Source organism: Loxodonta africana, chromosome 19, assembly GCF_030014295.1.
Source record: "Loxodonta africana isolate mLoxAfr1 chromosome 19, mLoxAfr1.hap2, whole genome shotgun sequence".
NCBI classification, from domain to species: domain Eukaryota; kingdom Metazoa; phylum Chordata; class Mammalia; order Proboscidea; family Elephantidae; genus Loxodonta; species Loxodonta africana.
In genome coordinates this window covers 8,686,890-8,801,580 of record NC_087360.1, presented here as the reverse complement: position 1 = coordinate 8,801,580, position 114,691 = coordinate 8,686,890, and the positions used below count along the sequence as shown (strand labels likewise).

The following is a 114,691-nucleotide window of genomic DNA, read 5'->3' as shown; positions in this document are numbered from 1 at the left end:
TAGAACTTTCAAATGTTCTGTTTCTCAGTTAAATTCCTTAGAATTATCAAATCTTTTTGACAAATCTGAAAAAGTTACATGTAACAAAAAAGTTGGGATATAGATAGTACAGAGTTGTAGCATGAATAAAAAAAAAAGTTCAGTTGTTGAGTATATATATATAAAGAAAAAACAACGAAAACAAATTATCATTGGCTTACTGCCTTGCCTATTCTGTTCTTTGTTAAAAAAAAAAAAAAGAACCAAATTTAGCCCACAAAAGCAGTCTCCCATGAAGATGATGGATTGTCATCTCTACGACGTCATGCATCTCCTCCTTGCATCAGTGGTTCAAAAGGAGTTGGGATATTAAGGACAATACCAACGATTACATACCAAGCAGACACTGAGTCACAAGCATCCACTTAAGACCTTTAGCAATTTGGTTTCCAACTTCATTTCCCGCATTCTCACCAGCCTTGTCTGGCTGGTACCTCAGGGCATTCACTTCTTGGGGCTTTCTCTTCCTCATGGAGCTCCTGTTCTCCCTGGACCAGGCTCTACCCATTCTTCTAGAAGAGTGTTAGCTTGTGCAGTCTGCTCCCCCCGCCTGCCCAGATTGCTCCAGCCCAAAGTGTATTCTTTCCTTTGAATTTCTTCAGCAGTGTTAACTCTACCACCCAGTTGGCCTTTATTCCATTCCAAAAAGCTGAATTGAAACTTTCAAAGACCCTAAACTGTAGAAAGATTACAGTCTCCTCCACACTATCTGCAATTAAAGAAAATGAAACTAAGCCATAAAATGAGTGTAAGGAAGGCTGACAGGGTTCTGATTTTTCCAATAAAAACTTCTTTGATTTCTCATTGCAGGGATTGTAACCAACGACACAGAACGATTGGTGTGTGAATTATTGAACGGGAAGCTAATTTACTATGTAAATTTTCACCTAAAGCACGATATAATGTACAAAATAAAAACCTCTTTGATTTGTGAAATACTTTCAGAAAATTCGGGGTGCATCTGTTCACCTATTGGACAATCCCAGTACCATCTTCAAATGTTGGTGACATTTCTCACCTTTTGTTAATACTGTGGAAATTACTTAGCTGTTCTGTACTTCAGTTTCCTCATCTATAAAATGGGAATGATAGTACCTACCTCACAGGGTTATTGTGCAAGTTGTATTAATTCATACATCCAAAGCGATTAGAACAGTGACCAGGACAGGGCACACGCTCAGTAATGTTAAAATATTAGCTATTGGTGGTGGCACCACTGCTCTGACCACCGCCATTGCCATCACCATCATAATCATCATTATTATGATGACAAAGCTTCAGGGAGTAATTTGTCACATCTTGCTTTGCATAACTGACATTAAGAAAAAAAAATTTCCTTCCTCTGTAAGTTTGCTTTGCTTTCAGAACTAAGAAAGTTAGCCAGACAAGGCTTTGTAACAATGGAACAGGCTCCCTTACCAGGAGTGAGCCGCGCTGTGGCGGCTCTCCTGAGGCTGGAAGCCGATAGCACTGACTCCTGCACTGTGGAGAAGGTGAACACGAGATCCTTCAAAGGTCCCAGTCTAATCAGTGACTACAATTATCGTTCTGAGGTTTCTTTCAAGCTCCGGAACCCTATGATGACTTACCAGGTCACCACGGGCTGTATTAAGAAGCAGCCTTGCCGGGAACCTGCTGCCACCCTCAGAAGTGAGGTGGAAACTAATACTTTCACTGGAAAACAGAAATCTTTCAATTCCTCCTGAGCTCTAAATAGTGAATTTCCATAGCTGTACACCAGGTTTGGTGACTCAAGTCTCTCAGCAATTCTAGAAAGGAAGTGGTGAAAATTAGCACAGTGTTTGCTGAGAAAGTGCTTCCAGTTTGCCAAAAGAGGGAGCACAGGAGCAGGAAGCATATGTTTGTCCAAGTCTCTAAAAAATGCTTATTTGGATTCTGTGTTTTATTTCTTTTGCAAAGATGGGGTGGGACTAAACAGCAGTTATAGCCAACTTCCTTCTTTGAAGATCATCTTAAGACAGGAAGACCAAAGATTGAAAATACACAGATAACTTCTGCCAATCCCTCTCTACCCTCCCCGGACAAAGCACTCACCTCCTGCCTGGCTCCCACACACCAAACAGGCAGGCGGGTAAGCTCTGGGAGATAGGGACATATTTAATAAGGGGGCAACTCTATTTCCTTCCTGGCTGCCATGGACTGTCTGAAAAAGGAGGATCTGTTGTACGTATAATCTAGCTCTCACCTTCACTATAACAACGGAGAAGTTACTGATATAACCAAGTTCAAGGGAAGTTAATCATCAGGGTGCTATCTTAACCCACTCCCGAGGGCTAAACACTCCCTCACGCCAAGCAAGAGTAATGACGTAAATGCTTGGAACCCTTTGTAGAAACAAGTCTTTTATTCATACTCATTAGTCACTCACGGTGGTGAATGTCTGGGTAAGACAAGGAGGTTTCTTTCTAGAAGACAGATACCTCCTACAAAGTCATTTTTCAATACAAATTTTGATTTTGCCTTTGTAAAGGTAGCTTTGGCAAATTATCTATTTGTGCATGTTTTCAAATTCAGTTAAGAACTCTGCATATGTTTATATTGTGTGTGTGTATACACATATGTAGAGTGAGTGTGTGTGTGTGTGTATTTGAGCAACATATTCAGCCACTTACTTTCTTCAAATTACCAAAAAGTGCTCTATATCATGTTAGCTTACCTACTAGCTTAAAAACTTAAAAAACATACTTGGAATATGCACAGAGCTTAAGATTTTCCAAGAATTATATATATATGTTACATAAACTAATTAGGCAGGATAAGATATTTGGAGCTATTTGACAGTTCTATGAAATGGCTTCTTTTGTTACTGCTGTTCACTGAATTAAAGCAACATGTTAGAAAGTATTACTCCAAGGAAGAAAGGCAGGTGTTCTGCCATTTCCTGAGGTCTGATTTGATTTCCACATGCCTCTGAGCACCTTGCTAGGACACTCTCTGGATCTGGAAAACACACTGTCTTAGTTACCTAGTGCTGCTGTAACAGAAATACCACACGTGGGTGGCTTTAACAAACAGAAATTCATTTTCTCACAGTTTGGGGGGAGGTTTTCTTCCTCTGTTGGCTCTGCAGGAAGGTCCCTGTTTCTTCAGCTTCTGCTTCCTGGTTCCTTAGAGATTTCTACTTGTCTTGGCATTGATTTTACCCCATCTCTGCTCTCTTGCTTGCTTGTTTAATCTCTTTTATATCTCAAAAGAGACTGAGTCCAGATACCCACTACACTGATCCTGTCTCATTAACATAACAAAGACAATCCATTCCCAAGTGGGATTATAACCACAGGGGTAGAGGTTAGGGTTTACAACACATATTTTGGGAGGACTCAATTTAATCCATAACACACACGATCTTGGATTCAGTTAGTAGATTTATAACAGACAATACATTACCCTGTTGTAAGATTCCTTTTAGGATAACCTTTAAAGTTGGATTATTTCCTGACCTAATACAGAAAACAAGACAAGCAGTGGCCTTTTGAAATTGACAGTTCATACAGTCGGTTCCATGCAGCAGTTGGTACCACCGCGTCCTAGAGGGGGGACATCTGTGAAGGCAGACGCAGATTTCGCAGGCTACATTTTTCTCCTTTATTTGGGCCATCACATGGAAGACAGATTATTTTCTAAAATGATTAAGTCCTCTCACCAATTAGTCAGCTACAGTATCAATCCTGCAGGAAAAAGCTAATAAACTCTTCTTCCATTAAGAGCCAGCTGTCAAGAACTGTCAGAGTTAGTCAAAGCTTTGTGATGTTCCAGTCAAACCAAGAGATGAGTAGAAGGTCACTGCACAAAGCTCATTAAGTACATTACTAAATGGCCAATGTTACATAAAAACTATAAATTACTCTGTACTTTTAGGGATTTTTTTTTTTTATTTGTTTTTCTTCAAGTAGTAATACTGTTCTGCTTCAGTTAATACAGTTATTTTAGAGCTGCCTCAGTGTTTAATCCACATACTCTTTCTGTGTGGGGTAAAGATGGCAAGCAATAATCCAATCAGTAGAATTATCAGCACTCCTTATAGTATCTGTTGTTAGCAATTTCAAAAATTAAGAGAAGAGTACAAAAGATAGTGGAGGGTTAAAAAAAAAACAAAACTAATCACTAGGCTTAATAATCTTACAAGTTGATTCTCCTTTGGGAAATAAAATGCTGTTTTTGTGAAGGGCACCTAGTCTTTTACAAATATTTGGAGAGGGATTCTCTTGGTCAAAGGAGTATCAGCTTCTACGGGCTTAAAACTAACAAGTCAGTAGCTAATGTTGCACAAATATATCTACCTCAATGTTCAAAAATTGATTATTGAGTTAAGGAGGGCTTTTTTCTACACAATGAAATACATCTTTTCATCTTTTAGTATATGGTTTTAGGCAGAAGTGAGAAATGCTGGTAGCTGATACTTGCCCTACTAAGAGGATAAACTAAGATGATGACCAGATTCAGACCACTTACTAACACTGAACACTGAAATCTTCTTTTTTTCTTAAAAAGCTTTTAAAGAAGTTTCTTTCTACACTGTCCTGGTAAACCCAGTCCTTCCTTGGTCTGATGGATCCCACTGCTTCTCGCTACTGCCCCTAGAATTACCAACGATCTCTACCTTAGTGAGGGTATCTGATACTAAGAAAAAGGTTTCTAAACATTCTTCTCAAACAAAAATTTGGAAACATCTGGGAACAAAGAGATCTAAAGCCACAGTCAAGTTTGTATACTTTTTGTACAGGGTAGTAACAATTTTTTGTACTAAAATATATTTTTTTTTTCTTTTTGTAGGATTGCTGTTACAGACTGAATTTTGTCCCCCCAAAATATACACTGGAATCCTAACCCTTATACCTGTGGATGTGATCCCATTTGGAACACGGTTTTCTTTGTTATGTTAATGGGGGCACATGAGTGTAGGCTGTCTTAAACCTAATCACTTTTGATACATAAAAAGAATAGGTTAGGCATGGGAACAAGCGAGCACAAAGGGAGGAGAAGATACATGCTACGTGGAGCTCGCTGAGGAATCAAGGAATGCCTCCTCTACAGAAACTGAGAGATCTTCCCCTGGAAAGGACAGAGAGAGAGAGCCTTCGCCCAGAGCCTGTGCCCTGAATTCTGACTTCTCTTCTCCTAAACTGTGAGAAGGAGCCCTGGTGGGACAGTGGTTAAGAGCTTGGCGGCTCATCAAAAGGTTGGCAGTTTGAATCCACCAGCTGCTGCTTGGAAACCCTATGATGGCAGTTCTACTCTGTCCTATAGGGTCACATGAGTCGGAATCTACTCGATGGCAATGGGTTTGGTTTAAACTGAGAAAATAAATTTCTGTTCATTAAAACCACCCACTTGTGGTATTTCTCTTACAGCAGCACTAGCAAACTAATAACTGAAAAAAATTAGCCCAGTAGGAACATGCTAACAATTCTGCAATTTGAGTTCTCAAATCTAAAGGCAAAACATGTTGATAAATATTGAAATTACAACTGAAGTAAAAAGCTGCAAAGGGATTGAGTATTTTTCTTCAGGAAAAGAAATCTTCAAGTACCTTGCCCAAATGAAGCAGACTGAAAGCATTCTGAAGTCTTCAATTTCACTTAGAATCTTACGCTAACTTCTAAGCATATTATCATAGCTATATTCTATGACAATTTTTTAATAATTAAAATAAAATTCCCAAGACCTGAATACTACATGATAGTTTTGGCAAAACTAAGTAATAATCCTTAAATTTAATACAATACTATACTGGGGATACTTACTTAAAAAAGAATAAACTTTGACACAAGTCAACTCTATACTTTAAAAATAAATAGCCATGATATATGTACCAAGTTTTATTTGCTTTTTAATTACATAAATGGAACAAATATATTATTCAAAATATTAAATTTTCTTGCAATTTAACAGAGGAAAAGAAACTGAGGTGAAACTGTAGGAATTGCTGAACTTCAGATAAATGTTTCTTCAAAACAAGAGATATTAGTTCCTAAAAGATTCCTCTAAAGTTAAAAAAAAGATTAAGAAAAACATTAAGACATTGGGTTATCACCGTTTTAAAAACCTACATGTTTCTTAATGGACATATATTTATATTTACAGATTGTTACCTTAATCTCCAGTCTCATAAAACTCAGAAGATACCACTGATGTCTAAACTAAGCAAAATACTAAAAGCCTCATTTATATGTTAAAAAACATTTAAACTTAAATCTACCTTAACATTACGTTCCAAGAAAACTTAATAGGGGATGGCTAATCTGAAAGCAAAATGCTGTACGAATCACTTTCAAGAAAAGAAATGCATCATGGGATTGTGTTGATCACTAGCAACATCAAGTAAAAACCCAAACAGTGACATATGAACTCAGAGTATCAGCCGGTCCTCGCCTCCCTCCTGAATTACCTGACCAATGGAAGTTTGGCTTTGCTGTTTTAGAAAGCACTGTTTCTTACATTCCATTAATTGTTCAAAATCACGCCACATTTTTGCTTGTTTCATATTCGGACCGTGACTTTCTCGTACAGTTTTCTGTTTTTCCTGGAGTTTCTGTTATTAAAAAAAAAAACAAAAATAATTAAATCTCAGTTACGGGGATTTACTTCTATTGCTATGATTAGAGGAATGTGGCCTGTTTTGTACATTTGAAAAAATTGTTAACTAAGCTAGGTTATCCTGTGATGTATCGCAACTAAGATTATAGGATGGCAACAATGTCACAAAACAATATATGTATTGTTTAATGAGAAACTAATTCATTCTGTAAAGCCTCATCTAAAATACAATTACAAAAACTAAGATTATAAAAGTCAATTAAATTTATAATAGTAGAACAACCTGTACTTGCTGAAAGTGAAGAAGACTTGAAGCACTTACTGATGAAGATCAGCGATTACAGCCTTCAGTATGGATTACACTTCAACATAAAGAAAACAAAAATCCTCACAACTGGACCAATGAGCAACATCATGATGAACAGAGAAAAGACCGAAGCTGTCAAGGATTTCATTTTACTTGGATCCACAATCAACAGCCATGGAAGAAGCAGTTTAGAAATCAGATGATGCACTGCATTGGGCAAATCTGCTGCAGAAGACCTCTTGAAAGTGTTAAAAAGCAAAGATGTCACTTTGAGGACTAAGGTGCACCTGACCCAAGCCATGGTGTTTTCAATCGCCTCATATGCACAGGAAAGCTGGACAATGAATAAGAAAGACCAAAGAAGAATTGAAGCCTTTGAACTGTGGTGTTGGCGAAGAATATTGACTATACCATGGACTACCAGAAGAATGAACAAATCTATTTTGGAAGAAGTACAGTCAGAATGCTCCTTAAAAGCAAGGATGGCGAGGTTTTGTCTCACATACTTTGGACATGTTATCAGAAGGAATCACTCCCTGGAGAAAGACATCATGATGGGTGGAGTACAGGCAGAAAAGAGGAAGGAAGATCCTCCATGAGATGGATTGGAACAGTGGCTGTAACAATGCGTTCAAATAGCAACGATTGTGAGGATGGCGCAGGACTGGGCAGTGTTTCGTTCTGTTGTACATGCAGTCGCTATGAGTCAGAATGGACTCAATGGCACCTAACAACAACAATAAGGACAACCTGAAATTAAAAAGGATAGAAAAATACAAAAGAAAGAGAGGAAAATAAATAAAGGAAATAAAGAAAGTGGAACAGTACCATGGTATAGAAGACAGAGAGTAGATTTTGGAAGCCCAAAGACTTGAGTTTCCATCTTGAATCTGTCACTACCTGTATGACCTTATACAAGACACTTAATTTCTCTAGACCTTGGTTTTCTCAACTGTCAATTAATGATAATAATAGGAGAAAATAATAGTATCTGCTCATAAGATCATCTTTTTACATGAATTAATGGATATCAAAATACTTGATAAACCATCAAGTGTTATATGAGCTAGCTACTGGATTGTTCTGTTGAAATACACTCGATGCTGAACTACTGCTATAGCTTTTCCCAAAGACCTTGCATTAAAACACTTCATTGGAAGGGAAATCAGTAAGAAAGTGTAATCTCTAGTCAGATTTAGCAATTAATTTTGGATCTATGAAAAGATTCAAAGTTTGATAAGTGTTTCTGTACATAGCATCCATCCAGAATACTTCTTAAAATAAATGAAATGTTTTTCATATGAAAAAAGTACATTACTTAACATATCAAATGTTCAGATGAAAGTCAATGATTGATAACCACACTAAGTCCTAAAAAAACAAAAGTCTGTAGTTAAAATACTACACAAATGACTATGTGTCCATCAACAGATGAATAAATTAACAAGCTATGGTACATACACACAATGGAATGCTACACAATGATAAACAATAATGACGAATCCACAAAACACCTCGAAACATACATGAATTTGGAAGACATTATGCTGAGTAATATGAGTCAGCCACAAAAGGGCAAGTATTGCACGAGACCACTACTATAAAGTAACAACAAAAGGTTTACACACAGGAAAAAAAGGAAAAAGCATTCTTTAATGGTTACCAGGGACAGGAGGAGGAGGGAGAGAAAATTACCAATTAGGTAGAAGACATGAGTTAATATTGGTGAATGGAAACGCAATATACAATATGGGGGAAGTGAGCACAACACGAACAAGGCAAGAGAGAACACTGAAAGGAATGCAAGAATAAAAGGCCGCTACGACAACTACTATAGCTTAGACGATCCTGCAGCAATAATATCAACAAACGATAATTTATGAACATACAAATAGGCGGATGGATATGCCAAGAGGTGTGGGAGGATGTAAGGGAACACACTCACTGGGAAATATAGGTTTGGTGGGGGCTATTTCTACATACATGACTATGTTGTTGTTAGGTACTGTCAAGTTGGTTCCAACTCACAGCAACCCCATGTACAACAGAAAAAACACTGCCTGGTCCTGTGCCATTCTCACAGTCATTGCTGTTTGAGCCCACTGTTGCAGCCACTATGTCAATCCATCTCACTGAGGGTCTTTCTCTTTTTCTCTGGCCCTCTACCTTATCAAGCATGGTCCTTCCTGATAACATGTCCATGTAGGTGCAGCTCATATAGAGCACACAAAGGGTATAGTTAGGGAAACCTCTTAGGCATAACCAAACACCTTGTGGGATGAATTTCCTAGGCTAGAAGACAAAGGACCATACGCTCCGTGGACATGTACATCAATTGGCACAACATAATACATAAAGACGATGTTGTGCACCCTACTTTGGTGAGTAGCGTCTGGAGTATTAAAAGCTTGCAAGCAGCCATCTAAGATACAAGTATTGGCCTGTTCCCACCTGGAGCAAGGGAGAATGAAGGAGACCAAAACTCAAGGGAGTAATTAGTCCAAAAGACTATTGGACCACGTGAACCATAGCCTACACGACCCTGTGACCAAAAGAACTAGATGGTGCCCGGCTACCACTACCAACCACTCTGACTAGGATCACAACAGAGTCCTGGACAGAATAGGAGAAAATTATAGAACAAAAATCAAATCCACAAAAAAGACCAAGCTTGTTGGTCTAACAGAAACTGGAGAAACCCTTGAGACTACGGCCCTAACACATCCTTCTGACTTGGAAATGAAGCCATTCCCAGAGACCACGTTCCAGCCAAACAACAGAGAAGCACGTTAGATAAACAGTAACACCCAAGAGGAACGTACTCCTTTAGAACAATCAATTATACAAGATCAAAAGGGCAACATTTATTTGCCCAAAAGCAAAGATGAGAAAGCAGGAAGGGGTAGAAAATCAGGATCAAAGGAAACAGGGAACCTAGGGTACAAATGGGGCGAATGCTGACACACTGTGGGGAATGAAACCAGTGTTACAGAACACTTCATGTACAAACTATCGAATGGGAAACTAAGGTGCTCTGTAAACTTTCACCTAAAGTACAAAAAAAAAAAAGGACTACACAAAGCAATGTTCACAACTTGATTCAAATGCATGCTCTTAAACATGCAAATTATTTCCTTCTCTCCTTTTGAGGGTGGCACGGCATCCCATAAACTGAATAAAGCACACAGAACTCATAAGTTCTCTGATAAGTGGAGAAATCAGCCTTGAAAGGGTTTCTTTTTTTATTTACTCTCATTAATACGATGGACATTTATTCACAAATTATACAGAAAGAGTAGATGAACCTGTTTTGGAGAAATGACTGACTCCAGGTTTGGGGCAGGAAATGTACGGGATGACCTGGAACATCTTGTCACACCAGAACGTAAGGAAGCCAGCAAGTCCACTACAGCAGTTTCAAAAGGATTCAGGAGATGACCAGAAGAGGCCTCCACTGGCCAGACATGGGGCAACTGGAGCACTGACAGGAATAATAACAGTAAGAGACTGAAGCACATTACAAATTTTTAAACCTGGGAGGCATAAACATACGTTTGAAGGATGATAGGAACCGATTCACTATTCTGAAAACCAGTAAATAAGTGAATCAAGCATTAATTTTGCCTTTCTCCTATGTGTACCTCAGGATAACCAAATAATTGAGAGGGAGAAGTTGTTCTTCACAAAGTTATTCCAGCCAATAAATGAAGAAAGAATGACACAATTATAATATTACCTAATGGATTAATGGAATATCAATGGCTGCCTACGTCACAGAAAGAGAGCCTCCTGATGGAAGCGCACACCACCACATATGAAGTATTCTTGCCAAAATCAAGCCATACCTAAACAAGCCTTTTAGATCTAGCTACCAATACACAGGACATATTGGGAACAGAGGAACATGCTAATTGATGCCACAGGGATGCCATACGCAAAGTTCAATACGTAGGAAAACCAACAAGACAAATGATCAGTTTTGTTTTGTTTTTCCCAACAAATAAACTGTAAAGAAAAAAACAGATGAGATGGGAGGGTAATATAGAGAAAAAGAGACTTATCAACTAATGGCAATGTATGAACTCTTATTAGGATCCTGATTCAAACAAATCATTAAAAAATTATGAGGCAATTGGTGAAATGTGAACACTGACTGGGTATTATGCAATTATTGTTATCATAAATTATTTTAGGTGTGATAATGGTTTTGAGGCTCTGTTTAAAAAGTCTTTATAATACATACTGAACTACAACCAGATGAAATGATAAGATGTTTGAGATTTCCTTCAAAATAATTTTGGGGAGGGTAACCCAAAAAAAAAACCTACTGCCGTGGAGTCGATTCCGACTCATAGTGACCCTACAGGACAGAGGAGAACTGCCCCATAGAGTTTCCAAGGAGCACCTGGTGGATTTGAACTGCTGACCTTTTGGTTAGCAGCTGTAGCTCTTAACCACTACACCACCAGGGTTTCCTGGAGGACGGTAGTGGGTACTAAAGGAGCCCTGGTGGTGCAGCAGTTAAGTGCTTGGCCGCAAACCAAAAGGTCAGTGGCTTGAACGCACCAGGCACTCCAAGGAAGAAAGATGTGGCAGTCTGCTTCCATCAAGATTACAGCCTTGGAAGCCCCATGGTGCAGTTCTACTCTGTCCTATAGGGTTGCTATGAGTCGGAATCGACTTGAGGGCAACGGATTTGGTTTTTTGGGTTTAGTGGGCAAGGTTGTACATAAAACAAGACTGGGCATAAGTTCAAATGTTGAAGTTGGGTGATGAGTACATGGGGATTCATTATATTATTCTCTCTACTTTTATATAGGTTTGAACTTTTCCATAATAAAAAGCTAGGAAAAAAGAAAAAAAAGAGAGAGAGAGAGAACGAGGCCATATCTACTTTATTTAGCAATTACTCCATTGCGTTGAGGGCTGACTTTCAATAGGTGGCAGTGGGGGATCTGTACTGCTACGTATAAGACCCAGACACAAAAGCAGGTCATCTAGGAACAGTTTAGCACCAGGCTCCCCAAGAACATGCGGCGGGTGATGGACACGGGAACGGCCCCTTCCTGGCACTCGACACTGGACACTGATTCCAGCACCCGATGGGTTCACCGGCGGGGACAGCAGGGGACTGGCTATCTGAGGCCAATGGAGGCTCTGCGGCACTGCGGTATTGTTCCTTTTGGGTGAGATTCTGACTTAGAGGCATTCAGTCATAATCCCACAAATGGCAGCTTTGCCCAACTGGCTCCTCAGTCAAGTACATACACCAACGTCTGAACCTGCGGTTATACCACTCGCTTTTTTGAAGCTGACCTTTAGAATATTACATACAGGTTTCTGGGAGTGAATTCAGTTTTTATGTAAAAGCATAAATGTGTGTATGTTATAATAATGATTTAAACTAAAAAATGTAAACATGAATAATTTTGCCATCAGCAATTTATTGAGTCTGACCAATAGCTAAAGTGTACAAATGCATTAAGCCTGAAACAAAACCATATTTTTCATTTGTACTTTAAGAATGGACAACCAGCTTTGAGATACATGTATCATTCCCAGGTTGCAGATTCAAGAGTATTTGAACAGTGAAATTATATACCTGTATATAGTCAGAATTATAAAAGAAAAACTGTAGCAACTCTTCCCTAACTATGATGCTAGAAATGTGACACTTCCATCAGAAAAAACTAAGAGGAAAACTCACTTTTTAGTGGTGAAACTGAACAAGGAACACATGAAATGGTACACGGGGAAGCTTGGTTAGCCTTCACTATGCAACATGGACTTGAAATCATTAAAGGTGATCTGAGACTTTATGTACGCAATTTTTAGTTTTTTTAAATTTTGTAGCTACCTACTTCAGTTTAAATATGAGGAAATGAACCACAAAATGATTAAAGGTCTTGTCCAGAGCCACGAGCCCAAGACTGAAGCTAGGTCACCTGAAGAAGGCTGGTCATCTTTCCTCCAAGTTACTGATAAAGAGGTTTTTTTTTTTTTTTTTTAAAGAATGACAAGAGCTGATGTCTTCAAAGTAACTGTCAAAATGTATTCTTTCTGAAGTCAATTAGAATAGTTGATTAGTTGGTAGTTTAAGTCTTCATGGTCAAGGTCCTTACTATCTTACCACCTCTTTTTTGATGACTGGCCCAGAGAACTGAGAGAACCAGACTCCATCCCACAGTCCCATCCTCAGCAGCCCTCATACAAGGCTGGCAGGAAGAAAGGTGATTATCTCAGGGAGGGCTTCTCAGTGATTAGTATTACAGGAATCAGATGTTAGTAAAGAGCTTAGACCAGTGCCTGGCTCATAGTAAGAACTTTGTGTTTATTAAATAAATGAGTAAATTTATAGTTACCTCATAAAACAGAGATAACAGAATAATCTGAAAAACTGCAGTGCACAATATGTGGCATTTTTATTTGTTATTAAGAACTTCTTCATGAACTCTCTGCTATTTAAAGCTAGATAGTTTTTTTTTTTTTCAAAGATCCATTTGTGCCTTCACTTTTAGAAAACTAAACTCCTAAGTAAGCGTCTTCATCTTTGGAAGGGGTTAACAGGGATTTGATTTCCCCTAGAAAACTGTACTGTAACCTTTTTAAAAGGATGGCAATGTCATAACCATGAACTGAAAGGCTGAATTAGATGAGAACACATATAAAAAAAAAAATTATACATTCTTACCTTTCCAAGGTTCTCCTGTTCAGCAATATGTTTGGTATACTGTTCCCTAGGGGTCAAGATAATGATTTAGTTTCAAGTTACTTCACTTGATTTGATTATATAACTAAATTATAAATTAACATATCTAACAGACGGAAATTCTGGTGGCGTAGTGGTTAGGTGCTACGGCTGCTAACCAAAGGGCTTGCAGTTTGAATCCGTCAGGGGCTCCTTGGAAACGCTATGGGGCAGTTCTACTCTGTCCTATAGGGTTGCTATGAGTCGGAATTGACTCGACGGCACTGGGTTTTGGTTACTATATTAGACAATATAGTTTAAGGTACTGGAGTCAGAATGAAGCCCATTACCACTATTTCTTCTAGTAAATAGTAATTTAAAGAGGAAAAAACCCAAAACATCACATATGAAATTAAGTTCAGAGAATTAGAATGTTAAGTACTATTTTTGGCTATTTTACCCTCAAAACAATGCCAAACAATTTGTTTAATTACACTGTTTTTGAAGTGGTTTGCAGGAAGGAAAAAAGGAAACACATATTAAATAAATATTAAACAGCTTCTAACCCTGCAATTCCACTTCTGGGAGTTACCCTACGGAAACACTATCATAACTTCATAAAGGTAAAAGGAGAGACTACATACTTCAACATTGTTTATAGCAGTAAAAATCTGCAAATGTCCTAAATGTCTATAAATGGGAAATGCTTAAATGAACTATGGTACAGCCATCAGAAGGAATATGATAGGGCGGTAAAAAAGAATGAGGCAGATCTATAAATACTGAAGTAGAAAAATTCTAGATAAATTATTAAGAGAAAACTGTAGATGCAGTTTATTCTTATTTTTGTATACACAGATATGTGTATATATAAGTAGCCCTGGTGGTGCAATGGTTAAGTACTTGGCTGCTAACCAAAAGGTCAGCAACTCAAACCAACTCAGTGACTCCAAGGGAGAAGACTACAGCCTAAGAAACCCTATGGGGCAGTTCTACTCTGTCACATAGGGTTGCTATGAGTCAGATCGACTTGAAGGCACAGATGACAATAATATATATTTGTCTTATTTTCCCATGCATTTGATAACACACACACATATATTAGCAAATGCATAGGAAAAGAATACAAAATAATGTACACCAAAGTGTTAACAGGAGGTATTTCTGGAATGGCAACACGCACATTTATGTTTTGTCTAATAATGCTTCATGGTGGTTACTGTTTTTTTTTCCCCCAAGTATTTATTATTTTTTAATAATATTTTATTATGCTGTAGGTGAAAGTTTACACAGCAAATTAGGTTCCCATTTAACAAGTTGTATACAAATTGCTCTGTGACATTGGTTACATTTTTTACAATGTGTCAGCATTCTCATTATTTTCATTCTGTTTGTTCTGTTTCCATTCGTCTAGCTTCCCTCCCCCTCCTTATCTTCTCATCTTTGTTTTGGGGTAAACGTTAACCATTTGATCTCATATAGTTGATTACTGAAGGGACCATAGTCCTCACAAGTGACACTGTTTATTTTATAAGCCAATCTAGTACTTGGATGAAAGGCGAACACCAGGAGTGGCTTCAGTTCCAAGTTCAAAGGGTATCTTAGGGCTATAGTCTCAGGGATTTCTCTAGTCTCTATCGGTCCAGGAAGTCTGGTCTTTTTAAGGAATTTGAGTTTTGCTCTACATTCTTCTCTCTTTCTATCTGGGACCTTCTACTGTGTCCCTGGTCAAAATGGTCGGTAGTGTTAGCTGGGCATCATCTAGTTCTTCTTTCTGGTCTGTAGGCTACCCAATATTTCTCTGGTAAGCTAAAAAAATCCAAATATTTTAATGTCAAAAATAAAAAGTACAAATAACACTGTATTATTATTATTTTTTAACATATAATTATCTTTTAGTAGTGTACAAAGCAAGAAGTGAGGCTTCCAGTGGGTAACATAATAGTGACAAATACTGAAGGATAATGACAAAGAAGACAAAGGAGACTTTAGACCTCAAATCTGGATGGAGAGAGAGAATGTGCTCGTTTCCTGTGCAAAGCTACATTCTAATATTTAATAGGAAATTAAACAATATAAAATTGGGAAGCTAAGAAATCATAAACCAGAGAGAGAAAAAATATAGCAGCATAAGTGAAGGAAAGGAGTCCTGGTGGCGCAGCGGTTAAGCGCTCAGCTGCTAACCAAAAGGTTGGCACTTTGAACCCACCAGCCGCTTCGAGGGAGAAAGATGTGCCAGTCTGCTTCCGTAAAGATTACAGCCTTGGAAGCCCTATGGGGGCAGCTCTACTCTGTCCTATAGAGTTACTATGAGTCAGAATTGACTCGATGGCATCGGGTTTGGTTCTTTTGGTAAGTGAAGGGAGATTAGCATTTATACAAAAAGGAAGGTAAGAGCGATCAGCGTAGAGTGTGTGGCTGTCACAAGTACCCGAAATTCTCTCAGAGCTGAAGTGAAGGGAGAATCTGTGGACAGCAGGGGGGTGGAAGGGAATAAACACAATCCTGATGAACCTTCATTTTTCCTTAAAATTTACGAGGCACTGTGTCAAACTGTTTGCCTCACCAGCTTTCCAATAAAGAGCAAGCTTGGAGGATACAAATGACATACTGCTCAAGAAGAATAGCTTTAAATAATTCATTTACTACCCTAGGCTTGAGAAATGTCCAAATTTTTTTAGAATTTCCATATATATAAAAACTTCTCAAGTAACCAATAGGCTTATGTCATTTCTCCAAATAAAACTAATACCTAATCATTATTTATTCAAGAAATAATTATGGAGCACCTATTATGTGCCAAGTATGTCCCAGGGTTTAAAGTGGAAAACAGGTCTGACAGGGTGCCTGCCCTCAAGGAATCACACTATAATTTCCAAAGCACTTTTACCTGCATTGTATCTAATTTGATCCTTGATGGTACATATTCTCCTTATTTCATAGATGAGGAAGTGACCTGCCTAAGCCTGGCTAGCAAGTGGAAAAGCCAGGGTTAGAAACAAAGTAATACGCGCTCCAATCTAGCGTTTTGAACTAAAACATGCTGCCTCTTTAAATAAACATTTCCAGACAATTTTCAAAGCCAAGCTAATTATACCTTTGGTCTTGCCAGAAAGTAACTGTAAATGCTGAAAATGGAATAACAATGAAAATATTATATCTATAATCATATTTCACAAAAGTATCAGCAGTTTAAGATGTAGTCATTTCTAATTTGTTCATGATATTCTTATCAGGTACTACTCTAGTCCCAGGCACAATATTTTTCTATAGGAAAATGATGGAATGGTAGGAGTTCATAATGATTTTTTAAATTATGAAAAATAATTGGCTTGAAAACTGATGAGAAAATCATTATTTAATTCAGCAGCACCTAACCTATTTATGTTGTCAGCTTTGGAGGAGATGAAACCTAATTTCTAAAACTTCTTATTTTAAAGAAAAAAATTAACTTTTCAAATTTCTTAGCATTGACCCTAAAGATTTTTTTAAGCAAAGTTTACAGAATCTAAATAAGTATATTTTTAGCCTAATATATTAGACTATTAGAAAAAACTCTGTCATATTTATAGGATATTTTCAGCCTGGCTTACATTCCAGGGTGCTGTATATTTAAAAAATTTAGATTCTGCATAGATATTCTATTTCTTAGATCTCTTTTTATAAAGTTAATGTATATGCCACTCAAACTCTCAACTGAAATCTAGAATAAAAGTGAATCTTACACTTTATTTGAATTCTTACTGGATGGTAAAAGCAAAATATTTGGATTGTGATGAGGGGTAAAGAAGGGTTACCTTGTTCAATTACTGCATCTTTTCACAGCTTGCAATTTAACCATAAATGTATTTGTTAGGGAAGCAGATGATTTATTACAGTATGTTACAAGCTAGGATTACAAAAAATCACCATGTCAGGACTAAGTGGTGTTGGCACACCTTTCTCGTTCTGAAGGCTGGCATCCTGCAATCACAGTTTTCCCAGCTAAAATGCTGTCACGCACATAGCTCTGATAGTAGGCAGACAGCTGGAGTCCAGGCCGTGTAGGACATTTACAAGAGACTGACCTCAGTGCTTATAAAAAAAAAAAAAAAAAACAAACTGTAAAATTATATGCATTCCTACCTAGTTAGCAGGACTGGAATATCCCAAAGATGTTCAACAAGATTTAGTCCCAAATAATATCTTAGTATATCCTTATTTGGAAGAAATACAGCCAGAATGCTCCTTAGAAGCAAGGATGACAAGACTATGTCTCTCATACCTTGGACATGTTATCAGGAGGGACCAGTGCCTGGAAACAGACATAATGCTTGGAAAAGTAGAAGGTCAGTGAAAAAGAGGAAGACCACAGCGGCTGCAACAATGGGCTCAAGCATAACAACCATTGTGAGGATGGCACAGGACTGGGCAGTGTTTCGCTTTGTTGTACATAGGGTCACTATGAGTTAGAACCAACTTGAAAGCACCTAACAGCAACAAATATGCTTATTTAAATACTCCAAATTTGTATAATTCCATCTTAATTATAAAACTTCTATAGATGAAAACTTTAAGATTCACTATATAAACAACAAAAATACTTGCCTAATTGCCTTTCTTTTTTCTTGTTGATCAGAAGAGACATAAGCCTTCATCTCATCGGTAGCACGGCGAAGTTGTACTTCTAGGTTCTAAGTGGAAAGGCTAAGTTTTAGGTACATCTCGATACAGAAAAATCTCAGAAAAGTTTTATATCCATTTTCTTTGTCTTACCTTAATCATACAGTTTGTATGGTGGTATTTACTTTCTTCCTGAAGACATTCTTCACGGAGTCCTCTGACTTCCTACAATATATCATTTTAAATGGACGATATTATTGAAAGTCTAATACAGATGCACAGAGGAGGGCTTTAAACACACAACGAAAGAAATACCATTACAACCATTAGCTCTCTGTGATTTTAACTCAGTATTCTGAAACAAGAATAGCTTACAATCTTTTCTAGAGCTACTCATGTCACTCCAAAATCTCACTTATTAAGTAACTACTGTATGACCAGCACTGCCCTAGGCACCGGAGACACAGAAGTAAACAAGAGAGACAGGTCTCTGCTCTCAATCAAGTAGAGGAAACAGACATAAACAAGGATGCACATAACGAAGGTAATTTCAGACAGGGATGAGTTCTCTGAAGGAAATTCAGCAGTGCAATGGGAGAGAGGCTGAGTGGGCCATGCTGGGAGGAGAGTGGGCACCGTTAGAGAGAGAAGATGTCTGTGAGGAGGTGATGTTCAGGCTAAGACCTGAAAGATGAAAAGACGAGAGAGCAAGGCAAGGAGTTAGCAGGTGGGGGTAGGGGGCTTCAGGTAGAGGAAATAGCAACCGCAAAAGCCCCAAGGTGACAAGGAGCTTGGCCTGTTTGAAGGACAGGAAGAAGGCCAGTGTGGCTAGAGCCCGTGGACAAGGAGAGAAACCACAAATACGAAGTCAATGAGGCCTCTGGGGCCAAAGCACGTGGTGCCCTGTGGCTCATGGTTTGGAACTGAGATTTTATTTGAAGTGCAGTGGGAAGCCAATGGAGGATGGACTAAGCGTTATAAACGTTTCTTTGGCTGCTCTGTGGAAAATACACTTTAGGAGGGCACGGGTGGATGTGGGAAAACCAGGTGGAAGGTTATTGTGGGAGCTGCGGAAAGAGATGATGGTGCCCTGGACTTTGGTGGTAATGGTACAGATGGAGAATTCTGTGTGTAAACAGTAAGTCTGAAGAAAGAAAGATCTCTGAAATTTAGGAGACAGACTCTGATGATAATACCGATTTGGGAATCTTTTGATGTTGGTGAGGTGAAAGTACGCGTGCACACAACAGCAGCTTTTGCTAACTTCAGTTCTTACCTGTTCTAATTTGGACCGGTTGCTTTCGAGGCCTGCTGCACAGCTATCATACTGGGATTTCTTCTCATCACACTCTTGGGTTAGTTCCTAGTGTGAAAAGGGCAAATGACTGAATAAGTGAAAAACAAAGGCCTCAAATGTGGCTCTGGAACAATGCTCACCCTTGTCAATCTTGTAACTTAACCTAAGCTTCTTGGCATACTTAAGAGTTATTTATACAACAAGCAGACATTTCAGAGTTATGATAGATGAAGGTGCTGATAACAATCACAGCAACCATGTACTGAACTGTGTGCCAGGCTTTCTGTTAGGAGCTGGGGAACAAGAGTGAACAAAACACAATTAAAAGTCCTTCCCCTCAAGTAATGTTCAGACAGGTAAACAGGCTGCTGAATGCAATCAATGGTGGGCACAGAGAAGGTGCTACAGGTGCACAAAGGACTCTTACAGGACCCAACTCGGGCTTGGGGATCAGTGGGGGCAACTTCCTGGAGAAACTGACATCTAAGTTGAGGTATGAAGGACTAGTAAGAACCAGTCAGGGGAAGGTGGACAAGGGAAAGGAGAGTGTTCAGAAAAGACACGTACCATATATAAGGGCTCAGAAGCAAGAGAGAACAAGAATAATTTATAAATTACAAGTAGTTTATTATGCTGGAGTGTGTCTGGGAAGTGGTGAGAGAGAAATTTGAAGACTTAGGCAGAGGACTGGTCTTCGTAAATTGCTAGGGCATCACAGCTTTTCCCTTAATAATAACTGAGTCTCACAACAACCACAGTGACAACTACCTTTAGAGATACAGCACTGAGATAGCAGTAAAACACTACCCACCTAAATAACCCATCTAGAGGATAACAATACACATGTAAAGCAGGAGAGGTGAATTATTATAAGGTCCCTGTATTGTCTGGGAGATGCTGATTAACTTAAGACTCCGTTAAGAATATATGCTAAAATTTTAAGAGTAACCAATTGTTATGGACTGAATTGTGCCTCTCCAAAAGATGTGCTGAAGTCCTAACCCCGGAACCTGTGAATGTGACCATATTTGGAAACAGGGTCTTTGCAGTCGCAATTAGTTAAGTTCACATGAGGTCATGCTGGAGTAGGACAGTGTTTTTTGAACTGTGGGTTGTGTTTCATCTGGTAGACTGTGACATCAGTGCAGTGGGTTGTGATCAACACTTTAATAGAACAAAAAATACGAAGAGCGCATCGTATATCCTAAGGGCAAGTATTGTTTTGGGAACTTACTTCTTACTGAGGAACGGACGGACTCACAGATGTCTAAAATACTGTACTAGAGGGCTTTTGGTCTGAACACAGCATTGGAAAACTCAGCATTTCCCATTTCTCTTTCTAGTAATTAACTAAAAGCAATGGGTAGAATGAGAAACATAATGCCAAAACCATTTTCAGCAAAACTAAGATCCCAGATCTCAAAGCAGAAGGGTTACCAAGAGCAGGAGACAGAGTGGGGGATGGCAGGGCACAGGGAACGCCAAAAGCAGTGGAGAAGAGACCCCAAGGAGATAGAATACCGTGGGTGCAGACTTCACGAAGAGCCAGCAAAACTCCACTTCTTTAAGACAAGAAGCCCGTTCTGAGGGGCAAAGACTATCTGCCAGGTTTGTGACCACTGGAATGGGACATGCTGGCTGGCAGCAGGAGTTTCTCTGGACCTGGTATGGTTGTAATAGGAGTGGCAGAAGTAAATGAGGAATCACGCTGAAATGCGAAGTTTTCAGGAGCAATGGCATTCGTGGAGAAGAGGGCCTTTGCACTGTGGAAAAATCTCAAGCTGCCGATCTCCAATGACTGCATCAAAATAAAGGATAAATGCCTTGTACAAGCCCTAATCTTAAGAAAAATCTCAGCCAGCCTGTAACAAGGTCTTGTCTACCCTAAATTCCCTATAACAGGTGGTCCAGAAAAGAACATTTTTTTAAAAAATTGTACTTCAGATGAAGATTTACGGAACTGGCTTCTCATTAAACAATTAGTACACATATTGTTTTGGGACATTTGTTACCAGCCCCACAACATGTCAATACACTCCCTTCTGGACCTTGGGTCCCCTATTACCAGCTTTCCTGTCCCCTCCTGCCTTCTAGTCCTTGCCCCTGGCCCGGTGTGTCCCTTTAGTCTCATTTCATTTTTCAGGCCTGTCTAATCTTTGGCTGAAGGGTAAACCTCAGGAGTGACTTCATTACTGAGCTAAAAGGGTGTCCTGGGGTCATAGAGAGAGAAAGTCTCCCCCTAGAGCTGGTGACCTGAATTTGGACTTGTAGCCACCTGAACTGTGAGAAAATAAATTTGTTAAAGCCACTCACTTATGGTATTTCTGTTATAGCAGCACTAGGTAACTAAGACAGTGAGGACATAGAGAAATTGGAACACTTGTCTGTTGCCGGTGGGAATGTAAAATGAGGTAGCCACTGTGGAATACAGTTTGGTGATTCCTCAAAAGGTTAAACATAGAACTACTGTATGACCCAGCAATCTATTCCTAGGCATTCACCCAAAAGAACTGAAAGCAAGGACTCACATGGATATTTGTCCACTAGTGCTCACTGCAGCATTATTCACAACACAAGTGCCCATCAACAGATGAATGGATAAAGAAAATATGGTATACCCATATAATGGGATATTCAGCTACAGAGAAACGAAGTTCTGATACACACTACGACATGAATGAACCTTGAGAACATTTTAACTGAAAGAAGCCACACGTAGTAAGATCTTATTTATAAGAAATGTCAAGAACAGGCAAACATATAGACAAAGTAGATTTGTGGTTGCCTAGGGCTTAGGGGTTGAGAATGGGGTATGACTGCTAATGGGCACAAGGTTTTTGGGGGGGCGGGTGATGCAAATGTTCTAAAAAGATTATGGTGATGGTACCACAATTCTGTAAATCTAATTTAAGAAAAAAAATTACATTGTACACTTTAATTATATCTCAATACCAAACCCACGGTTATCGAGTCGATTCTGACTCACAACAACCCTACAGGACAGAACCGCCCCAGAGGGTTTCCAAGACTGTAAATCTTTACTGAAGAAGACTGCCACATCTTTCTCCTGCGGAGTGGCTGGTGGGTTGGAACTACTAACGTTTTAGTTAGTAGCCAAGCACTTTAACCACTGTGCTAGCAGGGCTTCTTTATATCTTAATAAAGCTGATACAATAAGAGGACCATGTATGAACTAACGACGTGAGTATGCCATGAAACAAGAATTATAATTAATTCTTCATTTGTAACTTTCCTTTTTTTTTTTAAAAGGTAACCAAACATTTCTCCACAGATTAAGAACACTTAACAAAGCAATCACTCTTTTTGAAGTAAGATCACAAAGCAGAGATGCAAGAGCTTAGGGAAAAGATGGCAAGACAACTGGAGTTGAGATGTAAGCTAGCAGAGCTCAGGAAATGAGTAAAAAAAAAAAAAATTACAGAAAAGACAAAACTGGAAAAAGCACAAAGGAAAACAGACAGTGCTAAAAACACAGAAGACTGGAATAAGAAAATTGAACAAAATGAAATGAAATGAAACAGTTAAAAAAGGATTAGAGAATGATTGCAATGGAAGCAAAAGTGAAGGTCATCAGGGCATTGAACCAGTTTGTTCAGGCTGGAACCCCTGCTGAGAATTTGCCTTTCTAACAAGTTCCCAGGCCATGCTAATGCTGCTGGTTAGGGACCAACTCTGAGAACCACTAGCAGAGCAGTGGGTCTCAAGTTTTATTATACATAAGAATCACCATGGGATCTTGTTAAAATGTAGATTCTGATTCAGAATATCTGGGGGCGGGGAGTGCAAATTCTCAGCAGAGGTTTGAACCAGAAGGAACTGGTTCAAAGCCCTGAAGGTAATCCAAAACATGCGTAATTGAAGACCCCCAAGAAGAAAACTAAAAGTAATGAAAAGAACTAATACTTAAAGTAGTAACTCAAGAAAAATTTCCTGAAATACATAATCAAGTCACTAAAAAAATTAGGATGACCTCAGATCTATCCACAGCCCAATTTACCCTAGAAAACTGTGGAACTGCATGTTAAAAATCCTCAAGGAAACAAAGTATGATCTAAGGATCTTATACGAAATCAAGCTGTTGTTGAACTATATTGGCGAAGAATTTCTACAAGATGCAAGACCCGTATCTCTAGAAGACACTTTCCACTTATATGTTTACCTGATTTGACTTTTAAAACACTTTTATAAATGTTATGTTAATTCAACAACTATTTCTTGAGCACCTACACTTAAAAACTTGGTTCTATAAACCAGGCACTCGCAACTCTCAGTGAAACTATAGTAAGGACCTTAAACGGGATATAAAAAACCAACAAAAACCCAAACCCGTTGCTGTCAAGTCGATTCCAACTCCTAGTGACCCTAAAGGACAGAGCAGAACTGCCCCAAAGGGTTTCCAAGGAGCAGCTGATGGATTCAAACTGCTGACCTTTTGGTTAGCAGCCAAGCTTTTAACCACACCACCACCAGGGCTCCAAAAGGGGTAGAGCAATTGAAACATATATAAAATAAACTCTAATTAAATACACAAATTTCACTTGTATTACATGATCTTGAACCAAACTTCAGTGAAATCAATGTCTCCTAAATAGAATCCTTCCTGAAGTCTCTCTTCTCTTCAGACCTCATCTGGTCTCACCCCACATGCTCTTTTCAGTGATTGCATCTTCTCCCAGGGCTGTGATCAAACATCTTATCTAGGCAGATGATTACAAACTCTAGCCTGAGCCACAGTGTCTTCTCTTGAATTCTTGCTAGATGCTAACCCTGATGAGTCTATAACTACATTCATCACTGCCCCCTCCTCAGCCCAACCCCACCACCAAAACTAGCTCTTCCTCATGCCTTGCCTGTGTTGTCAGTGGCTTCAAATCTCAAATTATATTTGTTAGCCTTTGTTTCCTTGTCCACAATTAGTGTTCCTCCATATACCGTTCAAATCTATTCCCTCTCCTCCATTTCTTCGGCCAAGACTCTAGTTCTGGCCCTCGTTACCTCTAATTTAGACCTCCTAACTGAGCGTCCGGCATTTGGGTACTACTTTTATTTATTGCAAAGTATAATTATACAGACTATAGCAACAAGGGAAATGTGACATATTAAGTGAAAAGAACTCAAAAGTAACTAAATGCAATGTATACTGCAATGCTAATGAAGTAAAAATGTATATATGAGGGGACAAGGATCAAATGCAAACATGAACATTTTCAGTTGTCAGTAATAGGGTAATGAGTGGTGTATGAGCCATGTTGATTAAAGTTCTTGACATACTCATAGCCTCTCCAGAGGGAAAATTCCCTGCCTAGGGCAACTCCAGGTAGCCATATTCGGTAACACATCACCCTCCTTCCTCCTCAACCCACCTCTGCCCCCAAGCATAGCTTATTAGACTAGGGATGGACCCTCATCTGAACAGAGGTGTCCAGTAGCCTATGAGGTAGACTGGCATGAAAAACTGCTCCAAGAGAGAGCAGCTGCCCTAGACATTTGCTCTCAGGAATTTGAATTAGAAAACGCAGAGAGAATAGGGCACTTAGTAGTCAACACTGCAACGGAAAGTATGCAGAGAGAAAGGCCACACAGTGTGAGATACAGACAACGAGGGAGGCCATCAGCAAGCTGAGGTTAGGAGTTTGTCAATCCAAAGGGTAAGGAGAAATTATAAGGTAGAGAAAATAAAGGGATTTCCGGCTAGTGGCAGAAACAGAGTGAAAAGCAGATACAAAGAGATTCACCAAGTCATGTTACTGGCATAGCGTGGTATGAAGAATTTGGGTCTGCCATTTACCAACTGTGTGACCTTGGGAAAGTCTCTTACATCTCTGTGCCGTTATTTGCTCGTTTGTGTAAAGGGGAGTCCCTGCCTTGCTGGGTTGTAGTGAGGCCTGCATGAGTCAATACAGGTAATAGCACCTGGCACACAGAAAGCACTCGATAGATACTATTATTATTATAATCATCATCATCATTATCCACAACTTCCTGCTGCTGAGATCCCTGAAACTTCCCTGGACCAAAATGCTTTCTATAGTGCCTGTACCTGTTCCACTTATACCAAGGTTCTCACCCTTGGATTTTCATGATACTACATTTCTTTTATTGCCCTAAGTATCCTTCAATAAAACTCCACATTCGAATTAGCCTGAGAGTCTGTTCCTTGCAACCTGGATAGCATAAAATAATACAGGTAGATTTTTTTTTAAAGCTTTTAATATATATATATTTTTTTTTACAAATGAAAACATTTAAAATATAAATGGATTTCATTTTTTAAAAAAAGTATTTACATACACAGATTTTTTAGCTTAGCAGTAGGGAGAAATTTTACCATCACTAGAAATATATAGAACTGGTCCTTTTTGCCTCCAGGTGGCTTACTCAAGAAAATCAGGAAGACAAACCAATGACCTAGAATACCCATGAAAACAATTCTTGATGTCCTCAGTCTAAAAACCTTGCTCAAAAGTTTCCTCCTTTCTGAAACTTCTGACAATCATTTCATCTGCTTCCCCTCTCCTGATCAGTTATGCATACAATTCTGACTATATTTTTTCTATATTTGTTCTTAAGTTGGGTTATCTTCCTTTTTTCGTTACTTTCTTCACGTGTTTATTCCATCTCATCTATTAGAGCACGGACTCCGGAGATCAGGGACTGGTTCTCCTATTTCTTTTGTGATGGCAGTGCTGTATATGAACCAACGGGAGAAGACAAGAGAGGGTAATGATGCAGAGTCCACTCCCAACTCTCTCACTTCCTCCTTACATACTTGATAAAATGCCTCAGTCTCCATAGCATTTTCTATAAAAAGGAGATGATCTCTATCTGATCTCAAAGACCATGTGATTTTTCACTATGCTTCTCTGCCTCTGATGGATGACATTCATGAAGTTTTATAGTTCCATCCTCAGGCACATGTAGTACAGCTCATATTCAAAACTAAAATTACTACATGAAGAGTGACACAATAACAACTGCTAATGTCAAATGGCTGAGGACACCTGATCTGGGTTTGTGGGTGGCATTTACCTTCTGACAGCTCATCTTTAAAGCAGTGGTTAGAATTCGCGTCTAAGTGATGGTTACTGCACCACTTACCGTAAGTGACCACAGTCTACCCCCGCCCTGCCGGCGAGCAAGTGCTCCAGTCTCAAGCGAACTTGTCAGCACTCCTGGGCACACTCTGAGCTTTTACCTGGCCACAGAAGGATGATTTCATATTCACCGTTCTGACACGCATATGATTGAACGCAAAAATCTCATCTGGCTGCACTTGTGGATATCAGTTTAACCTCCTTTCTCTCTTCCCTCCCTAAATAATTTATGACAAAATGAGTAGCATAAATTAAACAAAAACCCGTACAGGTCATATTATTACTCTCTTTTGCAGAGTCATATAAATTTAATAGTAATAATAACAATGGTAATAATTTGTTTTCTGTAAATGACCCTAGTAAAATATTCAGGATTTTAACTAGTACATCTGAAAAACAAACCAGAAGGCTAAAAACATGTTACAGAACCAAATTCACTTACTTGACATTTCTGCCGCAATTGTCGTAGTTCTTTTATAACTGGGGCTAGAGCTGACTTCTTTTCAGACACCAGTGAATTCAGCTTTTTCACCTGGCATTCAAACAAAAAAACAATGCTTAAAAAAAATTCAAAAGAACAAAAATACTACATACTTACAAGTACTTACTGTAGTGTTATATATGAGTAAACCAAACCCAAATCTATTGCCGTCAAGTCGATTCTGACTCCTAGCAACCCTATAGGACAGAGGAGAACTGTCCCATAGAGTTTCCAAGGAGCGCCTGGTGGATTCAAACTGCCAACCTTGACTAGGAGCTGTAGCTCTTAACTACTACACCACCAGGGTTTCCATATATGAGTAAAGAAACTATAAATTACATTAATGCCAAATATCTGTGAAGTGATTTAGTAAACCTTGGTTCCTCAATAAGATGGAATTTCATTTAGCCACTCAAAACGGCAATTATCAACCCAAATGTCCATCAATAGATGAATGGATAAACAAAATGTGGTCTATACATACAATGGAATATTGTTTTTCTTAGGCACTGTCAACTGGATTCTGACTCACAGAGACTCTGTGTGCAACAGCACGAAACACAGCCTGGTCCCGCACCATCCTCACAATCACTGCAATGTGTAACTCCACTGTTGCAGCCACTGTGTCAATTCATCTCATCAAGAGTCTCCCTTTTTTTCGCTGACCCTCTACTTTACCAAGCATGATGTCCTTCTCCAGGGACTGGTCCCTCCTGATAACATGTCCAAAGTACATGAGATGAAGTCTTGTCATCCTCGCTTCCAAGTAGCACTCTGGCTGTACTTCTTTCAAGACAGACATGTCTGTTCTTCTGGCAGTTGATGGTATGTTCAACATTCTTCACCAGCAACATAATTCGACAGCATCAATTCTTCTTTGGTCCTTATTCACTGTCCAGCTTTCGAATGCATAACAGGCAGCTGAATAAGCCACTGCTTCAGTCAGGCGCACCTTGGTCCTCAAAGTGACATCTTTGCTTTTCAATACTTTAAAGAGGTCTTTTACAGTGGATTTGTCCAATGCAATATGTCGTTCGATTTCTTGACCACTGCTTCTATGGGTGTTGATTGTGGATTCAAGTAAAATAAAATCCTTGAAAACGTCAATATTTTCTCCATTTATCATGATGTTGTTTATTGGTTCAGTTCTAAGAATTTTTCTTTCTTTTTTTTCTGTTTTAGGTTAAAGTTTATAGCACAAATTAGCTTTTCATTCAAAAAAATTTAAATACAAATTGTTTTGTGATATTAGCTGCAGTCCCTGCAATGTGTCGGCACTCTTCCCCTTCCCTTCCCATCTTGGGTTCTCAGCATCCATTCATCCAGTTTTCCCGTCTCTTCCTGCCTTCAGGGCTTTGCTTTTAGGCAGGTGTTGTCCATTTGGTCTCGTGTACTTGATTAAACTAAGAAGCACATTCCTCACGTGTGGTATTATTTGTTTTATAGGCCTGTATGATTTTCAGCTGAAAGATGAACTTTGGGTGTGGCTTCAGTTGAGTTAGCTGGGTATACAGAGGCCGTAGTCTCAAGGGCTCCTTTAGTCACCGTCAAACCAGTAAGTCTGGTTTTTTTCTATGAATTTCAATTTTGTTCTGCATTTTTCTCCCACTCTGCCTGGTACTCTCTATTGTGATCCCTGTCACAATTGTAGTCAGGCACCATCTAGTTCTTCTGGGCTCGGGTTGGTAGAGGCTCTGGTTCATGTGGTCCATTAGTCCTTTGGACTAATATTTTCTTTGTGTCTTTGGTTTTCATTTTTTTTTGCTCCAAACATGCTAGAACCAACAGATGTATCTTAGATGGCCGCTCACAAGCTTTTAAGACCTCAGATGCTACTCACCAAAGTAGGATGCGGAACATTTTCTATATGAACTATGTCATGCCAATTGACCTAGATGTCCCAAGACCATGGTCCCCAGCCCTCAGACCCAGCAACTCAGTCCCTCAAGGTGTTTGGATGTGTCTAGGAAGCTTCTATGACTTTGCCTTAGTCAAGTTGTCTGACTTCCTCTATACCGTGTGTTGTTTTTCCCTTCATCAAAGTTAACACTTGTCTAGTATCTAGTTAGTGATTTCCCCTCCCCAACCTTCCCCTCCCTCGTAATCATCAAAGATTGTTTTTTCTGTGTGTAAACCTTTTCTTGGGTTTTTATGAAGTGGTCTCATACAACATTTGTCCTTTTGTGACTGACCTATTTCACTCAGCAAAATGCCCTCCAGAATCATCCGTGTTGTGAGATGTTTTACGGATTCATCATTGTTCTTTATCATTGCGTAGTATTCCACTGTGTGCATGTACCATAATTTATCCATTCACCTCTTGATGGGCACTTAGGTTGTTTCCATTTTTTTGCTACTGTCAACAATGCTGCAATGAACATGGGTGTGTATATGTTAATTCGTGTGATAGTCCTCATTTCTCTAGGATATATTCCTAGAGGAAACCCTGGTGGCATAGTGGTTAAGAGCCACAGTTGCCAACCGAAAGGTCAGCAGTTCGAATCCAACAGGCACTCCTTGGAAACTCTACAGGGGAGTTCTACCCTGTCCTATAGAGTTGCTATGAGTCAGACTTGACTTGACAGCAATGGATTTTTTGTTTTTTAATATTCCTAGTAGTGGGATTGCTGGATCATATGGTATTTCTATTTCTGGCTTTTTAAGGAAGCACTATATCATTTTCCATAGTGGCTGTACCATTTTACATTCCTACCAGCACTGCAATTTCCCAGCAACCTCTCCAACATTTGTTATTTTCTGTTTTTTTGATTAATGCCAGTAATGTAGGGGGTTAGGTGGTATCTCATTGTAGTTTTGATTTATATTTCTATCATAACTAATGATTGAGAGCATTTCCTCACGTGTCTGTTGGCCATCTGAACGTCTTCTTTGGTGAAGTGTCCATTCATATCCTTTGCCCACTTTTTAATTTTGTGTCTTTTTGTTGTTGAGGTGTTGTAGTATTATACAAGTTTCAAAGATTAGACCCTTGTCAGATTATGTCATAGCCAAAATTTTTTTCCCAGACTGTAGGTTTTCTTTTTACTCTTTTGGTAAAGTTTTTGATGAACGTTAAGTGTTTAATTTTTAGGAGCTCCCAGTTATCTAGCTTATCTTCTGGTGTTTGTATTCTCTTTATGCCATGTATTAGGGTCCCTAGCATTGTCTCCATTTTTTCTTCCATGATCTTTATCATTTTAGGTTTTATATTTAGGTCTCTGATCCATTTTGAGATAGTTTTTGTGAATGGTGTGAGGTATGGGATCTGTTTCATTTCTTTACAGATGGACATCCAGTTTTGCCAGTGCCATTTGTTAAAAAGACTGTATTTTTCCCGTTTAATGGACTTTGATCTTTTGTCAAGGATCAGATGACCATAGCTGGATGGATTTACATATGGGTTCTTGATTTTGTTCCATTGGTCTATGTGTCTGTCACTGTACCAGTACCAGACTGTTTTGACTACTATGGCTATATAGTAGGTTCTAAGATCAGGTAGTATGATGCCTCCTACTTTGTTTTTTCATATCCGAGTGTTTTCTTTATGTTGAGGTGTAATCCATACTGAAGGCTGTAGTCTTTGATCATCATCAGTAAGTGCTTCAAGTCCTCTTCACTTTCAGCAAGCAAAGTTGTGTCATCTGCATATCACTGGTTGTTAATGAATCTTTCACCAATCCTGATGCCACGTGCTTCTTAATATAGTCCAGTTTCTCAGATTATTTGTTCAGCATACAGATTGAATAAGTATGGTGAAAGGACACAGTCTTGATGCACACCTTTCCTGATTTTAAACCATGCAGTATCCCGTTGTTCTGTTCAAAGAGCTGCCTTTGGTCTATCTTCAGATGCTGCATGAGCTCAATTAAGTGTTCTGGGATTCCCATTCTTTGCAATGTTACCCATAATTTGTTATGATCCACACAGTTGAATGCCTTTGCATGATGGAATATTATTCAGCCATAAAATGGAATGAAGTACTGACACACGCTACGGTGTAGATGAACCTTGAGAACATTATGCTCAGTGAAGAAGCCAGACACAAAACAACAAATATGGCATGATTCTACTCATATGAAATATCTAGAATAGACAAATTCACAGAGACAGAAACTAGATTAGCGGTTACCAAGGGGTGGGGGTAGGAGAGAATAGGAAGTTAGTCTTTAATGGGTAGAGAGTTTGGGGTGATGAAAAAGTTTTGGAAATGGTGATAATAGTTATACAACATTGTGAATATAATTAATGCCATTGAAATGTACACTTAAAAAGGATTAAAATGACCATTCTTAAGTTATATGTATTTTACCAAAATACAATTTTTAAAAATGGCAACGATCAAGACTGTAAGCCAGCATGGAAAAATATTTATAAATTAACATTGAATGAATAAAACAAAATACAAAGTTGTCTGTATATAACTATGATTATGTTGTATTATATAAACTATGTATCTACAAATACATAGTTTATATAAAATATACATATACATGGATGGCATGATATTCAAAATACTTAATGACCTGACTGGCATAAGTACTAGCCAATCAGAATGGACACCAGCCACTGATGAGCAGGGTCTGGGTGATGTCTGCTGTGCCAAATGTCAGTTTCTTAGTAGTCAGACTGTGATGATGCCCAGAGGGTCCTGAGGAGTGGCCAACATTACCAAGGAAGCCGGAGGGAGGCACTCTTGAGTATATTGGGCAGCATCTATCTTCCAAGAAGTAAGGGAAGAGTTAAATGCTTTGATGCTTGGTGCAGCTGTACCTGTACACTCTGACTGAGCAGCAGCCCAGAATGTAGACAGACACTAAGGACACACCCAGAAATGACATAATTGTATTTGTTAGGGTGGTATGATTTGGGAAAACTTTTTATCTTAAATTTTTTTTTAATGTTACATGACTTTTACACACTTAAAAAACACACAAGTGCATGAAGTATTGGAAGTTAAATAACCTTAGTAGAAAGAAAAAATTCAAAAGAGATCAATAAAGGCAGATGAAAGACTATTAAATGAACAAATTCGTGCAGCAATGAAAAGTTCGAATGTGTCACTGAAATCAAAACAAACTCAAAAACATCAACCTTCTGGCTACACAATAAAAGAAACTTAGAACCAACTGTGGCCTCACCATCTCAGACATGTCATCCAGTGTCCGTCCTTTTATCTCATCCACTTCACTCTTCAGTGCAGACACTCTTTCTAGCTCTTCTTGGGTGTAACTATACCCAGATATACCCTTCTTCTCCTCAATGCTTTGCTATAAGTAAAGAATGCAAAGGGCACAAAACGAGTGTCAAAACCTTGATGATTCCCATAAGCATACAGATTTAATACATAAAGTTTTAAATAAAACAACTCGGTTAAGAATCTGAAAGGATAATTTTTATTGGATTCGACAATAATGACATGCTTTCACAGGGCGTAAATATACACGGAATTTTGTCATGGTATCTTCAGGTGCATAGGAAGCATTTGTCATTTTAGACTTTAGAATAACGCTACATGCTTATCACAGAACCTGAAACACAGTGTGCATACAATAAACACTTGGTGAATGAATGACTTTTCAAGTGATCGACTGTATTTGCATTTATTCACTCAATAAATATTTATTATATACCTAAAAGTGACAAACACGGTTCTAGGCACCAGGTATACGGCAGTGAACAAGACAGAAAAAAAAGAAAGCGCTCTTCCTTCATAGAGCTTGCTTCTAGTGGGGGTAAACAAGCAAAATACAAGTAAATAAATAAAACATACTTATTTATTTACTTATTTTTCTTTACATTTATATTACAGTATGAGGTGAGAATGGGGTTGGAATCTTAAATAACAAAGTGTTCCTGAGAAGATGGCATCTGAGCAAAGACAAGAAAGAAGTAAGGGAGTGAGCCATACAGATGCCAGGGGATCAGGAAGTTTTAAAGCCCTAAGGCGGGAGCATACTTGGCCTGTTCAAGAAACAGCCACGAGGCCATGGCTGAAGGAAGACTGAGCATGAGGTGGGGAGTAAGCAGGGGATCATACAAGGCTCAGCTGGTTTGCTGGGACAGTCTTGGTTTATGTCTATTATCATGTTCACTCACAGAAGTGTCCTACTTTAGATGATAAAGTATATCATTGCCCTATTTTTAGATCAATGAAAGCACTGTGACATATTTCAAATGAGGTGAGAACGCACTGGAGGGTTTAGCGTGAAGGAACTTTTAAAATAAATCACTTTAACATCTATGCTGAGATCAGACTATACAGGGGCAGAGGTGGATGAAGGGAAGTCAGCCAGGAGACTATTCCAGTAATTCCAGCTAGAGATGACAGTAGCTGGAATCGTGGTGGTGGTGGAGGTCCTGAGAAGTGGTTCTGTATATATTTTGTAGGTAGATTCGGCAAGATATTCTGACAGATAACATGTAGGGTGTGACAGAGAGTGAGGGGTGAAGAGTGATTCCAAGGTTTCTGGAGAATGGAGCTGCCATTTGTTAAGATGAGGAAGACTGGGGAAACAGATGTGAGAGGCGGTGAAGATCGGAAGTTTAGTTTTGGACACATGAAAATTTGAGATGTCTACTAGACATCGTTTTGGGTACTAGACATCCAAGTGGAGATGTCAAGCTGTTATATATACAGGACGAAATTCACGGAGAAATCTAGGCTGGAGATAAAAATTTGTGAGTTGTTACCAGATGGAATGTCTTTAAATCCAGGAGACAGGATAAGAGCACCAAGGAAGAGATCCAAGGGCTAACCTTGGGGAATTCCAATATCTAGACCTTGAAGAAATGAGAAGAAATCAGCAATGGTGTACGAAGGGGAAAATTAATATGGAAGGAGAAAAACCAGAAGAGTGCAGTGTCCTAGGAGACAAGTGAAGAAGAATTTTATAGGAGGGAAGAATGATCAATTGCCTCAGGAAGGTGACCAGAAACTCTCCAAAGTCTGGAAATTAAGCAAGAAACCATAGATCAAAGAAATCACAATAGAAATTAGACATTATTTTGATGTGAACAATAATGTAGTTACTACATATCAACTATAAAATTTAGCACCTGTCATATATGATTAAATGCACGTGCATGTATAAGTTTATCTGTAGGCAAATGTATACGCATGTTTGTGTGTGCTGCACATGTATCTGTATGTATAACAAACCATACAGGGAGTAGAGTTACGGAGGCTTCCTAGACATATCCAAACAAGTTGTGGGATTGGTTTATTGGTTAAAAGGCTTGGGACCATACTCTTGGGGGACAACTTAGTCAACTGGCATAACACAGTTCACAAAGATAGTATTCTACATCCTAGTTTGGTGAGTAGAGTCATCATCTTGATTGGGAGTGGCCATGTAACGTACAACTATTAGTCTCTAGTTGTATGCAGCAAAACAGAATGAAGGAAATCAAAGGCTCAATGAAGAAACTAGTCCATGGGACTAACAGCCCTCATAAACCACAGCCTCTTCTAACCTGAGACCAAAAGAATTAGATGGTGCCCAGCTACCACTACCAACCATTCTGACCAGGATGCAATAGAAGGTCTCGGATAGAACTGGAGAAAAATGGAGAATGAAACTCAAATTCCTAAAAAAGGCCAGACCATTGGAACCACAGAAACTAGAGGAATCCCTGAGACTATTGCCCTAAGATACCCTTTGAACTTGGAATTGAAGCTATTTCTGCAGGTCACCTTTCAGCCAAATAATAGACTGGCTTATAAAATAAACAATATCACCCATGAGTAATGTGCTGTCTTAAATATTAGCTATGTGAGACCAAATGGTCAACATTTACCCGAAACCAAAGATGCGAAGGCAAGGAGGGGAAGGGACACTAGATCAATGGAAACAAACAGAATGGAAATAACTAGAAAGCTAACACATTGTACAAATTATAACCAATGGCACAGAACAATTTATATAAAAATTATTAAACGGGAAACTAGCTGTGTAAACTTCTACCTAAAACACAGTATTATTAAAAAAAAAAATTAGTGCCTGTTTGCATCCATGTTTGATTCACAGTAAATCTTCAATCTTAAGTATATTAACAATATTTGACAGCATGAGATAGGAAAGTTCTTATCACCAGCAAAATGGAACTACAAATGGTTGACATTTCATTTACCTCAACAGGATTACTGCTATCTGGTAAACGAGCATTCTGATGAAACAGTTTCCCCATGGGAAAAAAAAAAAAAAAAGCCAAACCAAGAAAACTCAGAAGTAACTGGCCTTTACAATGAGACAGGTTTGTGGTTAGAGGGACTTTTCTGACATCCAAGGCACAGATGGAGCCCTGGGTGGCTTAGTGGTTAGGCATTTGGCTGCTAACCAAAGACTGGCAGTCTGGATCCACCAGATGCTCCTTGGAAACCCTACAGGGCAGTTATCCTCTGCCCTATACGTTTGCTAGGAGTCAGAATTCACTCAGCTGCAATAGGTTTGGTTGTTTTTTGGTTTACAGCACAAATACAAAAGAAACAAGCTTGCAAGCAACTTCTACACAGTTTCTTCCCTGGATATTTCTTTCCAAAGCTCCTTGAAAGTGGCTGCTTAGAAATTTTTACCCGGCAGACCATGATAATAAATATTTTACACTCTCTTGGTATTATAATTTTACTCATATTAACTAGCTAACCAAAAAAAAAACAAACCCATTTGGAATTCAATTTATATTAATATCCTCAAAGTTAGCACACATTAAAAAAAAGTGCTTACTGTTACGGTCAAAATAAATGTATCCGCTTATATGACATCTCTGTAATTAATCAGAGAAAATAAATAATTTTGTGGTTTTTCCGGTAAGAACAATGCCCTCAGTATAAAGATGTAACCCACAACCCATCTGGCGTCTGTATTTCTGGCAGTCCCAGACAACACTGTGTTACCAGTTGGTGCTGAATGTTTTCCTGACGTTGCTTAAGAAGTTCTTCTGTCCTCTGTAAGAGACCGAATTCCGCTTTAAATTCAGCTATTATCTGATGCTTCTTTTTGAAAACTGTACTCTTGCTTCGAAGTTTACTGACATATCGTTTGAACTGTAAGAGAGCATAATATATACTCTAATGAGCAGAAAAGTAATATCATATATAACTTCAAAGAATTGGAAAAATTTTCTCTGCTACTGTCCAATATGCTACAGAAGGTCTACCTTACGTGTGTCACAAGTATATAATAATAACTTAGTTTTATTAGAAAACCTGAAAAGATAAACTGCTAAGTTAAAATATTTTGTGTATGTTTTATTTTTTGGACCCGTCTAAATATTCTAAATCCTTATGTAAAGGCTAATTCACTTGGGGCTTTACGAATAAGAGCTCGGAAAACAAACTCAGCCCTATAAAGGTAAAAATGTTTAAAAAAAAAAAAGGAGATGATAACAATTATGGCTGTGGTCTTATCATGGCATAACTTACGTACTGTGGTATACTATCTTGGTAGCAAAGATCGCTCAGGAGCAGGCAGTGTTTCGTTCTGTTGTATACAGGATCGCTGTCATGGATTGGATTATGTTCCCCCCAAAATGTGTGCACCAGTTGGGCTGGGCCATGATTCCTGGTATTGTGTGATTTTCCTATATGTTGTAAATTCTGCCTCTAAGATGTTAACGAGGGAGGATGGGTGGCAGTTGTGTTAGTGAGGCAGGACTCAACCTACAAGGTCGGATTGAATCTTGAAGCAATCTCTCGAGATAGAAAAAAGAGAAGCGAGCAGAGAGACAGGGAGACCTCGCATCACCAAGAGTGCAGTGCCGGGAGCAAAGCGTGTCTTTTGGACCTGGGGTCCCTGTGTGGAGAAGCTCTTAGTCCAGGGGAAGGTTGATGAGAAGGCCAACAGAGAGAGAAAGCCTTCTTCTGGAGCTGACGCCCGGAGTTTGGACTTTTAACCTACTTTACTATGAGGAGATAAATTTCTCTTTGTTAAAGCCATCCACTTGTGGTATTTCTGTTACAGCAGCACTAGATGACTAACACAGGATTACACAACTGTTACGAGTCAGAACCCACTCGATACCACCTAACAACAACAACATATTGGATCTACTGGAATTAATACCAGTAACTACAATAGTTAACACTTGAAGTCACTACTGATCACTTAAGAAATGTACTGTTACCATATATCCTAACAAGCATTTGATACATTAAGATAAAACCCATCCCAAATATTAAAATACTAAGAATGTTCCAAGTTGGTGGAAACTCATGGTTGTTTAATTCATCCATTTATCTATTCATGATGTCAAAGTTATAATTACACCACTCTAATGGAAAGACCCATTATTAAGTAATAGCAAGTAGAGTTTAGAGGAGCAAATTAAATGAAGCAAACATAATACTTCAATGAATTCATTTGGTAAGTACTACTTATTATCTAAGGAGCCCTGGTAGCACAATGGTTAAGAACTTCACTATTAATCGAATGGTTGGTGGTTCAAACACACCAGCAGCTCCAAGGGAGAAAAGGCCTGGCAATCTGCTCCCATAAACGTTACAGCCTTAGAAGCCCTATGGGGCAGTTCTACTCTGACCTATAGGGTTGCTATGAGTTGGAATCGACTTGTGGGCACACACCCATTACCCGTTGCCATCAAGTCAATTCCGACTCATAGCTACCCTATAGGACAGAGTAGAGCTGCCCCAGTTTCCAAGGAGTGCCTGGTGGATTCAAACTGCCAACCTTTTGGTTAGCAGCCATAGCACTTAACCAGCACACAATTTATTATCTATTATGTCCTAGGCCCTGTGCTAGACACTGAGGATACAATTCTAAACAAGATACTCACAGGTCCTGCCCTCGTCAAGCTTAAGGAACAGTGGGGAAAAAAAATTGAACTGGTATTTACAACCATGTGAACATTACAAAGAAGGGTAGGTACCATGATAATAAATAGCAGCAGTTTTAACCTAGATCGGGATAGAGGTAGAAAGGTGAGGAGTAGGATTTAGGGGAGGTGGGTTACGACAAGCTTCTCAGTATATGTTATATTTAAGCCAAAACTGAAGGAATAGAGGTGTGCTGAGGCATGGTAGAGGAAGGAGGAAAGAGGCAGGGAAGAACATTCCATGTAGAGGGAACAGCCTTGGCTCACTAAAAGTAATGCTCAATATGAGAAGCAGACGTCAGAAATCAATGTGAGAGACAAATTCCTGAAACAGAACACAACCCTTTTTTTCCCCTATCACCTGTTATGTACACATCAGTTCAAAACTAAAGCAAGCTTCTTTATTACATAATATAATTCCTGGCAAATCTAAGCCTTTTTAATGCCCAGTGCTTTTTAAAACTCACTTTTTGGGTCATAAATTTTATAAATAATAAAAATAATGAGCATATTATTAAAATTTGATAGAACAGAAAAAAAGGGAAAATTCAAAGCCACTACCCCAACTCAAGGTCTATTAACATGTTGGTATTTTTTCTTCCAATTTTTAAAGCTAAATTAAGGTCAAGACTAGACTGTCAGATGTTCTAAATTATAAGACAGCAAACTATCCTGAGTATAGCATTTCTAAAAGTTGGGCTTTTTTTTTATTTTCTGGAAGGGCTTGATTGATTCTTTAATACACAAAAAACTCCTTAAGAAGAACGAGATTGAAAATTCTTCACATAAAAATAATTTTCCAATTCCTAGTTTAGACATCTTTTTAAACTTGACTTAAATTTCTAAAGAAATGAAGAACACATTGTGCTTTAGAGGAAGGAAGTGCAAAATATTTTTCAATCCATGATTAAGTTAGTTTGAATATTAAGAAATCCAGCCCACACACAGCAAATTATCAAAGGCTGGATTACAAGAACTGCTTTAAAAATTTAAGTCATACCAACGTACCTAGAGTCTAATAACTTGTGAATTTTCCTTTTAAAGAATAAATGCGTAAGCCTGACATAACCACAGACTCAAAATCCCTAGAGTAACTATATGTCCTATTAAAAGTGTCCCAGGCAAAATGCCCAAAACGAAATCGATCCTGTTCATCTGCTGTCCTCTGTGATATCTAGGCCAATCTTCCTCTTCTCTAGCTTGCTGCGCTCCAGAAATATTTTTAAAAGCTAAAAGCTATAAATGCTTTTGGTGCAGGAACAAACCCACAAATTACTCAATGTGCTCTATGCTGATTGGGTATTATCTGACATTCACTGTACATACTACCTAAGGGAAGGGTAGTCAGGGTCAGATTAATCATCAAAACCAAAAAACCTAACCTGTTGTCATCCAGTCGATTCGGACTCCTAGCAACCCTCTAGGACAGAGTAGCACTGTCCTGTAGGGTTTCCAAGGAGTGGCTGGTGGGCTTGAACTGCCGACCTCTTGGTTAGCAGCTGTAGCTCTTAACCACTGTACCACCAGGGCTCCCAGATTAACCACAGTTCCAAACAATTAAGCAACAGGTGGGCATCGATATACTCTAAGGACTCTGCTGTACCCCTGAATTAATTAGAAGAAAGAAAACACATCACCAATGTTTTTCTTCCATTGGAGGTTTCTTGTAATTATCGTCCGGATTTTAGGTTATTTCCGAATTTTCAATATTGTCAAAACACCATGATGCCCACATTCAAGTTAAATCTTTGAACACATTCTTAACAATTTCTATAGGACATTATTTACAGAAATGGTCAAAGGGAACATAGCCATTTGACGCATGCTGCCGTGCTGCTCTTCAGAAAGCTTATGTCAATTTATATACCTACCTTATTTTTATTTCTTTAATTTTTAGGGATCTTCACTTCTTCCTTATGTTCACTGGGCATATGTGGGGATTTTTCACTTAATGATTTGCCTATCTTGGCCTATTTTTCTATTGGGGTGTTTGTCTTTTTCCAATGGATCTATAACAATAATTCTGAAATTTCTGGTCTCAGGAACCCTTTATACTCTTAAAATTATTGAAGGTCCCCAAAAAGATTTTGTTTATATGGATTATATCTATCAATATTTACCGTATTAGAAATTAAAACTGAGAAACACTTAAAACACATGAAACCACAAGTACACATTCTATTGGCTGCGAGAGTGATGGCATCATCACTCACGTAGCCCCTGGTAACTGTCAGTGCGCACTCATGAGAGAGTGAAAACTGCTCTCTCCTTCCCTTCTTGGTGCAGAAGAGTCAGGATGGTGGCTGGAGAGGTGAGGCAGTGAGGCAGGATTGGGAGCTGCATAGGGACATGGGCCAGAGGTCAGGGTGCCGGGAGGTGAGTGGGGTTGGGGAGTTAGTTACACAGAGGTGCGGGCTGGCAGGCTGGTGTGCACAGAGTAGTGGAGCTATGAATCAAAGGAAAATTGTTTCAAGTAGGGCCATATACCACATTGAGAGAAACTGTATAGCTCTATCAGGAAGTCTGAAGCTGTGAGTGATAGGTACATTGAAAACTTAGCAAATAAACAAACAAAACATATGAGACCAGTATTAATTTAAGGAAAAAAAAAAGTACAAGATAGGAAATGTAATCACAGTACAATACGGGGCTTAGCAGTAAACAATGTTTGTATAAACATAATGAATGCATTAGATAACAATTTAACCAAAAATCATAATTATATTGGGAGGCTACAGAGCATGGAAGTTTGGGTACGGAGGGTGGAAGGGAATGAGAAGTATAAGAACTAAATCCTCATTTTCCGTGGTAGTATTTCATAATAGAAAAATCAAGAAATTTCAGCATAAACATGTTATTTAGAAATAAGGAAATAAACACTAGAAAAAACAACTAGAGTTACTTGCGGTTGCTTCTGGGAAGTATACAGTGGGAATGTGGAAGGAGATCATTATCTTCATTATGAGCTTTGTAGTACTGTCGTACTTTTTAAACTATGTATGTGTATTATTCTAAAAAAAAACCATAATTAATTAAACTAAAAGAACATACCCAAAAGCACAACACCAACAAAAACCTAACAGTTGACAGATTTTGTTTTGAATAGACTTTGTGTATTAAAAATTGAATGTATGCATAATTGTGTGTTTTAATAACTTACATAAGCATATATTCACAAGTAATTTCATTTAGAAATTAATCACTAAATGTCATGGGGCAGTACAACAGGGTCACAGAAGTAATTCAGAGAATAGTTAAGAATCAGAGAAATTTAATTTCAAATCCTGAGTCCACCATTTAAGGTAACCTTGGACAAGTTACTTTTTCTCTTTATGTATCTGTTTAACTTAAAAAAGAGGGGGAGGGAAGGGATAACAATGCATGTATCAAAGTTCTTATGAGGATTACATATGAAAAATTTATGTAAGACAATTAGCACAGTACCTAGGGCAGCATTAAATAAACAGTAGCTAGCATTGTTACCATAAATCCTGACCTAATTAAAACATAAAAACAAATTCTGACCTAAATATCTACAATTACCATAACCTTAAAACAGTTGCCAGTTTAGTAGCCAATTTTTTACTATACCACATATTTTTGTAAAGCACTTTTATAATCTTTAAGGATCAAAACACACAGTGTTCAATATTCTTAAATGAATGTTAACTGTCTAAAATAAAAATATTCTGAGTAACTTTTCTACAAGATCAGTAAAATGTACTAAAATTCTATTAAAATGGAATAATGAAGACTAATATCTGACACTTTTGTTTGAACAGGTAAAGAGTGTCTAGAAAATAAGAACTGATTATGGTATTGTCTACTCTAAACACTAAAAAAAATTTTAAAACTCAAATAATTAGAACGAGCAGAAAAGTAAAGGTCTAGGTGTGATGGATGCCCTTTAGAACTAAAATTGTATAAACACTATTGCAAATGACTACAAATTTACATATTCTGAGTACAACTATGTAAAATTTTGTATGTATGTCTATAAACTAAGATTGGGAAAGAATTAACAAATAAAAACTGCTGTCTTGGGCAGGCAGGGTTATGAGTGAATTCTATGAAATTTCTAATTTTAATATTTTAAAAATAATTTCGAAAGGAACTCTGGCACAGGAGGTGAGCCATAAATCCTTGGAACATTAAGGGAAAAGCCGCCTGTAGTGTACTACCAAGCAGGTCAATCAAGCAATTTGTCACTAAAGAGAACTACAAAGCTTGCACCTGAGCAGGAAGGCCCATTACAGAAGCTATTGCTAATCATTTGGACCAATACACGTTTGTAATCTAAATTTGTCATTTATCAAAGAGCAGCTGTCATTCTAGATGCTGAGATCAATAAGATTAATGCTTTATAGTTTATGCCAGTAGGTGCTCAGAGAGTACTCAGTTGTGGGAAGCTCTAATCTTTATTTCAAACACTGTATGCGTTTGGTTTTGGTAATGGATAAATGCTTCATAGTGCTAGCTTCTGGCCACAAACCAATTTTATAGACTCAGCTCCTTTGTGATTAAAAGGGAATTTGACAGATTTCTTTCTCTTTTTATCCACTTAATGTTTTAGGATCTTTAACAGTAATGGTCAAAATCTGGCCAGCTTTTTAAGCGGATGGGGCAGCTTATTTCCTTAAGTATCTGACCATTTATGAGTGCTACTCAAGAGTATTCTGGGTATTTATGTGAATACAAGAATCTCTACTCTGGCTGCAAACTTTCCACCTTGACATCTGGCCTGAAAACTATTTCCATAGTAATTAGCTGTGAGGACTTTCTATAAGACAACCATATAGTAAATATTTTACATAGTTCAAGAATCACAAAGAGATTTTTTTTTTAGAAAACACTATTCCCGTTTTAAAACCCACTGCCGTCAAGTCGATTTTGACTCACAGTGACCCTATAGGATAGAGCAGAGCTGCCCCATAGGGTTTCCAAGAAGCAGATGGTGGACTCAGACTGCCAACCTTTTTGTTAGCAGCCGCTGCACCACCAGGACATATTATCAGGAGGGATCAGTCCCTGGAGAGGGTCATCGAAAAAGACAAAGACCTTCAACGAGATGGACTGACACAGTGGCTGCAACAATGAACTGAAGCATAACAATGACTACGAGGATGGTGCAGGACGGGGCAGTGTTTCCTTCCATTGTACACAGGGTCACTACGAGTGGGAACCCACTTGATGGCACCTAACAACAACATTCCCATTTTATAGAGAAGGAAATGTATAGAGAAATTAATACAACTCACCAGAGTTCAGCAAGTTATAAAAGTGGGACTAGAGTAGCACTGCTGTCCGTAAATCCTTAGGCCAACAGCCATGCTATTTCCCATTTCTCAACTAAATCAAGTCTTTGTCAGTTATTCCAACAACTGTTTTTCAATCAGAGAAAACTACAGGGAGTTAGGTGGGAGATGAGATAACACTGCCTATGTGAGAGAAACATGAATATGTCCAATGGCCCCAGTGTTTTCACTCATTTGTCAGTGTCTTGTGTTCTGTCTGATTTCAGACTTGCAGAAAAACCTGAAAAGGTCATTTTGTCATGTCCCTCTCCATTCCACCATCTGGACTCCCTGAAGTTGCTGCCATTTGTTTGAAGGCAAGAGAAAATGTTTCAAAGCAACCTTTGTTTCTTGCTGACAGTCTTTTCAAATCATCCACCGTAACTAGCGCCATATAAACACGTACACAAATACTATCCTAACCTTTTCCAACCTGTTACTGTTACGTTTTTAACTTTAAATTAGACAATCTCTGCAAGCCAAGCATAAAGAATGTAATTACCTACATATGGTAGTGGATAGTTAGCTGCTAATTCTTTTTAGAGAGTCTATAAAAAGCAGCAACATGATATATACTGGTAGAAGTCTGTCTTAAATGAAACTCGTAGCATAGGAACATCCATCTGGGAACCACAGTTAATCATACCATGCAAGGGCTCTGTGCTTCTTTCTATTATAAATCAAATCAGCACCACGCAGCTGTTACTATTTCTCTAATGGGGTTTTCAACTGCTGTCCCAGCAGCTAACTCTCCAGATCTTCAAATTTTGGGTTAAAAAAGATGACATTACCTAGGCTGCATGCATAATACACTACTTCTATTACAGGGGATTGAGCCAAATTTATTTGATTCTGTTTTGTTACAACTCTTGGGAAATTTTAGGAGCCTCGGGTCCTGCGATGAACTCTGAAGAGTACAATGTGATTTGAAAGGTTCTAAAAATATCACAGGCTTGCCTGGGCTCACCGAGAAGGGTGGATGATTCAATTACAAGTGTCAAAAATTTGATTCCTCATTTTTCAGGATCTGACAGCTGCAGCCAATCTTGCCAGGATTCCCTTATCTTCATTGTGTTCTCTTTGAAGTATTTAAAGAAGATTTCATAATCTTTGCAATTTAGCTCTAGGATTTCTGTCAGTAGCCATAGAATGAATTGGTTGGCCCTTTCTAAAGCTGCTTATAAATATTACTTGACCAAGCACATTTTTAAAGTAGCTATAACCACAAAACAGCTGAGTTCTTGTAATGATTAGGGAAGAAAACACAATGGACCATTAACACCATCAACCACGACTGACCTTCAGTGGCTGAGGTATCAGTGGCTCCTTAACTAGAGGTTCACTTCTTGCTGGAAAAAAGCTCAGACCCAAAAGGCATGCATTCATTCGAATGATGGCTTGGGAAGGTTACAAGTACTGCAGCATTGGAGCTGACTCTTTGTTTTTGTTTTTTTTCCTCCGTTATTAAAGGAAAGATTCAGAGATATCAAGTGGCTAAGATGGTAAAGATCAGTAGCTACATGGCACTAATACACGTGGCCGAGGCTCTCTTCTGTCCTCTTCCGTTACCTAAGACACGGTCACCAGGCTCATATTGCTGACCTGTGAACTGGCAAAAATCATACTTACCAAAAACACTTGGCTGGAGGCTACCAGATTAAATGGCAAATTTAGGTTTGTGGTCAGGCATTTAAAAATAACTATCTATAAAATGAAACAAATGGCTATGGGTTAGGGCAGAGAGTTACATGTAAGTACATTTTCTTATTCTGCTGAAGCCTACTCAGAAGGGCCAAGAGATTTTCTGATGGAAAATATATCTAGATTAGATTAAACGCAGTCATACAGGGTTTCCATACATTTACCAACTGCCTACTGCATGCCAGGTACTAAGTAAATGGTGGTGAATAAGAGATATGCCCCTGCCATCACAAAGCTCACTGGGTACACAGGGAAGGCAGAACATGAACAGTGTGATGAATATTACAACATACAAGAGCAGAGTGCTGGGTGTACCTTTCAGGAGGACTGGGTGTGGGTGGGGAAACAACATCAGGGTTTGCATGCTTCCTGGAGGAGATGCACTTAGCTAAGATCTCTCTGCTATTGCAAGAAAAGCATTCTGATCACAGTAGCCTTTTACTGACATACTCTGTCATAATTATGGTCATTAATTATTACACTATACTGTAACACTGTAATACTAAGTTTTTCCATCTCCTAACACACTGAGTACCGTATAAGTAAGACATTTCTATGTTAACATTTTCAAAACACTCTGAAACATGTAAAATTAAGTTCACTGAACATTAAGATGCTACCCCACCCAGTATTTGAAGTTATCATAATTTCAAATAACAGCAAGTTTGCATGTGAAAGATTCTAAAACAACCATATGTGGATTCTAACTAGAATCAAATATCAAATCAATTTATGAACTACAGGTAATAAAATACAGAAAAATAATACACAGAGATTTGGATTTACTCACACATTTTTAGGCAGTGATTCCCAGTAAATAATCAGAAATTATGGATTCTTAGTGCTGGAAGGAACTTTAGGCTGGTCATCTGGTTCAGTGAGTTTCAAACTTCTTTGTAGCACTGACTGGAACTTTATTTTCAAACCAATTCTTCCTTGGAACCCCAATATAAAATCCAGATAAAAGCAGAATTGATGTGGCTGAAATTGGAAGAGGGGTCTAGAACACTGCCCAACTGTCCCCTGAGGCACTTCTTCAGAACTCAAAGGCTCCTCTAACAGGGCAGAAGCAACTAATAAGAAATCTGAATTTGATGGAAGACTGAGTACACACCCCAACCTCCCCTCCCACTTCAAATAAAAAATGTATACAACATCAGAAATCACGAAACATTTGAGGAAAACCAACACTATGAAGGAATTTTAAACTCACTGAGAGGAAACAAAGCTAACTGAACAAACAGAACTACACTAGAATATGTTAGAGTACTTTTAATTACTTTTAGAAAGAAGACAATACTATATCCAGAACCTATGAGAGCTATACTTGGAAAGTAAAATTTTTAGCATTGAAATAAAATGATCAATAATGGCAAGAAGCTAAAAAGACAAAGAAGAATCTGGAAGACTATACCAAGGGACTCATCTATGATGGCATGCAGAAGGGCAATGAGGTGAAAAATATGCCAAGTTAAAAGCCACATGGAGGACAGAGCCACAAGTTCCAATATCCATCCTATATAGAGAGAGGAGAAAGAATGAATAAAAGGAAATAGTCAAAGAAATAAAGAAAAATTTCTCAAAATGAAAAGACTCACTGAAGTTAAAAAGAATGAATTAAAAAAGCTACACCCTTAAACATACTGTACTGAAATTTTAGGTTGGAAAAGATGAGAAAAATTCTAAAACCTTCTGCTGTGGGAGGTAAGATTACAAACAAGGGGACACAGCACTACAGATTGACGTCTGACTTTTCCTTGGCAACAATGGATGTGAGAAGTTAATAAAGTTATGAGGGAAAATTGTTTTGACACTAGAATTCTATACCTATTCCAACTATTTTTCATGAGTTAAGTAAGTTTAACACTGATCAACTCCGTTTCTTCTTCAAGGACCACCATAAGTTTTACATCAGCAAAATAAAAAGTGAATCCAAGAGGAAAACATGGGCTTAAGAAGGAATAAATGAGCAAGAAAACCAATATAAAGCGTACATACAAAATTCAGACCCAACTGTATGCTAATCACAGGGGTATACTTTAAATATAAAGACACAAACAGGTTAAAAGTAAAAGGATGAAAAAAGATAAACCATGCTAACACTACTCAAAAGTTATCAGGACATGTTATCAGAAGGGTTCCCCAGTCCCTGGGGAAGGAAATCATGCTTCGTAAAGCACGGGGTCAAAGAAAAACGAAATGGGCTGACACAGTGGCTGCAACAGTGGGCTCAAGCATAACAATGATTGTGGGCATGGTGCAGGACCGGGCAGTGTTTTGTTCTGCGCAACATAGGTCGCTATGAGTTGGAACCGACTTGAGAGCACTTAACAACAAACTGAGAGAATATATTTGTTTACCTCCATCCACTCATGGTTATCTCTGTTGTAGCAGCTGTGGTGTGATTAATTACTTTTGTGTGAAGCCTTTCTAGCCATGGTCTTGTGACTCCCACCCAGGCGATTGGGTGGGGCTATGCAAATAAGATAATTGTGACCCACCACGAAGGGGACTGGTCAGTTTTGTCTCAAAAGAGAACCAATTCCAGGGCAGAGGGGAGAGCCCTCCAACACCAAAGAAGGAGAGACCCACAGCAGAGACCTGCAGGAGATGGCGCAGTGGGCTTCCTGGCCCATGGAGTGAGAAAGCTGAGTGTTTTGGGGCAGAGACAGGGCCGGGAAGAAGTCTACGTCTGACCCACAAATCTGGGGCTTGCCTCCACAACCACGTGAGCCATTTCCTTTATATGGTTTGTGAATTCTGTGAGACGTTGCAGTGAATTAGGGAACCCAAAGACAGGAGGGAGAGTATTGAGAGAAGAGGGAGTAGTTGACGTTTGAGATGATGGAGTGGTACAGCGGCTTGGAAAAGTTGGGCATTTGAGACATCTTTAACCTCTGCCTCATAGGAACCAGCTTTGTGCTGATCTTTATGAAAGAAATTATTTGTTCAGCAGCACTAGATAACTAAGATACCAACTAACGGCCAACCCTGCAAGCAGGGTGGTGTGTTCAACAAATTTGTTTTGGAAGAAGCACAACCTAAATGCTCCCTGGAAGCAAGGATGGTGAGACTTCGTCTAATGTACTTTGGACATGTTATCAGGAGGGACCAGTTCCTGAGAAGGACATCGTACTTGAAAAAGTAGAGAGTCAGCGAAAAAGAGGAAAACCCTCAATGAGATGGATTGACACAGTGGTTGCAACAACGGGCTCAAACATAGCAATGAGTGTGAGGAAGGCACAAGACTGGGCAGTGTTCCATTCTGTTGTACACAGGGTTACTCTGAGTTGGAACCGACTCAACGGCACCTAATAACAACAACCCATTTTTAGCTTTGTCAAGAGACAGTAGTCTCTAAACTTAATCATCTTAAAAATATTATCACCTACCAAATGCTGGTGGTGAAGAGAAAGAAATTAAGATAGGCTAGACTGGCAAAAATGGTTATCTCTACTACCGAGGAAATAATTTCAACCGTTCAGGAAATTCCTCCCTATGTCATTAACTCTGACAGAATAAGAGAACGTGTTTAACTAACAGGTTCCTGTGCTGTAACCAAAGTACATTAGAAAAAAATGAACCATTTCAAATCAACAGCTCTTATGAAAAAGTACGGAAAGAACACATGCCTGTAGCACTTGTCGCCTGCAATCAGAAGTGCTGCAACTCTTAGACACGACGTAACATCTGCAGCACTAACCTCAATGGTGGTACGAAGCATCAAAATGCATGTCTCATTACCAAACCTTAAAAACTGCTAGCCAACCTCCAAAACGAAAATGACAAAAGGAATATAAGTTATTATATACGTATAGTAATGTTATATTTATCCTTATTAACAGTCATATTCCTAAAATTTTCCAAGAATCATCAACTACATAAGCTTAATCAAGGATGAAGGTTCACATCCAAATGAATGGCCGTTGTGTAACCTCTGGCAGACTAACATTTCCAATTAATGGCTGTCCACAATGCAGAGCAGCACAGAATTCCATCTGCAGAGGCATTCACATCTAGGTTCAAATCCTTGCTCTGCTACTCACTACCTGCGTGACTTTGGACAAGTTACTTAAATACTCTAAGACTCTTTTCTGAGTTGTAAAATGAAGAAAATATCTATTTCACAGACTTTCTGAGAGGATGAATTAGGATATATTTTTGAAGTTCTCAAGGCAATACCGAACACACAGTAACTGCTCCATGAATGGCAGCTAAAACAACTCTCGTCAGTCATATTTTCCCCTATCTTGAATCTGTGTAAATTATTTATCCCTAAATAGAACACTATTTGATATTTATTTCTACTGAATTGCTTCCACTTTGGGGAACACTAATTTCTAATATTTAACATGTAAACGCTATTTCTAGCTTTCCAATTCTTCATCTAAGTGAATGATAAAAATATTAAGAGCTAACACTTACTGACCACTTACTATGTGCCCGGTGGTGTTCTAAGCACTTCAGCAGTATTAACTCATTTAATCCTCACAGTAATTCCACAAGGTATGTACTAGTAACGTTCACCTTTCACAGCTGAGTACAAAGAGCTTAAAAAGCTTGCCCAAGGTCACCAAGCTAGTATGGTAAGTGGTGAAGGTGGGATCTGCACTCAAACCGCTGAGTTCTAGAGCCTGTGCTCTCTAACACACCATTTTACTGCTTCTCACACACGTAGTAGTAACATGCTGCCTGCAAGAATGATTACTTCGGGATGATGTGAAATGTTATATGTTGACAGAGTCTTTGAAGTTTTCAGAAGCTTTGACAACTATTTGTAAGAACAATGGAAGGCAACTATCACCATTTTATAGGAGAAACCTCAGAGAGGTTAAAAAAAAAACAACCCATTGCTATCAATTCCGACTCTTAGCGATTCTATAGGATAGAGTAGAACTGCCCCACAGGGTTGCCAAGGCTGTAATATTTACAGAAGCAGACTGCCACATCTTTCTCCAGTGGAGTGGCTGATAGGTTCAAACTTCTAAACTTTTGGTTAACAGCCAAATTCTCAACCATTATGCAGAGGGGTTAAGTGATTTGTCTAAGGTCAACAGAAAGATGCAGGAGAGGCGTGGAACCCAGCTTTGCTACTTATTAGCTACGTGAATCCATAATCTCTCTGAGCCTCACTCAACTATAAAATTGAAATAATAATAACACCCCTAGAGTGATGGCAAGAAGTAAAGGAGTGTATGTTTGGAAAGTGTCTAGCACAGAACCTTGTACATAAAAGGTGCTCCATAAAGGTTAGCCCCCTTTCGCCACTCTCCTCCCTATGACTCCCGGCACAGTATCCTTTCCAAGCACCATGCTACTACTTTTCAACATCCTCTCACCAACTGTGTTAACAGATGGGTGGCACAGAACATGATTTTTGGGTAACTACCATGTGATTAAGGAGCCCTAATAGCACAATGGTTAAAGTGGTTGGCTGCTAACCAAAAAAAAGTCAGCAGTTCAAACATACCAGCCGCTCCACCGAAGAAAGATGTGGCAGTCTGCTTCCATAAAGATTTACAGCCTTGAGAAACTAATACGCTCTGTAAACCTTTGTCTAAAGCACGATTTAAAAAAAAAAAAAAAAGCTTCAAATCTTAAAAAAGAAAAGAAAAGAAAAGAATTACAGCCTCAAAAACCCTATGGCGGGGGGAGCGGTTCGAAGCTGGCGAAATGGACACGAAAAGAGAGCGTGGAGGGAGGGAGCAGGCTCACTGGGGGAGAGCAATTGGAAGTATGTAGCAAGGTGTATGTAAGTTTTTGTGTGAGAGACCAACTCGATTTGTAAACTTTCACTTAAAGCACAATAAAAATTAAAAAAAAAAAAACAAAACTACGGGGCAGTTCTGCTCTGCCCTGCAGGGTTGCTATGAGTCAGAGTCACCTCAACACAGCGGGTTTTTTGACCATGTGATACTGAATCAGAAACCTCAGTGAAGTCCAGCTGTATTACATAATTGTAAGTATAACAAACTTCCTCCCTTTTGTCCATCTGGCCTATCGTGTCGTCGAAGTAGAAAATACAATTGGCTCACTAAGATTTGCTCTTTATAAAATCATGCTTAATGTTCCCCAATACCTTCTGTTCTTTTAGGTAACTGCCAAATAATTTAATTGATTTGCTGTAGTTTCTGACCAGACATTGTTCAAAAATTAAGTTGACCTTATCATTCCAAAGTTATTTTTAACCCCTTACAAAAGAAAGTATGTCTTTTTCTGTCATCAGATATTTTTCCTATTCATCACGGACTCTCAAAAATACACGCTAATATTTTGGCTGTAGGCTCTTTTCCCTCACGTGTGCATATAAGAAACATCTCGTACTTAGTGACAAGCACTGCTTGTGTCAAATGTGGCCTTATCAGTTAGTATTGCCAGCTGGCATTTTCTTAAGATAAAATGCCAAGAGGTAGCATGGTCTCTTGTACAGCAATATTGCTGCATAATTAATCTTTTTTTCTCCCCCGGAATAGCAAGGTTGTCACGAAGTACATACTATTGGCTTCCAAGTTGTCATTTAAAATGTTTCCATGTCGTAATTCAATCTGGAAGTGGATGCTAAAAGCCAAAGGAAATATTTGAATCAGGTGCTGACTTCCTAAATCTACTCCTACCTGAAAAAGCTAAAAGGCATACTGGGAGGCTACAACCCCAAGCACCACGGGGAAAAGCGGTGCTGTGGGAACAAATTCATTTGAGTTTGGCACAGTGAAGGCTCAGTGCCAATTTGTAAGAGTATGAATTCAATTACTTTTTAGAGCCAAAAATGAGATTTGGACACAAGCAGCTTTTCAAAGCAGCTTTTGCTGAGACCTAGTAGTTAATATTAAACAAGCAAACAAAAAAGCCTGTAAGAGTAAAATATGATCTATCATTCGATTTGACAAAAAAAAAAAAAAAACCCGGAGCTGAAGACAAGATATTTGGCTTCATTCTCTCACCCTTCTTGATCCAACTTTATGAAAAAGGCTTGAAGAACTGTATTTTTCGTGCTTGAGTTTAGCTATCTGTAAATGACATTATTATTTGCCCTGGCAAGCTCATGAGTTTGACAGGCGGAAAATGAAACGTCAGATTTTACAGCACTGTTCCAAATTTAAAGTATACAGCGATGCAAGATGTACCTGCATTTTTTAATTTGTAAGCATCTACCCACTGCCCTCGAGTAGATTCCGGCTCAACAGCGACCGCATAGGGTTATCAAGGCTGTAAATCTCTACGGAAGCAGACTGCCACATCTTTCTCCCTTGGAGCCATTGGTGGTTTCGAACCACCAAGCTTTCGGTTAGCAGTCAACTGCTTTAACCCATGTGCCACCAGGGCTCCTCTGTAAGTGTCTCTGGTGAGGTTATTTTAACAGTGGCAGCCCCACTGGCCAAATACACATTGCTGACAAAGTGACTTAGTAATGGTATTTTCTTAGCCCTTTATGGAAATACATTTATCAACAAGTACAAATTTTAGTCTTATCTATTAGTTTCCATTGATTTCGTTTCACTTTTGTAACTTAATACTTACAATAAATAAATTCAATATAAATTCGCTTAATTAAAAAGTAGGAGATTAGAACATTACCTCATAACATCACTAAGATCTCTGCCATTTTATATCAAGAATATCAATATTTTTGCAAAAAGATTTTTCTTTTTTGGTTTTAGGTAATAAGTCTTATAAAATAAGATTAACATCCAGTTACTGACGTTCAAACTAGAAAAGCCAAACACACTGATGTTTTCAACAGAAGACATTACTCATACCCTGGTCCTATGAGATACTTCAACTTACCTCATCTCCCTTCAAAACTTCTGCGCCATCAAACTCCCGGGTCTGATTTGTCTTTACGGACACCTCTCTCTCTAGGCTGGCTAATTTCTCCTTTGCCTCCTGAAGTTCCTCAGCTTTGGCTTCTTTTTTACGAGAAATGATGGATGCCTAATTGATCATTAAACATGAAAGGAAAAGAATACATACAATCAACTTTCTATTATTCTTGTGAAGTTACATTTTAGATTTTACTGAACTAAATTTTCAATGTCAGGATGATGTCTCCTGACCACTAACCCTTGCCCCACTACTTAGCATCACCAGTTACAGATTTAGTGTGATCATGCAATGTACATTAAATATCAACCTAAATACATGCTGGAAAATAAAAGCCCTGAAAATACAGGCCGAATCAGCAGAGAAACAAAAATGCAATAAGAACAAGAATATGAAAGTGTTATCAAGTAACACTCAAATGCCAATGACAATAGATTCTCCTAAGTAAATAGAAGTCAACGCTAAGTCTATTGTTCTGTACAGTGGGCTTTCTTTCACTGAACGAAAACAAGAATGCTTTATTAAAACTATAACACAGGTCAATCTAGGTCAAGAAATCATACTTTCAAAATGAAATATTAAAACAGCTGTTAAATTTGGGGCATTCTAATAAATAAAATGCAGGCTCAATACCAAACACCTGACTCACCACAATTATGCAAATGTTTACAGAAGCCAAATGGTTGCTGTAACCATGAATACAGCATTTCATATTGGCTGGGAGCCCTGGTGGCACAATGATTAAGAGCTTGCTGCTAACCAAAAGGTTGGTGGTTCGAAAACACCCAGAGGCTCTGTGGGAAAAAAGACCTGGTGATCTGCTTCTGTAAAGATTACAGCCAAGGAAACCTTATGGGGCAGTTCTATTCTGTCACTCAGGGTCACTATGAGTTGGAATGGACTCAATGGCACCTAACAACTATAACAACAGGAACTCTTAGGGATTTCCTTAAATAAGACATGGCCACACTAGCTTAAGAAAAATACTAGCTAAACTGTTTTTCTTAAGTGAAATACCAAAAACCAACCAAACCTGCTGCTGTTGAGTTGATTCCAATGCATGGCGACCCTACAGTACAGAGTAGAACTGCCCCATAGGGTTTCCAAGGAGCGGCTGGTGGATTTGAACTGCCAATCTTATGGTTAACAGCCAACCTCTTAACCACAGTGCCAACAGGGCGCCTAAGTGAAATAGTAAAAATATTTTCTCCATATGAATTTGATAGGACGGGGGAATCTCTAGCATAAATTATAAAATAGTCTATTGTCCTTCAAGACTTTCCTATTAAAAAAAAAAAGGCAGTTGATGAAAGACTGTTTCTACCTAAGTATTCCTGGTAAGAAACGAAGAAGGAATGATACACTATCAGAATTTTGTAGGAATTGACGGTATATTTCTTTAATCTGCAAAAATAAATGTAAACTTCAGCTCCAAAGCCAGATTCTTACATAAGAGAGAAACACAAGGGCATGTCCTACTTAAGGCAGGAACAAGATAAGGACGTTCCTATCTCCACTATAATTTAATACTGTGTTGAAGGTATTAGCCAATACCACTGGACAAGAGAAAGCAATGAGAAGGAAAAGAATTTGAAAGGAAAAATGGGAATTTTCAGCCTATACAATTATATAGCTAAAAAACCAAAGAACCAATGGAAAAGCCGCAGCAAACAAACCAGTAGTTTTCATAGACGAACAAAATCAGTTAAAGACATAAGGAATGTAAAGACCTCATTTATATGTGTAAAAAAGAAAATAAAATATGTAAGCATAAATTTAACAAGAAAAGTTCCAAACCTTTATGACACAGAGTAAACTTGAACAAATGGAAAGACAGACCATGCTCTTAGACAGGAAAACTCTACATCATGAAGATGTTAAGTTCTCAATTGATAAATGTAATATAACTCCAATAACATAAAAAACTGCTTTTTTCCTCTAGAGCTAGACAAGTTGATAATAAAGTTTATTTGGAAGAACATACATGCAAGCGTAGTTAGAAAAACCCAGAAAAAGTAAAGCAATTGGGAGTGCAGGTAGCTAGCTTTATCAGATCTCAAGAGTGGGATTATAAAGCTTTCATAGATTAAATAGTTGATGGGCTTCATGAATAGATAGGCCAAGGGAACAGAATAGAAAATCTATTAGTAAAGCCTATATAGTTTGGAAATATAGGATAAAATAAAGGCAGAATCTCAAATCTGTTGAGGAAAAACGGGCTTTTTACTATTGTCATTAGCTCAACTGGAGAGCCACATGAAAAAAAGATACACTATGTACCACATCCCACTAGACAGAATTCTAAACAGATTCTAGGAAATTTGTTCTAAAAAGAACATAGAAATAAACAAAACAAAAAAAAACTTAAATAAATTCCTCTATAACCTGAAAGTGGGGAAAACATTCCTAACTATGACTCAAAATCTGAAAACAGTAAGAAAAAGGATTGATAAACTTGATTTCATAAAAGCTAAGAACTTTCCTAAGGCAAAAGTAACACTACAGTCAAAAGACACAAACTGGGGAAAAAATGTTACAACTTATAAGCTAGAAAAACCGTAAACATTCCTGATACTTAGTTTTTAAAAAAGAGAAAAGGCCAACAACCCTAAAGAAAAATAGATATAAAGATGAAGGGACAAGTCACAGAAAAAGAAATTGAAATGGTTTTTACTTATATGAAAATCAAACTAACTTCTAAATTCTAAGTTATAGGAAATACAGGAGACAGAGGGACATGTTAAATGACATCACAGAAGATGCTATAGGACAAATGACCCAGTTTCTTCAATAAGTAAATTGCAAGAAATTACTAAATAATAAGTGAGAAGGAGAATCTATCAATCAAAAGAAACTTAAACATATGAACCAAATGCAGCGTATGAATCCTGTACGGATCGTGATTCAAGCCAAGCAAATGTGAAAAAAGAAAAGAAAAAAATCGAGATACTCAGGGAAATCTGGACACTGATTGGATATTTGTTGATATTAAGGAATTATTAAATTTTTTCAGATGTGGTATGTCATTGTTAAAAAGTCTTTTACCTTTTAGAGATACACATTGAAATATTTACAGATGAAATTACATGAAGTGTGAGGTGTGCTTCAAAATAATCCAGGTGGGGCTGGATGATGAAAGTACAGATGAAACAAGAATGGCCATGATTTCTGCCGTTTAGGGATACATGAGGGTTTACTGTACTAGTCCCTCTACCTCTGTATATAGCTGAAATTTCCCATTATAAAGGGTTTTTAAAAATTCTAGTGTCCTTGAATAATACTTTTATCTAGCTCATTATTTTCTGAGGCTACGGAATGCTCTTCACACTAAACTCCTATTAGCTGGGTTCTTTTCAGGTAAGCCACAGCTTCCATTTGAATCTTTTGCCCAGAAATATAAAACTTACAAATCCATACAATCTAACATTTGTGGAAAAAATAACAAATGCTTTAGCACTAAAATTTAATTTATTTCCCATGTGCAACCTGACTTTTAACTGGAAAAAGTTGTATTACCTTTTGACTCATTAAAGATGCAGTGGTTAGGAGTTATGGTTGCTCCTTGGAAACCCCATGAGGCAGTTCAACTCTGTCCTATAGGTCACTGTAGGTCAGAATCGACTTGATGACAATGGTTTTTTTTTTAAGGTAAGCTAAGGATTTTCTTGTTTTTTTAAGCTAAGGAGTCCCTGGGTGGAGCAAATGGTTAAGCACTCAACTACTAGCCAAAAGGTCCATGGTTCGAACCCACCCAGAGGCACCTCAGGAGACAGGCTTGGCGATCTGCTTCTGAAGAGTCACAGCCTTGAAAACTCTGTGGAGCGTTTCTACTCTGCACACATGGGGTTGCCATGAGTCAGCATCGACTGGATGGGGCAACTAACAACAACAAGGCAAGCTATCACTTTAAAAATGAAATTCTACACTCAGATATGAACACAAGCAGCTTTATCACCAGAGTTGGCAGTCACTAAGGAAACAAGGCATTATCGGGTGTATTGCATTTCAAACTTGAACATGTGTCTTTTGTCTTTTGTGACTTTTCCACAAATTCTTTACTGTAATCTGGCGATTAGCAGTGACAGAGGAGCATTTATTCATTGCTTCCTCCTCACTTTTAAGGCTGTAGATAACACAGCCTGTGGTTTTTATGGAGATTTTCACCGATAAGATTACAGATCTAAATATGTGGGCCAAAGAGCGGGTCTTACCTGTTGCCGATACAGTGAGAGTTTGCCTTCAATTGGCTCATTTCTCATCATTTTCTTTTCAATCAGCTGATTGATTTCTGTGTTTATTTCATTTATCTAAAACAATAAGAAAGTGAAAAATATTAAAACCCTCCATATGATTACACAAACTAAATGATGTCTGGCCAAGCCAAACTCTGACTTTAGAGTTTTTAATCATTAGTGATTTGAGGCGAGGAGCAGTTCCATTGATATCAAGATTACTTAATGTTGTTATGATTATTTTAGAAACAATTTACATTACACTGTACATGATATATTTCACATAAAGTACTTATACATTATTACGAAAAAGCTGTTTTTTAAAAATCTAAAGCTATCCACTCGCCAAGATAGTGACTTTCAAGTTGCTGAAAGCCATAAAGACAAATCTGGACAAACATTCTCAGGGATTTAGTAACTGGAACTCATGAGCCCAGCTGAGAGTGGACAGGGTTAACATCTAAAAACCATTTCTGTTCTAATGACCTGCAATTTTACACTGTCATTTATCGTGGTCATTCATCGAAACCTTTACAAAATATAATAAAATAAAACTGACTAAAGCCAAAAGAAACATATAGTCCTTAACAAATAATAATTTAAAAAATTACATGGCTTTCAGTATATTTGAAAAGACTAGGATTTTCTTGTTAATTCCATGACATTGAATTTGAGCCAAATCTGACTTAGACATCTAATTTCTCTCAGGGCATCGAACTGGTTCTTCCTGGTTCAATCATGACCCAGAAATCGACACTGGACCAGACCTGAATTTTTAAAATTTGGGTGAACCAGAACCATAACCACAACAGGAAAAATTATGGGTCAAAGCCCTACTAGAAACTTAATCTCCCTTACAGAAAACAAGGGCAGCACACACATTGCGTAGCAACCAAATCACCCGCCTGTTGAATTTTGTGAAGAGTCAGAAACAAAGGATGGCGGCCAACCACTTCTGGCAATAATCCAATTTCATTCTCTTGAAAGCGCTCACTAACCCTCTTTCTAGTCTCCTACTGCAGGGCTTCAACCTGTAATTTTTCCCATTCCAGCTATAGTTCTGGATCACCCAAATTTTAAAAAATTCGGGTCTGTTCCCAGTTTCGCTTTGTCGGCCATGACTGACCAGGTTTGAACCGGTTCAAAGCCCTGATTCTGATTCATAGTAACCCGTAGTACAGAGTAGAAATGCCCCATCATGGGGTTTCCAAGGCTGTAAATCTCTACAGAGCAGACTGCCACATCTTTCTCCCGTGGAGCAGCTGGTAGGTTTGAACTGCCAGCCTTTTGGTTAGCAGCCAAGCCCTTAATCATTATGTCCTCATGGCTCCAAATTTCTCTAAGTACATTAAAAGAGCAAAATGGTCAGAATCATGTATTTAATTGTACTGGCTATTAAGTCCATATTAAGCACATTAAGGGATTAGCAGCAAGTCAATTTTCATACTTGTTATTTTAAAAAAATATTTGGTTACTGCTTTATTTCTAGGAAACAAAAATGTTATGACACCAGATTTCTGTAGACATTACAACAAAGCTTGGCAATCCTAAAGCTGGCATAAAAGGCTAATAAAAAATATTAGTTTTAAACGTAAAATTGTTATATTATTATTCTTGGAAATAAAAATTAATGATTTATTTAAAAATTTGCCATCTACATGACTGTTGTTTTTAGGTGCCATTGAGTTGATTCCAACTCATAGTGACCCTATGCACAGCAGAATGAAACACTGCCTGGTCCTGCACCATCCTCACAATCGTTATGCTTAAACCCACTGTTGCAGCCACTGTGTCAATCCATCTCATTGAGGGTCTTCCTCTTTTCTGCTGACCCTCTACTTTACCAAGCATGATGTCCTTCTCTAGGGATTGATCCCTCCTGACAACATGTCCAAAGTATGTGAGAAGAAGACTCATCATCCCTGGTTCCAAGGAGCATCCTGGTTGTACTTCTACCAAGATGCATCTGTTTGTTCTTTTGGCAGTCCATGGTCTATTCAATATTCTTTGCCAACACCACAATTCAAAGGCATCAATTCTTCCATCTTCCTTATTCACTGTCCAGCTGTCATGTGCATATGAGGTGTATAAAAACATCCTGGCTTGGGGTCAGGCACACCTTGGTCTTCAAGATGACATCTTTGCTTTTCAACACTTTAAAGAGGTCTTTTGCAGCAGATTTGCTCAATGCAGTGCATTTTTTGATTTCCTGACTGCTACTTCCATGGGTGTTGACTGTGGATCCAAGTAAAATGAAATCCTTGAAAACTTCAATCTTTTCTCCACTTACCATGATGTTGCTTATCAGTCCATTTGTAAGAACTTTTATTTCCTTTATGTTGAGGTGTAATCCATACTGAAGGCTGTGGTCTTTGATCTTCAGCAGTGCGTGCTTCAAGTCCTCTTCAGTTTCAGGAAGTAAGGCTGTGTCATCTGCATAACTCAGGTTGTTAATGAGTCTTCCTCCAATCCTGATGCCATGTTCTTCTTCATACAGTCCAGCTTCTCGGATTATCTGCTCACCATACAGAATGAACAGGTATGGTGAAAGGATACGATCCTGACACACACCTTTCCTGACTTTAAACCTTGCAACATCCTCTAGTTCTGTTCGAATGACTGTCTCTTGATCTATGTACAGGTTCCTCATGAGTACAATTAAGTGTTCTGGAATTCCCATTCTTCGCAGTGTTATCCATAATTTGTTATGATCCACACAGTCGAATGCCTTTGCATAGTCAAGAAAACACAGGCAAACATCTTTCTGGTATTCTTTGCTTATAAGCCCCCACAGTACAACAAACTAACTGACAGACATGTGGGGGACCTAAATGACTAAAGTATGAATATTAAATCTGTGAATCAATTCATATGCATTAATTTGCATGTCCAAGTGACTGAGTTTCCTAATCAGGTGGCTAGGCTTTTATAACCGCACGTGCATTAGGTAACAGCATTACATTCTGTAACTCCTCATAAATAGAGTTGTCACTCTTGCACAAGTTAACTAGAGTCAAGAGTGGAACACTGTAGAGAGCAGTTCACACAGTTTGCACAGGACTGGGGATGAGATAAAATTGGGAGCTATAAAAAGTAGATGATTGTCACTTACCTTAGATTCAAGTTCAAGAAGATCAGAATGGCCCATAGCTGGCTCTGAAACCACTTTTTGTAAAAAATGCAATTCTTTTTTCTTGTTCTCTAATTCTTTAGGAAATTTTTCAGTTACCATGTATGAATTAAACTTTATCTCCTCCTCTAGCCTCTTCATTAAGCCTTTAAAAGTAAAATCAATGAACATTCAGCCAAAAAATATAGGGTATAATGATTTTCTGAATATCAGCACTGTTTTGAGTGTTAGACTTGAAAAGTAAGACATACTTGTTTAAAGCATTCCATATAATAATTACAATATACAATAAATAAAAGACTGGCCAATGAAAAATTTTGAAGGTAGTTAGGATGACAATAAAAAAGCAAATTAAATAATTTATATGGAAGAATATTTAAATAATTATAGAAAAAACTGATATGATTTTTCAAAACTACAACCTAATTACTTAATACCCCACAATATGCAAAAATAACATCTGTAGGTCAGATACATTTTTGGGTCATATTTTTTTTACCTTCTAATTATTTAAGAAATCCATGAACTAAATGACAACACTCAAATGAAATCTAACCCAGGCTCTCTCTCATAGAAGAAAGTAATCGTTTATTCTTTTATAGTATTTCTGATATAACTTATATTTCTAATACTTCATAAATGGTAATACATTATAATGTCAGATTCAAACAACTGAAAACATTACTGAAGTTATAAGTTAAAACCTGAAAAAGAGAAGTTATCTACATTCATAAATATTTTAGGCTTTCCTTGTTCTAGTAGTTTTTGATTTTATAACTTATTAGTTTACAGTTAAGTGGCAACTTAAATTACATTTTTAAGATTTAATAGTTTTCTTATTTTGGCAAAGTGCACAAATATACACACACAGGTTTTCAGTGAATAATGGTTTAGTTATAAACTCCCAGCCTAGAGAGCTTTAAAAAGTTTATTTCAGAATCTTTCCATTACACATTTACAAATTCTGGTTTGACGTTTTAAAATGCTGGTTTCCGGTTTAAGTAATCTATGTACGTAAATTGCATAATAAATCTGGCCCAAAGCCTTATAATTATTTTTAGTTCTTTGTGTTAACTATATATTTACTATGTAAAAATTTATTGATGGCAAATTCACAAGTTTTCCATTCATCTCTTTAACTTTCCTCTTTTTTCTGGGATTTTGGAGGAAGGGAGAGTGGTGTATCACACTGCAATTAGGCAATCATTCCTATTTGCGGTTTCTGAACAAATCTATTTCCTGGCTTCTTTGGCTATTAGATTACCAGCTTTTCCACCTTCAAATTCTTAAACATGACACACAAAATCAGAAATGCATGCAATCAAAGCCTAAAGTGCTCTTAAAGATTTAAAATTCCTAAATAATATTTTCTCTACTAGAAAGAAAGTTGCCAGTTTTGGAAAATGCAAACCAATCTGTAGTAACAAAGTAGATCAGCAGTTGCCTGGGGCTGGGTGGGGGACAGAGTGGGCTGGGAGTGAAAAATTACAAAAGAGCGCGAGGGAACTTAGGAGCAGTGGATACGTTCATGATGGTGATTATGGTGATAGTTTCCCCAGTGTACACATATATCAAAATTTATCAGTGATACACTTTAAATATGTACACTTCATTTATTTCAGTTTTACAGCAATAAAGCTGTTAGAAAATCATAAAAAGAGTTTCCATCAAATTTCAAAATTATTCCCAAAGAATTTAACTTAGACCTTACATTTCTTTGCAAATTCTTGTTTTTTCATTTTATTTATTTTTTTAAAGAAACACTGGTGAAGTTAAACATAAGGTGACTAAGATCTCAGCAAATTTTTCATTAAAAACCCTCTGAAAACATCTCACTGATCCTACTAAAACTGAATGAGTTGCTTGTTTTATATAACAAATCTCACTAATTTACCCAGTAGAGCCCTGGCGGCAAAGTAGTAAGAGCTTGGCTGCTAACTAAAAAGTCCGCAGTTTGAATCCACCAGTCACTCCTTGGAAACCCTATGAAGCAGTTCTATTCTGTCCTATAGGGTCTTCATGAGTTGTAATCAACTCAACTGCAACAGATTTGGTTTGTTTTTGAGTGGGTACACTATAAGGATGAATTAACTCCAGTGAATGTAAGCTGTCCTGATTTCATATGGCTGCCATTCTGCAAAAACAAAAATTACACCATTACATTAAAGATAATTTTTATGCTACTTAATTAAGTAGAACTTTTTGTAAGCCATTTTTGTCATTCAAAAAGTTAGATAGCCCTTATTAAACTAAATAACCTGGGCCAGTTAAACATCTATTTAATCTACTTTTCCTAGGCTGCTAACACAACCCTTATGACCCTGTTTCCCACTTCCCAGAAAGACATCCACAAAGCAAGAAATCCTTAATTCTCTCGCCCCTACTCTCTTGTCCACCCACAAAATACACATATCACACACACACGTATCTTATTTTTACCAATATTTTCAGCCATTTTTTCTTACTATCTGTAGAAAAGATAATTTTCTTCCTGTCAAGGGTTAAGCTCTCTACCCTCCCACCGTAACTCCTTCTTATTTACTGAATATCTGCTATGTATAATTTAGTGTGCAAGAGCCTGGAAATACAAAGATCAACAATGACTTGGTGACTACCTTCAAGAAAGTGTAGCAGAGTTCAGTTTAGCAGAGTCAGATATGCTAAAATTAACAGACTGTGGTGATTGCTGTAGGACATTCCATGCGCCGCGTGGAGTACAATGGGAGCACAGAGGAGAAGCCGTTTCAATTCTCTTCTTTTCCTCCAGAATCTCAAATCTCCATTGTCTGACTCTCCTCCAGTCTGTAAACACCATACCACCACCACTGTCTTCAATCTAGGCAGGGTACTGATTCTCACTCATACTCATACTCCCTTTGTTGCCTTGCCTTTCAAAGACAAGTGGTCAAAAGAAGCCTCTACATCTTTCATCTATACATCCTCACCTATCATTTGCTCCTTGACCCACTGAAATCACGTTCTTTCATGTCCTTGGCATGGAATGTCCTTCCACTCCTCCTCCACCTTTCCAACTGGAAGTCAACTCAGGTGCCACCTATCCCACCTCCCAGAAAGTCTGGTACGTTTCCTCTGTTCTCATAGAACTCTGTGCTGAGCTCCCTGTGCGTACTCATCATACTGCAGTGTAACTGTCCACTGCTTGTCGGTCCTCTATTCCACACTGATCACTTTAATAGAAATGTCTTTGCTTTCTATTCCCAGCACTTAGCACAGTACCTGACATGTAGTAGATGCTCAATAAATATAGAATTAATGGACAATTGGCTTTGGGTCAACTAATTCTATTACTACATAGCAGTGCAATTAATTTTTATTGTTTAACAGCATTTATCTTCAACATAATATTTATGTTAATACTTCAAGCCAACATTCTAAGAGATGTCAAAACAGAACAATCTTATGTATCCATTTTATTACAAAATAAATGATTATGTATTTTCCAGCTCAAAAGATTTCTAATTAGGCTAGAAGTGAAAGCCAAAGCAAAATAAAGTCTACCAATTCAAATAAAAAATGAAATATTACTAGTACTATAAATATTCTTGGATATTCTGTCTAGTTACCACAGTTGAAGCATTAAAAAAAAAAACAGAAAGAGGCCCTGGATAAGTAAAGCATTACTGAAGAAGAAAAACGTAGAATACCTTGCACCACCTGACCTCAGAACCTACTCTACAGCTACAGTATGGTGCTAGTACAACTGATCAATGGAACAGAATCAAGAACCTAGATGTAAATTCATCCACTTACAGTCACCTAATCTTTGACAAAGGCCCAAAGTCCATTAAATGGGGAAAAGACAATCTTTTTAACAAACGGTGCTGGCAAAACTGGATGTCCATCTGTAAAAAAATGAAGCAGGACCCATACCCTACACCATACACAAAAACTAATTCAAAATGGATCAAAGACCTAAATATAAAACTAATATAAAGATCAAGGAAGAAAAAATAGCATCAATGCTAGAGGCCCTATAAAAAAAATATACAGCATAAATGGGATACAAACCATAACTAACAATACACAAACACCAGAAGATAAGCTAAATAACTGGGATCTTCTATAAATTAAACACTTACGCTCTTCAAAAGACTTCACCAAAAGAGTAAAAAAGAGAACCTACAGACTGGGAAAAAAAATTTGGCTATGATATATATGACAAAGGTCTCATCTCTAAAATCTACAGGGAAATCCAACACTTCCACAACAAAAAGACAACCCAATTAAGAAAGAGGCAAAGGATTGTGACCGGCCACCTAGGACACTCTACTGGTCCCACCCTGTGTGGAGCAAGGGAAAACGAAAAAAACAAAAGACACAAGAGAAAGATTAGTCCAAAGGACTAAGGGACCACAACTACCACAGCTTCCACCAGACTGAGTCCAAGACAACTAGATAGTACCTGGCTACTACCCCCGACTGCTCTGATAGGGATCACAATAGAGGGTCCCGGAGAGAGCTGAAGAAAAACGTAGAACAAAATTCTAACTCACAAAAAAAGACCAGACTTAACTGGTCTGACAGAGACTGGAGAAACCCTTAAAGTATGCCCCTGGACACCCTTTTAATTCAGTACTGAAGTCACTTCTGAGGTTCACCTTTCAGCCAAAGATTAGACAGGCCCATCAAATACATATAGCATATAGCATCAAATACAAATATATAATACATATAGTTCAACCAGGTATATGAGACTAAATAGGCACACCAGCCCTGAGGCAAGGACGAGAAGGCAGGAGGGGACAGGTCAAGAACAGCAGAGTGTTGACACGTCACGGGGTTGGCAACCAATGTCACCAAACAATCTGTGTATTAACTGCTTAATAAGAAACTAATTTGCTCTGTAAACTTTCACCTAAACCACAATTAAAAAAAAAAAAAAGTTGCTGTCAAGTCAATTCTGATTCATGGCAACCCCATGTGTCAGAGTAGACCTGTGCTTCATAGGGTTTTGAATGGCTGATTTTTCAGAAGCAGACTGCCTGGCCTTTCTTCTGAGGCTTGTCTGGGCGGATATGAAATTCCAACTCTTTGGTTAGCAGCTGAGATGTATGGTTAAGACATGCTCTCACATCAGGAAGCAGAGCACTGGCTTCTTAAACATCTATTAAATATACCTTATTTCCTTGATTCTAAGATGCCATCAATTGTAACACAAAATTACAAATCAATTAAATTACAAATACCATGTTAAATGTACATATAAATTTTAAGATTTATCCCAACTGCAAAAATAGTTATGATGGGGAAAATACATGTCTAGAATCAAGGAAATACTGTATTATCCCTTTTAATAACTTTGTGATATAATTTACATGCCATAAAATTAACCCATTTAAAGTGTACAATTCAATGGTTTTTAGTGTATTTACAGAGTTGTGCAATCACGTTGTTGTTAGTTGCTGTGGCGTTGATCGTGACTCATGGCAACCCCCTGAGCAACCATTGCCATAATCTAATTTTAGAACATTTCATTGTCCCCAGAAGAAACCCTGCACCCATTAGCAGCCGCTCCTTATTTTCCCTCACTGCCCTCTTCCCTTCTCCCCTCACCTAATCTGATTTCTGTCTCTACAGATTTGCCTATTCTGGACATTTTCTTTTTTATAAGTAGGATTATTCAATATGAGGTCCTTTGTGACTAGATTCTTTTGCTTACACGATGTTTCTGAGGTTCATCCGTGTTGTGGCGTGTATCAGAATTCACTCCTTTTAAACGACTGAAAAAGATTCCATTATACAGATACACTAAACGCAGTGCCGTCGAGTCGACGCCGGGTGGTTTTATGCAGATATACTATACCTTGTTTATGGACTCATCAGTAGAGGAACATTTGGATCGTTTCCACTTTGGGGCTATTCAAACAAACATACACAAGTTGTATGTGGACATATGTTTCCATTTCTCTTGAATATTTACCTAAGAATGGAATTGCTGGATCAGATGGTAACTCTATGTTTAATGTTTTGAGGAACTGCCAGACTGTTTTCCAAACAGCTGCACCATTTTACATTCCCACCGGTAATATTCGATGGTTCTAGCTTCTCCACCATTCTTGCCAACACTTGCAATTGTCTATTTTTTATTATATCATTCTATGTATTATATCTTATAGTATAAAATTTCATAGAATACTACAGAAAAATGAACTATCTCAGGTGGATATTATAGTGGAATATTTCTCCACTACAAATGAGAGCTTTGCAGTATTCTTCCAGTTTGCATGGTCCCCTTAGCAAAAAAACTTTTAAAATGCCTAGGATGGGTTTGTTGGTAAAATCTGGGACATTAGAACAGTCTATCCTCTGTGTCAAGCTGGTGTGAGAACAGAGCCAGGGATGCCCATGTCATTAGTACTGTTATTCCACAAACTACAATATGGTTTTAAGGGTCCAGCATTTTATTCTTTTTCTTTATAGCCCTGTCTCTAAAACAATGACTCACATTTTTTCCGTCCATTTTTCACAACATCCATCCTAAATACTTTATACACTCACACACCAGAAAGCCTTCCTCCACTGTAGTTATTATTGTCACCTTTTGGCTAAAAAGCTGGACAGGAATTTAAAAACCCCTGGTGAAAAACTAAGGATGTTGCCATCAGGGCACTCATTCACCAGCCAGGGAACAATGCACCAAAATGCTGATATCATTTGACTATAACTAATTCCCGTTAATTGATTGCTCTCAGGAAGACTCATGATTCAAAGTAACACAACCAAAGAAAGCTTACATTTTCCAATCATCTGTACCGTCTAGTAATTTCCACTTACTTTCAGGCTTTGCATCTGCTGCTGCATTGTGCATACTTTTCAGCTGGTTTTGTACTCTTTGCAGTCGCTGTACTGCATGAAATAGCTTTAAAATACAATTAGATCCATTACTTGGTTAGCCTACTGAAACCCACCACTCACATAGGCAAGCAATGAAATATACAAGTTCCATGTAATTCTTGTGATATAAAAGGAATAATAAGAACTAAGAAAATTACTGTATTCAACTGAAAATATAACTGGCTCTCTCCACATCATTTCATGTAAAAACATTTTTTTAAAAAGCTTTAAAAAATTTTTTAGTTACTTGTTGAATTTGGTGACCAAAGGAAAATACTTGTTAAAGAAATATATGCACAGGCTTTTTTTGTAATAACATGATCTTCTTAATTCTAAGAAATGTTAATATTCTCATAAGTGATGTCTCAGAATCAGAAACTGATGCTAAGTGACCAGTTGGAGCTTGGGTGTGACGGTTCAGGTTGTGTGTCAATTTGGCTGGGACGTGATTCTCAGTGGTTTGGCAGTTACATAATGATGGAATCACCTCCACAATGAGATCTGATATAATGTAATCACCTCCATGATGAGATCTGCTATGAATAGCCAATCAGCTGAAAGAGAGTTTCCTTGGAGGTGTGGCCTGCATATAATATATATGGACTTTGTGGCAAAGCTCTATGGCTTTTGCTGTGTTCTGGATCCTGCATTCAGCTCATCATCATCTGACCTCCAGTTCTTGGGACTTGAGCCAACAGCCCTGCCATCTTATCTGCTGATCTCGGATTCATCAGCCTCGGCAGCTGGTGTACGAGCAGCCCGGTGTCTGACCTGTTGACCTTTAGTTTGTCAGCCCCTGCAGCTACATGAGTCAGGCGAAGCCTCCAGCCTGATGCCTGATCCACAGGCTTGGCATTTTCCAGCCTCTTTAACTGAGCGAGCCATTTCCTTGATCTCTCTCTCTTTTGACATATATATACATATATACACACACACACACATATATACATACATATACGTGTGTGTGTGTGTGTGTGTGTGTGTGTGTGTGTATGCACGTTCTTTACTGGTTTTGCTTCTCTAGAGAACCCAGCCTAAGACACTGGGCAAGGCAACAATAATGCAGTAAAACTGCTCTAATGCCAGGTCAAGCTTCAAAAGAGCCAACCATCTAAATCCCCAATTTATAGAAAATACAGCTGATTTGAAATATATTTTTAATGTGTAAGTTGGCCCAGATATTAAGATAGACTTTAATAAAAGTAATACTTCCTGGCCAAATTATGTTTTCCGTAAGGCAAAGTCTAAAACTGTGGAGGGTGTGTGAATTTTAGCCTTTTCATGATTTGATTATTTGCCACTACAGTAAAGTTTAGAGGGTACTGTCATCAGTGGAAGGAGCCCTGGTGGCACAATGGTTAAAGCACTTGGCTGCTAACCGAAAGGTTGGCAGTTTAAATCCACCAGCCACTCCATGGAAGAAAGATGTGGCAGTCTGCTTCTGTAAAGATTATAGTCTTGGAAACCCCATGGGGCAGTTCTACTTTGTCCTATAGGATTGCTATGAGTCGGAATTGACTCAGTGGCAATGGGTTTTGGGTGATCAATGGAATAAAAAGAATATTCTCAATACCTAAGAATATCAGGAAGCCCTTAAGAGATTCTAGAAGTTTTATAAGCAGTTAATCTTACTATTTAACATTACATTGAATCTTGGGACAATACAACACATTACAGTAATGTTGGGACAATATGAGCTAATGTAGGCCAAAAACCAAAAAAAAAAAAAACAACAAACCAAACCCATTTCCATCAAGTCAATTCCAACTTATAGCAATGCCACAGGACAGAGGAGAACTGCCCCATAGGGTTTCCAAGGAGTGGCTGGTGAATTCAAAGACTGAGCATAGAGCCCAAAAGGCAGTATTATTGCTGTTGGTGTCACATGATACTCTTAATATTAAGAGTATTTTATCATGTTAACGAAGTAAAGGGAAATATGAGCTTATATAATTCTAAAATTCTTCTTTCTTTACATTTGAATTATCAGAGGAACTATTTCTTTCATTATGAGAACATAAACTTCTATGTGGATACCTGATTCTTTTGTTCCTGCTTCTGGTGTGCAAGAAATTCTTCTCTCTCTTTTTCAACTCGAAGTTGCCTTGCTATTTTTAGCATTCGTTGATGATTCTGAACCGTCTCCACCTACAGTAAGGGAATAAGTAGTACATGTTACTGTCAGGTTTGAGAAAGAAATAGCATGTCACGTGACTCAGACATCCACCTCTCATCTTCTTTTGGTAAACAGCATTCCCTAGCGATGACAGTAAAGCTCTAGACTCTAGGTTCTTGAAAGTTTTGGGCTATTGCTGAGGGAGAGTCCCTTTCTGTCAATGTTACTTGAGTCCATCTTCAGATGGACACCACGCCTGGCTTAATCTTTACTTGCATTCCTAACTCTTTGCAAGTCCTTGGGAGTTGGGGCCAAAGTCTTACAGTGTTCATTCTTGCCTTACCCTTTTCTTCAAACGTTCAACTCTCTTAATGAGCTGATCCTTTTCTTCCTCCATTGCACTGATATCCTAAAAGGTAGCAAAGAGGACATTATAAGAAAAAGTATTCTCAGTCTGTAGAATTCAGATAAGGTCTTTATGTGTGTATGCAGGTACCATTTTCCTCAGTTACAACTAGAGGATTTAGGAACAAAGATTCTCTTTTGGATGAAGGGCATTTTTATTTTTTCCCCAGGGTTCTTCATACAGGGTAATTTGTTTGGCAGCTTGGTGTTCATTTAGAAAAGCAACTAAAACAAGTTATAATGCAGCAAGGTAAAGCTGCCAAGCAGCACATTTGGGTTCTGATTCCAAATACGGGCACAGGATTTTTAAAAAATCTTCCATCATGGCAAGTGTGCAGGTCTAAATACACGACCAACAGCTGCTGACATCCCATCTGCTGCTAAATACCAAATCATACATCTTGCCAATTTGCCATCAAATTATTTTTATGGCTATGTCATTTCTAAGACATAAATTTGCATCTGGTTTTGCCAATTAACCAATTCCTTTCCTGAAAAAAAAAAAAGGCTTCAAAAATAAACTACCTTCATTTTAACTAAAACCAAACTAAACCCATTGCTGTCAAGTTGATTCTGACTCACAGTGACCGTAAAGGACAGAGTAAAACTGCCCCATAGGGTTTCCAAGGAGCAGATGGTGGATTTGAACTCCCAACCTTTTGGTTAGAAGCTGTAGCTCTTAACCACTGTACCACGAGGGTTCCCTGCACCACCACGGCTCCTTTTAGCTAGCTCCATAAGATTTTTTAAATGAAAACAAACAAACCTAAAACTAAACAACAACAAAAAAAAATTGTCTGACTCTCACAGTAATAATAAAGGTGAAGTATACACAGCAGTCAATATTGACAGAATTGGAAAAATGAGCATGCTTACTCACTACTGGTGGGACTGTATTGAAGAATATCAAAAGTCTTAAAAATGTGTATACCTTCTGACCCACTAACCCCACCTCTAAAACTTGTCCTAATAAAATATTCAAGAAATGATCTTAACAATTGATGCAGAAAAGGCATCTGACAAAGTTCAACACCATTCATGATAAAAACTCTCTGGAAAATATGAATAGAAGGAAAATTCCTCAGCATAATAAAGGGCATTTATACAAAGCCAACAGCCAACATCATCCTAAATGCAGAGAGTCTAAAAGCATTCCCCTTGAGATCAGGAACCAGACAAGGATGTCCTTTATCACCAGTCTTATTCAACATTGTGCTAGAGGTCCTAGCCAGAGCAATTAGGCTAGAAAAATAAAGGGCATCCAGATTGGTATGGAAGTAGTAAAAGTATTTGTTTGCAGATGGCATGATCTTATACACAGAACACCCTAAAGAATCCTCGATAAATAATACAAAAATCAGTTGGATTCCTCTACACCAACAAAAAGAACATTGAAGAGGAAATCACCAAATCAATACATTTACAGTAGCCCCCAAGAAGATAAAACACTTAGGAATAAATCTTACCAGAGCTGTAAAAGACCTACACAAAGAAAACTACAAGACACTACTGCAAGAAACCAAAAAAGACCTACATAAGTAGAAAAACATACCTTGCTCATGGATAGGAAGGCTTAACATTGTAAAAATGTCAGTTCTACCAAAAGCCATCCACAGATACAACGCAATTCCGATCCAAATTCCAATGACATTTTTTAATGAGATGGAGAAACAAATCACCAACTTCATATGAAAGGGAAAGAGGCCCCGGATAAGTAAAGCATTACTGAAAAAGAAGAACAAAGTGGGAAGCCTCACTCTACCTGATTTTTGAACCTATTATACCACCACAGTAGCCAAAACAGCCTGGTACTGGTACAACAACAGATACATAGACCAGTGGAACAGAATTGAGAATCCAGACATAAATCCATTCACATATGAGCAGCTGATATTTGACAAAGGCCCAAAGTCAGTTAAATGAGGAAAAGACAGTCTCTGTAAGAAATGGTGCTGGCATAACTGGATATCCATCTGCAAAAAAATGAAACAAGACCCATACCTCACACCATGCACAAAAACTAACTCAAAATGGATCAAAGACCTAAATATAAAATCTAAAACGATACAGATCAGGTAAGAAAAAATAGGGACAATGTTAGTAGCCCTAATACATGGCATAAACACAATGCAGAAGAGAAACTACATAACCGGGAGCTCCTAAAAATCAAACACCTATGCTCACCCAAAGACTTCACCAAAAGAGTAAAAAGATTACCTACAGACTAGGAAAAAGTTTTTAGTTATGACATTTCTGATCGGTGTCTGATCTCTAAAACCTACGTGATACTGCAAAAACTCAACTACAAAAAGACAAATAACGCAATTAAAAAATAGGCAAAGGAAGAGGCAGAAAGGGCCACGTAAAGCAGACACTACATTAGCCCGAGACCAGAAGAACTAGATGGTGCCCGGCTACAATCGATGACTATCCCAACAGGGAACACAACAGAGAACCCCTGAGGGAGCAGGAGAACAGTGGGATGCAGACCCCAAATTCTCACAAAAAGACCAGACTTAAATGGTCTGACTGAGACTAGAAGGACCCCAGAGGTCATGGTCCCCAGACCTTCTGTTAGCCGAAGACAGGAACCATTCCCAAAGCCAACTCCTCAGACAGGGACTGGACTGCTCTATGGGATAAAAAATGATACTGGTGAAGAGTGAGCTTCTTGGATCAAGTAGACACACAAGACTATGTGGGCAGCTCTTGTCTGGAGAAGAGATGAGAGGGCAGAGGGGGTCAGAAGCTGGCCGAATGGACATGGAAATAGAGAGTGGAGTGGAGTGCTGTCTCATTAGAGGGAGAACAACTAGGAGTATACAGCAAGGTGTATATAAGTTTCTGTATGAGAGACTAACTTGGTTTGTAAACTTTCACTTAAAGCACAGTAAAAATTAAAAAAAAAAAATTTCATGAAATGACACAGTCTTCTCTATAAGCATTCTCGTCATAGTGTTAATTGTATCTAAAATCTGGAAATGACCAAAAAGTCTGAGGATTATTAAATAAATTATGTTAAATAAATGACAGTGAAAGTCATTAAAGATTATGGGGGAGAAGTTTAACGCCAAGGGGAAATGTCATGATATAACATTACTTACAAGAAGCAGATTATAGCATTTATGGTATATATAGTACAATACCAAGAAAAAGATTTAAATACATTCACCAAAATGTCAGGAGTGGTTATCTCAGGAGCATAGGATTTTGACTGAATTATTTTCTATTTCTTGTTTAATCATATTTTCTAAATTTTCTACAAGTTCATGGTTCAAGACTACTTTGGTAATAATGACTAGAATTAAAAATGCAGACTGCAGGTTCTTCTACCATTTTTGGTTTATTCACAGTAACATAATGGAGGTACAGGAGACAGGTATCTACCATTCTTCTTCCAAACTACATTACAAATGTCTGCTTATGGGTCTTTCTCCCCCACTAGAGCTGAGTTCACCTTTCATTTATAATATATTACAAAAGCTCTGACTGAGAACCTACTGTGTGCCAGGGACTGCAATAGGCACTGGGAATACAGTGGTGAACAAGATATACAGACATGGTCCTTGCCCTCACGGTGCTTAAGGGTAGTTGGGAAAACAGACGTTAAAGTGATTTTATGTGTAATGAGTGTCACAGAACAGTAAGAACTGGCCAACCTAATCTATCCAAGGGATTAGGCAAGACCTCCCTGGAGAAGCAACTTCTGTTTCCTGATTGAATGAAAGGATAAAGATGACACAGAAACCTCAGGAATTCTAAAAAGACAAAACCCATGCAAGTCAATATTAGTAAGTATTTGGGGAGATGAGAACTTTGATTTAAACTTGTTAGGAATGTAAAAATGTTTTTTGGAAAAATTTAAGTAACATGCATCAAAAGTCATAATAATTTTATGTGCTTTAATAAGCAAATTCATTTCTGGAAATTTATTCTAAGGAAATAATCACAAATGTACAAGAACAGCTTATATGGAAAATAATTGTAGAATTATCTGTAATAGCAAAAAATGAAAACAAAAATAAACTATCCATACCATGGAATATTATTTAGTAATTAAAAAGCATATTGTAGAAAAATAATGATGGGATTATATTCACAATGTAATGATTAAAAAACCAAGATAGAAGTAATTACATACAGTATAGCCACAAATTTATGTGTGTGTGTCATACATACATACATATACACATGAAAAGAAAGGATACATATAGGATGGTTGTCTTTTTTTCTTCTTTCTATATTTTCTATAATATATATGTGATTATACATATAAAAACCTATTGCCATCCAGTCAATTTCGACTCATAACAACCCTGTAGGACAGACAGAATAGCCTCATAGGGTTTCCAAGACTGTAAATCTTTATGAAAACAGATTGCTACATCTTTCTCCCACAGAGCAGTGGTGGGTTCAAACCACCAGCCTTTTGGTTAATAGTTGAGCACTTTAACCACAGCACAACCAGGGCTTCATATATACATACATATCTCCCTTAATTAGGGAAAGACTCAAAATGTAACCTTTTTAAATCCATGGTAATGGTCAGTATAGTACATAAGAACTCACTGTGAATATTAACAGCTTCATTAATTCCTTCAGTAAAGAACTACCAAATGAAATCTATTTGCTATCAGTAGTTCCCATACAGTCTTAAGAATATACTGAATTAACTAAAAATGATGATTCCAATATTATTCAAATCCAAATAAATATTATTATGGGTCCTTTTCTTTATTTACCCTTCTTATTTCTGCTGTAGAAAATCCAGATGTCTTAAGTTGTTCACATTCTTTATGCAAAGTTTTAAAGGCTTCCATCAATTCTTCATACTAAAATAGGTTAGAAAATTATAAATGAATGACTAGATCCAGTAGGCTTTACTTAATCAGGTTATCTATTAATTTACAGTGATTACGTAAATCATTTTAAGAACAGCATTAAAAATGCATCCTTAAACATCTACATAGAACACAAAAGTACGTTTATATAATCCAGCCATTAAAAAATTGTCCTCCTGCTTTATCTCTGCTTACTTTCCACCTCCTACTCCACACTCTCCACACTCTAGCTATGTTGATCTTCTTTCAGTTGCTGGAATATTCCACGCTCTCACCTCTAGTTTATACATCCTACTCCTTCTGAGAATACTCCATGACCCCATCATTTCTAACTTGGATAACCCCTATTTATGCTTCAGGTTTCAGCATAGATACTACTATCTTCGGAGAAGCATTCTCTGGTCCTGTACCTGTCCAATCAGAGTAGATATCATATAAATATTACACATGCCTAGTCACTTGCCTGTCTCCCTTCATTAGACAGTGAGAGGCAGGAGGACAGGAATCACACTGATCTTACATACTTTTGTACGGCTGGGACCTAGCACAAGGGCATAAATCCACAGAGGTGCTCAATTAAAAGTTGTTGAAAAAAGAACACTCATAACCGTTAACTGAAAATTTTTTTAATAGGATTTTTTGTGAGTAATGACAGAAAATAAATATTTTTCTGGACTGATCATGTTCCACAAGTCTACAAATCATTCATATAATCATTCTAAAACTCTTCATTCTGAAAGACAATGTGCATTTCCCACTAGGGTCTATGTTAAATGACTGGCTAGATATGCACGACACTTCAGATCCACCCTCAGCTCAGCTTCAAGAACACGCATGTTTTCACTACCAGTAATTCTGCCAAGAATGAGCTGAGCATAGTCAGTAAAAACTATTAATAAACCTCCTCCAGGGAAATTAGTCTTCATCAAATTTATTGATGGAGGAGGGGAGGGAGGAGAAACTATTTCACATTTGTATTTCTACATTTCCTACATGATTTTAAACCTTCAAAGGCAGGGACTGGGTGATTTTCACTCTGCTCTACTTTTCCCATGATATTTAACATTAAAAAACAATCAGTAAGATGCAAATCAAAACCACAATGAGATACTGTTTCACTCTTAAAAGCTTATAAGCAGCCATCCAAGCACAACAGTTGGTCTCTATTCACCTGGAGCAACAGAGGAAGGCGGCATATCAGGAATAGAAGGAGGAGATGGAATGCGTGGCCAATCGTCTCCATGAACAACTGCCTCCTTTGCCATGAAAGCAGAACTGGATGCTGCCCAGCTACCATTACTGAATATTTTTATCAAAGATTCTATGGAAGACTCCTGATCAAAAGGGGCAAAATGCAGGCCAGAATTAAATTTTCATGGACTCCAGACTTCCTGGAACCATGGAGGTTGGATGAACCTCTGGAACTACTGCCCTGAGATAATCTTTAAAGCTTAAACCAAAAATATTCCCTGAAGTCTTCTTAAAACCAAATAGTTTAGTTTAACTTAATTAGTAAAACAAAAATCTGCCTTGAGCATTAAGTTCTTTTAAGAACTATCTATACGGGATCAAACTAACAAGAGCAACTTGAAGTATGAGACAGGAACTTTAGGGAGCAGTGAATTTATGTTAATGGGGGAGGGACAACTCAGAAAAGGAGGGAGAGAATGGTTGTACAACTTGAAGAATGTAATCAACGTCACTAAATGGTACGTGTAGAAACTGTTGACTTGGTGTCTATTTTGCTGTGTATATTCTCAACAACAACAACAAAATAAATAAATCACTCTGAATCTTGCTACCCAGAGATGACTGCTTTAACAAAACAAAACAAAACAAAAAAGAATCGATAAACGTTATGAATTTACCATTTTTTTTTAACCTCAGGTTTAGAGTTACATATCAAAAAGTTAGTGAAATTCCAGTGCTGAATTACTCCTCGTCAGACTGTTTCTGTGATAATTTTGCATAAACCTTTCAATTACAGAAATGTCTTGAGGACAGCATTAGCTCCATTTTGCATGAATGCCACATCAACTCAAGATATCAAAATACGTGGACGACAAATGAAAACATTCAGCTGATTGTTTTGACTCAATCCGAAGATTGGGCACCTACCATACGGAAGAGACTCTGAGAGGCCCTGAAGGAAAACAAAGATGGACAAGATATAACACCTGACTTCAAACACCTCACAATTTACTGGGGGAGACAGACCAAAGAACTGCTTCCAACATATTCTGGCACAAATAAGTCTCTGTAAATGCTGCGTTAAAGTGCCATACAAAAGCACGTTAAAAAGAAAATCAAAGTCCTTTGAAGTCTCAAGCCTGAATCCTCTCTTTCCACACTCTAATTAGCCATGTGCTTTGAAAACCAAATACTACGGGCCAGGTTAGCCAGAATCCTGAGTAGTCAAGAGTTTTTAAGATCTTAAGGCCAGAACCCAAGATTATCCCAAGACAGTGGTGAGAAAAGTACACTGAGATTTCAGCCCTATCTACACCCTCTTCCTGATCAGGAAATTCTTTGAGATTACAAACCTAGCTTCTTGGACCACTCAGGATCCCCACAGGGGCTCACAGGGCCCAATTCACCTGATAGTGTCAGTTTCCATCTTTAACCCTTTTGTCCTGATGTAACTATCACTTCTGACTTAGATGATAAATTGAATTGTCACCTTAAACCAAACTGAACCAAACCTGTTGCCATCGAGTCAATTCTCACTCATAGCAATCCTTCAGTACAGAGTAAAACTGCCCCATAGGATTTCCAAGGCTGTAATCTTTACGGAAGCAGACTGTCACATCTTTCTCCTGAGGAGCGGCTGGTGGGTTCAAACCTTCAAACTTTTGGTTAGCAGCTGAGCACTTAACCACTGCACCACCAGGGCTCCCTGGCAACGTACTGATCAGCACAATGCTCTGCTATCCCAGGCCCAGGACCCCATCTACCCATAATTCCTAAGTAATAAATAATTCTAAAATCCTAATTTCAGGTTTTTTTTTTATTCACATACCTCTATCACTAAAAAGTACCTGTGTGCACAATTCAGTATTCTAAGACTTGACAACAATTGAACACGGCTGGTACTGTTTTACCTTTTGGTGCCACATTGGCACTACAGGTGAAGCAAAAATATTAGAGAGAGGTTGACATGAATTTGAACACATGCACCTTAAAATCCATTATAACTCATTGCCATTGAGTTGATTCTGACCCATAGTAACCCTACAGGACAGAGTAGAACTACCCCATGGGGTTTCCAAGGCTGTAATTTTTATTATTATTATTAATTTTACTTTAGACAAAGGTTTACAGAACTAGCTTCTCATTAAACAGTTAGTACACATGTTGTTTTATGACATCGGTTAACAGCCCCATGACATGTCAACACTTTCCCTTTTCGACCTTGGGTCCCCTATAACCAGCTTTCCTGTCCCCTCGCGCCTTCTTGTCCTTGCCCCTGGGCTGCTACGCCCCTTTAGTCTCGTTTTGTTTTATGCGCCTGTCTAATCTTTGGCTAAAGGGTGAACCTCGGGAGTGACTTCATTACTGACCTAAAAGGGTGTCTGGGGACCATATTCTTAGGGTTTCTCCAATCTCTGTCAGGCCAGTAAGTCTAGTCTTTTTTTATGAGTTAGAATTTTGTTCTACATTTTTCTCCAGCTCTGCCCAGGACCCTCTACTATGATTCCTGTCAGAGCAGTCAGTGGTGGTAGCTGGGCACCATCTAGTTGTACCGGACTCAATCTGATGGAGGCCACGGTAAGGCCGTAATTTTTACAGAAGCAGACTGCCACTTCTTTCTCCTGCAGAGTGGCTGGTATGTTCACACCACTGACCTTTCCATTAGCAGCCAAGTGCTTAACCACTGCACTACCAGGGTTCCTTGAAATCCATTACAGATATTTCAAAAATTCCATTTACATATTGTGTACCTGCTTATTGGTGTCAGCCACAGTTTCATCCTGAAGAAACTCACTTGGTACTTCAAGTTTTATTAAAAAACGAGCTAAATACGCTCTTTTCTTCAGTTCATTAGTCCTCTGAAGAAGCCAGTGAAGCACTGGGTAAATTACAGGTTTACTTCCAATCACCAGACCCTGACGAAAGGTACTCCTAAAAAAAAAAAGAAAACACACACGTGCTTATCAGTAAACCTTGAAAAGAGATAACATTTGCTCAAAATCCAATTTATTATTTCCTGGTTGCTTTCCAAAACTGTTTATTAAAAATAAAATAAAGCCAGTCTGTACCTAATGAGCATAAAATTAGGCCCTCAAAATATCACTGGAGAATTCAGGGAAGTTGTATTGGAACCATTAATTGGTACGGTCATTCTTAATACCTCATTTCATTGACTGGGCACTGTTTTGTTTTTTCTAGGATGGGAGATAAATGATAAAAGGGATTAATGAATTTGGCCAACTTTTTACTGAGCAAAGAACCGTCACACTTAAGACTTCTGCATGAAATTCAGTGATGTTTTCAGGTTGTCAATTTAGAGAGGCCAAGTATTGCCTAAAAAGACCAAACATAGCATATGAAGGCTTGGGTGTATTAAAATGTATTTTTAAAAAAGCAAAGCAATACATGACTGATTCTTACATGTCTGTAGCATTTCCAGGAGGTTTGTATTTAAGGATACCAAGAAGGCTTAACATCCGTTTGGCTGTCTGCTCTGGCATCTCCTCTCTGATATCAACAACTTGCTAACAAATAAAGAAATTGAAAAAATAAGTTATTGTTGTACAGCTAACAAAGAACAATATTTAAACTCACTGACAAAATCACTCTGCCAGGTCATAACAGGCACAATGGTCTCTTCATAAAACAGATTAAGAATGAAAGCCCCCAAATTCCAAGTGAGGATGCATATAAGCCAGACCAGAATTCATATTAAGAATGTTAAGCTTAAAAAACAAAACTGTGTAAGAGACATGAGCTAACTTGCAATACAATAAGATCCTTTGTAAAAGCTTTTTCATTCCAGGACCAAACCTATTTATCTCTGAAAATAGGGAAATAAGTTATAAATAAGGTATAAGCAAGTAATTTAATTTCTAAGCTGGCAGAGAAACTTTAAAGATCATTCACTATTATTTTACATGCATGAAAAATAAGGCCCAGAGAGATTAAGTACTTTGTCTGAGAGTCACAGCTACTTAGAGGCAGGAACTGGCATTCCCATCCCCCTTTCTCCACAGACTCTGCCTGTGCTCTGAAAGTACACCATAGGAGGAAGAGAAAACTCTTACCTTTGGGTCAATCTCAGCCAGAACATCACTGAGAACTTGTAATAGTTGCATTGGCTCCAGGGAATCAAATGTGATTAAATTATAGTTCTTCCTAAAAGGATCCTTATTGAGCTTGTCCACAATGAATTTGATTTGATCACTCATAATTAGGTCTTATAATTTTTACTAAAGAATAAAAACAGAGATAAAACTTCTCAATGTTGGTAACAACGGTTCTGAAAAAAAATCAGTACTGATCTCACAGGAAGTAGGCATGGAAGTTTAATTCTACAGAGCATACATAATGCTGTGAAAGGGTTACCTTGTTTAAAGAAATTAGGGTATGAAGATTTTATTATGAAAGCTGAGGTATTTAGGGTAGTATTTAACATCAGATGTTTTTGTATGTACATCTGGGGGAAAAGCAATCATCTGAATTGACATGAACAAATGAATAATAAATCCTACCTACATGTTTCTAATTTTTTTTTTTTTTTTTAATTAACAGTCCACATTTAAAACATTGGGAGATTTTACATTAAAATTCAGATTTCCAGCTTCTTTGAAAAATCAGATCAAGCAACCCTGGGCCCACAATTCATGCTCACAGCCAACTGACTTGGAGCAGGGGCTGCAGGCTTCAGCCCGGGCCTGCACCTTCAGTTCTGTTTCGGTTTCCTCCATCAGATACTCTTGACCTATTTATGTTAGAGTTGGCCCTGTACGGTCCAAGTAAGGTCATATGGCCAACTACGTTATGTTATAGTTGACTCTGCCACCCTTCATTAACTCAGGCCTTTATTTCCTCTTGCCTTCAGTAAGGCAACAGCTTCCTGTCTTCTTGTCTCTGGCTCTTCCCATCCCAAACCATTTGTAGATTTCTTATTAACTACAAAATAAAGTCCAACTTCTCATATTTTTAGACTCTTTATGATCTTTTTTTTTTTTTATGATCTAGCTCAACCTAGCCTTTCCCAGCTTTAATTCCAAACTGTTATCTTTCAAACACCCAATTCTTCTGCCAATTGATACAGTCACTGCCCTTAGTTTTTTCGCCTGGAGGCCTTTAGATAAGGAGCCCAGGTGGTGCAATGGTTAAGCACTGGGCTGCTAATGGAAAGGCTGGCTTCAAACCCACCCAGCAGCTCCAAGGGGGTAAGACCAGGTGATCTGCCCCCATAAAGATTACAGCCTAGGAAACCCTATGGGGCAGTTCTACTCTTTCACATGGAGCTGCTATGAGTCTAAAATGACCTGATGGCTCCCAACAACAACTACAACAAATGCCTTTAGATAACAGCATTTTCTACTCTTCCCCCTCCCCCATCTCTAGAGGCAAAAATCCTATTCATCTTTCAGGTCTTGTCTACCAAATGTAATTTTCTCCGTGAAACCTTTCTTAAGAAATACTCATCGTTCAGCATCAGAGTAACAGACTGTCCCTCTGGGTGGACCACACTTTATCAACACTTCTCTCCTAGTGTTACTTTTTATTTTGCATTAGTTAATTATGGACAAATTTTATCTTCTCTACTAAACTCTAACTTCCATGAGCACAGCTGTTGTGTGCCATCAAGTCCCCTCGACTCACAGCGACCCTATAGGACAGAATAGAACTGTCCCACAGGGCTTCCTGGGCTATAATCCTTATGCGAGCAGATGCCCAGGTCTTCTCTCCCGAAGAGCGGCTGGTGAGTTCAAACCACTGACCTTCTGGTTCCACCCAAAAACCCACTGCCGTCGACCTTCTGGTTAGTAGCCAGGAAGTTACCCACTGTGTCTAAGACAGTGACCTCTTTCACTAGACTGAATGAATTTGGTCTCAGGCCCAAGGCCAGAAAAAATGCAAGCCTCAGTCTAAAAGAAATCAGGCTAGGGGTGAGGAAGATCATTTAACTTTTTTAAAAAATTGAATATCTGAGTTTTCAATTGTTGAAACAGCTTCACCAAAGTCCTTAGTGTTTTCTGCATGCAGGTATCACTTGTTTACTACAGGAAGAAGTGGTAGAAATTTGGCAAGAAGGCAATTTTTTATAACCTTAGCCACTCGAAAAGTATTTTAAAAATGAATGGCTGAACAAAAAAGAAAGAAAAAAATTGCTTCAGTGCTCTGTAATAGTAAAAACTATGAACTGGATCACTGCAATTTTACCAAAGAGATGAGTCGGAACGGCATGAATCTTGTTCTGAACGGGTTTTTCAAAATTGGCTGGGCAGAGCTGGATATTTAGAAAACATAAAATGTAAAAATATGATCAATTACTCATAATCATAACAAAATTAAGAGCAAATTATTGTTAAGAATAAGCCAAAAAGAAGGTAACGAGTATGGTTCAGAGATTTGAGATTTCCTTTAAGCTACAAATGGAAAACCTTTACATATGTTAACAACAACAACAAAAAAAATCCACATTAAAGATGCAAGTTTTCCACCGTTTTAGGTAATGGTCCATGGAATAACCTTCACACGCACATATATTGAATTTCAAATGATTCAGAATTAGCTCATTAGAAATTCTTTCTCCCTTAAAAACAGCAAACAAACAAGAAACCTGAAGAATGAGTAAAACGTACCAAGAGGGGAAGAGAAAGTAGCTGGGTCCCAGCCCCCCATGACCGCCCACTTTCAAATGGTCGCTCGCTAAGGACAAAGCTGTACTCAACAGGTAGGTCGTCTATACCCAGTGGGCTCTGTGCTCTAAAATTAACAAAAGCAATTAATCTCCCTCTTCCAGAGGAAAGTCGCCACACTAATTCACAAGCACTTACCCACGTAAGAACCCGAGGGGGTGAGGGGAGAATTAAAACCAGGACGTGCGTTTATCTGGCACAACGCGGCACACAAACGACGCCGCCCTGGTCCCAGGCTGGCGAGAGCGCTGACAGAAATAGTGTCCCCACCCCCTGGGGGCTCGGGAGAGGGCAGGGGACCCCACAATCCGGCCCAGGCAGCTCGCGGGGGCTGCCCTGGGCTCCCCGACCATTCCACCCGCTGGGGAGCCGCCTGAGTCCAAGCGAGGCCCAGCGGGGGCCCGACCCCCAGTTTGAGGGTCTTAGCGGTTGCGGCCCCTCCACCTACAAGGCGCTGCACCAGGAAGAGGAGAGGGCGGGGGGTTCTCTCCTATTTCGGGGTTCGAGGAGTTTCCGGCTGCGGGTCGGCGAGGTTACCTCAGATTCTCTTCAAGAAACCACTTTTCCCCCCTCGGGAGGCACCGGGGCTCTATTAGGCTCCTAGAGACGAGCTCCGTGGCAACGGTTGCTAGGCCCTGGCGTGACGCCACTTCCGGCGTGGAGGGCCGGCGCGTTTCCGCGGGTCCCCGGGGGCGCGCGCTGCGGACACGTGCGAGGCCCTTGTGCAAAGCGGCCTCAGTTGGGAGCCACCGCGCAGAGCCAAGGGCGTTGAGGGCTGCTGGAAATCACAAACTGTGACCGGGCCTTAGATGCACGGCCATAAACCTTTCCAAATGTCCTGCAGTTTGCAGTGTACAAAGTACTGTCTGCATTTTTAAGCTATGCTAAATGCGCGAGCTGTTTCATTCGTTCGTTCACCAGACATGGGTATGATGACTTCTTTGTGTGAGGCAGGCCAGTGGGAGTTGGGGTAAGAAAGCATTTGGCCTGGGCTTCAAATTTGGGATTTTAAGACAAGTACAAATTAGGTTATACACAGGAACACTTGTAGAGAGTCTGGGGCAGGATTTAACAAGACACATTCATCGCATAACTTTCAGTTCCTCTGTCATATTGTTGGGCCACATGGCCCAAACTGGGCATTAAATTTTTTTTTTAATTCAGCAATTTTTTAGTATGCTGAGAGCCAAAAAAAAAAAAAAGTAAGTTGTTTTTCAGCTCCTTTTGGCATCTGAGAGATTCTACTTAAAAAAAATTTTTTTTTTTTTTTTTTAGAAATAAATCCTTGGGAGCACTTAAATGTTCAAGTTCAGAGGTGCCGTGAAAGAAAGGCCTGGCGATCTACTTCAGCCATTGAAAACCCTGTGGATCACAGTTCTACTCTGACACACATGGGGTCACCATGAGTTTCGATTGACCTCATGGCAACTGGTTTTAACTGGCTTAGGGCCTTCATGCAGTTCATATCCTATGAGATAAGCAAAGAGAAGGTCTTCATGCCCAGATCACTGATGAGGCTGGAAGTCTAATGGGACAGACAGGAACACCAGGATTGTACTAGCTGGTTGGTGAATGGTATTTTGAACCCACCCCTCTATTAGACTGGAGACCACTGTACCTGGTGATGTCAGTTTGTGATGAAAAAAAAAAAATGAGAAGAAAAGAATATCCAATTCCTCACAACCTGAAAATTTAGTTACCTGCTCAAACATCTTAGAAGAACCTAACTACAGATTTAGCATCAGACATGCACCAAAAAAAAAAAAAAATCACACATTAGGCATCTCTCTAGATTTGTCTCTTCTGGGTATTTCATAGAAATGGAATCATAAAATATGTGGACGTTTGTGACTGGCTTCTCTCACCTAGCATGTTTTCAAGGTTCTTCCATTTTGCAGCATGTATCAGTACTTAATTTCTGTTCATTGCTGAATAATATTCCATTGTATGGACAGAGCCCTGGCGGTGTAAGTGGTTAAGCACTCGGCTGCTGACTGAAAGGTGGGCTATTTAAACCCACCAGCTGATCAGGAGAAAGATGTGGCAGTCTGCTTCCTTAAAGTTTTCAGCCTTGGAAACCCTGTGGGGCAGTTCTACTGTATCCTATAGGGTCACTATGAATTGAAATTGACTGGACAGCAATGGGTTATGGATAGACCACATCTTGTTTATCTATTCATCAGCTGATGGACATTTGGGTTGTTTCCGCTTTTTAACTATCATGCATAGTGTTGCTATGAACATTTGTGTATGTAATACACACTCTCTTACGCTAAAGATCCATTTGGCTAAGTCAGGTGAGCTGGATATGTATGTTGGGGGTGGGGGTAGGGGGTAGCCAATCAGTCTTAGGGTTTGTCTCTTCCTTTCAATTCTTGTTAATTTTTGGCCTCTTGGGCGCTCAAGAGGTACTGGTGGCACAGAGATTAAGCGCCCGGCTCCAAACCAAAAAGTCAGCAATTCAAACCCACCGGTGGCTCCACAGGAGAAAAGACCCAGCAATCAGCTCCCATAAAGATCGTTGTTGTTATGTGCCGTTTGGTCGGTTCTGACTCATAGTGACCTTATAGGATAGAGTAGAACTGTTTCCAAGGAGAGGCTGGTGGATTCAAACTGCTGACCTTCTGGTAAGCAGCCAAGCTCTTAACCAGTGTGCCACTAGGGCTCCATCCCGTAAAGATTACAGCCTAGGAAACCCTATGGGGCAGTTCTTCTCTGTCACATGGGGTCACCGTGAGTCAGAATCCACTGGACAGCAATGAGTATAGGGCATGCCAATGGTTGTAGACTGCAAGACCTACGTTGTGAATTCTTTAACAGACTTTGTTGTAATAACAGATTGTTTTTGAAATCTACTCTTGCTTTGCTACCAAATCACTAAAATTCCCAATAGCCCAAATCCCCAAATTCTGGAATTCCCAAATTCCTGAAGCCTTCTCATAAGAAGATACTGTTGGCATGGAAGCCTGTTACAAATGTTTACCAGCTTCCAGTGGAGAAGAGGATAGGAGAGGGGTGGCAGGTGTGAGAGAGGGACTTCAGCCCTCTTGTTTAACAGTGTAGATGCTGCAAGGGCCATGTGCAGTTGTGTGTTGTCTTTATCCTGCCGGGATGCTGCTGGATACAGAGGCAGGACAAAGACAACACACATAGGTTAACTTGTCATTCAGAGGGAAAAAAATCACTCCTGGTCAAGAGTATTTTTTTAAGACTCAGTTTAGTATAAGATAAACAATAAGGAAGGGATGTAGTTATTTTACGTAATTGTGAAATCCAAGGATATTCCTGCTTTCTGGTATGGCTTGATCTAGGAACTCAGTGATGTCATCTTAACATTCTTTCTCCCTGTCTCTCATCCCTGCCTTCCTCTGAATGGGCTGCTGGTAGCAATGAGTTGAGACTACGAGCCTAGCAACCTCAGAATAAGTTACAGGAACTTTTTCTCAAATTGTTCCAGCAAACTTCCCAGGGCCAATTCTCATTGGCCTGAAGTACTTCAAACCATTCTTGGACCAAATGCTGTGACTCTGATGGGTACAGTGTCAAACTGGATGAGGGTGGTTCCCCAAAAGGAAGGGCTGGATTCTGTTACCCGAGGTAGAGACGTGATGCAAGCAAGAACAACTGATACTCAGTACAGGTGCCGGGGGGGTGGTTAAATCTCCAAAGTTGGGTAAGAAAACCCAGAAGATGAATAAAGGAGCTTGGACTTGTTATACAGGGGAGAACCTCTCTATCAGTGAGAACCTCTCCCCTCATTTGCTTCTAACAACTCATCTTTCTTCAGTGTTAGTCTTCCATCATGAAGAAAAAGAATATCAAGTTCTTGGGGTCTTGGGGTAACAGCAGACCTTCAGGTCCCCGGAACATCTGAGAATGCCGTGAACATGTCTCCAGTCCCTTCTCATTTCGGAACTTCCAGGCAAGAACTTTCCTGTGCACAGCACAGGGGAGCCAAGCCAATTTTCTGTTTTTGGTATTAAATTTAGAACTTTCATCCTGACCATGAGATATTTCTGGATTCCGCACGCGTGTTCAGTGAATGCCAGTGCTCAAGATGCTATCCCATCTGGGGCTCCTCTGCACACTGCCTACTTTATCTCATTCTCTCAAAACTAGGAAAAATGACTCTGTAGCAGGAACAAATTTAGAAGTGGGTTGCTTAGCTATCCATGGATTGTCATCAAATGACTTTGCCATCTCAGTTACTTGGAGATGAAAGAAATTCCACGGAAACCCGAATTGGGGTTTGCAGATACACTAAATTGTCTCTGCTCTGGCAACTTAATCCTGTGTAGTAGCAAGATGTATTTTCCTATAAGGTAAAAAGCAAAGTAATATGTGAAATATTTAACTGAACGGAGGAGATTCCAGGGGCCTCATTAAATGCATGCCTGGTACTACATCTTTGTCAAATAGGTTTGTTTTTTGTTTTACTTTTAATGGTTTTTGTATTTTCAAATATACTGTGGTTTGCAAAGATTGGACGTCACTGATGAGCTTAATATCTAAAATGTTGCACGATTCATATTAATTCCTTGGCTGTTAATATGTACTGAAATGCAGGACACACCTAACATTCTTATCAGGTTCAAATAATAATCAAAAGGATGAGTGCTTTCTGTATGTCAGGAACTTTGTTAAATACTTCACGTGTCTGAATTTGTTAGAATATTAATGTATGTGTATACTTTGTTTCCCCTCCCTATAAACAATTTGCATTTCCTTGGCTCAAGGATTTTTGCAGGTTGAAAATCAGAAGTTGTACTTCCTGTCTCTTGTAAAGAACTCAAGTCTTTGAGAGAAGACTATAGTGGTTGTCCCCATGTGGAGAATGGGGAGCGGAGTACCTTCAAGGGTAAGAAGAGAGAAGAGAGATGCTACAAAGGTGGGGAAGGCCCACAGGTTGATAAGCCCTGAGCAGCTCCTGAGAAAGGAGAAACACCCCGGGGAGGCCAAGCCCTGAGTCTAGTGTCTTCTATTCTGGCCAAAGCTTTCCTTGTCCCAGGCCTGACATGGAAGCACCAATGCTATTGGACCTGAAAGGACCAGGCCACCTGGGATGATGGGTGACCAAGCAGTTATCAGGGTGGGCCACTGACAGAAGACTGCAGGGGATACCCCAACACTTTGTTACTGCACAAGAGCCCAGGGACTGGGCATCACCCAGGGTGTGTTTGGGGGAGACGGGGGAGTTCCTAAACAAGACAGATTAGACTTCTCCCCAACCTAGCAGATGGGGGCTCAGAGCTGGATTTAAGTCTTGCAGACCTGAGTCATAGACTAACATTGACACCCTCCATATCCATCAGCATCCTGGCAGGGTAAAGAAGGCACACTAGGGGTAACTGAGGAAAGCTTAATAAAGGACTGTTGATAATGCTGTGGGCAAGGGTAAGGACCACCATCCACCTGTTGGTTCATCTTACCGTGGTGGGTTCCATATTGCTATGATGCTGGAAGCTATGCCACTGGTATTTCAAATACCAACAGGGTCATGCATGGTGGACAGGGTTCAGTGGAGCTTTCAGACTAAGACAGACTAGGAAGAAAGGCCTGGTGATATGCTTCTGAAAATTAACTAATGAAAACCCTATGGATCACGACAGAATATTGTTCGATATAGTCCTGGAAGATGAGCCCCCTAGGATGGAAAAAGGATGGAAGGCACTCAAAATACACAGAAGCTGCAACAATGGATTCAAACATACCAACAATCGTGAAGATGGTGCAGGACTGAGCAACGCTTCGTTACGTTATATACGAGTCGGAGCTGACTCAAGTGGCAACTAACAACAACAAGGTTTAAGAAACCAACAAGGGACAGTGCAGTATCCTAAGCCTAAAACAGAAGAGCAGGGAGCAGGCACCAGAACGCCCAGAGAGCAGCTATATGGTGAGGGCTGCCTAACAGGAGCCTTTGGTTGAAGGATGCGGCCAATCCTGACTTCACTCTCCTACCTCGCTCTAAGCTCCTGCTGGGCCTCCCACTGGCTAAACCCAAGGGGGAGGGACAATCTGATTGAATTACACACTGAATTCTATAATAAAAATGACAGACAATCAGGGTCTTGTGAGGTAAACCAATCTACCCCAAGTCTTCCAAGGTGCCCTTCCTCTCCATAGCTGGACCCCAGCACACATGGAGTTAGGCCTAATTTCATTTCAGCACACCCCCTGCACCTACATCATCTCGTGGAATCTTCACAATAAGTCTTCAAGGACGGGGTTATTTTCTCCATTTTATAATGAAGGAAATTGAGGCCTGGAGAGCTGATAGAAGGCCCACTGTCAAGTCGCTAGGAGCTGGCTGAGCCAAGTTTCAGACACAGGTCCATCTGACTCCAAAGCCATTCTTTGCCACTGGCTCAAAATGGGCTCAGCAGAGTCTGAAAGGACCATAAATCAGGCTGCGGGGGCCGGAGGCAAGGCATGTCTTGTGTGGGCGGCCAGTGTTAACACGTCTCTGGTTCTCTCTGCCCGTGAGAACGTCCTCAAGGAGCCTCTTCCCTTAACCAGGGAGGGCTGACGGTCTGAAATACAATTACCTGCCCTGGGATCACAGAGGGGAAGATGCAGAGAAAAGACTTGGCCGATGATGGGAAAAATGAATTTTCGTTTCAGATGCCTTTCAAGTTCTTTTTTTGCCAGCTGGGTGTTTGGTGTATTTAGAGAATTTGGTGGGAGGATTTAAGGGTAACCGACAGTGGAGCTGCATTTTGGGGCATTAGGAAGCTCAGAACCATGCAAGAAAAAGGTTGATGGGAGGAGACCAGAAAAGGCAGAGAGCAGCAGGGCACAAACTGGCTTTCTCCTTCATGCTGTCAAGACCTTTTCTCGCTCCTGGGCTGGTGACGTCAAATCAGAGTCTGTAAGTGTGCTGCAGATAGAATGAGAGACTCCAAATGATGTGCGAGGGGATGAGTGGGCACACAAAATGGGGTCTATCCGTACAACGGGATATTATTCCGCCTTAAAAAGAAATGAAGTTCTAATACTTGTTACAACATGAATGAACCTCGAAAACATGATGCTAAGTAAACAAGGCCAGATACAGAAGACCACATATTGGGTGATCTCATTTATGTGGAATATCCAGAACAGGCAAATCCATAGAGACAGAAAGTTGTTTAGTGGTTACCAGGGGCTGGAGGGGACGCAAAGGGACTGCTTAATGGGTACAGGGCTTCCTTTTGGGCTGAGGAAAATGTTTTGGAACTAGACAGAAGTGGTTGTTGCAAGACACTGTGAATGTACTAAATGCCACTGAGTTGTTCATTTGAAAACGGCTGATTTTATGCTATGGGAACCTCAACTCAATAAAACAAACATAAAAAATAATAATAACAATGGGCAGGCAGAGCCATGGAAGGTCAACTGGTCTACCCCTAGGTCGTGCAAGCTGCCCCTGCTCTGTGCAGCTGAAGTCCCAGGCGCTGCATGGTGTAAGGCCTGATTTCATTCCATTCTGTCCTTTTCTCTCTAGTCCTCAACCACTGGCTTCCTTTATGTTGCTCAAACACACCAAACTCATTCCAGCCTCATTGCCTTTGCACTTGGCTATTTCTTCTCCCAGGTGTTCTCTCCCCAGATCTTCACACGCTGCTTCCTCCTCCTCGCTCAGCTCTCAGCTGGAATATTCCTTCCACCAAACCCAAACCAAACCCATTGCCATCAAGTCGATTCTGACTCATAGCAACCTTTAGGACAGAGTAGAACTGCCCCATGGGGTTTCCAGGTAGCAACTGGTAGATTCGAACTGCTGACGTTTTGGTTAGCAGCCAAGCTCTTAACCATTGTCCCACCAGGGCTCTGTGCCTTTTATGTTATGACATTTAAAGCAGCCAACCCACCAGTCATTCTCCACCACTGTGTTTTTCAGACTGTGTTGGTCACGACCTACTTAGTGGGTAGTGAAATCAGTTTCATGGGTATTGATTAATGTTTTTTAATGAAATAGAACAGAAAATATCACATAGAATAGAGGTAAATATTTCTGCTTCAAAAAGATTTTCTGCTACATGACAAACCAACCCAACTGACTGGCTTCAAGCAACAAGTTTTTTTCTCTTTTTTCCCACAATTCTATGGGTTTAGCTGGGCTCAGCTGGGTAGTTCTTCTGCTCCATGTGGTATCTGCTGGGGTCACTTATATGACTGGATTCAACTAGGAGCTAGGCTGAGGCTGGAACATCCAAGATGGCTTCACTCCTGTCTGGAGCCTTAGTGCTGGCTGCCATTTCTCCTCCATGTGGACTCACAGTCTCTCTGTCTCTCTCCCTCCTTGTGGTCTCTCATCATTCACTGGTCTAGCCTGAGCTTCATTCCATGGCAGCTTACAAGGGCACAAAAATGGAAGCCACCAGGCCTCTTGAGGCTTAGGCCACATTCTATTGGTTCATCACATCCTATTGGCCAAAGCAAGTCATAAGACCCAGCCAGATTCAAGGGGAAGAGAAACAGACCCCACCTCTCGAAGAGGAAGCAGCATGTGCAACCAAGAATGGGAGAAATTGTTGGCAGCCATCTTTGCAAGCAATCCACCACAATTGTTTATAAAAGTGCTACTTCAGCTTACTTACACGATTGTCTGTGCTGTGGGTCACAAGAAAAACATATTTCTTACTGTGAGTCACAGTTAAAAAGGTTTGAAAAACACACTTCTTCCACATCCCTTTTTAAGATTTCTTTCATAGCACTTAGTACTCTTAAACTTTAGTACATACCTCTCTCCCCATTAGAATATAAGCTCCACGAGGACAGGGACCTTGCCTGTCTTGTTCACTGCTGTATCCTCAGCACCTAGCTGGGCCTGGTACTTAAAAAATAAAAAAACGGTTGCTGTCAAATTGACTCTGACTCATGGTGACCCCGTGTGTGTCAGAGTAGAACTGTGCTCCACAGGGTTTTCAGTGACTGCTTTTTTGGAAGTAGATTTCCAGGCTTTTCTTCTGAGGGGCCTCTGAGTGGACTCAAACCGCCAATCTTGCAGTTAATAGCTGAGCGTGTTAACCTTTTACACCTCCCGGAGATTCCTGGCACTTAATAGGTACTCAATAAATATCTATTGTTGTTGAAATACGTAGTAACAGCTGTCATTCATTGGTTCCTAAGTGCGTAAAAGCTTTTATCTCGTTTAATTCATTCAACACATATTTGAGCACCTCATGTGTGCTGGTGAAACAACAATGAGCAAAACAGACAAAAATTCTCTCCCTCGTGGAATTTACAATGAGCTATCTGATAGATGCTTTTTTGACAGATGAGAAAACAGAGAGGTCAGGTAACTTGCTCAAGGTCACACAGCTACTATTCCACCTGGGGACCTGGCTCTTCTCCATGCTGCTGTGGATGTTGGGTTTGTCCAGTTATGGGACAAGATAGTTGGAGGTTGCAATTCCTAGCACTGTTTCTCCGAAGAACCCAAAGTGTCCTGGGAACCAGACATAAGGCAGTGGGAAGACGAGTCCTGTGACCTCCGGAGTCTGTGCCCCTCCAGCCCCTGCTCTGTGATGAAGGCTCACACCTGGGCTGTTGCAGATTTGAGCCACAGGTCTCAGTCACCCCCACCGTCTTATCTGCATGTGACATCCCCAAGTGGCTGGGGCTTGGGGGCCTGGCACAGAACGCAGCCCGGACAAAAATAAACCTGCCACATTCCTTGGCAGCCCCCTGCCCCTTCCCGCTCTCCATCCATCCACCCATGTCCATCCATCCGCACTGCAGAGCTTGCCAGGGACAACAGGGAGAGAGCAGGGCTGAGGGAGCGAGCGAGCAAGAAAGCAGGAGCAGGGAAGAGGGGAAGAGAGAGAGAGATCACCTTATATGGGAACGTGCGCAGACAATGTGTGGCAATGGCTTAGAGGGCAGCAGAGGTCAGATACCAAACAGATGGAAGAAATTAAACATGGGACAGAGCGTGTTCCTGGGCCCTGAAAACAGCTCTTGTTTCACAGCAAGTTCGCACAAAGCCTGGCCGCTTTCCTTTTTTGCCTGAGACATGCGTCCTAAACTCAGCAGGACTTTTAGCCAATCCCCTGACCCCAGTCTAAATCCTCTAAAGTCATTTCTTTGACTAAAAAAAAAACAGAAAAAGAAAGTCGTCTTTGCAAATGGAAAGAAAAAGACCGGACTGATTTCCCAAGAGCTCCCAATATTTCTCCAAAGCATATAAATTAGTGGTTAATGAGTAAGTAGTCCTTCATTTCTCATCCATTCATTCAACAAATATCGAGGACCAATTACGCCCCAGGCACTGAGCCAGGGGCTGGGAAGACAGTGTTGATAATAATAGTAATAGTTACCATTTGTTGATTTACACTCAAGTAATAAATATTTCAATTCATAACAATTCACTTAGCACCGCCCACGTTCCAGTCACTGGTCATATACTGATATAGAATCATCTGGTCCCTGCCCGTGTAACATTTACAAGGGGGCTGGGGAAGGTAGAAATGACAGACATTGAACGAACGATCCCATGGGGTCTTTACAACAGCTCTGAGGTAGCAACCACTATTATCTCCGTTTCACATAGGCTTTCTCAACCTTAGATTATGGACATGTTGGGCCAGATAACTCTTTGTCGTGGGGCGCTGCTCTGTGCATCGTAGGATATTTAGCAACATCCCTGGCCTCTACCCACCAGATGCCAACAGCAACAATCCCCTGCCCCCAGTTGTGGTAACTGAAAATGTCTCCAGACATTGCCAAATGTCCCCTAGGGGGCAAAATCACCCCAGGTTGAGAACCCCTTGATTTAACAGATTAAGAAACTTCCTGAAGGCCATACCACTGACCAGTAGGACTTATGCCCTGGTCTAGCTGAAATCAAAGCCTGAGGGCCTGACCATTACAAAGCAAAACCCTATTTCCTTGATAAGAGGTGATGGGGAGTCCTGGTGGTTGCAGACTTCACGATCTCATTCCACAACATGGAAGTCATCCATATTGGTTTGGATCCTCTGAGAAGCAGACGCCAACACGGGCTCAGATGTGCAAGATGTTTATTGAGGAAATGTATGTGCTTTGCTGGAGGAAGGGAAGGAAGCTGCAGGGGGCAGGTAGAGTTGTCAGATGGTAATGCAGGTCTGGCACCTGTGGAAGGAGAGGGGGAAGGAGGGACTGGGTAGGAAGAGCCTCAGATGACAGCACAGTTCTAAGGAAGTTTCCACCTGCCTGAGTTCCCAGACCGAAGTCACCTGTTAGAGGTATCCCACATCACACAGAAGGGGCATCCATGAGGACTCCCAGCGCCCGGGGGAAGGGTGGTTTTGGCATGAACGTGGTGAATCCAGAGGGTCAGCAGCTAGGCCTGTCAGTCAGCCATGCTCTCTGCAGCAGCCTCACTGGAGGCCATCTAAGCGGTACATCCCCGTGGCTGCCATATCATCAGAGAAGTGTGACCTGTTAATTACATTCCTCTAAGACAAGCAGGCTAAAAAGGCACCAGGATGCTGTGGGTAACAAAGCCAGGTTGGCATCCTTTAAGCAAAAGTGCTCATTTCCCTTGCAATATCTTGAGCTTCTTAGTGATCGCCAACATCAGCTCCAAGTTGGGTACTGCTAGCAGGAGGCAAAATGCACAGCATTGAGGGGTATGTTTTAGCTTGTGGATGTGGGCATTCTCTGAGCCTGGGTTTCCCCATCTGCACAATGCAGTAAGCCTGCTTTATCTTGTAGGGTTGATATGAACACGGAATGACCAAATAGATCTCTTTTTGCAGAAGAAGGCGGTGGTCCTTCTGTGCAAACTCTCTGGAGTTGGGGACAGGTGTATCATTTGATAGCCCCTCAAGAACCACTATTCATCAAAAACTACCCCAGTTCCGTATGGAACTGCCATCACTACACAGCAGATGCAGCCGCTTAGACTGAGAACCAAAAAAAAAAAAAAAACACCAAACTCATTGCCGTCAAGTCGATTCTAACTCATAGCAACCCTATAAGACAGAGTAGAACTGCCCCATAGAGTTTCCAAGGAGCTCCTGGTGGATCTGAACTGCCGACCTTTTGGTTAGCAGCCATAGCTCTTAACCACTACTCCACCAGGCTTTCCATCAGGCAGAGAAAGGGCTGAATTTCTTTTGCAAAATATAGAGTGATATCTGGACTAGGAGTCACCACAGCTTATCACATCAAAATTGCTGCAAAACACCATGGTCTGCAGTTATTAGGCTAATGCTTCTTGGAGTCCCCCAAATACCCTCTAAAACAGAGCCAATTAAGAAAATGCTAAGCCAAGTTATATAAGTTCTAGAAGCCTCAGTTCGCTCATTTGTAAACTGGGGAGATTAAGATGAGAATTCTCTGATATTGGGGATAAGAAAGTGCTTTTCACAAGGCTGGTGTCTTAACTACCTAGCGCTGCCATAACAGAAATATCACAAGTGGATGGCTTTAACAAACAGAAATTTGTTCGCTCACAGTTTAGGGGGCCGGAAGTCTGAATTCACAGTGGCAGCTCCAGGGGAAGTCTTTCTCTCTCTGTTGGCTCTGGAGGAAAGTTCCTGTTATCAAACGTCCCCTGGTCTAGGAGCTTTTCGGTGCAGGGACCCCAGGTCCAAAGGACGCACTATGCTCCTGGTGTTCTTTCTCGGTGACATGAGGTTCCCCTGTCTCTCTGCTTGCTCCTGTCTTTTATATCTCAAAAGAGATTGTTTTAAGACACAACCTAATCTTGCAGATTGAGTCCTGCCTCATTTACATAACTGCATCATTAACATCATAGATGTAGGATTTACAATACATAGGAAAATCACCTCAGATGACAAAATGGTGGACAAGCACGCAATATTGGGAATCATGGCCTAGACAAGTTAACACATATTTTGGGGGGATGCAATTCAATCCATAACAGCAAGTAATCGATTATTGATGCTAGGCAACCCACACATACAGTGATGCATTCCCAGCATTCAAACCATCTAAATTTAGGATGTGGTGCGGCCAAAATTACCAGCCGGTTGTTTATGTGTGGCCTTCTTACATTTCTTACGCTTCCGAGCCTCTGTTTCCTGTTTGTAAACAGGGGCAAGACTGTTCTGACTATGCACTGACAATAAAATAAGGCTTTTTGAAAAAGAGACACGTACTACTATTATTATTGCACCACAATTTTCTTATCCAGAATTAGACAACCACAACACAGCCAACAAAACTGTACTTTGAGGCACAACTTCTTAGCAAATGTTGGTGCATTGGTGCCCTCTGCTGGTCAGTTATGGTGCCACAGATGGTTACAATGACCTTGGAGAGGGGATCTGAGAAACAGGACGAGAGAGGGAAAGGGACTTGCCCAAGAACACAGAGCAAGCTGTGGACCAGAGCTGAGTTTTGAATTTGGGACTCCTGACTCAACTCGTTCCAGAAGCAGAAAAATGAGGACTGGCAGCTCACACTTTTGGAGTTCACTCTGCTCTTGAGTACTTTCATAAATAGCGAGACTGGGAAATTTCTCTCCTGTTACATCCGTTTTTTTACATCCGCCTGCTTGAGCTTCCCCGTCAGGTAACTAAAGTTCAGAGAGATTAAGAGACTTGCTCAAAGTCCAATAGATATTAAGTACCAGAGCTGGGATCTGAACGGTTACCTGATACCCCAAAGCCCACATTCTACTACTACCAAAAAAAAAAAACCAAAATATCATGGCAACTTGTGTTGAAGACATGATTAAAAGTAATCTGGTGTTCTGTGAATGCTCAAAATGGGGGAGGAAAGATTTTTAAGCACCTACCATTCAATATCCCTGTTAATTCTCATTGTCCACAATATTAAAGGCACAGATGAGAAAACTGAGTTCATGGAGGTTAAGAAATTTTCTCCTGGCCATTCAGTGAAAGCTGGGATTGAGATTCAAATTCCCCTGCTCGGCGTTAGTAACTCTATGAATTATGTTTTTAAAAACATAAAGAGGAGAAAGTATAGGGTAGCCAGTAACTGATCCTTCTTTGTTTCCAACTTTCACATTCCAATCACCAGTAATTATCAATGTGTCCTGATTACGTGTTCAGTCAATTTCAGACTGCAGAAGCTGATAAAAATCTTTAATTTCTTCAACTTCGGCCTTAGTGGTTGGTGCATAAATTTGAACGAGAGTCGTATTAACTGGTCTTCCTTGCAGACGAATGGATATTATCCTATCACTGACAGCGTTGTACTTCAGGAAGATCTTGAAATGTTCTTTTTGACGATGAATGCAAAGCCATTCCTCTTCAAGTTATCATTCCCGGCATAGTAAGACTACATGACTCTCCGATTCAAAATGGCTAGTGCCAGTCCATATCAGCTCACTAATTCCTACGATATCGATCTTTATGCGTTCCATTTCATTTTCGATGATTTTCCAATTTTCCTACATTTCACGTTCTGATTAGTAATGGATGTTTGCAGTTGTTTCTTCTCATTTTGTGTCGTGTCACATCAGCAAATGAAGGTCCCAAAAGCTTTACTCCGTCCATGTCGTTAAAGTCAACTCTATGTTGAGGAGGTAGCTCTTCCCCAGCTGTATCTTGAGTGCCTTCCAACCTCGGAGGCTCATCTTCCAGCACTATATCAGACAATGTTCCGCTGCTATTCATAAGGTTTTCACTGGCTAGCTCTTTTCAGAGGTAGACTGCTGGATCCTTCTTCCTAGTTACTGGTGATTGGAATGTGAAAGTTGGAAGCAAAGAAGGATCAGTAGTTGGAAAATATGGCCTTGGTGATAGAAACAATGCTGGAGATCGAATGATAGAATTTTGCAAGACCAAAGATTTCTTTAATGCAAATACCTTTTTTCACCAACATAAATGGTGACTATACGCATGGACCTCGCCAGATGGAATACACAAGATTCAAATCTACTACATCTATGGAAAGAGATAGTGGAAAAGCTCAATATCATCAGTTAGAACAAGGCCAGGGGCCGACTGCAGATCAGACCATCAATTACTCGCATGCAAGTTCAAGCTGAAAGTGAAGAAAATCAGAGCAAATTCATGACAGCCAAAATATGACCTTGAGTATATCCCACCTAAATTTAAAGACCATCTCAAGAATAGATTTGACGCACTGAACACCAATGACCAAAGACCAGACAAGTTGTGGAATGACATCAAGAATATCATACATGAAGAAAACAAGAGATCGTTGAAAAGACAGGAAAGAAAGAAAAGACCAAGATGGATGTCAGAGGAGACTCTGAAACTTGCTCTCAAATGTCAAGCAGCTAAAGCAAAAGGAAGAAATGATGAAGTAAAAGATCTGAACAGAAGATTTCAAAGGGTAGCTTGAGAAGACAAAGTATTATAATGACACGTGCAAAGAGCTGGAGATAGAAAGCCAAAAGGGAAGAACACGCTCAGCACTTCTCAAGCTGAAAGAACTGAAGAAAAAATTAAAGCCTCGAGTTACAATAGTGAAGGATTCTGTGGGGAAAATATTAAATGATGCAGGAAGCATCAAAAGAAGATGGAAGGAATACACAGAGTCATTATACCGAAAAGAATTAGTCGACATTCAACCATTTCAAGAGGTAGCATATCATCAGGAACGAATGGTACTGAAGGAAGAAGTCCAAGCTGCACAGAAGGCATTGGTGAAAAACAAGGCTCCAGAAATTGACAGAATATCAGTTAAGATGTTTCAACAAACGGATGAAGCACTGGAAGTGCTCACTCGTCTATGCCAAGAAATTTGGAATACAGCTACCTGGGCAGCCAACTGGAAGAGATCCATATTTATGCCTATTCCCAAGAAAGGTGATCCTACCGAATGCAGAAACTACCAAACAATGTCATTAATATCACATGCAAGCAAAATTTTGCTGAAGAATATTCAAAAGTAACTGTGGCAGTATATTGACAGGTAACTGCCAAAAATTCAAGCCGGATTCAAAGAGGATGTGGAACCAGGGGTATCATTGCTGATGTCAGATGGATCCTGGCTGAAAGCACAGAATACCAGAAAGATGTTTACCTGTGTTCTGTTGACTGTGCAAAGGCATTCAACTGTGTGGATCATAACAAATTATGGATAACGTTCCGAAGAACAGGAATTCCAGAACACTTAATTGTGCTCATGAGGAACCTGTACATAGATCAAGAGGCAGTTGTTCAGACAGAACAAGGGGATACTGAGTAGTTTAAAGTCAGGAAAGGTGTGGGTCAGGGTTGTATTCTTTCACCATACCTATTCAATCTGTATGCTGAGCAAATAATCTGAGAAGCTGGGAAGAATGGGGCATCAGGATCGGAGGGAGACTCATTAACAACCTGCATTATGCAGATGACACAGCCTTGCTTGCTTTCTGAAAGTGAAGGGGACTTGAAGCACTTACTAATGAAGATCAAAGACCACAGCCTTCAGTATGGATTACACCTCAACATAAAGAAAACAAAAATCCTCACAACTGAACCAATAAGCCACATCATGATAAACAGAGAAAAGATTGAGGTTGTTAAGGATTTCATTTTGACTTGGATCCACAAGCAACACCCATGGAAGCAGCAGTCAAGAAATCGAAAGACACATTACATTGGGTAAATCTGCTGCAAAGGACCTCTTCAAAGTGTTAAAAAGCAAAGATGTGACCTTGAAGACTATAAGGTGCGTCTAACCCAAGCCATGGTATTTTCAATTGCATCATATGCATGTGAAAGCTGGACAATGAATAACGAAGACTGAAGAATTGACGCCTTTGAATTGTGGTGTTGGCGAAGAACATTGAATATACCGTGAACTGCCAAAAGAACAAACAAATCTGTCTTGGAAGAAGTACAACCAGAATGCTTCTTAGAAGCAGGCACGGTGAGACTGTCTTACATACTCTGGACATGTTGTCAGGAGGGATCAGTCCCTGGAGAAGGACATTATGCTCGGTAAAGTACATGGTCAGTAAAAAAGAGGAAGACCCTCAATGAGATGGATTGACACAGTGACTGCAACAATGGGCTCAAGCATAGCAACGATTCTGAAGACAGCGCAGGACTGGGCAGTGTTTCGTTCTGTTGTACATAGGGTCGCTATGAGTTGGAACCAACAACATAGGGTAGCCTGGGCCAGGGTAGACCTCAGGCCTCCCAGCCATAAAACCCCTCAGACTCTTGTGCAAACTCTTCTTTTGCTGGAGGGGGCAGGCTTCGAGGTCTTCCTGATATGGATTCAAATCCGACATATCTGAGCACTGCTACATGCAAGGCCCTGGGCTAGGTATATTATTTAATTCTTGTGACAACATTGTGAGGTAGATACTATAATTACCATCCCCATGTTACAGAGGAGCAAAGCGAAGCTCTGAGAGGTTAGCTATCTCACCCAAGTGCCTGGGTGAGCCAAGTCCTTGAAGCTTCTCTAACATTCCATGTGACACTGCCTGACAACTGTTTTGTTTCCCCATTTTTTAAATTTTGTTATTGTTGAGACTATACAGGGCAGAACATACACTTACTCAACCGTTTCTGCATGTACCATTTGTTGCCGTTGTTGTTTGGTGCCGTGGAGTCAGTTCCGACTCATAGCGACCCTATGCACAACAGAACGAAACACTGCCCATGTGCCATTTAGCGACAGACATTACATTGATTACATTCTCGAATTGTGCAACCATTCTCTCATTTTCTAAGTTTTCCTCCCCCATTAACAGATATTCACTACCCGCTCAGGTCCCTGTTTAATCTTTCCAGTCAGTTTGATCCCATATAGATATAGATCTTAAAAGAGCATAATGTTCGAGGCAGATCTTTTTCATCAGTTAAGCTAAACTATTGTTTGGTTTTAAGATGGCTTCATTGCCTAATGGTCTTATCTTTTCCCTTTGCAGACAGGAAAACAAGAGTTATAGACAAGTGAAAGTGATCTGCCTCAGGGCCTTTGCATTCTGTTCCCTCTGCCTGAATGTTGTTCCCACATATCCCCAAGGCTCTCTCCCTCACCTTCTTCAGGTCTTCACCTAAAAGTCACATTCTCAGGGAGTTTAAAAGTTCACCACCCACCCTACACACACAAGCCTTATCCTCCTTCCCTGCTTGATCCCCGCCCCTGCCCCCATAGGGCGTGGTCATCTCATATACTATGTATCTCACTTGTTTATTGTTTATCTTACTTCTTTAGAATGTAAGCTCCCTGGGGGCAAGGATTTGATCCATTTCCTTAGCTCACTTATCCTAGAAGAGTCCCTAGCACTGGATAAATATTTGTTGAATAAATGAATTAGAAAGAATGTGGTGAGGAAGCAAGGGGGTTCTCAGTCCCCACCTCAAACCTGCTTTTGACCTTCAAGCCTATTGATGATCTTTAGTCTGGGCTCATCTTTTTCTTCGTTTTCCCCAGGAGCTGGGGAAAGGCAAGGGCTCTCACTAAGCTCAGCCCCTTTAAGCCAGTCTCTGCTGACAGTATGAAATAAATGAGAGTATGAAGAAATGAACCCATCACAATGAGGAGAAACACTGCTTGCACCGCTGTGTGTGGCTTCCACAGTTATTTATTGTAACCCCAAACCACAGCTGTGAGACTGCCCTGTCCCAAAGCCAGAATGACCTCATCTCCCAAAGGTTGAGGTGGCTCTTCAGAGGGGAGTGTTTACAGGAACGTGCACAGGACAGCCAATAGATATTTACTGAACAACCACTCTGCACACAGCCCTGGACCGGGAACTTGGCCAAGCGAAAAACAAAAGACATGGCCATCCATTCATCTGTCCAGTCATTCACTCATTCATTTATTCAGGTGGTCATCAAACATTGGTTGAGCACTTGCTGTGTGCCAAACACTGTGCCTTGCACAGTGGCCCTTGATTTCATAGAATTTACAATTGAATTTGTAGCTTGGATGCCAACACAGTATAGAACAAGATTTCTCAACTGTGGCACTGTTGGCATTTGGGGCCAGATAATTCTTTGTTGCAGGGGCTGTCTTGTGCATTGCAGGATGTTCTAGAACCGCTGATTTATATGATAATATTTTTCCCAAACCCAGATAGAGCCACAATAACCAGAAAGGAAAAAATTCATTTAGAATTATTTTTGCTGTTTCATGTTTCCCATCCATCTGTCCGTCCGTCCGTCCGTCCATCCATCAAGCTATCTGTCTTTGCCTTGCTAGTTAACACTGGAAACAGCAGGCATAATAGCATCTAACATTTGAAAAGGGTTCATGCTATAATAATTGTTATAAGTCAACACCATATTCAGCAGTCCCTTATCTCAGTGACTCTCACAACAATCCTAAGAAAATGCCATTAATGTCCATTTTTCAGATGAAGAAATCAAGGTTCAGTGATGTTGAACAACTTGTTTGAGGCCACAGTGAGAGTTAAGGGGCAGAGCTGGGGTTCAAATCCAGGTCTATGTGACTCCAGAGCCTGAGATCTCCACCACCACACTCGATGGCCTCCTTTTCTTTCTCATTCATCTACGTATCCCCATCCTCTGGCACAGAGCCTCACACATAGTAGGTGTTCGGTTAACATTTGTTACTTCAACGAATGAACAGAAGGATGGGGAAAGGATTGAGAGAAAGCCTTGGAAAAACAGAGGCTGCCACTTTTGGGTTTGATAGTCAGGAAGGACTTCTTTTATCTTACATCTTTCCACTATGCAGCTATTTATCCACACACCCACCCAGCCACCCACCCATCCACCCACCCACCCACTCGTCAAGCATTCCTCAGATACCTCTGTTGTGCTGGCACTAGGACAGATCTGGTTTCAAGATCTCACAGTCTTGCAGGAGATAGGAGATGTGTTCAGAAATAACTACAACATCAGATACGAAGTGGTAAGCCATGCTATAAAGGTGCACATAGATGCTGTATTAGTCAAGATTCTTTGGTTGAAAGCAATAGGAACCCCTGCTCAAACTGGCTTAAGCAAAATGGAGAAGTTATTGGCTCCTGTAACTGAAAAGTTTAAGGCTTTAGGCATGCCTGGATCAAGATGCTCAATGATGTCATGTCATCAGGAGTTTCTCTATCATTTCCCTCTGGTTTTCTCTGAGTTGCCTTCAGTCCCCGCAGCAGATGCTTTAGGCCCGTGTCCTACCAGCTTAGCAGCTCCAGTTGAAAGACAGCGTCACTTTATCAATAATTTTAGCCAAGACTCTCATTGGACTGACTTGATGCATACTGGAACAAAGCATAGTAGCTGTAGGAAGTTGTGCTTTAGTTGTCTAGAACTGGGTCTCGGGCCTACCCCCTGGGGCCTGTGGATGGGTACAGCTCCACCTGAACCAAAGCATCTCAGCTAGTGTAGGGGCATGGTTCTGCCAAGGGAAAACCAGAAGAGAAAAGAAGGCAGGACAGTCAAAGGCAAAAGATGTCTCCTCCAGGAATAATGGATTCAAAGGAGAGCTGGATCTCTTTCAGCTGGCAGATCAAGGAAGGCTTCTGGAAATCAGCGACCTTTGAAGTTGTCTAGGAGTCCAGTATATTCCCATGGGACACAGCTAAGAAGCTGGTCAGAACAACAATCCACACCCAAGACTTTTGGACACCCCCATCAGGCCAAATGGTATAAGGATGGTTGGGTTCATCCCCTCTGGAAAAAATAAACAAGTTGTGGGCAAATAAATTATTTTCTGGGGAGCTCCTCTCTAGCTGGACTGTGTTGTGTACAGTTGCCCAGGACCCAAAGGTTTTAAACTCCTACCTGTGGCAGAAGTTACTTATTTAGCTCCCAAGTCAGAGAACGGTCTCATCGGTACCCGCGGAAGGAGCTCGTGGTTGTGCCTCAGTATCCATTCTTCTCTTCTCAATAAAAGTAATAGAATAGGGAACAAGGTCAAATAGAATAAGGGCTACATTTCCCACCTTCTGTTGCAGTTACGTATGGCCATGTGACTAAGTTCCAACCAATGAGCTGTAAGTGGCAGGGACAACCATGCCCTTTCCCCCTTCCTCCATCCTTCTGTTTCAAGCTTGGCCCTGATGGGAAGCCATTTTGGACCATACAGAAGAAGGTCACATCCTAGAAGTGGCAGAGCTGGATCCCTGGATGAATTCATTGGTCAGAGCAGCCATACCAGCCCTGGGCCATCTTTCTACCCAGATTGTACATGAGAGACAAATTTCTACCTCAGGCTGGTGTTAGCTGGGGTCTCTCGCATGTAGTTGAGCTCATATTCGAACTGATACAGTGACTAAGGACATTACCAATATCCTTACAGAAGTGTAAGGAAAGAAAGAAAGATGCTACACCCTTGATAAATCTCATTTACTCATCAGGGCAATACCATAAGGTAGGTATTAGTGTCCCCATTTACAGATGGAAAAAGTGAGGCTCAGGGAGGTTAAATAACTTTCTTCAAGTCACACAGAAATGGAAGACCGCTTGAGCAAACTAGCTCCAGAAAACAATTTTCGTAATAAAGATAGAACTCTCATAGAATCTTCTGGAAAAGCTGTAATGTCAGGAAGGGCAAAAATCAGAGTGGTTCCAAGGACCACATCAGTTACAGTTGAAGGACCCTCACTCTAGTGTTCTTCTATAGTGTTCTTCTATTCACTTGATCCATCAGTGTCTTTGTCCCTTAGTTTGTATTCTTGATAGACTCACTTAGCCACCAGCCGGTCAATGGTCTAGTTTTCTTGGGCAAACATCCACCCTGGTCCAATGAACCATGGCCAGCGTCCAAGGAAGGTCAATGAACAGATTGAACTAGAAGGGGAAGTTAGGCATGGCAAAAAAAATCTATTAATCTCTGCTACAATTAAATATTTGAATATTGGTTATTGAACTTGGACATAGAGTAGCCACTGTCCTTGTCTTCTAAGAGCTTATAGCCTCTTCTAATTATTATTAATAATACTATGTCATTGTTAATTAATAGCTACCATTTACCGAACATAACCTTGTGCCAGGCCTGGTGCTTAAAAAAAAAAAAAAAAAGAGTAATCTCATTTAATTCACTTAATGAAAATTCAGCAGAAACCTTTCTGTGTGGATGGCAATCCCAGGGAGACTTGGGATTTAAGATTTGTGCTTTGGGGAAAGAAGTATAATTATTCAACTTTCACTTACCAGAGAAACTAACTGGTAGGTGGAGTTTTAAGGGAAGGCAAGAACTGGGCAGGCAGATGCTAAGTGGGAGACTGTTCCAGGCATAAGGGAAATGGGGGTGGGTATGAAAAGAAGCAAGATGAAGAGAAAGAGCCAAGGGAAATTTCATGTGACTGGGTAAAATGGACAGTGAGAAGAGGGAGTGTTAATAAAAGCAATGAAATAAGTGGGAAGAAGTACAGAGATCTTTAAATCATGGACTCTACCACCATCCCCTCCCCTCTCCCAGCAGGTGAGCAGAACCAGGGTGCTCAGTCTACCGCTTCTTGCGGGCCCCCAGGGATCTTGAGCTCAGCATCCTGGCTGGCTCCTTGGCTCTGGCCTCCATGTCCTGTATGCCATACCTGCTTTGTCCCATGTCACCATCTCCACGTTCCCAGCCCCCGCCCGGTAACCTGACTCTGGTTTCTACTCATTCCTTTGGCTCCTCTGTTTGGTCTGGAGCTCTTGAGCTGGATTGAGACTACTCTAATGAGTGCCACTTCACTGGGTCAACAATAAGGACTCAAGCAATTCAACATCTTTTGACATGAAGGTAGTGTCAGTTTGTTGGCGGGTAAGGCAACGAGGCTGTGTTTTAGTTGAGTTCATTTGATTGTAAGGAACAGACATGCAGGCACACTATGGCACACAAGGAGGGTTTATTATGAGGATGTCCAGAGAGATGAGGGGGATTATTCCCAACCAATACACCTCACGAGCCACCACCCATCTGTCAGTGAAGGCCTTTGTGTTGCTATGATGCTGAAAATGTTTCAGTGGAACTTCCAGACTAAGAGGCCCCTGGGTGGCGCAAATGGTTAGTGCTCGACTACTAACCTAAAGGTTGGAGGTTCAAACCCAACTAGCAGCACCACAGAAGAAATGCCTGGTAATGTGCTTTTGTAAAGATTACAGCCAAGAAAATCCTATGGAGCAGTTCTATTCTGACATACATGGGGTTGCCATGAGTTGGAATCAAAAAGATGGGCATAGGTTTGGTTTTGGTCTGGTCCAGACTAAGAATAGGAAGAAAGGTCTGGCAATCTTCTTTTGAAAATCAGCCAGTGAAAACCCTATGGATCACAACAGTCCAATCTATAACCAATGCGTGGGAATGGTGCCAACAACAACAGAGAGATACATGGAAGACGGGATTTCATGGGAAAACAAGAATAGAAGTTGTGGTTAGGTGAGGCTTCTTGGAATCCAGAACTAGAGAGGGATTCTCTGAACAGGACCACCCTAGGGGTCTTCACCTCACTCTCTTCCTCCCTGTCCATCTGCTTCTGCTTTTTTGTATCATGTCTTAACTTTCCATCTGTTCAGCATAACGTTTATATTATCCCTCTATTCTCTGTAGCAAAATGCCTGTTGGAAGTAAACTAATGGTTTTTATATCTGCTTTAATGAGCAAAGTTGTGGCTCATGGATACAAGGGAGGTATTTCTCCTCCTGAGTGTGCTGTACTCAGCTTTTTGGGTCAAACTCAGAGGTTGAAAAGGTGAAGCTGTCAAGTATGTGTGGATATCTGGGGAGATTTAAAAAAAAAAAAAAAGCTTCTGGCTTTTTGAAGGTCAGAGATTATCAACTGATCCATGATTTGAGATGGAGACTGAAGAGTGAGGCCATCTCTTTTGTGATAGTTGCTCCACAGGGATAAGCTGGCAGAACTCTACCAGAGAAGAAGGGAAGGGAAGGAGCTAAGGCTTTGGGTATACCAGATAGCAGATGCCTGAGCCACATTCTGATGCCATATTCCAGGGACTATCCATGAGCAGATGCCAGGGCAAGGACACAAGGGAGCAGATTGCAGAGGGGGTGGCCTACCAGCGTGATGGACCCAAGACCCACCTGGACCCAAGACTCACCAGCACCCAGGCAGGCTTCCTGCCAGCAGCTGGGTCCTTCCTGCCTCTGCAGCTCAAGGATGCTGTCCATTAGCCTTCTGGTCATCACAGGAGTTGTATCTCTGCCTGTTTTGTGCTTTGGAGATGCTGTCTGCCAGCCTTCTGATCAACTGTGTAAGGTTCCCCAGCACTGCTTCTTAGATTAGACTGCATTGGTTATGAGTAAAAGAAAAATCCCAATTAAAATGGCTTAAACAATGTAAAAAAAAAAGAAGTCCCAACGTAGGGTGGCTCCAGAGTTAACTTAGCGACTCCAACTACGTTCTTTCCACCTTTCTGCTTGGCCATCCTGAGCACGTCACATTAGAAAGATATCTCCTCTCCTGTCTCTTTCTTAGAAATGACACCCATCCTTGGAAGCTACCCCCTTCCCCGAACAAACATACCCTAACATTTCAGTGGCCATAACTAGCTTTTGTACCCATTCCTAAACCAGTTATTCACAAATGGAATGGGATTAACATAATACCTCTAATCTGGAGATAGAGTTTCCTTTCTCAAGCATTCAAAACCTTAAAAAAGAAAAAAATTAGGATTCTGTTGGCAAAGAAAAAGAGGGAAATGGGTTTTGAATGAGCAACCAGTAGTGTCTGCTACCTTCCTGGATACTTATAAGCTCTAGGGGTTAATGGACACCAGGGAAGGGCTGTTTTGGACTTGCTTCTGTTACCAACTAGTGCATGAGGAGTATGAGTCCCCTACACTGGGCCAAAGATGGCTCAGTTCCCAGCCTGTGGAATGGAGAAAGAGAAGAGTGGGGGACATCCTCTTTTCTGCACTCAGAGTTTCCTCTACTTCCTGCCCTAAATAAAACCTGGTTCTCCCCTGACAGTCCTGGAAGTCTTCTCCAGAGGATGCTTATCTTCTCCCATTCTCCACGGTGTCCTCCACTCTCCCCAACTCTACTTCCAGATCAATATCCTCCCCCCGCCCCGAGTAAACACTAAGGCTCATGGCATCTGGATGTACCACCTTCTACCCCTTCTCATTGCTGATGTCTACTCACCAATTAATTAATCAATCAATTCTTACTCTTTGAGGACTTTGCATCTGGCTCAGCCTCCCCCACACCCCAATTCCTACCACCATACTGATGACTTCAATAACTATGAAAATGGCCCAAACCAGGCCAACCTCCTGACCCCTTAGTTCCTAGGCCTCCTCATTTCAATGATCTTCACCTCCATGCGACTTTTGCCACCGCCTTCCTCACCCATATCCTGAACCTTGGTTTTCCTCAAAACTAATCTTCCTCTACAATCTTAAATCTTTCTGATCACTGGCTTGTATCTTCTGTTCTATCTATTGTCCTAGGCTTAGCAGTTCTTTGAACTCATCCAGAATCCCTTCTCAGGACCCTCCTACTTCCACTTCCTTCCCAGTCCAGCTTAGGTTGCATGACCCTCACTTTAGCCTCTCTCTTGCCAGAACCCAAGTGGTGGGCATTATGGACGACTCTCGACATCCATTCCAGCCCAGATGATTGGTCCAAGCCAATCATGCTCATTTCATCTCTCTTGCCAGGAGAGAAATAGGCATGTGACTCACTCCTGGAACTAAGAGATAGGGTGGGTTCAGGATAGGGCAACTCTGCAAAAAATTTCCCCAGGGAGGGGTAAAAGAATTGATGACCTTTTGGCCTGAGGATGACCCCATCAACAAGGGTAGCAGTGCAGAGAAACAGAAAGAAGTTGGATCCTTGATGATGTTGAGGCACTAAATCAACCCCTCTGAAGTTTGTCCTCCCCTTGGATGTGCTATTACATAGATGATAAATTTCTGTCATGTTTAAGCCAGTTTGAGGAAGGCATTTGGTTACTTTGAGACAAAAGCACTCTAACGAACAGGATTTTCAACTCCCAGCAAAATCACAAGCCAGGATCAACGTAAATTTCCTTCTCTTCTGTTTTCATATCTGTCCTGCTAAGACTGTTGAGAAAATGTTAGGTTCTTGACCTTCTAGAAACCTCAGTCACCTCTCTACCATCTGCCATTGGAAGGAGAAGCCCAGTTTTCCCTACCAATCCCCAGCCTCTGTATTCAGGATGCAAAAGACCTCAGTTATTACATGAGCTGCCTTGAATAAGGATGTAAATTTTTAAAGCTCGCAAGGTAATATAGATGATCTAGCAATTCCTCTCCTTGGGCATATACTCAAAAGAACTGAAAACTAGTACTCAAACAGATACTTGTACACACATGTTCATAGAAGCACTATTCAAGATAGGCGGAAACAGCCCAGATGTCCATCAACTGATGAATGGACAAATTGTGGTATATATGTACAAAGGAGCATTATTTAATCATAAAAAGGAATGAAACACTGATACGTACTACAAAGTGGATGAACCTTGAAAACATTACGCTAAGTGAAAGCAGCCAGACACAAAAGGCCACATGATTCCAATTCTAGAAAATATCCAGAAGAGACAAATCCACAGAGACAGACGCAGAATGGTGGTTGTCAGGGGCTGGTGGGAGGGGGGAATGGACATGCATTTCCTTTTGGGGAGATGAAAATGATTTGAAACTGGATAGAGGTGGTAGTTGCAGAATGTTGTAAATGTACTAAACATCACTGAATTGTTCATTTTAAAATTGTTAATTTCCTGTTCTGTGACTTTCACCTCAGTTAAAAAAAAAAAAAAAAGTTCCCAAGGAGAACATGTGTATTTGGCTTTGGTGGAAAGGAGTGGAGGAAGGCCTCGGAGGTTAAAAGAAATTCAGCACCCATAAACCAAACAGAGGAATTAAACCCAAAATAAGCTGAGTGGTCCCAGTCACTCCGAGGGCCTGAGATGCGCTAAAGGAAGAAAGAGAAGCTTCGTACCTTGCACTGTGGGATCTTCCTGCCTCTTAGGCAAGGGATGCAAGCCCCAAAGGAGGGTGACTTTGGCAGGGAGGAGGACCAGAGACTTATAATCCACCTGCTGCTCCTGTACCTTGGACCTGGCCAGGAGAGAGATGTAGTTGTACTCATGTTGTTTTAAGAACAAATGGAGAACCATAATAAATGTAGTAGATGCCAAGGATTACAAATTCTAAGACTCTCTGAACCACCTGGCAAGTCCTGGAGGGTCCCTGGGTGTGGAGGTGGGAGTTGGATTCTGTAGGTAGGATGGCCTCAGACCCGTCATAACCTCAATCAAGTAGACTGCTGCAATAACATATTCTTGGGCTCTCATTCTCAACACCACCCCGGAATTCCTGTTTTCCCAGTTGACTGCATTCACCACAGCCACCATTTTCAATCTTCTTCCCTCTTATTAAACATTCTTTAACTCCTCTTCCCTTTGACTCCCCTGACAACTCTGCCTCCTATTTCACACAGAAAACAGATACCTTCTCACTTGCAGGGACAGATTACCCAATAAGCAAGGTATGCATGTGCTTAGTTACTAATTTGGAGTGCACAGTTTTACCTGTTTTGCTACCGCATCAAAGATGTGGTAAAACCCATGTGAAATCGTGCACTACAGATTAGTAAGTAAGCACAAGTAAGCCCATGCATACCTTGCGTACTGGTTAATTCACCCCTGCTTCTCAGTAGAAACATCTGCACCTTCCTGCCACTCAGCCTGTAAACTTACCCGCAACTGTACTCATCTTTTCCTGTAGCCCACAGACCTAATCAGCAGTGTCATCCACTAGAACTTTCCACAGTGGTGGAAATGTTCTATATCTTTACAGTCCAATATGGTGGCCACTAGCCACATGCGGCTGCTAAGCACTTAAAATGTGGCTTGTCTGAATGAGGAAAGGAATCTTTCATTTATTATTTTTTTATTGTGCTTTAGGTGAAAGTTTACAGCTCAAGTTAACTTCTCATACCAAAATTTATACAAATGTTGTTATGTGACACTAGTTGCAATCCCAGTAATGTGACAGGACACGCCGCCTTTCCACCCCAAGTTTCTTGTGTTCATTCAACCAGTTCCTGTCCCTTCCTGCCTTCTCATCCTGCCTCCGGATAGGAGCTGCCCATTTGGTCTCGTGTACCTCCTTGAACTAAGAAGCACACTCTTTGCGAGTATTATTTTATGTTTTATAGTCCAGTCTAATCTTTGTCTGAAGAGTGGGCTTCGGGAATGGTTTTAGTTCTGGGTTAACAGAGCATCCAGGGGTCCTGGCTTTGGGGATTCCTCCAGTCTCAGTCAGATCATGAAGTCTGGTTCATTTAATTTTAATTAATTCAAATCTAAAAAGCCACATGTGGCTAATGATCACCACATTAGACAGTGTGTTTTAGTGTAACACAAGGAAAACATTTTTGAACACCAGGGCACTGGGGTTTCTCCTAACTCTGTGACATCTCTACACAGCAGACTATTTTTCTTTATTGAGGTAAAATTCACTGAACATAAAATGAACCATTTTAAAGTGAACAATTCAAAAATATTGTCTGCGCTATCTACTGCTGTTATAACAGAAATACTACAAGTGGATGGTTTTAACAAACAGAAACTTATTCTCTCACAGTCTAAGGGGCTAGAAGTCCAAATTCAGGGTGCCAAACCCAGGGAACGGCTTTCTCTCCATTCTGGAGGAAGGTCCTTGTCATCAATCTTCCCCTGGTCCAGGAGCTTCTCAGCGCAGGGACCCAGGGTCCAAAGGACATGCTATGCTCCTGGAGATTCTTTCTTGGTGGTATGAGGTTCCCCTGACTCTCTGCTCACTTCTCTCTTTTATATCTCAAAAGAGATTGACTCAAGACACACGTAATCTTGTAGACTGAGTCCTGCCTCATTAACATAACTATCTCTAATCCTGCCTCATTAACCTTATACAGGTAGGATTTACAACACAGGAAAATCACATCAGATGTCAAAACGATGGACGGTCCCACAATACTGGTTATCATGGCCTAGCCAACTTAACACACACTTTTGGCGACATAATTCAATCTGTAACAAGCATTTAGTGCACTCACAATGTTGTGCAACCATCACCTCTATGTAGTTTCTTTTTTTTTCTTAATTTAATTTGTCTTTGTTGAGGATATATTCAGCAAAATATACACCAATTCAACAGTTTTCTACATGTACAATTCAGTGACGTTGGTTACGTTCTTCGAGCTGTGCAACCATTTTCGCCTTCCTTTTCTGAGTTGTTCGTCCCCTCTATGTAATTTCAAAACCTTTTCGTCACCCCAGAACACTCCATAACCATTCATTGGCTGCTCCCTATTTCCCCTGCTCCCCCTTCCCCTTGGCAGCCAATAATCTCCTTTCTATTTCTATGGCTTTGCCTATTCTGGACATCTCTTATGAAAGGGATTATGTAATATGTGATCTTTTGTGTCAGGCTTTTTTGGGTGAGGTTCTTCCACATTCTAGCATGAGTCAGAACTCCATTCCTTTTTTCGAACCAATAGACTCCTGACCAACTTAGGAGAATTTTTTTTTATATACTTATTTTTTCTTTTTGTGTTTTAGGTGAAAGTTTACGGTGCAAATTAGTTTCTCATTCAAAAATTTATACACAAATTGTTTTGTGACATTGGTTGCAGGCCCCGCAATGTGTCAGCACTTTCCCTCTTTCCACTCCAGGCTCCGCATGTCCATTCGTCCAGGTTTCCCGTCCCTTCCTGCTTTCTTGTCTTTGCTTTTTGGCAAGTGTTGCCCATTTGGTCTTGTGTACTTGATTGAATTAAGATGCATGTTCCTCTCATGTGTTATGGTTTGTTTTATAGGCCTGGCTGATCTTTGGTTGAAAGACTTCGGGGATGGCTTCAGTTCTGGAATAGCACAATGTCCAGGAGCCATAGTCTTGGGGGTTCCTCCAGTCTCTGTCAAACCAGTAAGTCTGGTCTTTTTTTGTGAATTTGAATTTTGTTCTACATTTTTCTCCTGCTCTGTATGGAACCCTCTATAGTGATTCCTGTCAGAGCAGTCAGTGGTGGTGGTCGGACACCATCTAGTTCTTCTGGGCTCAGGCTGGTGGAGGCCCAACTTATGAGAACTTTGAATTACGTACTGAAAAGGAAGGAAGGAGAAAGCTCAAGGGTGTGTGAGAGAGGAATGTTAGAGAGGTACATTTACTGAGAAATTGCCATGGAGAAATACAGAGAAAAAAAAAACAACTCAAAATATTGCTTTGACATGTGTTTTTAGTTGCCACAGTTACCAAGAAAGAAACCACAGTGGAGCCTCGCTGCAATACCATCCACCTGAAGGAGAGTAAGAGACTGTATCAGTGCTGCAAAGCCATACTAGTGTTGACAGGAACATGGCGTCTGAATGAGGAGAACCGAACACCAGTCAGGTGGAGAAGAGGGGAGGGTGGTATCATCATCAGTTGAGTGAGTTCGAAACATTTCCCGTTACATTTGCATTTTCTACATGAAAATGCAGACACTCTGTGGGTGCACCCAGAGACAGAGGAGGGACCACACAGATTTAGACAGGCTGAAAGAGCAACCTCAGCCCAGGACACTGCAGTTTCTGATACTATTAATAGGTTCTCTTGCGGTTGGGCCCCATTTCTTGTAATTGGATTCTGTGAGATATAACTGTTTCCTTAAAAACAATGGCAAACCCTTGCTTATAAACTCATTTTATGGTTAAATTTTTCGAGTTGTGCAACCATTCCTTGTAATTGGGCTCTGTGAAATAACGTTGTTTCCTTAAAAAAAAACTCCTTTTTCGGCTGAAGCTAGATCACATGACTTTCTCTAAGTTTTAACCAGAAACACGCATAAGAACACACATAAGCACACACATACGCAAAACCCTGACTAAGAGAAATTTATCCTTCAAGCCATCAAATCTCCATTCTGTTCACAACCTGGCTTCCTAGTTGACAGAGAAACAGGCCATCATTCCCAAAACCCACCTAGACCATCATCTGTCAACAGCTCAAATGCTTCTATCTTACCTGTCCTTTTCCTTCCACCCCTCCTTCCTCACAACACTCTGGTCTACAGATGGGCAGTGAGGGCATCAGATTTGCTGGGCTTCTTTCTTTGCTGGATATTTCTGGTTTCACTCTCTAGATCTTCTCTCCCTGTTTCTCCACCTTGCTCTGTGCCCTAGGAGGTTGACCCACAACCTATAGCAAGCAAGCTAAGATCACCAGACACAAAGCTGTCATCTGTTAGACAATCAGGTCTGCTGACCCATTGCAATGAGTCCATCAGAGGAGTTATGGAGAAGCACCATCAAACAAGGGAAAAGATGGAGCCCTTACAAGATTCTGGGAAGGGTTTAGATTAAATTGAAACGAAATGGTGTTTTAGTAGGCTTGAAGACAAGCAGGAGATGTTATGGATTGAATTGTGTCACCTAAAAAGATATGTCGGAGTCCTAATCCCTGGTCCCTGTGAATGTGACCTTGTCTGGAAATAGAGCCTTTGAAGAGGTTATCAGTTAACACGAGGTCATATTGGAACCGGTTGAGTCCTAATATGATCTGAGTGGTGTCCTATAAAAGAGAAGACATAGAGGGAAGACAGCCACTTGACGAAGGTGTGATGCTGCAGCAGTAAGTCAAGGAATGCCTGGGGCTCCCGGAAGCTGGGAGAGACAAGAAAGGATCTTCCTCCAGAGCCTTCAGAGTTAACAGGGCCTTGCCTTGGAAACTCTGGTGGTGTAGTGGTTAAGTGCTACAGCTGCTAACCCCTGGGACTCCCGGAAGCTGGGAGAGACAAGAAAGGATCTTCCTCTAGAGCCTTCAGAGTTAACAGGACCCTGCCTCGGAAACTTTGGTGGTGTAGGGGTTAAGTGCTATGACTGCTAACCAAAAGGTTGGCAGTTTGAATCCGCCAGGCACTCCCTGGAAACTCTATGGGGCAGTTCTACTCTGTCCTATAAGGTCGCTGTGAGTCGGAATTGACTCAACGGCACTGGGTTTGGTTTTTTTGGTTTTGCAGACTTCCTGAATTCAGATGAGTAGGCTTCAGAATCGTGAGACAAGGAATCTGTGTTGCTTTAAGGTGCCCACTTTGTGGTGCTTTGTTAGGGCAGCCCTAGGAGTCTAAGACAGGGGCTGGCATGAGATCTGGACTGCAGAGCCTTGCCCTTCCTGGACAGCCCACATTCAGAAGGTGATGATGCAGGAGAAGAGAGGCCTGGTTTCCTCAGCCCAGGGCAGGGCAATGCTGCAGGGTCATTCTCATGTCTGATTTCCACTGGGGTCGACTGAGGCTGTTGTTGGGCCTGCATCCCAGATCTCTGCCCGGTCCTTCTTCCTTCCCCTCCTTCTACAGTTGTTGGTACCAAGAGCACATGCGAGAAAACAGCCTACACTAGGCCCTAGACCTGGGCCAGTTGCCTACCTTGCAGACCAAAAACCAAACCCGTTTCCGTCGAGTCAATTCCAACTCATAGTGACCCTAGAATTCAGAGTAGAACTACTCCCTAGGGTTTCCCAGGAGCAGCTGGTAGATTCGAACTGCTGACCTTTTGGTTAGCAGTGGCATTCTCAACCACTGCGCCACCAGAGTCCTACCTTTCAGGGCTCTACCTGAAAGTAAGTGGAGGAACACAGAGTACATGGCAGTGTGGTCTTGAAGGGCCAAAGATCTGAGACCATGCTCCAAATTGACCAGATTTCAAATACTGTCTGAGATGAATCTCCAGACCTGG

The 114,691-nt window shown here is 40.0% G+C and overlaps 1 protein-coding gene across 10 annotated transcripts; it reads right to left on the bottom strand.

Moving 5' to 3' along the window:
- Positions 1 to 5,839: 5,839 nt before the first annotated feature.
- Positions 5,840 to 82,823, bottom strand: IFT81 (intraflagellar transport 81). Of its 10 annotated transcripts, none has more exons than XM_064272178.1 (20): positions 82,632 to 82,795; positions 81,705 to 81,771; positions 79,574 to 79,738; positions 78,924 to 79,027; positions 78,254 to 78,434; positions 74,214 to 74,303; positions 69,410 to 69,475; positions 68,988 to 69,098; positions 66,891 to 66,975; positions 60,078 to 60,241; positions 56,945 to 57,040; positions 52,698 to 52,844; positions 35,981 to 36,130; positions 32,226 to 32,354; positions 27,049 to 27,138; positions 19,471 to 19,557; positions 18,348 to 18,419; positions 18,180 to 18,265; positions 13,596 to 13,641; positions 5,842 to 6,592 (listed from the first exon to the last, which is right to left on the bottom strand). In XM_064272178.1, exons 3-20 carry the CDS (start codon positions 79,715 to 79,717, stop codon positions 6,410 to 6,412), a joined length of 2,031 nt encoding a protein of 676 aa, XP_064128248.1. In that variant the 5' UTR covers positions 79,718 to 79,738; positions 81,705 to 81,771; positions 82,632 to 82,795; the 3' UTR covers positions 5,842 to 6,409. The 10 variants fall into 10 exon arrangements, 9 of the variants coding, with proteins under 9 accessions (XP_064128251.1, XP_064128252.1, XP_023395054.2 ...); XM_023539285.2 differs by having other exon boundaries at positions 82,721 to 82,768; XM_064272179.1 differs by lacking the exon at positions 82,632 to 82,795 and adding an exon at positions 82,322 to 82,624.
- Between the last annotated feature and the right edge of the window lie 31,868 nt (positions 82,824 to 114,691).

What these genes read in the sequence shown, in the direction of transcription:
- IFT81 (XM_023539283.2), bottom strand. Translation starts at nt 79,717, where the DNA reads ATGAGTGATCAAATCAAATTCATTGTGGACAAGCTCAATAAGGATCCT. An exon ending in CTACAGCAGAAATAAGAAGG is followed by an intron (nt 69,476 to 74,213) that starts GTAAATAAAGAA and finishes GCTACCTTTTAG; the next exon opens with GATATCAGTGCAATGGAGGA. An exon ending in AACAGGAGAACCTTGGAAAG is followed by an intron (nt 6,593 to 13,595) that starts GTAAGAATGTAT and finishes TTTTAATAACAG; the next exon opens with AAACTCCAGGAAAAACAGAA.